We start from the raw sequence: 144,179 nt of genomic DNA, 5'->3' as shown, positions 1-144,179 counted from the left end.
TTCAGTATAATCAGACAGATAACATTAGGTAACAAAATTAACGAATCAGCTCAATTATATTACATTAATTATGTTAATTAAATTTATATTGTGTTATTACTAGCCTCTGCCCAAACAGACACTTAAAATAAATATTATAAAAAAGGAAACATATGTAATGATTTTAATGAGTAAACATTTAATGTAATTTCTAGGATTGAACTTGTAATAAATGCTGATAACAAGCAAATCAAATTTGAAAGAAAAACTAAATATCTTATGCTTCGCCGAATGGAAAATCACTGTTGCGTCGAAGATGAAAATATTTTAATTTGGACACTTGCAACACATTTCTCTTAAACCGCTAAGTTTATTGATTAAAATTGAAGACAAATATTATACTACGTTTCGTGGAGTGGCTACACGTTGCTTATAAATAGCTGAAATTTCGGATTAAATTTTGAAACATAGATATCTTACGCTTTGCCGAATGGCAGCAGATTGCTTTTAAATTGGTAATTTTTTTAATCAACATTGCATTAATTTTGTATGTAATATAAAATAAATAAAGTCAAATTCGAAATTCAAAACTCGGCCTTCGAATACATGTGTTCAAAATTTGGTGTTCTAGATCCATTGTTTTTCCATAATGCGGAGACCTATGTATCTATATATAACTTATGTACAATTACATACAGCATATATGCAGTTACATTATTTAATAACAGAGAATTAATGATAATAATCATTATAGAGAACGTTGCGTGAAGATTAAAAATGCAGTGAACACTCTTTTAGGGATTACCTTTCTAAGACGACAACCTCTGAAGACGACCGGCATTTTTAAGCAATGTAACAAGCAACATATAAATAAACAAATCGATACTAAACATCAGCTTTCTAAAACTGCCACGCTCACAAAAGAGCAAAATCGCTTGTCTTTTGAGAGCATGGGTGCTCGCCTTAGAGGTGTTTCGCTGTTCTTTACATTGTATAAGTTTCTTTAATGCGGCAATTTTCAACGTTTTCAAAAGCGTTAAAAATTGCCGTTAAGGATCGCTAAATAAATTTTAAAAAATTATTTTGTTAACAACAAAAGTAAATAAATTGCACCTTAATAATCGGATGAATATATTTAATGTGTAATATTCGAAGGGTAAAATCAATTTGCTTTTGCATTGTAATCATTTCAGTAACTCTCACTGACCTAAATATTTATTCAATGATATAGCTTTCTGATGTTTAAGCACCACATCATTATTAATCCGAGACTTGTTTGTCCAACTTTGGTTGCTGTGTAAACCATTGTAAGAAACTGAATAAATATTTATTATTTATATATTAACAACTGCGTGAATTACATAAGCTTATTATGTCACTGATTTCCTTAGCGAAGTCACTTCCGAGTTCATAAGGTGAGGCAATTAGAGCACGATTTGGATATATTTTTATATCCATCTTGATTGTTCAACAGATAGAAATAAGACGCTCAAATGAATTTCCAGAATGCCATTTTTTTTCTTCTTGATATACATTTTAAAATAAACTATTTAGAGTGAAAAAATAAATGTAAAAATCTCTTGCGAAACAATTAATAAAAATATTTTCTTTAATGTAATATGTAGAAGGCTTTGCTAGTGAACCGTAAGCAGAGTGTAGAACAAAATTGAAGAAAAATCTCGAAACAATTGTTCTTTACATTTATTCGTTAAACCTCTATCAAGCAAGGAAGAAAACAATCGCTTTTGATGTACCTTTTTATTATTTTATTTATCTGAAACCATCCGAACTACAAAACATTCGTTTTCACAAAAATTTCTGAGAAAAGATTTACAAGATTAGATTTTTCTCATTGCAAAATATTCATTACAGAAAGTGGGAGGGCTAAATGAAATACAAATTACACTTTTACATTCTTACCTATAATATTAATCACTAAATAGAAGTTATGTCATGCTATTCTTTGCTGAAAGTTCCACAGCTGTTTCGCACAGTAATTTTTAAATGATGTAAAACAAAAAAGATTTTTAAATAATGTAAATCGCTAAGTTTGTTAATAAAAAATCATTAAATTTACACAAATGTGAAATAAATTTTTTAAAAAATCGAAATTAAAAATCGAGGTGAACGTGTTCGTTCAAAATTGTGTTCAAATTTCGGTGGTTCTATGTTGTCGAGTAGTAAGCCCTTGCTGAGCGCAGACCTGCAGAACGTGATTTCGCTTATACACAGTACCTTAAATTGTATCCATTTGATTTGTTCAACGCTAGAATTTCATTCTTACGCAGTTTAACATTCATTCATTAACACTGACAATTAGTTCTGGACAAAAGTATCAATAATTTTAAAGGATTTTCATAGAATGGAGTCAAAGAAGTCGTATAATTAGCAATTGGCAGCGAAGGTGTTTCAGATATGGAAGAAGTTAAAGAATTAATAGAGAAATGACGAATGAAGTAATGAATCATCTTATCATATCAGCCAAAAATGAAAGTAATGATAATGAAGAAGTTAAAGCTTTTTTAACTTTGATGAAATTAAACGAATTGTTAAAAACGGCACATGAACTGCCTGATTTTGCAAAAAGGATAGATACTTCATGAGAAGCAATGAAAAACTCTGCACTTCTTACCGCGAAACTTCTAAGGAATTGCGTCATTTATTATCCCAAGCAAAAATCACCAGCTTTAAAATCTACGTATACACACACATATATGTATGTATGTATGTATGCATCATGTACTACTTCAGTAAAGAAAATTATTTTCAATTAACATACGTTTTTCCCTTTTAATTTATTGATGCGTTTTCGGCAAGGTTTACTGTATAATTGTGTGTGTAATGCTGTGTAACCGAACTATTTGATCGAACGCAGAGCCGTTCCTAGGCCATTGGCTGCCCACGTACTTTCCTAAGATCGCCGCTTCCAAATTTAAATTTAAAAAAAAATTGCTCATGATTAATAAAAATCTTTATTTCATACTAAGTACTTACATATGACAAATTGTATAAAAAGTACTTACATATGACAAGTACTTACAATGAATTAAAAATATTTATAATGGTATCGCGACAGTCCTATTGCCTCTTTTGGGCGTCCACGTACCTGCGCCAAAGAATATGTAATTTACGAGTACATAGACGTTCTTTGCCTGCACTGCACCGCCGCTAGGAACCAACGAGATAATCGTTGCTAGGAACGGTCCTGATCGAGTGCCATCTAGTTGCGAAGAGAGCGACTTACAATCAGTCGACCTCCAGCTGCGTTGAGGATAAGTTCATCATTATACATATATCTGTAATTCCTAATTTTTAATTTTAAATGTTAATTCTAAATGTTAGGTGTTTCGTTTTAGTGTATGTTCTGTTCTGATGTGTATTTTCTTTGTAACTGTTCCTGTACTCTGTTAATAAACCCTTTTAGAGCTAGACGGCCGTTTGTGTTTATAGAACGATTAACATACAGATTCTTCATTGTTTAATATTAGAGACAGCTAGTTAGTCTTCATAACTCAAATTGACACAAAAAAAATTTTTTTTTTTAAATTCTGGAAAAATAGCAAACTTCGAATTTCTGTTTTTATATCTTGAATATTGTGTTAGTAAAGAGTTTTTTTAATAACTGTTTTTTAAAATCTTAAATGTGCGTTAGAAATGACAACAGTAACAATGACAATGACAGAGATTTTCACTAACACTCAAATAAACTCATAAAAAACTGCCGAAAATTATTAAATAAATTTGATTTTGTAAAGAAACTGTTTAAAAAATAATAATAAATAAGTTTTATTTATCATCGTTTACATAAATTACTCATAAGAAGTATTTCCTTTCTATCAGATTAATAATAATATAAAATAGTTATAATGCTTATTTCATTGATTAATTGAGTTTTGAATCGAAACGTTTCGAAGATATTACACAAGTTGAAGAATTTCCGCAAAAATGTAAATGCCGTTCTTATTTTTATGTACTTTTCTTTATCTTTTTTTAACTTTGCTCTAATTCATATCAAACTGGGTTCGCTAAAAGTACCCGAAGCGACTTTTTATTGCATATGACTGGAAAATTGTTACCGTAAAGTTCCCTAGCGATGCTGGAAAAACATACTACTTTATTATTTTAGATCGTTTATGGATCCAAATAGTGCGTAACGATATCGTCTGCAGAGTTCATGATGTGTAATCATCGCTTTGGGGAAGAATTCGTTCTGCACGTGTGACATGTCTTGTATAATCGATTCAATTTATGAATAAAATGGCGAGGAAAAATATTATTTTGTTTTGCAAAATACATCATTACAGCTCTCCATGTATACATCGCAAGAGCTATTCCGAGTTGTTAATTTGGCCTTTCGGACATAAAATTCGTATTTCTTGGCGTGAAACTTTATATCCGTAAAGAAGATATTACCCAGTCTTCGATACCTAAACATAGTTGGAAAATGTAATCATAATTTTGACTTTGCATCTGCAAAAATTGTCCAGAAAGCTTCTCCATTGGTTAACAAGATTTTCTTGAAGTTTTTCACATTCAAAAGGATTTATCTTGTTTAGGTAACGACTTTATTTCCAATCAAGTCTTTCTTAACATTTTTTTAATTCTAGTAACTTAATTTTTCAATTTTAGTTACTATTTCTGCCGACAAAGTTAGTTACTATTTATGCCGAAATTTTTCCGTCGTTTTACTCTTTTTAAATACAACCGTTGCTTTACCCCTCGTTACAGATTTCTTTGCTCTTGATGAAAAGGGGTACCTACCTACAATCGAATTTGATAGAGTCTTGTCTAATGCCAAACACAACGTTATTGCTTTGCTTAAATTTAGGAAGAACTATTCCGGTGTACCATCTGAGAGTGCAATCCTTACCGCAATCCTGCTGAAGTAAGAACTTTGTCAGGCACTTAATGTTATTAAATTTATTTGAAAAGCGTAAAAAAAGTAAAATATTGAAGTCTTTATGGAAAAATGTTGAAAAATATGTATTAAACAAAAATAAAATGAAATATTATTTATCATTAATAAATTTAAAAAACATATAAGGGAAGAAAAAACTCTTTTGCAGTGATACGTTTCTGCAGCCGATGATTAAGTTAACAAAGTTCGCAATTAATAATGTACTCAGATTTCAAAATAAGTGTATATTTTCACCCTTTGTAAAACACTGTAGAATTACCTTAAGGATTTGAAGAAAACATCAACATGGAAAGAACTAATTCTGATATTTTAGAGCTTCTCATGACGAATTCAATAATCTCATTAATTTGCAATATTTTAAGCCACGATATTTAAATGCACGAATATTTTATTCAAAAACGAAAATGAAATGTAATTAGTCTTAATATTGTTCTACTGGAAAATGTTCCCAAAATTACATATTAATTGCCCTTAGTATTATTCGATATGCAAAACTGTTTATAAAAATTATCTGATGTAGTTATAACTCTAATTATTGGAGTAAATCGCGTTTATTATTTCAAGCTGATTTTATTTTCCTAAATATTCGCTGAACATATCCTAAATATTCGTTGAACATTTTCCTAAATATTCGCTGAACTTTCCTAAATATTCGCTGAACATTCTCCGCGGCGGCATACGGCAGCAACAGCTTATAGAACTTCATAAAGTTAACCAATATTCATTAATCGAGATTTAAATGATGTTTTTGTCAGTGAATTTCGTTTTAGTTGATTATGGCAAAGCACACTAAGGTTATTTGCCTAAGGGAAGGCATGCCTTCATGGAGGATTTTTTAAGGAGAACTGACTCTCTGGCAGATGATATTGGCGAAGTAGTGCCACTATCAGTAAAAACCCTCCGACTTAACAAATATTATTCTAAATGACAATGAGTATGAAAGTGACTGAGATTCTGTTAAACAAATTTTGGAGAATATTGTTGATGATAGAACCCAAAAAATTGAGTCAGAGAAAAAGAAACAAGAATAGGAATTTGAGTTGAATAAAATTAAACTAGACAAATGAAGCGGAATTGCCGAGAATAGATGCTCAAGCTCAAAATCAAAGTATAATTTCTCAGCCAGTTTTACGAACTAGCAACTCAAAGAAAACGTTTGCCTAAATTTTAGTTCAAACAGTTTGGCAATATTTAGAAGAATGGCCTTTTAGAGCCAGTCTGAACATGTTGATACAGATGATGGTATCGTTCTTGAAAACAAATTCCAATACTTAGTGCTAGCAATTATCTTTGGTTTTAGAAAAGGAGAGGTAGTCTAAAGTTTTTTACCAACCGGAACGAATTATGCAATGGCTGTAGATAGTTTAAAGGTTTATTTCGAAGGAGAGAACATTTTGGTGCGAGTATACGTCAAGGAGCTGTTTAAATTAATCATTTTTTTACAATCAAACCAAAAATTATCACTTATATCCCCTTGCGACAAACTTAAAAGACATTTGCATGCTCTGGAAACGCTGGGAATTACAACGGACAAATGTGCATCTATTCTTTATCTACCGTTGGAATAATGATTTGATGAGGACTTTTTAGAAAGTCCTTGCTTGGAACAGAAGTTTTGTAAAGAATGCGCCTGAACTACTCGCTGTCATTTCTCAAGGAACGAAGTTGAGAAAAAAAAAAAAAAAAAAAAAAAACCTTTGGCAATGCCGGTTTTAGTTTAACCAAAAATAAAGATACAAAGATATCTAGTGGAAAAAAAAGGAAATTTAGTTTGGAACCCCCAAAAGGCAAAATTCCTATGGAATCCATATTGCTGAATCCACTAAAGAACATGAAATAAGGGAACCAAGATGCATATTTTGTGAAGGCTACTATGCTAGTGCTAATTCTTTTAATGCTACAAAACTGATGCTAAAGGAAAGGTAGAAGACAGTAAAGGATAAGAAATGCTGTTTTGCGGGCCTTGCTGCTGGCCATTGAGTTGGAAAATGTTGTACGTTTTTAAAATGTGTCATTTATAGTAAAAACATGTTCCCTTGACCTGTGATCCACCGTAAACCTGCAACAAACCTAATCAGAAAAAGGAAGAAGAAATTTCTCGTGGAAAATATGTTAACTTATCAAATATAAATCCAAAAGGACGCCTTCGCTCTCTTAAAGTCAACCTTATCTCTGGCTATAAAGAGAGAATAGTTCGCGTGGTATGTAACACTGGCTCACAAAGGTCGTATATTTTAATAGATATTGTAGAAGAGATGAAATATCCTATGAATCGTCAAAAAATGACTGCACACTCTTCATACCAAGGAAGATAAGCACAACTGTTACAAAATAAAGTTAAATTAACTAAATAGTAAAATCACTTTCAATTTTGGAATGAAAGTGTACTGCCAATAAGTAAAGGCCCTTGGTTGATGGAACTGAAAGACTTGGATGTTGTTTTAACTAATGCTCACGACTCTTATGCTCCTATTGAAGTCCTCATGGGAGAAGATATTATTGGTAGGCTTTTTATTAGGCGGAAGAAAAATATTATCCTCAGGTTTAGTTGCAGTCGAAACCCATCTCGGATGACATTAATGGGTAAAGTCTCCCAAGTGAAAATAACTATAAAAGAAAACTTGACAATGTAACATCACTGTTTGTAAAGGAAATTGACTCTGAAGATTAGAATTGGAATGGAGATTAGAATTCGTTAGAATCAAAGATCTCGTGGAAAATAAGTCAAAAATGGAGATAAGACCTAAAAACTATAGAACACGTCCTAGAAGCAATGAATTTCAATTGAGATAATCGTTACGAAGTTTTTTTTGCCATGGACTGATAATAGTTCTCCTTTGCCATACAACTTTTGCCTCGCCCAGAAATGACTTAACAGCTAGAAAACTTTTGTCCAGCTGTTTATATGATGAATATCAAAACGTTTTTTTGGAATGGCTTGATAAAGGAGTCATTGAGGAGGTCCTTCCAAATGAAGTGTTTTTTTATGGGAGCTGCTAAACTCATCAACCTGCCGCAAAAGAAACCAGCAGTTCAACCGCATTCGACCACTATCTGATGTGTCAGCAAAGTTGCAAAACCAACCTTCCTCAAACCTGTGTCTGCAATGTGGGCCATTTGTCTGGCCAGCGTGAGCCGATACATAATCCATCCATTTAATCCATTAATTCTATCATTAGAATCATTCGATAAGCTTTCATACACTGTTTTCTTCAATAAGAAAGGAATAAATTTTGTTTTGATTCTATCATTAGAATCATTCGATAAGCTTTCATGCATTGTTTTCTTCAATAAGAAAGGCATAAATTTTGTTTTGTACAACTTTCATTTTTATTTCGTATTTTGAATAAAAGTTTCTAAAAGCCCGCTTTCATTATTTTTCCAAAATCGCTCTGTATTTTTGAGTAATACACGTCTTTTAAATTCTTTCACTCTCTTCTGTCATTCTATAGAATGCCTAGGTATTATATATAATGCTTAGGAAAAATTTATAATAATTCTGATATTTCATATTTTGCCTAAATCGCCAGGCATTCTGTAACGATGCCTAGGTATTCTATAGAATGCCGGCGTTTCATACATTGCTAGTACCATGTACAACAGTAAAAAAATATTCCAATATGATGCGGATTAAAAATAATCGTAAAAAGTAAATAAACATAAGACCAGAGTCATTCCAAAACGACCACCAAATTTTATTGTGAAAACGACGTTGACGATCCCGAAGGGTGAGAGGCAGTGGCGTAGCTAGGGTGGGGCAAGAAGGGACATCTGTCCCCAGGCACAGCATCTAGGGGGCTCCAAATTGATGCTACGAAATTTTTTAATGGTATGTTTTCCATTCTTGGCACACAGAAAGGGGCGCAAATTCTTCAGGTGCCCCGGGCGCTGAAAACCCTAGCTACGCCACTGGTGAGAGGGAGGGATATTCTAACAAATTTTGCTAAAAACCTCATTGAAATGACTTACGCTTTCTGAATAATAAAATTAGAAACATTTTATTTACAACATTTCTCATTCGAACATAGAATCGGGCCGTAAACGATATATTTCCTTGCTTGATTATTTGCACATAGTTGATACTAAGTATTTTAACTTGTAATTTAAATTACAAAATTTTTTTACTTCTTTCGTGCAGCAAAAAAGTTTTTTCTAATGAAACTATACATCTCTTTTCTCTGTTTTTCTACACTCTAAGTACAATGAGAAGCATCCCTAAGATAAATAAGACTTAATAACTGAATAATTATTCCCTTTTCTTAGCAAATTTCTTAGCAAATTTTATTTACAACATTTCTCATTCGAACATAGAATCGGGCCGTAAACGATATATTTCCTTGCTTGATTATTTGCACATAGTTGATACTACAGTATTTTAACTTGTAATTTAAATTACAAAATTTTTTTACTTCTTTCGTGCAGCAAAAAAGTTTTTTCTAATGAAACTATACATCTCTTTTCTCTGTTTTTCTACACTCTAAGTACAATGAGAAGCATCCCTAAGATAAATAAGACTTAATAACTGAATAATTATTCCCTTTTCTTAGCAAATGTTATTAACTAATATTTTCGACACCAGATGGCGACAGGAAACATTCAATTAGAAGCGGATAAACACCAACGTTGAAAATTTAATTAGACTTTCCCCTTCCTTCGCAATACAGCAACAAAATTTACGGCTTTTGGGAAAGTTTTGTCTGAAAAAGTATTTCAAAATTTATAAGAGTATTAGAACAATTTTCGAAAGTGACCTGAAAAGAAACTGTTGCGTAAATATAGAACGACTCGCGTGTCTTGCGAATGTCGTCTGCCCACACTTTTTTTTATCATTGCAATATGAAAAAGAATCGATTTTTAAGAAGGAACGGAAATCTGCGAAGGAAAGTGCCAAACCCTTCAGGTCAACGATCGTAATTTGTTACAAAGCACTCGAGCAAGACATTTCCCTAATGAATTTTATTTATTTATTTATTCAATTTTAATGAAAAATCGCCTGCTGTGCCAGTTGATTTCCCGTACAATATTTATGTCATGGAAAACTCAGTTCATGTAGTTAAGTTCACAATGAATTAAAAATTATCATTTAAATTAAATATTAAGAAAGTTTTTAATTAATTAATTTAAGATTATTTTTGTTCGACACATGATTTACCAAATGCTTAAATATGTTAAACAATGCGCTTTTTTACAATTATATGGAATTTAAAATAATTGTGACAGTATTTTAAAGAAATGGCTTGAAATACCTCTCATGTATTCTTTTAGATTAGCTCACTATTTCATAATTGCTTCTTCTTATTTGGCTAAATAATTAGAGCATTTGATCAAGTATTTAATTATCAACAAAAATTTTTCTAAAGTGTCATTTTATTTCGGTGTTTGCATATTCAAATAATTAACGCTACAGATATATTTTTCATGATTAGAAAACATACATTTCATTCAAAATAGAAACTTTTCATTCAACCAAGAAAATATTTCACTCAAATAAGAAAACATTTCATTCAACCAAGAAAATATTTCACTCAAATAAGAAAACATTTCATTCAAACAAGCTGATGACGAAAGAATGTTTTCTCGCTAAAACAGTTGGCTAAATGTTTTTTTTTTTTTTTTTTTTTTTCTCTATACATCCCTTTTACCATTACTAGAATACTACCCCCTCCTTTTCAAAATACATACATACATTTATTTAGGTTTAGATTATTTTCTAACGTGTTTTGTTATATATTAAACGACAAAGAGTATAGAAAATGTTAGTAAATACTAAAACTTGAATAATAAAAGCAGTTTTTTATATTTAGAAACTAAAACTAAATATTTAACTACTAAATAAAAGACTGACGGCATCCCTCACCCCTGAAATTATGAAATTTCCCACAGAAGAGAATTCCCCACTGGTTGAGATCCCCAGCTCTAGAAATACCAGTTTGGCTTGTACATCTATGGAGAAAAAATTGTTTGGCGCGTTTCAATCATATAAGGGAAAAAATGCAAAAAATTTTAATGCATCTAGTGAATGCGTACATGCGCATTTATAGTATGTATACATATTATTCTCTAACTTTTCGAAGTTTGGATTCGATCATTGTTAACACTATGATAAAAACCTGAAAAAAATCTTTTTTTAATATACATATATATTTTTGAGATAATATTTTGAATTACTTTGAAAATTCATCATTCATCGATTTCAAAGAAAAAATTCACTTTTAGCTGAAACCATTAACTGATCTGATATCAAATTTAACGGAGACTTGAAATAATGATAGAAATATTATATGGAAAACTAAAAAACTAAAATTCAAAGCTTTCTGAATGTATCGTCTTTTTTTTTTTTTTTTTTTTTTCAATTAAAAGTTTGAAATGTTCGCCCACACAAATGAAATGGAACAAAAATGGTTACTTTAATTTCAGTGATCATCTAAGGTGTGCGAGTATTTTCCTAAAATATTAATATAGTAGTAAACTTTCAAAGCAAAATTAATTTACAATTCATTTCTCTTTATCGAAATTATCTATTCTTTTCTACATATTTAAATAAGCCTGTGAATACTCAACGTTTTCTTTTGACGTAGAAAAGGTGCATTACATAACCACAAACACGTAACAAAATTTCACGAAGTGGTGCAAATATTGCGCAATCTGTATTCATACGCAAACCGCTCGAAATAAATCAATAAATGGTGATAGTTTTTGTAATTCCTTATAGATGGCGCTGCTGCTCTCCACTTGCAGAAAACCACAAAGATTATACAAGGGATCTTTCGAAAGTTCAGCTGATGCAATTGGGGCTACTTATTACGTTTTTTTCTTCCGGTTTTTTTATTTACATTTTATCGTCCGCTTTTGTAAGAATAATTTTCTGAATTTTACCTAATACTTTATCCTAATCAATGGAAAGGTCTTTATAAGAATAGGAAATTACTTAGAATTTCCCATTGCTTAACATATGTTAAATTGTATCAAAATAACTCAAAAGTTATAAATTTAACATTCAATGAGTATTTGTATGTTGACTATTCTTAATCCATTTAATTTTGGTCTTCTGTAGAAGTGGTCGTCTTAGAGAGGCAATCACCATGAAGGGATTTTCTGGATTAATATATCGAACGCAAAATTTTTGCTCTTTCAGAATGATTCTTATTCTTTATGTAATGAATTTATAGTATTATTTAACCGAGAACATGAGTAATGAATTTCATTTGAATGTTACAGATTCTTTATGTAATGAATTTATAGTATTATTTAACCGAGAACATGAGTAATGAATTTCATTTGAATGTTACAGATTCTTCACAGCAATAAAATATAGTGGGACAAAAACATATTTCTCCCTGAAATATCTTTGGAATATTTCCCGTTATTGACCAAAGAACATTTCAGGAATTATCCTTTCTTCAAATGCGCAAAGTTCAAAGGCAAAGTAGACGTTTATGACAAATTACTATAATCATCACAGCATCCGTGGTTATGCCCATAATTAAAAACTGTCCTGAAATGATTGTAAAAGTCATAAGAATACTTCTAAAATTAAAAAATTCTGTGCATATGGTTTTAATACTCCAAATTAAAAGTTTCGAAATTAAGAAAAATTTGCAGCTTTCGGAAACCAATTAATTTTCGTTAATTTCTTGCCTAATTTGAACATTTCTTTAGTGTAAATTACATTTTTGATTCATCTTCTGTATCTCATTGAGGAATTATTGTTGTTCGTTGCTTTTATATCTAAAAGTGTGCAGAATAGTGAAAACTATCGTAGAGATAATATCGCGAGTTATTCTGTAAGCGAGAGACAAGGTTCCAAGTGATATTTTTATTATATCGAAAAATATGCTATTATTTTCAATAAGTGAATTACGTGTCCTGGAGAAACAGAAATTATTACTTGCGAGAAATATTGTTGCAATTGTCCCAAATGGCCCAATGAAAAAAAAAAAAAAAAAAAAAATCTGAAAACTTTCATATTTTATATTACGCCCAAAGGGGCTTTTTTTTTAAAGCGTCTTGTATATTACCTTTATTTATTAAATATCATGTTCTTCGCACTTAAAACATAAATTTCAATTCAACAGCAATATCACAAACTATTTAAAGAAGCATATCTTCAGAATTAATTTCCGATACGGAGTCTCGAACGCTAGAAATAATAACGTTTCCCCCCCCCCGTACATTGTTGCCATTGCTCGCTTTGAAATCGTTGAGTTTCTTAATCAAAAACCCATAAATGCTTTGCAAAATATGAAGTAGATAATTAAACAAATTTCAAATTTGGGCTTGCAGATGGCCATATTCGGGTTGAGACGTACGTTATTCAAAATTTGATGGCTCTAGGTACCATTGTTTTATCACAATGCGAGAAACATATACATTTATGTAGATTCTTCATTATCTAATTTCTTTAACTATAATACAGGGCTCTAATATTTGGTGGCAGCAATTTAAAAAGTGATTCGCCGTTTACAGTGAATTGATGCAAAATGCCAAAAACGAAATTCATAGCTCTTCTGAGAAAATTTTCCTTTGGCTAAAAAATCTCAGAGGATTCAGATTTTTAATGTTGCTCCTTTGTTAAGGTTTTTACGCTCTTGTAGAGCTTGCACGCACTTTATCTGCTCTTGAACTCTCTCCTACTGACACAACTTTCTTAAAATTATTATTATTATTATTTATCTTAAATTTTATTATCAAGCATCACTTTCTTCGCACTTCCATCACATAAAATTTAACACCAAAATCCCATCCCGAAACTGTTTTAACTGTTACCATACATTTTTTTAGCGCAGAAGGGCCTTTTGTTCTACAGTATCACTTTTGTCGACCATTTCAGCTTTCAAATACCAAGCCGCCTGAAATAGTTACTAGAAAAAAAAAATAAAATATAGTTCTTGTAATATATTCAGCCAGCGTCATTTCATGGGTCTAGCTGATAATAATAATAATAATAATTATAATTATAAAATTTAAAAAAAATCTGAAATTTTTCAAATTTTAAATTACGTCCAAAGGGGCGTTTTTCTTTTAGCGTTTTGTGTGTTACCTTTATTTATTAAATATCATGTTCTTTGCACTTAAAAAAAAAATAAAATTCAGTTCAATAGCAATGTCGCAAAATAATTTTAAAATGAGCCTATCTTTAGAATTCCGATACACAGTTCTTCGCGCTGGAGATAAAAAAGTTACCCCCCTCCCCGTAGAGTGTCGCCCTTGCTCATTTTGAAATCCTTGAGTTTGTTAATAAAAAATTCGTTAAAGTTTTACAAAATATAAAATCGATATAAAACAAATTCCAAATTTCAAAGTTTGGATTTCAGATGCCCATATTCGCAGTAGGATTCCGTCATTCAAAATTCGATGGCTCTGGATACCGTTGTTTTATCACAGTGCGAGAAATATATATGTTACCGTGAAAGACCGAAATTGGAAAATGCCGACTTTCACCGGAGAATGTTAACGTTCACCAAATACGTTGGCGAAAGACCGAATATTGCACTACATTCTTGTATATCCGGACCCTCACCAGTGTATATCGACAATCACAGATATGCTCTGGTGTAAGTCGAAAAGAGAGGTCATAAAGTGCCATAATAGTTTAAGTTGTTGCAATAAATAAGATTTGAATCACATAATCTAGTAAGTTTTTTACTACTGTTATTTTATTTTCTCATTTAGAACGTACTGTATAATTAAGTAAGTTTTTAACTTCTATTATTTTCCTTTCTCATTTTGAATGTATTGTGTGTTTTAGGTTCTCATGTTCTTAAGTTCTTATTTCAAGTCTCAAGTGCGTTTATTCGCGACTGAATTACGGAGAAGAAAATATAATATTGTTATATGTTCAACATTCATCATTAGTACATGGTGAATGCCGACAATGACCGGTGTAAGTCAGAAATAAGAGTATTTGGAAAATATTTCGGACATACACCAAGAGACTATGTGAATGTTGACATTCTCCAGATTTCGGTCTTTCACCGTAAATTGCATTTATTATTATTATTATTGCATTATGTAATTATTTATGCAGATTTTTCATTATTTAATTTCTTCAAATATAATGCAGGACTCTGACATTTGGTGGCAACAGTTTGAAAAGTGAAACAGACATTTATAAGGATTCAACACAAAATCGCAAAACAAAAGTAATAGTCTTTCGGGGACTCAAATCCCTTTGGAGTAAAAAGAAGATGAAGAACTGCGTTTATTGCTTTTAAATCCTTTAATTTGTTAATTAGTGACTGACTAAACTTGGAAAAAAAATTAAACACGTTACGATTCCTCAAATGATAGCAGAATAGCAGACTGGTGAATGGAAGTTAATAATATTTTATATCGGATACCTTTAGAATTCCCGATAAAGTGTTAGATGTTGCCATACACTTTTTTTTTTGTTTGTTTGTACTCGCTGTATTGTTTCTTTAAAAATAATACATGGCGATTTCAATGGGTTACATCATCTTTTTATTTATGTTGCCACACCTTTTATTAGTCCAAAAGGGTAATTTGCTCTGAAGGGCTATTAATTTCGTTTTGGGATTTTGCGTTGTAAACTTTAAAAGGCTGTATCACTTTTCAAATTGTTGCCAGCATATATTACCGCCGTGTTTTATATTTAAAGAAATTAAATAATGAAGAATCTGCATATATGTATGTATATTTCTCATATTGTGATAAAACAATGGTACCTAGAGCCATCAAAATTTGAATAACGTAATGTTCCATAGAATATGAGCATGTGGAAGCCCTAATTTGAATTTGAAATTTGTTTTATTATCGATTTCAGATTTTGTAACACTTTAACGAATTTTTGACTAAAAAACTAAGCGAGCAAAAGCGAGCAATGGCAACACTGTACCCCCCCCCCAAAAAAAAATTATCTCCAGCGCACGAGACTATGTATCGGAAATTCTAAACATATGCTCATTTTAAAATTAATTTGCGATATTGCTGTTGAACTGAATTTTATAGTTTGAGTACGTGGAATATGATATTTAATAAAAGTAACACAATAAACGTTAAAAAAATGCCCCTTTGGACGTAATTTAAAATCTGAAACTTTTTAGTATTTTTACTTTGTATTCGGTATATTATTTCTTTAAAAATAATACATAGAGAGAACATTTGGTGGCAATATACTTCCTTTTTACTGCCATTATGTTATACTACATGTATATTACATTCGCTATAATATTTCTTTTAAAATATTACATGGCGATAATATTTGGTGGCAATATTTGAGAAGCGATACGGACAAAAAGTGAGGTTTGAGACTAATAGTACCTCTAGTGCTAAAACATAGCTAAATTTGAATAACTAAATCTCCGCTTTTACTGAAAAATTTTTAAAAAATCTGACGTTGCATTAATTGATACAATATGATACGTCGGTAAGTCATTTTTTCCTTACCGTTTGACATTATTATTTCGAACGGCTCTTTGTAAATAAATATATAATTTATGTTCTGTATCTCAAATTTTATAGATCGAACATTAAACTAGTAGGGCGTATCATAACTATTTAACTTAAAACAAAGTTAGACGTGACACCGGAATCTGAATTCGAAAGATTAGATTGCAATTTATATGTATAATTTATACGTAAATTGCAATTTGGATAATAAGGAATTTGCAAGATACTTTCTAACTTAAATTTTTAATTGGAGCAGACCCGTTTGTCTCCTTTTATTTCATTTCTCAAATGCATCATTTCAAAAATTAATCCCTCCCATGTGATTTTTACATAACGCTGATGAGGAATGCACTTGCATAACGACAAAAGTGAAAGTAAAATCGTTTATTCAATCATAAGGAACCATTTCCAAATCAAAATCCTTAACCAGTCACAGTAGAAACAGAGCGGAACCCATGTATCAATATCGTAACCTTCGCATTTTTTTCACGCTTCTTTGGCGCTCCTAAGATATTGCCAGCGTCTCTCTTTTACCATTAACTACACAATTCAAAAAGTAAGCGAATGATTACGAAATGCGAGGCTCGCTTCTTGCGCAATTTATCTTATAATAATCATTTCGCAGCAAATAATTAAGAAGTGTTTAATTGGATCATGATTTCCTCCTTCGCTTAAAATCTAGCTTTCATCATCATCTAACGGCAGATTCCAAAATTTTCATTATATATATATATATATATATATATATGACGATACTCCGATGACTAATAATTCACGTGTTCTTTTTCTGTTAATGTGCTCCAAAGCACCAAACATTGACACAAAATCAAACTAAATGGCAACTGTAATTATATGTACAGCTTTGGTGAAAAGAATGGCTATTTTATTGTTAAATTCGGACCAAAAAAGTAAAGACAATTTAAAACAGTATATTCTCGATAATCCAGATGCGGATTATCTGGTTTGCGAATTTGTGTGCATGTCAGTGCCCACGCAGGATCTGGTCTTCTGTTAACTCTTGCTGAGGAAGCAGACGATTTAATGCATTTTTGGAAAAAGTTTAATGCATTGGGTGCTATATACGGAATAGCAAAGTATCGGCTGGAAGTAAAACCAATAACACTAGTTTGACGAGGAAAGCTATTTCGTAATATAGAAATCGGAGATTTATCTAATTGTGAAGAAGTCGAAGTAATAATAAGTTACAAGCCAGAAAATTGAGAATGAAAAATTCTTCAAAATGTCGATCGGGAAAACATGAAGGAATAGTTCATCGGCGATTCGTCAGAGCCTGACTTTAATGCTTGAGTGATGCGCATAGCGTTTCAAATGTCGCAAAAACAGAAAAAGCAGAGAGTGATAATGAAAGTACAAGCTAAGAAAATACTTACAATTACGCTAGTTCATTGACGGCGATGACTTCTATTGAAACTCTGTCGGACTTCGTCGACCAAAGAGGATTTGCATATAACAATAAAATAGCATTTCGAAAAATACTCATTCAAATCGTACGGATATTTAAATTTTCTCAAAAATAAAGTAAAATTATTGTTTTTTTAAAAAAATAAACACATACATTATGCCTGAAAATTGGTACTTTTGGTCATCTGTGTTTTTCATGTATATGTCATGTATATGTATGTTAGATATGTCTATAAATTTTAAAAAATTTCAAAAATAGTACGGAATAGATTAATTTTTGCTTTAAGGTTTTATTTATTTATTTAATAGGTTACTTTTAATAGAATTTTAGAATTTTCCTATGGTGGTTTAACTTACTTCTACTAAATTATTAATTTAAGATTTTGATACATATATATATGTAATAGACACGAACTTAGAAGTAATCAACAGCATGAATTTTGATGGATAGAAATGCTGATCCATAGTGAATAGGAAACTGGCAACCGGAGCAGATAAAATCTTTTTTTTTTTTTTTTTATTTCAGCAGGCATGCTACGGCCACAGACAACTTGGCACATGATTTGTGCTTATTTCCAGGAATTTGCATTTTTGATAACCTTGCAGTAAAAAGGAAGCAGCAGAAGCAGTCCAGCTAGGCCGAAGAGTAGCGAGCGAGCGTGTCATGTTCAGGCTGAAATCTTATCAGAGAGTTACTTTTGGTTCTCAATGCATCTTGATTGGATAATTAATACTGCTGTAAAATTATTATTGGCTTTTTGAGTTTTAGTTCCATTTACATCATCAGAATTATGTAAGAATCATATGACATAGATTAGTCTCGAAATGACGCAGTGCAAACAAACATTACTATTTTTAGAATGCAGAGGGGAAATTAATTTACGTTGCTAATTTAAATTATAATTTATCTTTTTATATTATTATAATTTATCTTTTATTTTTTATATTTTATTTCATTATAATTTATCTTTTATTTTTTATATTTTATTTCATTATAATTTAGCTTTCCTTATTAACATATTTTTAAAAAAAATTTTTTCTGTGCGAATTTATCGTTGAAAATGATATCTACAAGATTTTATTATTTAAAAAATTATTTATATCAAAACTCTATTTTTTTCACTATTGTATTTCTCTTGCTTCGCTAATGCTTTAATACTTTCGTCTACAAGGCTTTTCTGTCGCCAAGACTTGTTTTCTGTTTGAAGGGGGTATATGTAAATCAGCTTCTAATTCAATTTAGTAACACCAATTTAGTATTCGGAAAATCTATACCAAAGTTTAATTTCTCATTTTTAATTTGGATATTTCCTCTTTATTCTTAAAAACAATTCTGGACTGCGCGGACTGCGCCATTTCTAGATAATGGATTTCGAGATCGATGACATGGCTGATTCAAAACGTGAACTCAAAATTTTGAGAACTGAAACCTTTCTGTCCTAAACCAAAACCTTCCTCTTGGCGATCTTCCAGATTGGATAGATGCGCACTTTCAGCTTCAACTTCTGAGCTACTTGGGTGCTTCAGTGTACTCTCTTCCTATCGCAATAGTATTCAAAAATGTAAATGTACTTAATAGGCACGATTAGAGTGCCAAATGAATTGTGTCCACTAATGGGAATTTAAACAAAAACGGAATTAAATCCAGGTCGTCTTCTTCCTCTTGAATATGGATCGATGCTTCTAAGCATCAAGTATCTACGCCAGCAACATTGCTATAGTTCTACGTCTCAGAGTTCTTACTTCAGCATTTTTCTAAATTTTGCTCTGAGCAAAATTATATATATATATATATATATATATATAGAGAGAGAGAGAGAGAGAGAGAGCTCGGAAAATCTATACCAAAAGGCAGTTGGAGGAAAACGAAACAACCTAATTTTGTAATGGAATGTGTGTACCCAAATGATGCTTTGAGGCGTTACAGCGTGATGCTGAAAGGAAGACAAAAGTCTTCAGATGGCGTAAATTCTCATTCCCCGTGCGACCTTGAGTGATATGCATCGCTACAGGAATACAAAGCTCCCCGACATGAATTTTATCTCTGGCTGCAGCTAAAACGGAACAGCTATTGAAAAGAGGTATAATGAACGATTCCCATGCACCTCCTTTGAATAGCTGCTCCGTTTCCTTCTGCAGGCCTACGGATAAAATGCATCTCTGCGAGCTGCTGCGCTTTCCGCTAATGATGTGCACCTTTCGAAATCCGCACTGGTAACAGCAATTCACTATAGCAAAACGCTTTTATCTCTCGATACATAGCGCCCTGTACTATTTTGATAGCCATTCGACAGGCATTCCATTACAATCTGTTTATTTGGGTCCATTACATTTTTCCAGATATTTTCCAAGCATGCTGTATAGGTGTGTATGTAAATATAATATATAATATAATATATATATATATATATATATATATATTTAATACTTCAAAGAGTTAATTTTTCGCTTTGGTATTTGAATTTAATTTGAAGTTTTCAGATTTTTTAACTTGTCACTATTATTAGCGGCCTTGCACATCTCAATGTATGCGTTGTTATAATTATGATAATAATTCGGTTTTGTTTTCTTAATTATAGCCAAAAGCTTGATTTGTAGTTTTAATATAAATTTTAAATTTAGCTTGTACATTTGCAGTTTATATTTAGCTTTTTTAAAAAAATTATGTATTGAAATGTACTTGTTAGAAAGCAACAAATGGCAGAAGTTTTCAGAGATAACATATATGCAGCAAATTCTAATCACGACTTTTCATGTTGTATTCATTCGTATGTTAGGCGATTACTTAAGTACAAAAACTAATAGCAGCTAAATAACATATTTTTTTATATTTTATTTGTCCTTTGATTACGCAAACAGGGCTTTTAACTAAAATTTCTTTCAATTTAAGAATGTTGCTTTGGATTCACGAATTTTTCTTTATGCAGCAATGGAGCTAGGTGTAATGGGGGGAAAAAGCAGCAGAAAAAGAAAAGGCTCAGTTTTGCATGCATTATTTTCTGCAATAAAGTTATTGAATTCTTAAATATCTTCAGCTGGGAAAATATAAGCTTCTAAATTTTGATTTTAAACTTATATTTTCTATTTTAAAAGAAATACTATGCATCAGAAATTACAAAATAAATGAGTTAACAAATAATTTTTTTTATGGCAGGACTTAACAAATGGCCTTTCTTGATTTCCCCCCCCCCCCCCTTGTTAAATACTCTCTGCTGAAAAGTCTCTTTTCGTTGCAAAATTCAGTCAGGAGATAAAGCAGGATTTTTCTTATATTTTATTCAAACAGCTATTACTTCTGTTTTTATCTGTTTATTTACCTTCAAAATAATCTTTCAGTAAAGCTCAAATTTTCATTGGCACAATATATCAACGTAAATGGGTACTTAAGAATCATCTTTAAAGCACAGATTTTACATCTACTTCTTCAAACAATATGCTATAATTATTTGTTTATATGATTAAAACAATTATTTTTCTGTAATTTTATAATGGAAAAAAAAGGTTCAATTAAAACACTTGGCAGTAGGCTTAAAGAGCTACTGGTATTTAATACGTAGGATTACTAACGGAAGTGTGAAGATGTTATAGAACAAATAAAACAAACAAAAGATTTTACACACACATATATTTTACTTTACTTTATTTTTTATTTATTACATTTATTCATTCAAAATGACCCTGTGTAAAATTGGTCGATGATATGAGAAATAAGATGCATAATTTAAGATGTCTGCATTTATATTTTTAGTAAATGTTAAATTTACAAATGAATTGCCAAGTGTTCTTGTATAGTGACTTGGTACCATATCGAAATCAAAATGACGTCTCTAAAAGCAAATGCTTTTTCATTTCGTTTCATGTCTACATTGAAATCTTTCATCATTAATAGGATTGTCTGTATCTACAGTAAACTCTTCATCGATGAATAAAGTAGTCTCAGAATATTTCATCAAGGCCCTAAACACGAACATCTTCAGCCAACCTTACCACTCACACGCGGTCGTGCATGCGCACGGAGATTCGACTTCACCAAAATTTCTCTATTTTTTATGCGTTATTATGCATATACCCTTTGTCCAATTTTTTAATGGTTTTGTTTTTGTTAATGTGCTCTTTCATCTATCTAATGATGTATTTAGATTGGTTGTAACATTTATATTTTCGAAGATATAAGCATTCTCATACTGCTCAAACAGCGTCTTAATTTTTGCTTTCCCATCAGACTATTATGGGGCAACGTACTCCTACGTTAAAAATAAATTAACAAAAAAAAAAAAAAAAAACTGGTTTCCGCCGTAATATTGTATCTGTGATATCTCGGTCCACGAGGAGCCTCCTAAAACTATTTATTATCATTGGAAGTTAAAGTGCAGACTTCAGAATGCGGAAGTGATGTATCTTTATTATCATTTCATAATATCATCTTTCCGCAGGAAAACAATAAATTTTGATAACTCTCAACTGGAAGACGCTTAGGTTCTATTTTGGCGGTCTTGAAATGCTACTGAATCGTTTAACTTGAGAATGATAATGCCGCAAAGAACTTTTTTAACGCTAAAAACTCGAAAATGCACGAAACTTTAGCTTCCTCCTCAGCATCGCTTATATTGTTTTTGAATCATATCCTTTCCCCCAAAATTACGTGTTCATTAAGTCCAAAATAAAATAGACTTTTAGAATAAAACTAATTTCTGATGAGAATCTGGCAATTTTTCTGTCATGAGCATTTGGGTACGCTATTTATTTCATGAATATGCAAGGCAACTCCACAAATGCTGTCCGCTGCATGATATCCGATAGCCTTGACAGTAAAAGTTTGATAGGGAAAAAAAAAAAAAAAAAAAAAAAAAAAAAAAAAAGGCCTAAGCTTCTCCACCCCCAAGGCAAGTGGAACAGGATTCTCAAATACTAATCACTCATGCAAGAAATGCTTATAACAAAAAAGGTCAGCTGCTTAATATTAGCAGTCTTGCATGCAGGTATAGATGCAGGGAAAAGTGTGGGGGACACTACGATGTGCCATGGGTCAACTGGTACTGCTTTTCCAAACCAACTATAAAAAAAAAAAAAAAAAATTGAAGAAGGAAAAAATTGCAAGTTTTATAAGAATTTAGAAAGAAAGGCTGAGGAAATAAGCGACCGAAGCTTTCCAAAGGATCTCGTGTTTACCTAGCATGGTACATCTGTACGCCCCGCATTCAGTATTTATCAAAAATAATGATTTAGGACGTAAAAAGAGTACAATACAGTTTCAATAGAATTTGAAATTAACAAAGTAAATTGAGCTTCTGTTTTGGTGTAATAAAGTAACAAGTAAGCATAATTAGTACAAAGATAAATATAATAAGAACTGGGAACACAATGTTATAATAACCTGTAATAATAATACTGGTACGAAGTGCCCAGCTGCGGTAAGATAACTTCCCCGCAAAGTGGATTTAGGGTTGCCAGAAAGTAAAAAAAAAAAAAAAGAAATGTAGGGTTGCCAGATTTGGCGCGAAATCCCCCGTTTGGCGACATCTGCGACAAAATTGGCGATATGCTATAGACGGAACGAGAACATTCTAGAAAGAATTCTTACCGGTTTTCCCGAAAATGTTCTCAAAGGCAGGTCAAAAGCTATAAAAACCGTGCCTGTATACTCAGTAAGATTGCATCGAGAGTATCTTGAGTTAAGTGGTAGTGTCATGAGTTTAGAGGTTAGCTTGAGAGCGACCGAACCGAGACGGGAGCTGTACTTTAGTGCTTTGCCGTGAAGCTGTCTTCACCGTTGTAGCCTGAAGGCTGTGTGGCTGATTGTTTCAGCGTCTTTATCGTAGTTTTGTGACGGCGGTAAACGTATCTCTCGAACTGTCCTGTGTAATACTCGCGAATAAACTGTGTTTTGATTCTTCATCAAGTGTTGTCATCAATCACTCCAAATCCACGTACCCGTGAAACGCAACAATATTAAAGAGGAGTCCCCACAGCGTTATTACAATTATAAAAGGTTATTACAGTTTATAAACTTCATAAGTGGAATCCTTTTGAACATACTCACAGAATGTAAAAGTTCATTAAATTTATGCTGTATGAGAACTTGACAAAGATCTAAGTCGTAGGAAGAGAGTCGCTGCATAATTTTTGAAACTCCGGATACTGATATTTATCTTTAATTAGAAACCTTTGGAATGCCAGAATAAAAGCTTTTGACTTTTACATCCAAGACCTTTTTTTTTTTTTTTTTCTTTCGCATCTGTGACTGAGTGGTTAAGACCTATGAATACTGGTAGTTCGACTCGAATTCAAATCCGGGTGGCGTTGGATTTCATACATTTCCCCATGTGTAACGTGAATAAGAGCTAGTTCCCCTAAGTAAATCCTCTACGCAGACATCCTTAACTTTATACAAACAGCCCTCGTTGTTTTAAAATATTCAAATAACCTTACCTTGTCTAGTTAGTTATATTCAATAATCCAGATAACGTAACCCCTTTTTTCCCCCTTTCTGAAACTCTTCAAAAATATCTGGCTGTTTTTTGTATCAGATCATTTTATTTTTTCAGTGAGTAGATAATTATATATGCATATAGCTAATTATATAATTATATATAGCTCACTGATTTCTACTTTATTACGCATTTAAGAACATTTGGGTAAAAAAATATCTGTTTTTAAAAATTTTAGACAGAACAAAGTTATATATATATATTATGATATAATATAGCTTTTTTTTTTTTAAAGAGAAAAATATACAAACAAAATATTAAAGTGCTCTACAGTTTGGGGACGGAAGATAATCGAATCACACGATAATTTCTTATAACTATCGCAATAATAGTTTTAATGGTCGCAAACTTTAAGTGGACAAACTCGGTTTCTCCTTCCTTTCCAATTTTCTATTATCTAGGAGTTTTCCAAAGCTTTGCACAAGGATGACGCAAGCAGATATCGATCTATTTTTGTATACTACAGACGGGAAACTCAGTTATTTTTCTCAGACGATTTACTATCTCCTTTTATTGCTCAGTTCTAAGCACTTTTTACAACTGAAAAATAAAAGATTTCAGTAGAACATATTTCTCGAGCTTTTTTGCATACGAGTATCCATAGTAAGGGATTAATTTTGAAGATTGTTTTTACACCCAAATGCATGTTTATAATTCATTATTCTACATGTACTTGCTTTATAATACCAGTTAACCTGAAGAAAAAGAAAAAAGTGTAATGAATATCATCATTGTATTTAAATTTCGAAATGGGAATATAATTGTGAAAAGAAAACTTATAATAATTTAGTACACTGCAACACATTTTTATCGTAATGGATATATTAAAAATGATAATCTCATATAAATTATGATATTTGATATCAGTAAGAATGTTATATATAAATATTATTTTTATTTAACTGTTGATTAAGTGAATAAAATAATTCTGAATAGTTAATGAATAAATATCCATACTATTTATCAACTACCTTGAAATAGTTACAAAGTATATTTTAAACTTACTAAATAATACTTCAATAATTCAGCGCTGTGGCAAATGGAATTCTCGATTCACTAAACCAGCTGTCAGATCGAATTCCTGTTTTAAGTTTGCAGTTCTCGTTGCACCGCCATAAATTTGCACTAATGTAGAATTTCATGTTGTGACCATTTTCACAAGTTCGATTACGATGCAAAATATATCTTTCTTGAAAGAAAACTATAGAATCCTCTTCACTCCTCGGTAAATTGAAAATAGTAAACGTTTTTGGAACAGAAAATATTAATTAATATAATACAATAAACAATTCAAAATTCACGATTCCCGCCTCGCTCAGCAAAGCCACAGCAATTTAGAGTTCACGATTAATAACTCGTGATTTGACGAAACCTCAGCAATTCAGAATTCAAGATAGATAACTCGTGGCTTAACGAAACCGCAACAGTTCGGAATTAATGATTTGGCTATGGTTTTCAACTATCATTGGTGATTTATCGTGAGGGCCGGAAACTTCCAAGTTATTTAGTTTTATTTCCAGAATATAAAGAAATAAACACATCTCTTCTACTCTTTATTTTTTTAACAGAAATTTTTCATTTTAAACTCAAAATTGGTCGTTTTTTCAGATTTTTATTTTTTTATTATTCTCACCTATGTTACTTAACTTCCGATAGTCCGTCAATCACCTGGTGGTTAAAATTACTGAACACTAATGGTTCAACCCACGCTGAAATCCCATGGAACATCGGCCGAACGGTAAAGTCGCTGAACATGGTACTTCGGTCCGTGGTTCGAATCCCGCGAACGGACTGGCTGCATGGGCGTTTTCGTGGTTTTCCCCGTGTGTAACATATATACGAGCCAGTTTCCCTTAGAAAGTCCTCCACGAAGGCATCCCTCCCCTCAAGCAGATAGCCCGCGAGGCTTTGCCATAATCACACCCACCACCACCCATGGAAAGTCTAGGCTGCATGTAGGGCTTGCGCCACGGCTGGTGTACCCAGTGTGGCCTCACCGAGCGGCAGAATTTTTTATTTTAGGGAAGCATCTAGTAAAAAAATTTAGAGATGAACAAAATGTTTAGAATTTAGAAGGGGCACTGGCAGAAAAATTTGGGAAAAGCAAATTTTTATAATTTACGGAAACACTTGGCAGCGGAATTTAGGAGCCGCAGAAATTGCAAAAGGCGGCAAAAAGGCAGCTCCAGCCCTGGCTGCACAGACGCTTTCGTAGTTTTTCTTACGCATATTTGAATGTAACCTATTCTTCTTCCAAATATTTCTTTCACAAGCAAACAGAAGTCGGATATTTTGTGTTCTACCTAAATTACACGAGGAGGTTTTTCCGCCTAAAACCTTCATTTCATCTTTTACTACTGAAACCATGCATTTTAAAGAGTGAAATCCACGGGTTCCTTACGTCTCTTCTCCTATTAACAGCTCTAGACAGGATTTTCACATCAATAAAATTCATGTGCCTCATTTCCTCAAAAACGTTACATTAGCAAGCTTCCGAGCCTTGCCCGCGAACCAATCAAAAGCTTGTGCAATTAACCTCCAATATACCTTCTGGAATTTTCTGAAGCATTGAATATAAAAATAAACGAGACACATAAGTTTACGGTTTTTAGAAAGCCTACGATTCGTAAATTAAACAATTTTGCATGAAAGGAAAAGAAATAATAATAATAATAATAATAAATAAAGCCAAGAAATCGATCAAAAATACCCTAAATAGTGAAATGTAGGATTTGCACATTGTACAGTTGGAGGTTGTGAAGCTGCAGATGATGCGATGATGTGTCAACGAAATTACTTTTCAAGACCCTAAAAATTCCATGATTTTGTTTGAAAATAATACTTAGATCCTAGTTAAAAAATTACAGTGACACATAGGTTACATTACATGGGTTTTGATTTCATTTCTTCGATAAGTTAATAATTTTTGCTTTAACTTTCATAACCACTCATTTAAAAATGCCGATTTTTCTTCTTCATTCTAGGATACAGTCCCGAACGTAATTACGAATTCAGAACTGTCGAGGTCAATCTCTGATAATTGAGAATTATATATAGTTATAATAATTTTCATTTAAGTGTTTCTTGTCGGTTGAAAATTATTTTAAAGATTCCGGCAATAAAAAAGAGCTGAAAAAAATTGCCTTAATATATGTGGCAAGCAAAGTTTTACTTCTGGTATCAGAATCAGATCCAATTAATGTTTATATTTCATATTTGATCAAATACCTTATTGAATTGAAAATCTACTTTTAAGTTGCTAACATATTTTTAAATGAGCCATCGCGATGATTATGAACATCAGTCCAAAACTGTTACGGAAAATTTCTTTTCCTACTTTCAACCATGGTTTATTCCATGCAGGGGAAGAGCACAGATAGTTTTGATCGCATTATCGGACTTGTTTTGTCCGGACTTGTTTGGACTTGCTTTAAAATGCCGGTAACTGCATGGGGTGACTCAAACAGAGAGTTACTTCTCGATCCGGTTCAAAGCTCTTGCAATAAGATAACAATTTCGCCCGGGGACAATTGCTTTTAACAACTTCAAGGGTGGAGTTAATACCTACTTTGAATGACCTCTTTCCTTACAAGGTCGCTTTGGATTGGCATATTTATTCCCAGTTTATCCGTTTCCTCAGTGGACAGACAGAGTCTTGAACTGTTTATTATTATTACTAGTTATTGGGCGTGTTCGTGAATTATTATTACTGTGCTTTGTATGCAAATCAGCTGCAAATAAAGGTTATTGCTTTCACCTTCAAGCCACGAACTATGAAAAATCAATTAATCACTAAAATTAACTGTTTATTATTATTACTAGTTATTGGGCGTGTTCGTGAATTATTATTACTGTGCTTTGTATGCAAATCAGCTGCAAATAAAGGTTATTGCTTTCACCTTCAAGCCACGAACTATGAAAAATCAATTAATCACTAAAATTAACTGTTTATTATTATTACTAGTTATTGGGCGTGTTCGTGAATTATTATTACTGTGCTTTGTATGCAAATCAGCTGCAAATAAAGGTTATTGCTTTCACCTTCAAGCCACGAACTATGAAAAATCAATTAATCACTAAAATTAACTGTTTATTATTATTACTAGTTATTGGGCGTGTTCGTGAATTATTATTACTGTGCTTTGTATGCAAATCAGCTGCAAATAAAGGTTATTGCTTTCACCTTCAAGCCACGAACTATGAAAAATCAATTAATCACTAAAATTAACTGTTTATTATTATTACTAGTTATTGGGCGTGTTCGTGAATTATTATTACTGTGCTTTGTATGCAAATCAGCTGCAAATAAAGGTTATTGCTTTCACCTTCAAGCCACGAACTATGAAAAATCAATTAATCACTAAAATTAACTGTTTATTATTATTACTAGTTATTGGGCGTGTTCGTGAATTATTATTACTGTGCTTTGTATGCAAATCAGCTGCAAATAAAGGTTATTGCTTTCACCTTCAAGCCACGAACTATGAAAAATCAATTAATCACTAAAATTAACTGTTTATTATTATTACTAGTTATTGGGCGTGTTCGTGAATTATTATTACTGTGCTTTGTATGCAAATCAGCTGCAAATAAAGGTTATTGCTTTCACCTTCAAGCCACGAACTATGAAAAATCAATTAATCACTAAAATTAACTGTTTATTATTATTACTAGTTATTGGGCGTGTTCGTGAATTATTATTACTGTGCTTTGTATGTAAATCAGCTGCAAATAAAGGTTATTGCTTTCACCTTCAAGCCACGAACTATGAAAAATCAATTAATCACTAAAATTAACTGTTTATTATTATTACTAGTTATTGGGCGTGTTCGTGAATTATTATTACTGTGCTTTGTATGCAAATCAGCTGCAAATAAAGGTTATTGCTTTCACCTTCAAGCCACGAACTATGAAAAATCAATTAATCACTAAAATTAACTGTTTATTATTATTACTAGTTATTGGGCGTGTTCGTGAATTATTATTACTGTGCTTTGTATGCAAATCAGCTGCAAATAAAGGTTATTGCTTTCACCTTCAAGCCACGAACTATGAAAAATCAATTAATCACTAAAATTAACTGTTTATTATTATTACTAGTTATTGGGCGTGTTCGTGAATTATTATTACTGTGCTTTGTATGCAAATCAGCTGCAAATAAAGGTTATTGCTTTCACCTTCAAGCCACGAACTATGAAAAATCAATTAATCACTAAAATTAACTGTTTATTATTATTACTAGTTATTGGGCGTGTTCGTGAATTATTATTACTGTGCTTTGTATGCAAATCAGCTGCAAATAAAGGTTATTGCTTTCACCTTCAAGCCACGAACTATGAAAAATCAATTAATCACTAAAATTAACTGTTTATTATTATTACTAGTTATTGGGCGTGTTCGTGAATTATTATTACTGTGCTTTGTATGCAAATCAGCTGCAAATAAAGGTTATTGCTTTCACCTTCAAGCCACGAACTATGAAAAATCAATTAATCACTAAAATTAACTGTTTATTATTATTACTAGTTATTGGGCGTGTTCGTGAATTATTATTACTGTGCTTTGTATGCAAATCAGCTGCAAATAAAGGTTATTGCTTTCACCTTCAAGCCACGAACTATGAAAAATCAATTAATCACTAAAATTAACTGTTTATTATTATTACTAGTTATTGGGCGTGTTCGTGAATTATTATTACTGTGCTTTGTATGCAAATCAGCTGCAAATAAAGGTTATTGCTTTCACCTTCAAGCCACGAACTATGAAAAATCAATTAATCACTAAAATTAACTGTTTATTATTATTACTAGTTATTGGGCGTGTTCGTGAATTATTATTACTGTGCTTTGTATGCAAATCAGCTGCAAATAAAGGTTATTGCTTTCACCTTCAAGCCACGAACTATGAAAAATCAATTAATCACTAAAATTAACTGTTTATTATTATTACTAGTTATTGGGCGTGTTCGTGAATTATTATTACTGTGCTTTGTATGCAAATCAGCTGCAAATAAAGGTTATTGCTTTCACCTTCAAGCCACGAACTATGAAAAATCAATTAATCACTAAAATTAACTGTTTATTATTATTACTAGTTATTGGGCGTGTTCGTGAATTATTATTACTGTGCTTTGTATGCAAATCAGCTGCAAATAAAGGTTATTGCTTTCACCTTCAAGCCACGAACTATGAAAAATCAATTAATCACTAAAATTAACTTCTTTTGAACTTGTGCGAAGAACCAGCAGGTTTTAAATATGGCTTTGGTTTAGCGCTAACTTTTTGAGGAGCAAAACAGTTTCTAATTTCGTCAAAAGAAAAACAGTATATAGTGCAGTGAAATCAAAAGCAATATCATTTTAAGAAATTTATGTTTATATCTCAGGTCTCACTTTCATTGTAGAATTTCTACCCCTTCCAAAAATAAGTGCTTGTAGCGGAAATACGGATATACGTAACGTGCCATTACAGGTATCATTTATTAATTATACTCTTTATTGAGTGAGATAAACGTTGATAAAATATTATTAAGAAGTAATAACCGATCCGTTTGTTAAAATATAACCATCCAGTGTGTTATCATACATTGGTTTTGTGTATATGTATTTTAGGAGGAAAATTAAAATTCTTATGCACCTCATAGAATCGGGAATTTTACAGGTCGCTTAGCTATATGAATGCACGCCGATCTGGTAGTGCAACGTAAAGTTTCCTGTTGTAATGCGAAAGTTAAATGATAAGGACATTTCCAATACAAAAGAATTATAAACTGAAATTAGTTTCGTACAAATCATTCAAAATTAATATTATAGTGAACCCTGTCTAAGCTGTTCATCCCCAGTATTAAACCCTCTCTGAGCCATTCGTTCCTGACATTACATGATTTTGGTCTTTTGTGGAGGTGGTTACCTTAAAGAGCTCATGTTGATGTGAAAACACCACAGCAAAAAAATATAGCGGAAAAAAAAACTTCGAAAAAAATAACGCAAAGGGAACACATCATGGTACAAAAACATGGTGGAATGAAAAAAAAAAGGGGGGGAAGTAATGCAGTTCTAAAACAGCATGGCAAAAACTGAGCAGTTCTATAACATCGTCGTACAAAATATCGTGATACAAATAAAGAATCTGTGAATCATGACATAACAATAACATCACAGACATGCGTTTTCTTCCTGAAAAAAAATGTTAAATGAATTTTCGCGTAATGTTTCCTGGCAGAAGAAAAAAAATAAGTAAAATTTTTACCTCTATAATTTCATATTTCGTATTAATTAATAATATTGTAATGAAAAGCCAAGAAATTTAAGCTTTAAAAATCTGGAAATTATTAAAAACTAATAAAATGTATAACATTTAACAGGAGATAAAATTTATGTACGTTCCCTTTTCTAATAGTTTTTATAATATTGTTTTCATGAAAATCTACTTAAACGTCCTTATCAAAGAGGTTAATTAAATATTGATTTTTGATAGTGAGAAACATAAGTTTAAAACTTTGCCACGTCCGGGTCACCATTGTAGCAATCACATGGTGGTATGCTCTCTTAATATGTAGTTTCTCGCTCATGTGGCCACCCATAAGCACCAATGTGAAGTGTAGCAGCGCACGAGTTTCGCTTGCACTGGAGATGATAATGACCTTGGGATTCTATCCTCGGTCTGTTTCATGCAAGTCGTATTCTCTACCACTAGTTCAAAAAAGCTTCCGTGCATTAGGTTCAATAATTCAAACTCTTTCAAATTTGTGAAGGTTGAGTGGCCCTCGAGATCGCTACAATATTAACATCTATATGTAACATTAATGCACATTAATTTTCAGATTTCGAACACTTGAATTTGCTTTTTACTTTTTCAGAAAAACTTTATCAAATAACACAAAAATATGGGAAATAGTGGTAAAAATAATATCGTGTATCTTCTAGTGCTCATAAATCATCAGGAGAAAATTTACTTCACATTTTTCTTGTCAGAAAATGATGTTATCATCACGCGATGATTTATACGTGCTTTATTATTTTACTAGGATATTTTTTATTACGGCGTTTAAAGCTGCGAAGTTTTCGGCATCGCCATTACTTTCTACTGCGATGTCTTTTGTTTGCTTTTTTCTCCTGACGTTTCGCACGACAACGTTTTTCCTTTGCGTTGTTTTCTCCGCGACATTTTTGTAAGCAATGATTTTATCCGTGTGATGACTACATAGCCGTTCATCGTTTTTCTGTCTAAGTATAAAATTCAGAGGAAAGCGATCATTCCGTTCGTTATGAATACATATGCAAATTTTGTTTACATTACAGTGTTTTGCAACCTTAATTATTAGGCATGCGACTTTGGGATTAGGCTTAACAGCCCCGTCGTTCTAGCTTGCTGATGTTATATAATTGAACCACTCGAGAGACAGGACTGTCGGAGCGCCACCCAAGTGCGGACCTTATCAATTCATAAAATACTATTCCTCCCTAAATATAGCAAGCTTCCAAAGAATGCGCGTCTCTTCGGTATCTTAATAAAATAAACATAAATTTCTCCCCACCCTCCACAAAAAAAAAAAAAAAAAAAAAAGAAAGAAAGAAACCATGACGCACGTTAACACTCAAACAAGTACGGGAAAAAAGCAGTAAATCTATAAAATAGTGTGCAATACTTTTTATTAACGTCTATAGGCTATATATTCTTTGAATATTGTAAGCCAAGTTGCATGCCGTATACATTCATCTAAATTCGTTTAACAGCATCTTAAATGAAATAATTAAAATCAAGAACTCGTGGTCCGAATGACTGTAGTTTCGAATATCTGGAGATAAGGGATACGATAAGGAGTTCTTAATGCGTAAGGGAACCGTTTCTAAGATGACCATTTATGATTCCAGATGATTTTGGTATTTTCTGGAAGCGGCCATCTTACAAAGAATATATTCAATACCAAGCCATTTTAGAAAGCTGGTCAGTTCCAAAGTGTTCACTGTACTTTTACAAGCACATGAAATGATATACGTAAATAAAAACTACGTATATAAAAATAACTACGTAGAATAAAAAAGTATATAACTGCATATAATACAAATTAATTATAAAGAGAGAGCCTTCAATCAGTTGTTACCGAAACGACGAATCTCATTCGAAAAGAGGTTACCTTTCGAACTACAAGTAAAAAACAGAAAACGTTCTGAGAACGACATAATGTTGTGGTCGCAGATGGATGAGGCTTATCAGATTCAGATGTGTTTTGCCACGTTGTGACGTAATTTATTCTATTTTCAATCGAAAATATCAGATAACACCTTTTCTTCAATGAAAACTTTCGATATGAAATAAATATGTTCCAGAACCATTTATACTCAGATGTCTGTTCGAGTGCTTTGTTTACCGTAGGGGAAAAAAGAAAAAAGAAAAAACAAGAGATAATTTTGTTCAAAACTCAAAACTTTCTGTTTCATTTCATGCTTTCCAACTTGATGTTTACGAAATAATTACCAACTTTGTGACTACACATTTCTCGATCTTAAATAGGCGAAAAATATAATAACATTAAAATTTTCGAATTTTCAATTTTGGGGTAAAAAAATAAAGTAGACTAAAGACGATTCCAAAAATATATAATTTATGCATGTTTCGAAATTTTAAAAGACCGAAAACTTTCATAAAAAAATATAAACAAGCACTATCACCCCCACCAGTTTAAGGACATGTCTGGTGTGGTTAATATAAAGCCATATCAGCTACTAAAAAGTATGTCTGTAAATATTCTTTGCCAGAACCTATTTTATTAGCTTTTAAAAGTGCGTTTAGAAATCTCTTCAATAACTTATAAAAAACACAGGACAAGCATACCAAAAAACTGGTTTTGTGAGTGTTATCGTATTAACATTAGATTTGTTAGATACGGTAATATGTTTTAATGATGGTTTACAAAGCCGCAATAAATTAGTGAAAATTAATTTTTGTGCATTTTAAAATTTAGAAGCACCCTAAGAAAAACATACAATTGCTTGTGTAGACAAAAACTATTTATTTAACCATTCATGAAAAATAAGATATTAAATTGCTTCTACTGCTGTCAATAGCTTTCACGCTATTCTTAATTTGAAAACTTCTAGCATACATGAAATTCTGCATCACCATTATACTTTATAGATTTCTTTATTCTACACATGAGTTTGAAATGACTCTTTTAATTTTCTTCCTTAGCATGGGCTCAAAACAGAGGCAGTGTGAGATACGTTCCACCTGAGGAATACGATGGGGAAAGCAGACGAGCTCAGCATCCTCCACCCACCAGAGGAAGTTCCACAAGGCGTCAGAGGCCAACCAAGGCTCCAGAATCATCCATTCTGGATGAAGAACATCAAGTTTATCAGGTGACTAAGATAAAAAATTCTCATCTGTAATCTGAAAAAAGAGCACACTAATTACAAGCCGAAGAATGTTTTTGAATCATCTCAGCAATATAAAATCTAATAAATAATCAGATGACCGATAGCGATAAGTAATGATAGATTTACAGTTTCATTTTGCATGCATTTCTATGATCTATTATACTATAATTTGTTAAGTTAGAGAGAATTAAGAAATATTTGTAGAATAAAAAGCAAAATAATCTATGTTTTTTATTACTTATAGCCCCCTCCAAACCGTGAAAGAACTTCTTTCAGAAGAAATCCAACACGTGATGCTCTTCCTCAATCTATACCCGTTAGAAACGAGGAAAAAACTCGATTTTCCCCAACAACAGTCAAAGAATTACCTCATATAACTACAGCAGCTCCAGAAGGACGGCCTCAAGGAAGAAGGCGTAGACCAAAGAAGAGGAGGAGACCTCAGGCGGCTGTTGCGAAGGCAACAGAAGGGCAAAATTTGGAAGATCCGTCAAGTGACAAAGTATCTGAATTATTAGATTCTGACCAGAAAAGGTCTCAGCCATTCCATGGAAGCACTGAATCCCGAAGTGCTCCAACAAATTTGGATTCCGATCCCAGTTATCAATTAGATCCAACTCTTTGGGCTAATAATAAATTTGATGAAAGTATTTCTAATCCGACAGGAACAAACGCTGGTAGTTCTCAATATTACCCGCCAGAGCCAGCTACCAACAGACTGCCAGTGGAAGATTCCGGTAGACCTGAAAATAGTCAACGGTATCCTCAGTCCTCCCCAGACCCCACAAATACTAGATACGTTCCACCACAGCCTGAAACTTCCATACCAAACAGAGCATCATATGTGCCAGTTCTTCCTCCTGTTAGGAACACAGCAGCGGAAATCTCACATTTACCTCACGAAGATTATTCAGAGGACAGAGGCAAAGATGCCATGCGGCATACGATATCTCTAGATCGCAGCAATTCTCAAAGACCTCCTGCAGACAGATCACCATCCGATCCAAGAGATTTAATATGGAATTCCGGAATTAAACCAGCTCAGAATGATATCCATCCTAACAGTGAATCTGCGGTGCCGACGCGAGGTCATTCTGATGTAAGATTGCCACAGAATGAGCAACCACTTCTTGCTCCAGATTTAAATAAAAATTTTGATTCGTCAGAAGAAGTGCTGCGCAACTTGCAGCACAATGAAAGGCCTGAAGCAGATGTGGACAGTCAAGAAATCTCAAATCCTACAAATCGGCTCCCTAATCCTTCTGTAACGCATTACGATTCAGTTTATCCTTCATATACAGATGAAAACTTGTCTAACAGGGAAGAATCCAATTTTGCACCTCACCGTAGACAAGAAACTGTACCTACGGCTACTAGAAACTCAGTGTCTTCCCGTAGTCAACCTCAGATCGATGAGTCGACAAGGCCAAAAGATGACATTAATGATGCAAATATTGGCGGTCGTCAGATTTCTAGATATCAGCCACCTCTTCAAAGAGCTGGATCAAGATATAGACCTGAAGATTCAGAAAGAACATCAAGCTCCAGAGATCAAACGAATCCAACAGACCAACCAGCATATATAGCTACGAGAGGCCGTGGATCGGTTAGACAGCAGTCAGGAAATGCACTTTCAAAATCGCGCGGTTCTTCTAGACATCAAGCCGAGCGTTCAACAGAGACGCCAGTTAGAACAAGAAACACGCAGCCTCACGACTATGATCGGGCACCTACCCGAACGCGAGGTACACAACGGTACCAACCTGATCCCACTGAGACTGGTTCAAGAGTCAGCTCTAGAAGACAACCCGTAAATCTAAATTCCGGAAGTGATACTGTCCATGCACCTGTTGCTCCTGCTCATCGTCAAAGATTACCTGTTCATAGCGATACTGTAGCTGAAGATCATCAGCCTGCAAGACCTAGCGTAAATACGAGATACGAGCCTTCGGCACTTACATTACACGACGCAGGTGACCTGAAAGACACCCTGCGTTCAGAGCCTGAATATGAAATCAGAGACTACAATGCACAGCCACATCTTGAAGATGCCGGAAATTTGCGAAGCCTTCTGCGTACAAGCCCTCAAGCTGAAGTCAGGAATCACGAGCAGCCATATGTAGAAGAACCAGCAGAAGAACATAACGACCGAAACAAATACGTGCCTGAATATCACACGCCGAGGGTACGCACTAGGAATGAAAATTTCGATCAGCAACGAAATTCGCCAAGAGAACAACCCGAGCGTTCTCGCACGAATCGTAATCAGCATACACCAAGTCAATTACCTCAGTACCAAGAACCCCAGAATCCTCGTGTTGATCGTAGACAACAAACAGCCAGAACCCAATCCCGTCAACAATCCAGATCAAGGCATGAAGAACCCATTCCACAAACAGTTCGATCATCGGGTGGTGCTAAGTTTTCGTGTCCCGATCCATTTGGTTTCTTTGCCGATCCCATACAATGCGATAAATATTATGAATGTCGAAATGGTACTGCTGTAGAAAGCCTTTGCAATGATGGACTTGCTTTCAATGAAATCAGCGCTCCAAAATATTTGCGATGTGATTCTCTAAGAGATGTGGATTGCAGCTCTAGACCTCAACTTCGTAAGTATTCTTTGTTTATTTTTACTGTTTATGTTTACGTGAATAATTTCTGCTTTTCATGTAAGTACAACTGAAAAATTAAATTTCTTCTCAGCAAAATACTGTGACATATACAAATTTGCAAAGATTAAAGTTGCAAATGATCTATTTCATGCAACATGCAATAATTCATTGGAATTAGTTATCTAAATTAAAATTAGTTTGAAATAAAGTGACTATTTTGCCGATTCAGAAGGTAAATATCAATGAATATGAGAGTGGGCGAAAACGAAAAGAAGAAAATAACTTTTCTGCTCTAGACACTAACAATTAGGTAGCTTAAAATAAACTCATAAAACATGCAAATTAATTTTTGTTATTACATAAGTAAATCTTATTAGAAACGCGGAAGAAATTACCTTCAAGACACGAAAAGAACTGAAAATTTCGTAATGTCAAATGTGAACTGTAAACAAACATTTCAAAGCCACCAACATATTTAACTGCTTTCTACTTCACAATTTCTTAGTGCTGGTAATGAAATGAGTTGCCCTTACACTCTAGAAAGCTTACAATAATATGAAGTAGTTTAACACAGAGATATGTTGGTCAGACGCTCCTTTCGCAATGAAATAAGTTCATAAGGAAATGCATATTATCAAGAGTTACAGTTGTAAGCTCATTTAGTTTCAAAAGCTGGCTTTGCAGCTTAAAGTTATTACTTTTTCGCTAATAATTTTTATTATATTAAACTAAAAATTGTTTGTATAATTTTTCTTTCATTTTTTTTTATGATTTTCAAAATTTACATTAAACGATTCTCTTCAGCAAACACAAATAAATTCCTTTTCTGCTTATTTCTTAAACTTTAAGAGTTTCTCAGTGCGTTGGGGCCACCAGCGGCCGAGCGGCATAAAACAGCTGAACGCTGGTAATTCGACCAGGGTTCGATTCCAGGAGAATGGGCTAGGTGCATGGGCGTTTACGTGGCTTTTCCAGTAGGATTCCATTTAGTTCACTAACCAGTTATTTTAAGTTTGGTATCTTTCCTGAATTCTCTTTTTCATCTTTGCGTTTTCTCTCCAGAATGCAAATTAAGTAGGTGAAAGAGAGTATTTAAACGGGTGAAAGGAGAAGGTTAAGACAGAGCGTGATTACGTTAGTGTCGCGTACATTTGCTATTTTGTCCTCCAACTAATAGCGGTTGCGCATTCTGGCCGTTTTAATTAGTCTATCGCCGGCGAAGTTTCCTGAGTCAGCCTGTTATGATAAATTAAATTGCACTATTCTTAGATAATTTAATTTATCATGATTTATGATTTAATTTATCATGATTTATGATAAATTAAATTACACTATTCAAAAGGTAAGAGCACTACGTCTTACCTTTTGAATTTATTGTTAGATTTACCTGTTCTACCCGAAAGGAGTTCGTATTTTTGTGAGCAGGAAGTCCGCGCCTTTCTGTTAATGATAAATAATAAATGATAAAAATTAATGATAAATAAAAAAGGCTTTTTACCCCCTTTTCTTTCTAGTGTTACTCTTTATGCCTGTGTGAAAAGTCGCCAGGCAAAACTCTGGGATCTAGACACTTTGTAAGGTAGCCAAAAGAGACTGACCTTATAATCACTTGTGTAACGCGGATATGATCCAATTTCTGTCCTCCACGAAGTCCTCCACGAAGGAATTCCTTCCCTTACGCATAGCCCTAGCGTGCTTTGCCATTAATCATATAAACTAAACAAATCTTTTCGTTCTTTGCGTGGTCTAAAAGTAGGACCAAGTCAATTTTACCTCCTTCCACACATTTTCACTAGTGAAAAGATTTCGCAGATTAATTGAATTAACTGTCAGGATGTGTATATCTTTTGATTTGCTTTGGAAATATGATGTGTCCTGAATAAGAACAGGGAGCTTACTCAGGCTATGTTCAAATATGTGTGGAATAGACAACACCAGCAGGAAGGGTTGATTTTACCCTTTATTCTCTATAATATCACAGGTGCTCCCGCACTTCGAGATGCAGAGACCGACCACTTGTGGTCTGAAAGTAAAAGTATAAAATTATTAACTAAAATTCTAAATAAGAGCTAACTTTGAATTAGTTTACAAATGCCTGACACTAAAACTGGCCTTTTAAAAGATTACGTATGTAGTAGGCAAACTGCCGAAACTACAATACGTTTTAATTATCAAGAGGACTAAACCTCTGGCCTTAAAGGCAAGCAGCAACTGATTGAAAGCTCGCGTGCAATGCAATGGCAAGGCGGCTCACTTCCTCCTATCCCCCTCTTTCTTAGCGAAAAGCCACAACATAAATACTTGGGCGTTAGCAAGTACAATTTGCATAAACAAGTTAACACATTTAATTCTGGCCGGAAGTGGAAAATAAGAAGTAATAGTAAAGTTTTAAAATAAAATAAACGTTAGTAAAACTTAAGATCCTTACATAACCCAGTTTTTAATTAATTGCTAACTAAATGATATAATAAATAAACAAGGCATGTAGGAAAATTCTGCTGAAATTGTACGATTAATTTTCTTCTTCTTTTTTAGGTAGTATTTGTCAAGTATCAGGCCTATCTGCTAAATAGCATTTTGTGCCAAGCTCCAACCCAATGCTTCCTAGCTCCATTTGTTTTGGTCGCCCACTTTGTTTATAAAGGCTGACAGCCTTTAACAGAGCTCAGATGTAACCCTTCAGTATTGAGTAATAGTACCTAAAGTAGTCAAGCAAATGAGGGCAAGGCCATCACACTCATATATAAATGGCGTGCTGTTTCCTCGTTCTTACAGTATTTCCAGCATATACTAGTGTCTTGCTGAAAACGTCCCATAGTATGCAGGTATTTTCTGGAATAGTAGTGCCCCGTAATGAAGCCTACAATTGATTGTATCTTCAGACTTGAGTACCAAAGAATTTCAGAGGCAATTTCAGCAGAATGTCTGATAATCACACTTTTAGCATGTTTTTATGCAGAAGAATCAAACCAAACTTTATTCAGTTCCTGGTTTTTCCATTCAAGGAAGACACTCTTTGCAGTCTTCATATTGATTTCACAAAAGACTTCTACATCTATTGGATTAAAAGACGATCCCTGTTTTGCAAGTTCATCTGCCTTTTCATTGCCTTCAGTTGCAATATGTCCTGTCACTCAGATTAGGATTACCTTGTTTCTGGTTTCCAGTTCTCTTAGAAAGTTTGTGCATTCCAATACAATCTTTGATTTAATGCGAAATGAGTATAAATCCTTTAGAGCTGCTTGACTGCCACTTAAAAATGAGAATCCGCTTACCGTAATAGCCTTTTTTATATTTATTTGTAGATAGTTAGTAATAGCGAGAACCTCTGACTGTAAGACAGTGGCATTAGTCTCCAAGACCTCTAAAGAGATTAATTCTGGGTGGGACACCATGTCCTCCCAGGCCTGAAAGATTCTCTTTCTTTAATCCATCTGGGAACCAGATTAGATCATTGGTATTTAAATTGAATACGTTGTCATTCCATTCATCCCTAGCAAGAAAAACTACCTCGAATGGTCTGCGAAACACCAACAAAGTCAACAAAACAAAAACAAAGTCATTTCGATGATGTCTGAAGGCATCAGGAGAATAGGATCATGAATTTTCTTAGTAATACTGATATGACCTTTAGCAGTAGGCTTGCCATACCATTGATTTTGCAGCATCATTCCATATGCAGTCATTCTAGCAACGCTGCAAATGAAGATGTCCAAGGGAGATAGATCTAGTATTATTTCTAACAGTGCTTAAATTTCGCCAGAGCCCACCGGAGTCGAGCTCCGGTACTTCTCAATTTTTAAGATAAATTACAATTCTAGCCGAAGCGCACAGGAGCCCTAAATAAGATGAGCTCCGGTACTTCTTTTTATAAAACTGAACCACAATTTAAAGGGGAAAAATTTAGAATTCCTAACCTTTTAGTTTAACAATAAGAAGACCTTGCAATACTCTATTTCCCTAGAAATACGAACTCATGAGAACATGAGACGTACAAGTAAAGTCCGTTCACTCACATGCGGAAAACTTTCCCTTTAAGAAGGGCAATAAATTTGGGAGAGTTTGTTTAGGAACGCGTAAATTTCTCGCCATACCATCATATCTAGTGTATTGTTACCGATGCTTACAGTTAGTTATCCTCGCAGGAAGGAAAATTTGTGTTCTTAACTGTGCGTTAAGGAGAGCGAGTACAATAAACTGAATATTGAGAATAGTGAAATACTGAGATAAACTGCTCAAGCACGTCCTATACATCGTCTTTCCACAGTATCCATTAATGGGGGGAAGCGTAACCAGCAAATTTACATTCATCCTTAGGAGTCAGATTCAGGTCTCATTTTACCCCTGACACACATCTGCTTGATGGCTATAGTTATATCAGCAGAGAGCCGCGGTATCTCTCAGCAAGATTCCTCTCATTTTTTGTGTCCACCCACTCATACGCTCATTCTGTTTTGCCCTGGAATTTTCATCAGCTGTACTTTAAGTATATATAATTTTTGCGATGATAAAAGGACTCCCCCCCCCTATGATCAGAGCTTAAATTGGTCCGGAGCCCACCGGATCTAGGCCACGGTGCTTCTTAGTTTTTGTAATAAATCATAATTTTAGCCGAAATGCGCCGGAGCCCTGAATAAGAAGGCTGCGGCACTTCTTTTATGTAATTGAATAACAATTTCAGTAGAAATTTTATTTCGAAAATTTTATTTTAACAATAAAATTATATTAAAAATCGCTTATTAAATTTCAATTTATCTCTTTACATTTTATTTAACTTTAATTATTTAATTACTTCAATCTTTAATGATTTCACAAAATAATAATTAATTATTTAATAATTATCAATTAATTTATAATTAATTAATTATATAATAATTATTGATTAAGTAACAATTTATAAACATTAATTAAATAGCTATTAATTAATTCGATAATAATTAACTATTTAATTTTAAAATTATTAATGAGTTTAATAGTCATTTTATATATTTATTTACTCTTGTTCCTCTTTGCTGACGGTCTTCCATAGGGCTCCGGCAGTTCTAATCTTAGAAATTAAGCCCTGATTTCTAATGCTCTGGTAGATGCTGAGAGCATCTGTAATACACAGCAGGCCAATCTCTGCAGACTTCCTAGCTTGTCCCTCACAGTTCTTTGCTCCACCTTGCACCACCAGAGGCATACGTAATAATAGGTCTGATTACGATGAATTTTAATAGCATTTAAATAAAAAAATAACATTTAATAGTCTTCCATTGCAAAAAATTAAGACACTGACATTAAAATTTCATTGAAAACGTTCCAAATTCTTTTAATAAATTTTTTTAAGTAATCGATTTTATAATAACCAAAAATGCGAATTAAAGAATTCCTTCAATGAAAGGAATTCGAAAAAAGTGTTACTTTTATAAAACATAATTGGTATATAGGAGAAAGAAAATTTATTTTTTACTGGAGCATATTTTTTTTTTTTTCCTTCAATAGAGGAAGCTCGGCCAACCAAAAACTGCCCAAGGCGCAACGGACTTTTTCCACACGAGACAGACTGTACGAAGTTCTGGAACTGTGTAGATGGAACAGCAACTGAAGTCCAGTGTCCTCCTGGTCTAACATACAGCGACGAAAGGGCCACTTGCGATTGGGCAGATCTTGTGAAGTCTTCTTGCAAATCAGAAGGTAAAAACTATCAAAACACATTCATACTTCTTTAGCTGCTTCTTAATTCTTTTCAGTGAAAAGACTCACAAAATAGGAAAAGAATTATTATAATTTAAACTAATGTATTCACACACTGTTTGAGGTCTTTGTGCTATAACAATTCATAAAGAATAAATGTCAAGAACCTGTTTTACCTGGAATTCATTTCTTCCTGGACCAAGGAATTATACTTACATTAAGTCTGCATAACTGTTAACTGGATTACCTAGTCTTTAATTTCCATTTTTCAGATTTATTGGGTTTTACTTGTCCAGAGCCAACAGCTCATGATCTCCAAGATGGCGTTTACAGCCGCTATCCTCATCCCAGCAACTGCCGGTTGCACTTCACTTGCATCAAGGGAAAAGATGGCTTACGAAGGCCTAGAATGCTTTCATGTACCGAAGGGCTTGTTTTCGATCCTGTAAAGGGGTCGTGTAGCAGGCCGGATGAAGTACCAGGATGGTAAGAATAATTTGCATCTTCCAACCTTAACTAAATATATTTTAACAACTTTGTTCCTATAGTTTTTAAGTAATTTATTACTGTTGCTCTCTTTTCTTGCATTGTGAGATAATTAGCAAAGGCATTTAACTGAGCTTAGTGAGATTAACCACCACAACAAGACTATTTGATAATAATTATGCAGGGGAATAAACCTACATTAAGACTACAATAGCTCTATTAGCTTTACTCTATGATATGCTTGAAAGAATACTTAATAAGCTGATAAATAACTTTTTTTGAAAGTTAGATAATATTTGTGATATCTAATGATTAAGACTATTTTTTATTAAAAAGGAGAAAATATCTTCAATTGTTATTTGGCTTCGTCAGCCTTTCTAGAGTTCTATCTACAAAATAATAAAACTCTTACATTTTAAAATAGTGAAATAATAAAAAACATGACGTCAAGCAGTTGTTTTACTTTTTCGCTGACGAAATAAGAATTTTAAATATTTTATTTTTCGATGTTCTGGATTCATTGAATGATTATATACTTTTAAAATATCTTAAACGGTTAATAGATTAACCCCATAGTGATCTTCAAACTTTTAAAATATGATTGCACAAAGCATCATACCTAATACAGGATAAATAAGGAAATATTCTCTTAAAATTAAAGGAATTTTTGTTTTCTCTTCAAGCTTTGTTATTTCCGTTTCTCTGTGTGTTATTTTCAAAAGGAAAAGAAAATTTGTGCTTACTCACAATAGGGTAAAGCAACATATACAGAACTCCAATTATTCGAATCAAATGGAACCGGACCATTCGGATAATCAAGAATTCGGATAATCGGAATTTTTTTTTTTTCGAAGGAAAGGTCTACGTACACTTTAATTAATTACTGTATGTACTGTATGTTGAAAATGGACGAAAAAATTATTTTTAAAGAAAAAGATGCTTTAATTAATTAAAATGGAAAGGCAAAACTTTTACGTACATGTTATATAGCGTATTGTATAGTACTTACAAGTGCTGAAAGTCATTGCATGTTGAACATCTCGATCAAAGTAAGCCGTTTGACTGTCTTATCCGTTTTCGGGCAGCCAAGTCACGCATTCGCTTGATAATAAGAAGTTGCATATGGTTACACTTGGGTTCACGCTTCACCCACGTCAACGCAGTTTCAAGGCCGGCAAACGCTTCACTAGCCGATGGTCCCGTGTCTGTTTCAACTTCGACATTAAGGTCATCTTCTTCCTCTACACTTCTTCTCTCACAGATTCAATAAGGTTATAATCATTTATAACTTGAAACCCAGGGTCTGACAAAACACACACCATCCAATCTGCTGTACACTGAGCATTAACTTCTGAACATCCAGGAATTTTCAAACAAATGTTTCTTCATTCCTCAAGAACAAAACAAAACCTCCTCAAACATTCCATTCCTCAAACAAAATTCCTCAAGTGACACGCCATCCTCATCTTCTCTTGTATATTTCATTTTCTTCTGTAGGGCGTCTTTTTCCTTCTCCTCCTTTTCCTTCTCTTTTTCAGTTGATTCTGAAAAATTCTGAAAGCAATTCGGATAATCAGCAATTTGGATAGTCGCAGTTCGGATTATTGGAGTTGTACTGTACTGTTTACCCATTTATTTTCGCTGAATATACATATATAATACGCACATTCGCATTCAGTTTCACTGAATCGTTTCTTATTTTCCGGAACGTGCAGTCATTATTATTACATTACATTTTTTCTTGCAAATTCTAAAGTCGCATGTTAAAATCGTGGATTCAAGATGACACTCTAGAGAGAGACTGACAAAGAGTGGGAAAAAAACAGTTAATTAAGTTCTGATCAGTCAGTCTTTAAAACAATAATTCTAAATAAAATTTCGGAATTAATAATTGTAATTTTCTTTTAAATTTCAGAAAATATATAACTAATACTAAAAAATATTGATGCGTTCTATGAGTTCGTAGTTTTGGAGTAATTGATGATAACACTTGATGAAGAATCAAAACACAGTTTAATCCACGGTACGCACTATTACAGTGGACAGTTCCAAAGACACGTTTACACTCGTCGAAAAATGTGACAAACACGCTGGAACAATTAGCAGTGCAGCCTTCAGGCTAGAACGATGAAGACAGCTTCATGGCAAAGCACTAAAATACAGCTCTTGTCGATCGCTCTCAAGCTAATCTCTGAATTCAAGACACTAGTCTCTCCCAGGACAGGCAGGATATATATAGCTTTAACCTATCTTCGAGACTATTTTAGAGGAAACCGCTAAAAGTGTGTTCTTGAATGTTTTCTCTCCATCTGTGACATATCACCAGTTTTTACGCCAAATATTGCCAAATGGTGATATGCTGTTACTCAAATGTGGGATGGAACTTAGTTATATAAACCTCCCAGGCTTTCTCTTAATTAAATAATCCGTTTCACTCCTTGTTTGGCTTCAAATTTGATTGGTTATACTATATGTAACACTTAAATTCTTTAGTTCAAAAAGTTAACTTCGAAAATAAACAATAGCGTTACTTCTAAGAATAACTCTAACTAGCCGTAGCATTATAGTAATACATATTTAGAGTCATTATGTTTGTCAAAGCAGGAAACAGAAAATGAGCAATAACCTCGCAGCGATTTGAACTCTTGTTTTCCCGAAGCTAGCCGGACGTGCTTCCAACTACACGACGAAGGCGCGAGGGACGAAATAACTTACAATTTGAATCAGTGCAATTAAAGTTATAAGAAATTAATATAATTTGTGTCAGGTACTCTGTAGAGACATTAGGTAATTTCGAAGCAGGAGAGAGGAAAAATGAGACTTGAAATTTGCCGGGACTTGAACCACGGACAACTTGAATACACACAGAGTGTGCTGACCACTACACCGCGAAGGCATGCTAAGAAGGCGAGAGAAATATCTTACTCCCCCCTTTTAAAGGGCTGCAGCAGATTAGAGGACCCAGTCGCCGAATCCTAGGGGTGGAGAATCATCATCTACCTCCTTTTTTAGTTCGGGCGCCACTGTAGAGACATTAGGCATTTTTTGGAAGCAGGAGAAATGAAAAATGAGCAATGCCCTCGCTGGGACTCGAACCACGGACCTCACGAATACGCACCGAGTGTGCAGACCGCTACACCACGAAGGCATGCTAAGAAGGCGGAGAAATACCTTATAACTCTTGTGGCGTAAAAGAACATTCAGCTAGCATTTGGAAGATCTGCGGTTCGATTCTTGGTGATACCGTAGCTGATTTTCGTGTTTCCTGGTACCAAAAGTTAATAGTCTCTAGAAATTCATTTTTGTGTTCTAAAAGAAAAAAAAAAATTGCTCCATAATTTGAAAACACATTAAAACATTTTATCAAAATTGTTCTTTTTATTTGTAAGAAGCATTACAGTTAATCACTGGTTATAATCACCATTTCATTATCAGCTTTTTGATAATTTTGACAAAAGCATTGATATTTTTACCATTTTTTTCAATTTTCGTGTGGTTAGTAATGTCAAAAAACACTACATCAGTTGGTGAAGTATATTAATTTGAAGTCCTATACGATTACAAAATCCTCTCAACAATATTAGTGATTTTTAGTCTAATCCACTTTACCTAATGCCTTCAAAAGCTTTAACTTCCCATTTTAATTGTTTGATGAATCTAAAATTGTCTCTACTCTTATCGTCTATTAAAAAACACAATAATAACCATATTTCCTACAAATATTTTTAATTCTTGAAAAAAATAAAAAAAAAAAAAAAAAGGATTTCCGTGTCTTTCACTTTTGAGACTCATAGCACTTTTCTATAAAGCCAGTGTTAAGATAATCTTTGCTTAGTTTTAAATTTCAAAATGTTTCACTTCTCTTCCATATATTAAAGAGCGAAATGTTTTAAATTTATGATTAACCTGAGATCTTAAACAATATAAGGCCCATTTGAGGCCGAGCGGTGAAGTGGTTAAATGTCAGTAGTTCGACCTGAATTCGATTCCAGGCGAACGGTGTGGCTGCTTGGACGTCTTCATTGTTTATCCCATGTATAACGTGGATACAAGCGAGTTTTCTCTAGAAAGTGCCTCCACGAAGGTGTCCTTCAACTTAGGCAGATAGCCCTCCAGTACTTGCTTTAACAAATATTTTAATTTTAATATATTAAATATTTAAAAAATATGCTCTGTGTATTTAATATATAACACAGAGTTTCTGAAACAAATATGCACTGTGTATTTAATATTTAACACAGAGTTTCTGAAACAAATATGCTCTGTGTATTTAATATATAACACAGAGTTTCTGAAATTATGGGCCGCGACTTCGAATGGGGTAACAAATCGAAATTTCGAGGGTCGCGAGAATTCAAGTCGGTAGCTGAATTTAAAGAAACTTCATTCATAAGGCTTTTAAAAAAATTACAATAATTGACATTAATGAGATTAGACTTTTAAAGACATTATACTAATTTATATTAATCAGATTAATTACCTGTTATATGAAGTGCAAAAGGAATTTGTAAAGCTATCTAAAGATTCAAACTTAAACATATTTTTTCACAAAAATCCTTGATGAATTCTGGATTGGAGTTAGAACTAAATTTCTCACTATTTCTGGAATGGCATTAAATGTTCTTCTCTCATTCAGCACCACATATTTTATAAATCTCCTTTTTCATTTTTAACACTAATTAAAACCAAATGTCATTCAACGTTAAAATATGCCGAAGATGCTTTATTTCCAAGCAGTGTCAAATATCGCACCAATATTTAATTTGCTATGCAGCAGAAAACACATCTCTCTCATTAGAATTTTCTTTAATTTTTGTTTGCTTAAAATAAATCCTAAAACTACTTCTTTTTATATCTATGTTGTATACCAAAGAAGTAAACTATTTATGGGAGGATATTTATTTTTATATCTTTATTTTACATTTAATATCTGGGGTCTCGAAAAAAGTCTCAATGGGAAAAAGGAATCGCGATTGAAAAAAGTTTAAGAAGGCTTGCTTTAGCATAATCAAATACAATTACCTTGAGTTGTAGAAACACGTTTCGAAGTTACCAATTGCTGGAATCCTAAAAAGGACTTTTTGTACGAGTCTTAGCACCACATTCTTTGAAATATTAAATTATTACGAAGTAATTGAAAATTTTACAATCAAACGTTCTCTAGCTATTGCGAAGTAATTTCTCTAATTCTTTGCAATGCAGATTATTATTATTAAGATATTGTTTACATTTATTTACTCCTACAGAAAAGAAGCCTGGTTTCGCTATACTTTTACAACTTTTTTTATAAGTTCTTGAAAACAAATACGAGCTTATTTGGAACGTTGGTGAATTTATTTCTCTTTCTCTAAACAGCGAAGACTTTTACGGAAGCCGTAGTCCACCACCGAAAAGGAAGCCTTCCAGGCAACCAGTTCCGGTTGAACCGGAAGAAGAACTGGAAGAAGTCGTCACTCCGAGACCAAGGCGAAGGGGCCAGAATCGAAGAACAAGAAATTGAAAATGTCCAGTTCCTGCTAACTAAACGACGCAGAAAAGTTCCATTTAGGGAATTCAATTAAAGTTTATACACAGAAACAATCATCAAAAATGCATAATGAAGATTTTATTCAACCAAAACAATGTTCTGCAATCTTAAATATGAGAAGAATCCAAAGAATTGGTATTATTGTATATCCTTCATCATTATTTGAATAATTGTATAAATATGCATTAAATTTTGAATATACATAAATTATGAGTTATAAATTGAGTGATAGTAGCCTCTTAAGTCAGTGACACAAAAAAATTAAGAAAATTCAAAGAATTTCGCTTTCTGCCTAAGAAAATAGAAGACATTTTAACAGATAATAAAGAATTAAGGTGTGTTACAGTTTTTATAAACATCAGTTTACACACTAAGCAATATTGATTCAAATATTATTTTTCTTAGGAAACTTATTAACTCTGTAATAAGATTTAAATGTGCTAATTTCTAAAACAATCTATAACAAAAGAAATGATTTTGTATTTATATATTATTGTTGAATTTTAAAAGTATTTTTATTTTAATTTTTTATTTTGTAAGTTTTAATAAAAATCAGAATGCCTTTTTGCTGAATTTATCTTTATAATGTTGTGCTGTGTTGCCATTTTGTGAATCAGAAATATAAAAAATGTTTAAATATATTTCATTAATTTATCTGCTTTGTTCATTTCGAAGCAGTCATTTATGAAGAAGTCCTGTATGTTTAGCATAGTAATTTCTTATAAAAATGTCACCTTTTTTATACAGAATATATTTTGAAGAAATTTGAATGTTTTTTTATTCGCGAATCTCGTTACAGTGAACATTCAGGTTGTTTTTAACCTTATAAGAGGCTTAAAAGCAATCGTTAGTGTTTTAATATATGTTCTCTGTAATAAAGCATACAGTTTCTGACGTTGTAAAGTATATTTGAGATGTGTGATACCCATATTTTGTAACAGCTACGTGAATAAAAAAATTCATTTTTCTTATTTATTTGTGAGCTTTTCTCATTTGAAAGATATTAATTTATGGTATGAACTAATATAACATGATTAATTACGGAATTTTTGAATGCTAATTACGGAAATTTTCACTAAAACAGTTGCATGTTTCTACATATATAATTTCACCATGTCATCTGAGTGAAAGTACAAATTCAAAATTCGCAACAGGTGAAATAGGGATGTTTATGTTTTATATCATTATAAGCAAAACTCTCAAAGAATGCCTTTCAGAACCATTAACTTTTCCACATACAGTGTGCTTCAAAACAAATTGTAGCAAAATTTGTCATAACAAAGAGCTTTATTAGATGTGATAGCATAAGCGTGCAAACACATAAACAATACCTGGAAGTCACTCCCATCTTTTCCTTTTCGACGATTCTCATTGCGTTAGAGGCAGTACACTAGAAAAATATTACTTGCAAAAAGAGGATCTTTCAATCTTTTTAGCAACACCGCAATCTTTTCCCATAATTTTAAGAATCTTGGGCGTTATTCTGTAATTGGCTAAGCATATTCGAAACGCAAACTTTCAGATTGTAAAATCTGATAAATAAGAAGCTTTGTCGACATCGTATGAGACAAACAAGTTTTTCATTGTTTGTCTAATATTTCCCATCGTGCTGGACCTATTGTGAACGAAATCTCATGTTCTTGAGCGAAAAATATTTCATCTCTCAGAAATGGACATTAACGCTTTTCTTATAGTGATTCTGGTTAACAGTAACAGGATTATAAGAATATAATATGTCTGTCTATCTCAGAAATGCCACACATCGTATTATTGGTTGCTGATTATGGAAGAACATTTCCATAATTGCCGTTCGAAACCAAGAAAATGAGATGTTTATGTCTTCATAAATCCATTCAGTTGAATATGGTTTTCGTCAGAAATTCGAACGTTCCGGCAAGAACATTGGATCATAGAACATTGCTAACATTATAGTATACTACACTATTCTAGTTTCTTTGTTTGTATTCTTCAGACATACTCCAATATATGCATATATATTTCACGGAAAAACAGCAGTATCCTTGAAGGTATGGCTTATGGATTTCTTGCTAATTCCCTTTCAAAGATGTTTCTAGATTTGTCTTATTGGAAACTGAAAACAACCTACTTAAGCAACTACCCTTAAATTATATTTATTGTTGCACTTATTGAATGATCGCTACCTGCTTTTCACCGTGTGAATTTAACTCCTGTTTTGACAAATATTTTAAAGGAGTGGTAACGTAACTGAGTTACTGGTTGGTGACGCTCGGAATTACTGTATTAAAACGTAACATAATATTCAGAATTAAAGGCATCGGTCCTGCCCTATCCATATCGATCATGCATTGTTGCAGACATTTCAGCTAAACCTATACTTGAATAAACATATTGCTAAGACTCCAGGTAGTGGGCATGTTCTCTTAACTTTTGGCACTCATTGTTTTGGAGCATATTATACTTCCATATAAGCACTACTGATGACACTTCAGATGTTGAGATGTAAACCACATTTCATGTTGTTTGAAGGATATTTAGTTCTAGAGTAGCCAGAAATTCATTATGCAAATTGAGGCTCGAAAGATTATACAATAAGCATTTTTCAGACGAAACCTCAGAAGGAAATATCCAACGCAAATTTGGAAATAATTCACTTTTCAGCTAGAATAAACTTTCTTTGCCCTTAGTTTTCCGTTTCTGAATCTGCAGCTTTCTTCGATAGACATCATTTTCCATAGTGGATTCTATAGTAGGAATATATGGTAATTCGGCTAATTGTCCTGTGTGGTCAACATTGTTTTTATGAACATCTTATACCTCGTATTAGGTTTCTGGAATAAGAAACAGAAGAAGCTAACTATTCCTCACTCAAAATGGATTCGCAAATTTTCCAGTTACTAGCTGGATATTCTAACTATTACAAATTGCGGACACATGGGAAGAATGTCATATTTTTTTGTATTTCCCTCTCCACTCAGAGATTGACTAGACAGAAAAAACGAGGTCCATTTGCTCAGATGCAAGAGGAAACAAATTACAGACCACGCACCACATTTTAATTCGGACGCCGTTATTAGATTGTTTGAAGGAAATTTAGGAAACGGTTTATCCTTGCTGGAGCTCGGACCACGGATTTCCCATTTGATAGACACATGTGGTAACTGTTACACCATAATAATACCTAGAGAGACTGTCAAAATTGCTCATAAACTGTGGTTACTAGAAGCGTGAGCAGAAGATAACATCTCGCACTAAGAATATTGAAGGATTTCCTCTTGCGGATAGTACAAATTAGAAATTTCTACAGCTATCCTATTGGCAAAGTAATATTAAGGGAGCCATTTACCATAATTTTGGGTCCATGTTCGAAATACGAGAAGACATGATTGTTTGTAAGTAAACAAACAATGTATCTTTGTGGCATGGGGGAATTTAAAATACTGTCGAGCTGAAAGTTCTGTCAAGTAGTTAATGGAATTCGAAAGGGAGTGGGAAACCATCGGATCTGTCATCGCTTGGAGGATTCTTCTTCAGAATCGGAGAGGAGCTGGGAAAAAGGCCTAAATCAACGACAGACGCAATCTTTGCCTCTTAATCGTGATAAAACTCGTGAACTTGATCTGATGTTACCATCAAGAAGTGAGATGAATCACAACGATAACAGAAATTTTCTACTTGTAAATATCTTTCAACATATAATTTTCTTATTCTGGAAACGCTCATCGATGAATCTAGCATTTGAAATTTTTTTTAGAAGAAGGCGAAAGCTTTCTGGAAAGATTCAGAAATGATTTTTTTATGTTCATATAATATTTATTCGAAGATAATAATTAAAGTTATAATTACTTTTATTTTATGCAAAGGGAATCAAGGTGCGAAACAATTTCGGGAACTGTAAGATTCTGCATTTATGTTTCAGTGATTGCTTTCTGCAAGATATTTCCGTATCTACAGACACAGTTATGAAAGATTCTGACCCAAGTTGTAAAAATAATAATCTACGTTTAAAACATTTCTTTATTTCAAGACAATTAATAATGTTTAATTTTTTTAAATAGTGTAACAAAAATTTTAAAATTACATTGTCACAAATGGATAATAGCTGATTTTATACAAGAAAACAAAATACTTGAAAGCTAGTCTGACCCTTATCAAACTTATATTCTTGATTACTTATTCAATTAATTTTTAAATAAAAATTAACTAGTTTTAGAAAGGCATTAGTAATTACTTTTATCCCAAACCGAACGTACTGCGTATTTAAAAAATAAAAGGATTTCGATGTTCTTTAATTATGTTTTAATGTTTTATTATTACTTAAACAATAACTACGTTGTTTTAATTTTATTTAGAAGTAAATACTTTTATTTGATAGAAAAACAATATGATAATACCCAAAATTTTGGCTACAGTTTTCATGTCGATTATAGTCGATTAGAAATTAATATAACTATTTGTAAAACTTTTACTTACAGCGAGTTAAAAAATTGTTTGCGACTAAGGATATCAGCATTGCTTTCCTAATGAAAACGCAGACCAGCTGTTGAGAAGAAAGTTTGTTAAATACTTGTAGTTCGACGCGGCCTCAGATCCCAGCGAACTGGCATGTCGCATGCGTGGTTTTCACATGTGTAGCGTCACAAACCAGTTTCCCTGTAACCTGTTATTTGGTGGGAAAAAAACTGACCAGTTATTTATAATTTCAACCTTTACTGTAACTTCTCTTTTCAATCTCTTCCCCAAAATGCAAATAATTTAACTAAGATTTAAATCGAAGTTTTTGGATTGTAAGATAGAGCGTGTTTCTGCCTCTCACGGGCACATTACGTTAGTTCCTTCTTGCTCTGCTAAGTTTGTAATTATTCGGCTTTGAGTTATTGCTGCCAGCATTTGAATCTGATACGCTGGTTAGAAGTTCTGAGCCAACTTAGATTTAGATTTAGATTTAATTGTGTAGTCTTTGACTACTTTTCTACGTTTTAAATTGGAATTTGACTGTTATTTTAGTTGCATTGTAAGGTATTTCTCCTGCCTTCTTAACGTGCTTTCGTGGTGTAGTGGTCTGCACACTCGGCGCGTATTCGAGAGGTCCGTAGTTCGATTCCCGGCGAGGGCATTGCTCATTTTGCAAGTCTTCTGCATCCAAAAAATACCTAATGTCTCTACAGCATAGCCACGAGTTGTGGTTGACTTTGTTGGTACAAGAACGTGCCTTTATGTTCAAACATCATGTTTAAATAAAAAGGTTTGCTTAATAGATAGCACTATATGTATGCTGTGTTTAGAAGATTGAAATAAAGAGAATATGATGAATATTTGTTCCCGGTTAAAATAGACAATCGCCAGTTGTCTTTCAGAATCCTTTTTTAAAATTTAGGTAAGATGAAACTCAAATAAAGTATTAATAGAAAAATATAATCCATTAGATAATATTGATATAACCAACGCATAGCCATTCTTTTCAAAAGAAAGAAGAGCGCAAGTTCGAATGAAATCTATGGTTATTCAGGAATATTTGAATAAGTATTAAATGCTGAGTTATCGGATCATAGTTAGAAACCTATCGAAAAGTACAGAAATTGTTAAATGACAAAATTCCAAATCGACTGAAGCCATTCACCTTGCCTCGGTCTTTCATATTGAAATGCTTTTCGAATTTACTCAGGTGTAAAAAATAAATCTAACACGCGTCGTGTCTTGAAAATGTGTTTCATAGATTCTGCATTTGATTACATTCATCGTCCTAGATGGTTTTCACTGTCGTGTTTAGCAACAATGGTATGTGACATATTCATTGCAAAGCATACCTATCACGACTTAAGTGCCATAAATCTCCTGGAAATGCTATCTAAAGCTTTTAAACAAATACTTTTTATTCTACACCGTAAAATTAAAATTTTTTTTTTTTTTTTTTTTTTTTTTTTTACTCATGCTTATTTCAAAATAGGATCCGAGTGGATTTAACCGAAACAAAGAAAGATTTCTTTAACACGTTTGTTGCTCACGTGTGAAAGGACACCATCTTCCAAAGATCGATAATACATAATTATTAGTCGGAAGAGGCTTTGTCCTTGAAAGACTATTGTTTTCGTTTTGCGATTTTGCGTTGAATCACTATAAATGTTTCACTTTTCAAACTGCTGCCACCAAATGTTAGAGTTCTGCATTATGTTTGAAGAAATTAAATAATGAAAAATATGCATAAATGTAGGTATATGTCTCGCATTGTGATAAAACAACGCTAACATAAAGCCATCGAATTTTGAATGACGTAATCTTCCTACGGATATGGGCATGTAGAAGACCAAATTTGGAATTTGTTCTATTATCGATTTCATATTTTGTAAAACTTTAATGAATTTTTGATTAACAAACTCAAGGATTTCAAAGCGAGTAATGGCAACACTCTACGAAGGGGAAAAAATTCTTTTTATAAAAACATTATTTATGATAAAACATCGATAATACATATTTGTTATTTGAACACTTACTAAATAAAATATGAAAAATTCAGGCTTCTTTTAATAAAAAATATTAATATGTGCCAAACTGATTACAATTCATATTTGGGACGCAGACAATAACTATTACATTTTCTTGAATGGATCGATTGGCTCAGATATGGGACATTTTTTTGGTCAAACCAAACATGATTCCCTTGTATGAGTTCCAATATTGAAGTGAATTTATTCAGGACAAAACACATTTGATGTGGGGAAAAAAAAAAAAAAAAAAAAAAAATTCTTGTTACAAAGATAAACATGAACAGAAAAAGAAATGTTGAACAATTTAACTAATAATTATATTTAAAAACTTATGCAATAATACTGTGATATACAGCAAAATATGGGTCTGCCCAAATCACAACAATAACCATATATACATTGCAGGTGTAAAAGTTAACATAGCTTATAACTAAGAAGTCATAACTTGAGACCATGCTCATAAATATGAGTTATAGCTTTTTATAGGCGACTATTTAACATGGATACATTTGCTATGGATTTCACCAAGAAATTATAAACGAACTACGTCTGTACCACCATCCCATACATGAGAAGTTGATTTGTTTGAGGAAATCGTTTGGCTCATATATGAATCGATAGGAACAATATAGCGTATCTTAGAGTGGCCATAAACGGTTGACTCATATACCTGCATCATTTCAACTAAAATTATACAGCATTTTCCTCTAATTTACTACTAATGCAGCCAAATTTTGATTAAAGTGTGAAAATGAAAGGAAAGAAAAGAATGAAAATTTGTTTTACTTACACAGAAGAAATGCATAAAATGCTTGTAGATTCGTTATGCTTTACGCGGCCGTTCGTTATACAAGACTCCACTAATTTAAAAGTAGAAAGGAAAATTAGAATCAGCATCATTAATTATGTGTAATTATATAAATTCTGAATACATACGGATCATTATATCGGAATGTTTTAGGGAATTTTCCTTCACACGCAAAAGAGCTATTTTTAACAAAAATATAATAATAAACGTATGAATTTAGTTTTACTCACAGTAAAATTTTTAGTTTAAGCAACTTCCCTTTTAGGATCGTTTTCACCCACGCTTTCTTGTCCCTTTCAGGATCGTTATGCTTTACGCGGCCGTTCGTTATACAAGACTCCACTAATTTAGAAATTAGGAAAGAAAAGAATGAAAATTTGCTAATCAGATAGCGCACGTGTGTTCAAATTAACGTAGAAAGAAGTACTATTTAAGCAAAGCTATTGGAAGATGATTTTAAAACGTGTTATGCCTGCTTGAAGGCCACGGTGTTACTTTGAATTACTAGTGATTTGATTCTGTGGCGTTGAGTGCTTCTAGCCGTGAAGTTTGTTTCCGCCGGTTTCTAGGAGTCACAGCCTTCCTGCGAGCCGTTAGTCTAGTTTAATTCAATATTACCTGTTTCAGTTAAGCTGGAAGTGTTGGCTTTATGTAAGCCCAAATGGGGCCATGTGTTCAACTATATGTGATTTAATAAAGGGTCATTTATACCCTTCTTCTGACTTTTCTGTTAAGACCTGAGAATAATTCCTCATACAGTCTTTTTACAGCTCACTAGTTTATGCTACCTAAAAATACGAGACTCTATGAGACAAGCAGATAAACGATCTCAATTTTTTCTTCTTAGATTAAGTTTGATATTCTTTAACTGAAAATTATTAGGCTGTCTTGCTTTGACCATTGCATAATAATCCATTGGGAAATGATGATATTAATTCGATAAAGGACATTAACAAAATCCTCAATTAATAGCAACGTTGGCCAATACGGTAAGGAAATCAAGTTGTGACGAATCATGAATTTTGTTAAGAGAACTTGAAAATGTCACGTAATAGGGAAGGTGCACAACTTCGTAAAACGGCAGAAGGAATGAGATATAAGTGCCTATAATTATGCTTGAACAAAGAACAAAAAATGGGGTAAGCGTAACAATTTTAGTACTTGACCTCTATTGATATATATAATTCTTACGGCTAATGTACGCTTTGGAAATAATCGACTCAATGTGAAAATGCTTTAAAATTTGAATACTAGTGTACATATGCCGACATGTGTTACATATCACCCTTATTTTTCTGCTGATTTAAAATCAATAGATTCAATGCGCAGTTTAGTGCAAGAACAAAACTACAAACGGCTCCTTTCAACGGTGTAACTTCACGCCCTCGTGTTCATAGTTCTAGTGCATTCAAAACGGATGCTATTTTCATTATTTCCAACGTATTATAAATGGCCACCTTTATTCACTTTGTCAAAAAGAAAAAAAAAATCCTGTTTTAAAATGAATATTACTCTCTTTCTGAATTCCACTGACAGATTTCATCAACACTTCCCCTTCCTCTTTTCTCCTTACAAAAAAAGACTCATATATGAAACAATGACCCTATTTATTTTTAAATTCATCCTTGTAGTCGTATCCTTCGAAAATAGCTGAAGTTACGTTTTTATTTTATTTTTGAATGAACGTGCAAAGCTTGAAAACGAATTGCTCGGACTTCCTGGTCAGTTCGGAGAAAAGCGGTTCCATCTGGTTTGTGGCAGAGAAAGGCACTTCTCTCTTCACTTTGACCAAACTGTCTCTAACGCTTCCAGAACTTTTTTCCCCCCCCTAAGAAAACTTGTCGATTGCAATAAACAAACTATTGTGTACTTCGCAAACTGACAAGATTTATTAAACAGTAAGAATTAAATACATATATATCGGTGGATAATTCACTAAAAATGCTTAATCCTCTTGGCTGCGTATAACATCCCTGCCATCAACGGAACTGAGATTTCTCTTCCTTTTTTTCTCATTTTTATAAGAAAGAACTTAAGCAAAATAAATACAAGTACAGAATTTTGCTGTCGCAATCATCTCCGTACGGCAACCACTTATGAATCTGGATTAATTAGATCATGGTAAAGCACCTTTGGGCTGTATCCCTACTTGAAGTGCATTTTGCGGAGGACATTTCGAAGAAAAATTGGCTGATATTCATGTTAGACATCGAGAAAGCATGAAATTTCTTACGCGGGCATCCCATTTGCCGAGATTTGGATCCGGATCGAATTATCAGTGTTCAGCGGTCTTATCTGCTTGGTCGCTGGTGGGCCAATCACCTCTGAAAATAACTGCTGTTTTTAAGAATACAAATAAACATCAGCAATTAACACCACCCTTCTAAGAAGACCCTCCTCTAAAGAAGTCCAAAATTATGTGAAAATGCAAAATTATGTTAAATTATGGGTGGTCAGCTGGTAAAAAAATTGTTGCATTCTCCCATGGGTGCTTTTAATGGTGTAAGCCAGGGTTTCTTAAACTTTTTTCAGTCGCGACCCCTTTTTATCGCTGAAATTTTTTGCGATCCCCAGGAACCCAAAATATATACAAAAATTTTGTGGGATCCTATAAGTATTGCGCAAATCTGACACACGCCTGAGTGAAACTGTCAATTTTTTCACTTGTACTGTAATATACTAGTTTTTGCAGATTTAGGTCATTAACTTTAATTTCTAATTTTAAAGCATAGAACAATGTGAAAATTTTAAATAAGTAACAGACGAAATGACAGCGTCACGTGCAAAGCAAGAAAAATGAACGTTTATATTATAAAAAGAACGCGTCGAAACGTTTTCTTTTTTTTTTTTTTTTTCTTTGTCTGCATTGTCATATCTTTATCTATATTCAAATACATTGCGTCAAAATATTTGGTAATTGTAAAATTGTTATAATAAGTTAAAGAAATATCAAAACTGCTAAAATTTTTGGCGACCCACTTGGGGGTCGCGATCCACAGTTTAAGAAACCCTGGTGTAAGCAATTAACACAGCCAGCTAGTGAATTGGAAGATCCGCGGTTCGAATTCAGGCAAAAACACAGGTGGTTTTTGACATTCTCCGCTTCAAAAGATGCAAGTAATCTTTACTAGCTTAGGGGTAATTGGAAATACAAAGCTGATACTATTTACAAATAGCAACGCCACTTCTGCATGAAATATTCAGGTTCGTTTTATACAACATACTGTTCAACGTCGACGATAACTGATATTTTTAAAAATATTCGCCATTTCTACAAGTGGTCATCTTATGAGGGTGTTTTCCATGGCAAGTTAACTATATTTTACTAACAACCAGTTGCCATTAAGAAATATACAAATTGCTCTCAAGAAGCAAACTGATCATTTTGCAGTTTGTTGTTGTTTACCAAAGATTCGTAAACGATAACAACTATTTTTATGTTATTATTTTAAATTGGAACATTATATTAACGATCCTGGGATGATAACAATGATTTTTCGAATTTTGATGACAATATTTTCTCTCTCTCTCTTTTTTTTTTTTTTTTTGGTAAAGGGAAAAGACCTTCGTAGTTTACTCTAAAATCATGAAAGGTTTGAAGCCGAGTATTTTATTGCAGAGACAGCGTATACGGAAGATCAATTTCTTTCGTTTTTAGCCCAAAGGGCGTTAACCCAGAATTCCGTTTCGGCATTTTGCGTTGGCTCACTGCAAAAGTCTGAATCACTTTTCAGATTGTTGTCACCAGATATTAGAGCCCTACTTATATTTGAGGAAATTAAAGAATGAAGAATTTGCTTAAATGTATGTATGTTTCTCGCATTGTGAAAAAACAACAGTGCCTACAGACATCAATTTTTGAATAACGTAGTCCTCCCCGCGAATATGGGCATCTTAGAAGCCCAAGTTTGGAATTTGTTTTATTATCTATTTTATATTTTGTAAAACGTTAACGAATTTTTGATTAACGAACTAAACGATTTCAAAGCGTTGTAATAAATTTACCAGCGACTCAAGCTCACAAAGAATGCCTATGTACAGCAGATATTCGCTTTCTATTGATGTTTATAGGCTATATATTTGCAGGATGTCGTAGGCATGTCAAATACATTTATCTAAATTAATATTACAACGCTTTAATATTATGCACCACATTATATTACCTTGCTATATTATTTAAATCATCAAAACATTTTAAAATAGGAATAAATAAATAAATAACAAAATGACAAACTAAATTTCAGTTGGCCTAGGAAAGAAAGAAAACAAAGCCGTTTGCACATCCAGAATCAAGATAGCTAGAGTATGATACCTTCTTTTTAAACATATCAAAACAAATGATTGTGTGCCCAATATGCGATATATGGCGTTAGAAATATATTTTACTAACTACAGTAATGCTGCAAATAATTTAATTTTCATAAATTAGATATACAGTGTCTCAAAAAGTGATGGGACACTTGTGCTTTACAAAAGGAAACTGCAATAAAATAAATTTAAAAAAACATGTAAAATTTTTTGTGGGTGTGTTTCATACTTAAATTTAGTAACAATTATTACATAACATACATTTTCTCAAAATATTAAAATATCAATTTAATAAAAAGACAATTGTTTAGAACGGAGCAGAAAATGGCTCACTTAAGTGATGGGACACTTACTTTTCCATCAAATATTTATCCAAAATTTTACTTTTTAAAAGTTTTTAATATTTTGTTGGATTTCCTTTTACTTTTAAAACATGATTTAATCTTCTTGGGATGGATTCGACTAATTTTTTTGTGATTTCTGGAGTGATTTTACCCCATTCTTCTTGAAGCACCGATTTTAATTGTTGTTTTGAAGAAATGGTGTGTTTGCGAATTCTTGATTCCCATTCTTGCCAAATATTCTCTATGGTATTTAATTGTGGAGATTGTGGGGGTGTTTTTATTATTCAGGACAGTTATACAGCAGCCAGAGTCTAACGTTCAAAGCACTGTGCTTGGGTCATTGTCCTGGTAGAATTTAAAATCGTTATGAAAATTTAATTTTCGTGCTGAAGATATCAAATTTTGATTTAAAATGTCAATACACTTGTACTGATCCATTATACTGTCAATAAAAACAAGATTACCAACTCCAGCGGACGACATACACCCCCATACCATAACTCCTCCTCCACCATGTTTTACTGTTGGCACCAAGTTCTGTTTGCGAAATTCTTCCCTGGGTTTTCTCCACACCAAGATTCTACCGTCAGAACCAAATATATTAAATTTACTCTCATCAGCAAATATAACTTCATTCCAGTAATCAGAATTCTTATTTATGTTGGATTTTGCAAAAGCCAGTCTGAGTTTTCTATTCTTTTCACTTACGAAGAATTTTTTCCTGGCTGCTCTACCGTGATATCCAGCAGATCGAATTACTTTTCTAATAGTCTCAGGATTAACAATTACTTCATATAATGTTTGTAAATCAGCAGCAATTTTAGGAGCACTCATTCTTGGATTTTTTTTTAATATTTCGAACGATAATTCGCTTTATTTCATTGGATAGCTTTGATGGTCGGCCAGGTCTTCTTTTATCCTGAATCATATGATTCTTTTTATATCGTTTAATGATATTGAAAACTGTTGAATGACTGAAGTTAACTGTTTCAGTAGTTTCTCTAATAGATTTTCCACGTTCAATATGCAAATTAATAACTAATTTTCGAATTCCAGGCAAAGTTTCTTTTCGTTTAGCATTCATGGCTGCACAGAGCTAAAAAACACAAAAATTCCAAAACAAACTGGAGAGAAATACTGCAGACGATTTTATAAATTATTGGCAATTGCTTTTGAGTAAAAATAAATACCCCAAAAGATATTCTTATTGCTTACTTCAGACGATTTTTGTTGCATAGTACGTCGTGTCCCATCACTTAAGTGAGCCATTTTCTGCTCCGTTCTAAACAATTGTCTTTTTATTAAATTAATATTTTAATATTTTGAGAAAATGTATGTTATGTAATAATTGTTACTAAATTTAAGTATGAAACACACCCACAAAAAATTTTACATGTTTTTTAAATTTATTTTATTGCAGTTTCCTTTTGTAAAGCACAAGTGTCCCATCACTTTTTTGAGACACTGTATTATTAAAAAAAATAAATAGCTATTGCGTTTATTGCTTTTAAATTATTCATTTTATTAAGCGGTATTTACACACCATTAAATTCAAAAGCTAAATTTAATTTTTTATATTTTGCCAAATGGCAGCATTCTGAGGTTCCCCATATACGTTAAAAACCTAAAATGTATGCATGATATGGACCTTAAAATGTCAAGAAAAAAAGCTAAGAAAAGTACACTAAAGACCTCAAAGAAAGTTTAATTTAAAGACTTTTATTTACGCGTTACACGTTTGTTTCCGCTTGATGGCAGATAAGCAATTCAATGACTCGTAACGTCCAGTTTTCCAAAATGCGAGTGATACATTTAACGGTAGATAACAAATACGCTTTTGCTCAAGTGACTGAAATTATCAAAGCAATCATCCTAAGTATTTCTATTTTTTTCGCTTTTAAGGAGGCGAAAGTGAGTTGCATGATATCTGATGGCATTAATTTTATTTAAAACTAGTTAGAACCGGATTAAACCGATGTTATTTGGATAACAAGTTCTTGACGATGACCTCTAATAACGGGACCTTGTTAAACGAGTATATGTAAAGTAATAAATAGAGAAAACGAGCTGCATTTCATTTTCGAAACGAAAAAGAAGCTATTCGTAGTAACTTGACGAATTTTGTTAAAGTTTTTAACTTTCGGGTTTACTAGACAACTGACGACTAGCATTCTTAATAACTATAACTAAATAACCACTGCATTGGCATGAAATATTAGCTTAAGAGCATCCAATTACTGTTCAATGAATGCTGTATTGAACTAGAACAGATAAGATTGGATTTATTAAATTATGGCACAACTCACTAGGAGCTAGAAGCGTAATTCATATTGAGATCATTTATACCGATCTAAAATACCAAATTCTATTGAAAATGGCCTTTTGAATATATGTCAAAAGAAGCAGATCAAATGTAGAAATATTATGCGAAGCCCTTATTCACGCAGAAATACGCAAATCTCTGACCTCGATGCGTAGACTTTAAAAAATGCTACTGAAAGAAAAAAAAAAAAAAAATGTTGAACCAGTAATCAAATGAGAACAAGCTAGAATTCTAAAGTTGCTACGAATTCCCGGCAAACGGGTTGACTTACACTGGCGATATAATCAAGCAGTAAAACTTAAAAAAAAAATTTTGCTTACCAACATCCGAGTAAACATTCAACATTGAAAATTTCATTCTGGGTTTGATTTGATTCTGCTTATGAATTGGTTTCCTTTAGAAGCTGTTGAAAAAACGTCTCTTTCAAGGTGGATATATTTATATTTTTAGCACATTCTAAGGGTTGCCCAGTAAATAACATTAAATTATTTATTAAATATATGGATAAAAAAAGGAGGAGATTCTAAGAGAAATTTTCTGAGATTAGTGTTTATTAGTTCTTTGGTTCCTTCACTAGCGTGAATTCTTACATGAACTATCCGAACCTATTGCAGCAGAGGGGGGTTAAAAGTGAGAATTGCCTGAATCCACCAGCGCTTGTAGAAACTATTTGCATTATCATTCGTTAGATTTATGTTCGAGTAAAAACTCCAGAGGAAAGTCATCATTCCAGTTTTTATTAATACGCATACAAATTTTATTTACATGTAATATAGTGGTTTACAAGCATAATTGTTAGACACTCGTCTACGGCATTATTAGGCTTAATACTTTATCTTCCACGCTAATGTCAAGCTACCGAATGACTCCCAAAAGCAGAACGCTCAGAGCACCACGTAACGGCAAGTGCTATGAATTCATAACAGTGCCTAACTCAGATAGCATTAAGTCCAGATAATCGGGCGGACAATACAACATTTATCACATATTAACACCGCGCAATCTCAAGGATCATTAAGAGCAATTTTTCAGCCTCCTGGCCCCAAAAATGCCTAACAGTTTTATATTCTATTTCATATTTTGCAAAACTTTAACAAATTTTTGATTAAAAAACTCAACAGTTTCAAAGTAAGTAGCAACACTGTATGGAATAAAATATTTTTATCTCCAGAGCGCCATACTGTCTATTGGAAATTCTAAAGATATGTTGTTCGTCAAATATTTTTAGCCCAAAGGAGCGTAAACCCAAATGCTCTCGAAACGTGTATGTGTGTGTAAATAAATAAATTAAAAAAAAAAAAAAAAACTTTGGGCGTAATATAAAATCTGAAAGCTTTCAGACTTTTTTTAAAGAAAGAGACATGAGCGGATGTGCAGTGTCCTGACCGGATTCGAATAGCAGACTTCCCGACTGCTGGCCGGACGTGCTATTCAATTACACCACGAAGGCACGCTGTAAGGAGGGAGAAAACACCCTATTACTTAGATCAGGTTCTTTTCCCGCTTCAGTAATTTCATAGCAGTTTGCACTCTTCAAAAAACTATAAGAGCTCAAATATGCACTTGTTTTTCACATGTGTTAAAATTCAAACCCATCTCTTTGTTTCATAACTTTAGAAAGCAAGTTTAATAATCTTACGTCACAAGAAACAAAAGCAATTTACTGTAATTAAAATACATTGATGTCCTGCACAATTTAAGTAGTTGATGAATAATAAATCAGATTATCTAACTACAGCAAAAACGCTAACTGTGAAATAATTGGATTTTCATCTTTAAATAAAAATTAACGGATTTCTGGCTTTAATAGTTCAGTGATAAAAAAATAACTTGGAAAGGTTCTGGATTCAAAGTCGAAATTTACTTCAGAACTCAATTAAAATAGCGTAATTGTTTTTCCATACTGCAGTGTAAATATTATACATGCAGATTTATTATTATATTTGAGTGCAACAGGTGTAGGAAACAAATAAAATTCGGTTTTTTCAATTTATTGATGTCATTTTCTTGCTGGAGAATGATGGTGAACTTTTAAACATTGTAGGAAACGGAAAACAAATGCTCATTCAAAGGTTAAAAGTTAACTTTTTCTCACTCTTTTTGAAAAAAATGTGTGGCAACGTTACATTACTATGCAAATAAAACATTTACACGATTTATCACTTTAATTTAGATTAAATGATACAGTTTCTTTTTTCCTCTAATAACACGTTCCACCCAAAACAATTTGTCGAAACACCGAAAAAAGAAGAAAATTAAACAGGCATAAACTTAAATTACACAAGTACCACCTTTGCAGAAAGGAATACACAATGGATTAAAAACCAGTTCGTGTTAACCCACTTATGTTCAAACTTGCCTCGAAAGAACTGATGATCACAGAATCTTGTGATGTATAGTATGTCTTAAATAAGGGAGAGGTTTTTGCAATCTTTTAAGAATTTAAACGTTAAAGAATTCTCTTGTTCCATTTCCAAAACGAGTTTTCTGGAATTTTTAATGTTGTCTCCTATAAGCAATTCCATGAAATTTTCCTTCGAATGTGGACCTCTGAACATTTGAACTCGGATGAAACCTGTCTGGCATGTTTTTACAAAATCATCAAAAAGACCTACATGCCATCCACGCACGCGCCGAAGTGAGATTCATAATGTCCTTTTGTAATCTTCTAAAATTCTCTTCGGACGTTCTTTTTTGTGTCTACTAATCAAAATATATTTATCCTGAAAGATGATTGGTTCGATTTTCGGTTTAGTTTTCACCGCTCTCCTCTGGCAAAAAGGTAAAAACAAATTAAATATATATATTTGTTCATTGCTAATAATGTCTTTTACCTATAATGTGAAATTTAGCAGGCATTACCTTGAAATGAGGTCAGGATTAATACAAAGAGATGTAATGAATAGGCGCTTGCGAACTAGCTTCGTGATTAAATGACGTCATTAAGTTACGCCTATTCCTTTCAGACGATCGGAAAAAAAAAACTATTCTGAAGAATGCTTTTACTTTTCAATGATGAGTTCTTAAAGTAATTACTAAGCGTAAATATAATTGGAAAATATTATAATAATGAATATAATAACTCTAAAATAAAATCGATTATTAAAATTAGATATCTTTCATATATTCTATTTAATTTTCATGGAGATGTTTTCTTTTTAAGTTTTTAAAAAATAATAAATTTGGCCATACGAATTACGGTGCATGATATAATATAAAAACTTTTGAACAGCAATTACTAATTGTTATAAACTTGTTTAAAACTTAAAAGAATATTTTAATAAATTAAATTTCTTAAAAATTATTATCATCCCTGTTTTAAATTTTTCAGTTGTAAAATCATTCGAATTTTATATTTACAGCTATATATATATTTTATATATCGAATTTATATATAATTTTATATTTTTATATTAGGCCTTTGCCTAATTTTTAAATGAAAATAAAGGCAAGTTTCAAGACTTCCATTTTTATTATAAATTTAAAAATTGGAATATGTTGAGTTTTACAATGAGAGTTTCGTCAGTGTGACTATAATTTTACAGTATGTTCATAAGATTCTCTTTAATATGATAAATTAATTTTTGTCGTAATTTATTGTTCAAGAATTTGCTGAAAATTTGGCATCTCTGTGTAAGTGATCTTAATCATTTAAGTTATTTAATACACTGACATTATAATCCAAAATTAAATTACTTTGGAAACTTGCAAGGTAACAAACTGATTTGTTGCAGCTTAGAATAACACTTATTCCATTACTTTGGAGGGAGATAAAAAATAATAATTTGGATTAAACATTAGGTTACAATTTGTTGAATTATAAAATTCTGCAGATTATTACTGTTTCCTATTTAGCATTCAAATATCACAAATGAACGGTGAATTAATTACATTACGAGATTTAGTACTTTTCCAAAGTATTTTTAGTCACATTTAGACGAGTTCAAGCATAAAACTTTTGCAAAATGAAACGAAATAGTTGTTAAATTATAAAATTTTGCTTTGGAACTAAAAATGTATTGAACCCCTTGAACAGTTTAATGTTTTTATCACCTGATGTAGGTCTAAATATGTGAAAATATTTCGTTTGCTTTAATACAAACCTAGTTTTCCAGAAATAAAAATTGCAGCATTTTTCAGTAGAATAAAACAACTACAACTGGGACAAATCTAACCAAAGGGAAACATAAGAAAACTAAAGGGACCGGTTTACTATTACGTTCAGGGTTTTTTTTTTTTTTTTTCCCACTTTAAATATTGTTATAGGCTTACCAGCCTGTTTATCAGGAAGTAATTCTGGATGACGAGGCTGGCTGTATGGGCGTTTAGGTTTTCTGTCTTGGGTAAGTTTACCATAATTTAAGAAAACTAATCTAGGACAAGATGCATTAGAAATATGTATCTATACAATAACAAGCAAATTTGTAATTTATCTTTTATGGCTGGCAAGCCTAGAAAGGAAAGGGCAAAAATAAAAGCACAAACTAATTAATTAATCGAAGATGCAAAAAAACAGAAGAATCATGCAAAACTCAATTCTTCGTCAAGAGGCAGATCAACAATTCCTCCTGATAAACCACTTTTCTGAATTCACTTCTGGATGATTTTTTTTTTTTTAATTGAATGATTTAAAAAAGTTTTAAGGCCAAAATTTAAAAACTTAAATTAATTCCAAAAATAAATCTGCTCTAAAGTAGATAGAACAAACACTGCCAACATTTAATTCCACAATTTAGAGTAGTGGTAAATCTGAAGCAGAAGTAGAGCAGTGTTCCGCGGAAAAAATCAAAATTCGGGAAGAAAATTATAAAGTACTCAGTCTAGTTGACGAGTGTTAGTCAAATAAAATACATGAAGATATATTTATTTAGAGGTTAAGTTTTAAAACTTAACCTGTGGTCATCCTATGTCAAAGGGAATGATGTGCAAAGCTTTGCTAAAATAAACAGTTTTGTAACGGAAAATGAATTAAATTCAGACAACAGTGTTAAAACTTACACAACAGAGCACCTTTTCTAATCGAAGAAAACTATAAAAGTATATTTCCCAGAAAGAAAAACTAGCATCTGGATACAAAATCATCAGACGGTTTTCTTGCGAAGGAAAGGGAACAAGTTACCGACAAACCAACAGATTCGACGTTAAAAATCTAAATTTAAGCAACAGCAGTTCTTAAATTTGGGATGTAGTTTTATGCAGAATGCCTTGAAATTCTTCCGACAGTTATAAACATTTTAATGTCATTCGATACGACTTATTTAATTGTAAAATCTGTCTCAAATTATGTGGCAGTAAAAATAAAATGTAGAAACAAATAAATGCAGAATATGAAATGCGACTACAGATGACATCAAAGGAGCTAGACTTCGACAGTATGTGTAAAAAAAATGGAAGCATTCCATTGTTATTAAATATTAAGGCAAAGGCAGACACTTGGAACACGAGTTAATACCATTAATTAATTTTATATTAAAATGTTTTAAGAAAAATACAGTGTATTTCTGAAGTCTATACATAATGTGCAAATAACACATTGATTTACTTTAACACATTGATTTACTTTTAATTTCCGCGATATATTTTTCTAAGGTTGGAAGGGATTCACCCAAAAAACATTATAAGTTCGAAAAGTTTCGTGAATCGACAAAGCGTGAAGATCACTGATCTAAAGTAAAAAAGCACAATCGGCTTAGTAAAGCATGAAAAATACCAGCAATAGCCAAATATTGGCAAAAACCTTTTGTCTGTATCAAACGCACACATACAATATATATATGTGTATATTGTTGCGAAATGCCAAACTACGGTGAGATAGCTTCCTCGCAAAGCGGTGTTAGAGTTGCCAGAAAGTAGCAGAGAAAAACATGGTTGCCAGATTTGGCGCGAAATCGTCCATTTGGCGATATCCCATAGACGAAGCGAGAACATTCTGGAACGCATTCTTAGCGGTTTTCTCGAGAATATTCTGAAAGGTAGGTGAAAGCTATATACTCAGCCTGTGCGCAGAGAGAGTAGCAGTATATTGAGTTCAGAGATTATCTTGAGAGCGATCCACCGAGTCGGGAGGTTTACTTTAGTGCTTTGCCGAGAAACTGTCTTCACCTTTAAACCTGAAGGCTGTGTTACTGATTTTTTTCAGAGTGTTTATCATTGTTTTTCGACGAATGTAAACGTGTCTTTGGAGCTGTCCTGCGTAATACTGGCGAATAAATTGTGCTTGTTGATTCTCCATCAAGTGTTACCATCAATTACTCCAAATCCAGGAACCCGTAGTACTACGGTTGTATAAATATAATTATAATTAAAGGGGAATACTCCTATTAAAATTCTTAGATTTCAAATTAAATTAAGAAAGCTAATAAAGTAAAAGAATTATAACTTGAAGTCTAAATAAATTCCAATTTACAAATTCTCAGTTTTTTAATTAATATTAATTTTTTTTTTAATTTAAAAAAGTTTCAGAAACTTTTTTACAAGTATTAAAACTTAAATCGACATGGAAAAATTGCTATACTAGCAATGACGAATAGTAGTGGAATATAAAATAATCGAAATAAATCAATATAATTATATAATTCAAGTGTACAATTTTTAACATTACTTAAAAAAATTAGTAAATTGGAATTACAAATTAGTAAATTGGAATTTATTTACCTTTCAAGTTATAATTCTTTTACTATATTAGATTTCTTAATTTAATTTGAAATATAATAATTTTAATAGGAGTATTTCCCTTTAATTATAATTATGTTTAATTAAATTATTGTAGCCTAGGAGCAGGATTCTTAATAATCCTTCCTTATATTTGATTTATTAATATATATATAAAGAAATTTAGAACCAGTTTTTCTCAAAGCCCAAAAACTGAAATTCATAAGCAATAAATTTCGAAAAATCCTATAAACGTGCAAAAGAATTTAACCATTGTTAAAACTAAAATTCTTCAAACAAGTAAAACAAAATTAAAAAAATTAATGAAAAAAAAAATGAAAGGAGAGGAATTCAATCAATTTCAATGCCAAGTCATCAGGAGCAGGAAACAATGAAACCAATTAAAATCTCTCTTCCTTAAAAAAATCTTTGCTTTTCTGTATCCAGAATTAGCTGATGAACCATTACAATTTTAATTATAATAGTTCTCCCGAAAATTCTGGCCCCTCTCAAAAGCGATGGAAAATGGCAAAAATAAAAATTATTATTTCTCTATATATACAAAGGAAAGAAACTTTAAGTTCAGTCTTTCTTAATTGTTCGAATTTTAATGTTTTTAATTACCATCCCTTGACGAGTCGATTTGAAACATTAAAATATGAAAAATTCTAAACAATTTCATTAATTTTTAACATTTCAATTTGCATTTAACTTCGTTCTAAAATGCTATGTTTTCTTTTTAATTTCTTTAAAAGAATTTTCCAAGGTAGTATAATCCTTTTCTTCTAATTTAAAATTTAAAATTTTGTTTAATTAAATCCTGAGTAACTTTATCTCCTGATATTAAACTTGTTTTTGGTCTCTTTTAGAACTTTTTCCTTTTTTCTTTACGGTTAAATTATGTGTATATGTGCATGTGTGTATTAAATAATAATAATAATAATAATAATAAAATAATAATAATAAAAAAACATGTGCATATATGCATGCATAGAGTTCTACCATATTTTGAGAAATTAACTCAGAAATAACTACCTTCACAGTTATGAAAGGTGTTACAATTTTCAATTAATTCAAGAAATGAAAGGTTGATAAAATAAAATAAAAGCAAATGTAAAAGTAAATAACTCGATCAACAAAAGCTCTCAGAATAATGACATAATCAGTAAAATGGCTCTCTTCAATAGGTCTCCTGCGATCATGCAAAAGAATAAACTTTTATAAGCATTTATTAGAAAGGTACAAGGAATAAACTTATTACACATCATTCTATTAAATAAAAAAAGGCAAGGCATTTGTTAAAAATAGTATTCAGATCAGTAATGTTTGAAAACAGTAAAAAAAAAAAAAAAAAAAATTTGCGTAAGAATTCAGAAATTGATTTAAAAAGTCACAAACTATCTGAACGTGAGCAAAACCTGTAAAAATATAGGTTTATTCGATAACTTCGTGAAAGACTTTAAAAACCCATAACAAATCAGTTACATAGCCGATACCATATCATTTTGAAATTCAGGCAAATCCATCAGATTTTTCTTATATATTTCATAAACTTCAGTACACCAAAATTTTCTGGTACCACACACATCTATGAGATAATCTGTTCCGTTACACATGAGTGAAATTATACTACGATCACCACAGCATCGGATTACAATCACGACATCGGTGATAAGGTTGAGGATACTATGGACGCTAGTGGGCAGTGGAGGTAGAAAGACAGCAACTTTTAAAATTTCCATAAGAAAAACTGGTATGGTATTAAATCCGAAGACCTGGATGGCCACCGCAAATAACGCCATCTCCTCAACTTTTACCTCCTATCTACCATTGTGGCAAATTTATATTGAAACATTCTCGCAAATGGTCTCCGCCTTTGTGGTAAATTTTGATTGAGATACTTTTATAAATGATATTGATATTGATCTTAGTGGTCAATGAGGCGGACAACTGTTCTATTAAAATTAATCATCACTGTTTGCATTCGATAAATTCATCAGCCAGCTTTTCGCTATGCCCCAGGTAAATCTTTCCACGCAGACAACTACAGATATCTACAGCATAAACAAAAGTGAGCATATTCAGCGTTTGTGAAATTATATAAACAAATTTTAATAAGTTTATTTCTGAGTAACAAAACTGATATTGATTACGCAGCTTCAAGCAATTACGAATAACTGATATTATAAAAAATTCTGTATAAACAGATTCCTTATTTTTTACAGATTCCTTATTCTTATCTGTATATACAGAACATATGTTTGTTCCTTCTACTGTGGAAAAACGGCGGCACTTACAGCCACCAAATTTTGAATACACATAATCCTCCACCCAAATATGTGAATCTCAAAGTCGGAATTTTAAATTTGTTTCTTATTTATTCCGTATTTTGTGCGAATTTAAGGAGCTCTTGATTAAAATTTCAGCGTATAAAGCTGTATAATTATGGAATGGTATCTATAATGATATGTGAACTTGTTTTAATTTCGAAATAAAACTGTGTGTAAATCAAAGCCATCTCCGCTAAAATTTTTCTTCTCCATTATTATGTCACCCTCACTGCAGAATAATTGGCGTCTTCCCTAGTCAAGCGTTCATCTAATATCAAATTATCTGCAACGAACTAAATTATCATCATATATATATTATTATTTTAGACAAATGGCCGCGCAAGCGGTTAATACAATGTATAATTGAAAGCAAAAAGAATGGGTATTACATTTATCTTTGTTCGTTAAACTGAGTATAATATACTCATTTTAAATGAATTACTATTTTTGTTCACCAGAACGTGGTAAAAATGCGTCCGGTATTCCTATTCAAATTTTGAATGAACTCATGGTTGATTATGTTCTTTCAAAGTTATCAGGATTAAAGAAAGAAAGAAGAAGAAAAAAGATACATACCACGTAAACAACACTTTGACTACGGCACTGTGCTTATGTAATCAGGTGTTACTCACTCGTTCGTCCCGTGATACAAACGGTTGAAAGGGCTAAAAGTGTCACTTTATTAGAAGAGAGCCTTTGAAATGTTTCCAAACGGAAGTCTCGAGATCAGAGCCCCCAGAATGTTTCAGTGTGTAAGTTTTGGGAGAGTAAAGACTATATATATGTAGACGAATAATTATATTAATAAGTTTTTATTTAATTTGAGGAGGATTTACAGGTAGATTACAGAATACAGTATTATATCAATACAAAAGTACAACATACTGTTACGAATTTGGTATTTAAAAAGCTAATGTTAGTTCAATTACAAATTAAATGATTTTATTTCTCGCGCAGTGCAGCGCGTGACGAATATTAAAAGAAAGCTAAGCCGTAAAATTGAAATTACAAGAGCGCGTGCATTAAATAAATAAATATCTCTTTTTGATTTCGAGAAAGTACTGGAAAATTCTAGCGCGTGATTTTAAAATCTTATAAAAGGAGGAAAACATCTCAGTTTGTAGTAGTTGCTTAGTTTGTTGTTGTTTAGAAAACTGCTCTTGTTGATTGTAGCGAATTCGCGGATTAGCGTTCTTTAGCTGTTTTTAATTGCGTTCTATTGGACATTTGAGTAGTTAAAAGATAACTACTGTGAGATATTGTAATACTGCATGATAATTTGAGAAAATTTAAGCATTTTTGTTGTGATAATAATAAATTTTTTTTGTTCATTTTTCATCGGACTTGTGCATTCATTTCATAACGAACCCGTACGCACGCAACAATTTTTGGTGTCAGAAGTGGGGTTTGAATGCCAATAACAAGAGCGATGGAAGAGCAATTAAGGCAGTTAATATCAGCCTTTGCCTCATTTAAAGAAGAAATTAATGAGGAAATGAAATTGGGCCAGGAATCCGTTAAGGAAGAAATGAAATTGGGCCAGGAATCCGTTAAGGAAGAAATGAAATTGGGCCAGGAATCCGTTAAGGACGAAATGAAAGCCGTTCAAGCTGGTCAAGAAGAAATGAAAAGAGAAATTACTTGCATAATAGAAAATAAATTTGAAGCTATGGAAGGCAGAATTGACGCAGTTGAAAATAAAGTTGGACATATTGAAGAAAAAGTTTCTTCCGTAAAAGATCATATTGAAGAAAGAGTTTCTTCGGTGAAAGAAGAAATAGAAGAAAGAGTTTCTTCTGTAAAAGAACATATAGAAGGGATAGTTTCTGCTGTGGAGGAACGAATTGAAGGAAGAGTTTGTGCCGTCCAACACCAAATCGAACAACAAATTGATGAGAGAGTTTCTGCAGTTGCCAAAGAAATGGATACTTTAAAGAAATTCGTAACGTCGGCAGGGAGCAGGAGTGATGATTTTAAATTCTTACCAATGCCTGCTCGTCCACCTCTGAAGCTATCCACGTATGATGGGAAGACCTCCTGGCAGGTGTATAAGACACAATTTCCTATCGTGGCGGATGCGAATGGATGGGATTCCCAAGCTAAGGCCTGTCATCTCGCCGCTTCTCTAAGAGCCGACGCAGCGGATATCCTTCAGACTCTTCCCGAAAACAAAAGGTTAGATTTCGAAGCTCTGTCCGGCGCCTTGGAGTTGCGCTTTGGGGAGAAGTGTTTAAAAGACTACAGCAGGCTCCAATTAAAATCTCGTCAACAGAAGCCTACCGAAACACTTCAGGAGCTCGCCGCGGATGTTGAAAGGCTGCCCCATCTCGCCTTTTCGGAATGCCCGACAGAAACAAGGGAAATCCTGTCCTTGCAATACTTTATCGACGGCATCCGAGATACTGAAATACAGAAAGCTCTACGAATGGCGGATGTAAAAGATTTAAAAAGTGCTCTAGTGTACGCCATGAAATTTGAGGCAGCCCAGCAAGCAACTAGTAGAGATCGCTACCCAGTTAGAGCTGTGCGAGTCCATGAGCCAGTGGATCAACTGATGGCTCGTTTAGATGATTTAGCCAGACAAGTCGAAGATTTGATACGGAGTAGGAGCGAGAAGAAAGTGGCTCTAAGGTGTTGGAGATGTGGTAGTGAAGGTCACCTAAGACGGAATTGCAGAACGCCCCAGGGTACGGAATATAAAGCAGATGATTTTACCAGACAAGTCAGTGGCTTGAGACGGAACAGAAGTGAAAAGAAACTAGTTCTAAAGTGCTGGAACTGCGGAGTTGAAGGCCACATACGAAGAAACTGCAAAACACCCCGAAGTACGGAAAATAAGACCATTTCCCAGCAACGACGCAGTAAACAAATTAGTGACCATATCGAGGAACGGAGGTTGCCAGATAATGAAAAACCTTGTTTTAAAGCGCTTAAAATTTATACAGTGAGTGGCAACAGTAACGGACTGTCCATTAATGGGAATATCGATGGAGTTCATTGCAATATGATCATTGACACAGGAGCTAATGTTACCATCATTAGGAAAGATTTAGCTGAACAGTTTAAAGATAAACTTATTTGGACGCCATCCTGTGTTACCCTTCAGACTGCGTCTGGTGATAAGATCGATATAACTGGGAAGTTAAACGTAAGCATCACGTTTGGAAGTGCCGCCTACCATCACACGGCCTATGTGGCGGATATCACAGATCCATGCATACTCGGATTGGACTTTTTAAGGAAATACAATTTTTCCTTAGACTTGAAAAACAACAAACTGCTTTCAGGATCTGAAGACATGACTATCCATCCTAAGAAGGGATCCTCACCTGGAAATGCCGACGCTTTGTCCGAAAGAACCAGCTCGAGAAACAGTCGAAATCATGCTAGGGTCGAAAAGAAACACCAGACTACCAGCTATTCTCCATCTCAGATGCTCTTCGGTCGAGACCTTCGTCTGCCTTGTGACCGCCTGTTTCATCGCCGTACGGATGCGCCTTCATCGCCGTACGGATGCGCCTTCATCGCCGTACGGATGCGCCTTCATCGCCTGAGGAACACATCCAAGATGTCAAGGCCCGTTTTGAAGTGATGCACCGTTCTGCACGAAAGCGAGTCAACTTGGCGACGGAGAAAATGAAGACCAGATGTGACACAAGAGCTACTAGACAGAGATCCAACAAAGGAGACAAGGTGTGGTTGTGGAACCCAATTCAACGAAAAGGACGGAGTCCTAAATTACAGTCACCTTCGGATGGTCCATATACAGTGCTGAACACGAATGACGTCGTGGTTCGGATCCGTGAGTCTTCGAACCCTTACGACAGGTTAGCTTATTACTATGGCCATAGTACATAATGTAAATAATTGTAAATAGTATAAGACCATGGTCCATTTTGTTTTTAAATGTGTATTTGATTTGTTTTATGTATTGCATTTATTGTTCATGTTGTTTATTATTGTAATGTAATGCTTATTAGTGCATTTATGCCACAGTTGTAAGTTTAGCTTCCTGTCCAGGGATTGTACTGCCCGGGACGTGCAGTCCTTGGGAAGGGGGCAGTGTTACGAATTTGGTATTTAAAAAGCTAATGTTAGTTCAATTACAAATTAAATGATTTTATTTCTCGCGCAGTGCAGCGCGTGACGAATATTAAAAGAAAGCTAAGCCGTAAAATTGAAATTACAAGAGCGCGTGCATTAAATAAATAAATATCTCTTTTTGATTTCGAGAAAGTACTGGAAAATTCTAGCGCGTGATTTTAAAATCTTATAAAAGGAGGAAAACATCTCAGTTTGTAGTAGTTGCTTAGTTTGTTGTTGTTTAGAAAACTGCTCTTGTTGATTGTAGCGAATTCGCGGATTAGCGTTCTTTAGCTGTTTTTAATTGCGTTCTATTGGACATTTGAGTAGTTAAAAGATAACTACTGTGAGATATTGTAATACTGCATGATAATTTGAGAAAATTTAAGCATTTTTGTTGTGATAATAATAAATTTTTTTTGTTCATTTTTCATCGGACTTGTGCATTCATTTCATAACGAACCCGTACGCACGCAACAATACTATCGGAGCACCAATATAAAACCATATTTTTAACTTGGTTTCGCGAGGGGGGGGGAGGAGGAGAGCAGCACTTGCGGACGCCCAAGAATTTGAGGTTTAATGTTGCTTTGTTGAAAGCGAATGAACTAATTGCACTCTCGCTTGGTGACCAGGCATTTGTTAAAATATCAGGAATAACTTAAATCAGAAGTATCCAATCGGTTTTGCTTAAAAATTTTTGCTGTGCCTCTCGGGCACCCGTTGTTTTATGTTTGGAAAATAACAATTTCATGAAAATATGTGATTTTATTGGATGATTTTGTGTTTTCAAATAATAAGGAAAATTAATACAAATCTACAAAAATGATGAAAATACACAAATAAAAAGCATACGTAGTGTGATTCAAATTAATTTTATTTCAAATTAGAAAATAAAGAATAGCACATATTAATAAACTAATGTAAGAAAATGTAATTGCTAAATTGTTAAATAGCCTTTTAAGTCGTTAGCTTGCTATTAACAATTATTATTAATATTCTATTATATTAACTATTATTAATATTCTCTGGCAATTTATTAAAATTTGGCGTATATTCTGATACACAGTATGCCAGCACCATGTTGTTTATCACATGATTTGGAGTCAATATATTTCTGTGTTTGCTCTTTATTATTTTAACTTATTAAGAAGCCTGCTCACAGAGGTATGTTGACTCAAAAAATGCTTTTATGGTTAGTGCATACCTATGTATGTATTAGTATTTAGTAGGGCCCATTAATTTAAAAACTCAGTCGGTTTTATTTTCTGTGCTTTTGAGTGTTATATCAATATGAAGAGTAACAATTTCTGCTTAAGCCTCCGATTTGTTAACGAAATAAAAAATGTTCCATTAACGAAGTCACATCTGTTATGTCTAATTCCAAGAAAGATTTTTTGGGGAATAATAAAATGTGAAGATCTGTACTTTGATTGTGTGATATTCGTAGTTGAAAGTAATGATATTTAATATTTTTTAATTTTTAACCAATAATCGGATCAAAACAACTGATTAGTCTGACGCCGAAACCACACCTTCAGACAATCTCGATCAAACTGGGACGTCTGGTAAGCCCATTTAACATCATAAAAATCTAATTATTAATTAAAAAAAAATGTGAAAGCTTTCAGATTTATATTACGCCCAAAGGTGCGTTTCTTTTACATTTACACCTACATACACGTTTCGAGAGCATTTGGGCTAAGAATATTTAAAGACAGTTTATCTTTAGAATTTCCGCTAGACAGTCTCGCTCGCTGAAGATGAAAATATTTTATTACATAAAGTGTGTTGCCACTACTCGCTTTGATATCGTTGAGGTTTTAATCAAAAGTTCATTAAAGTTGTTAGAAATATGAAATAGAATGAAAGAATATGAAATAGATGATAAAAACAAATTCAAAATTCAAGATTCGGGCTTCAATATTTGCCCATATTAGGGTGGAAGACTACATTATTAAAAATTTGATGTCTCAGGTACCCTTGTTTTTTCACAGTGAGAGAAACATACATACATTCATGCAAATTCTTCATTATTTAATTTCTTTAAATATAATACAGGGCTGTAATATTTGGTGGCAACAATTTGAAAAGTGATACATCCGTTTAAAGCGATTCGACGCAAAATGCCGTTTCGAGACTAATCGGCCTTCTGGGCTGACGCCACTTTGGGCTAATCATTTTTTAAACAGATATGCTTATTAAATCCCTCTAAGTAATTAAAAACTATAGAATAGTGTTTCATAACGCTTTACTGAAACCATAAATAATTTTTTACAGTGGTTGCCCAGCAGCGGGCACATATAAAACCGTTGGTGGGAGCAACGGTGCCTGTGGGCATAGGGTTTGGGGCTCCTTCTCTACCAAATCAGATTTTCGGTTTTAATCACTGAATTTTCATTGCTTTTTTTTATGCAGAGCAGACATTCTTTATGTAAATATTTTTAATCTTTTCCCTTCAAAAATAATAAAAGCTGAATTAACGTATTTTTCTTCTAATAAAATTTTATTTAAATGTATGTAAGAAAATACCCTATTTTTCCATAAAATGATTTCATTACGCGTGACCTATGACATCAAGAACTGCAATTGTATCATCTTTCGCATTAATAATCTGATGACAAGTTGCTCAAGTTTTTATCTGCTGCTGTTATCAGTGTTGATAATTGCGTTGTTACTTTGTTGTGTACATTATCCCTACGGTTTCTTGCTTCATGGTTTTCATGTTTCACATCTATTTATTTATGTGTGTGAGTGTCAATGGCCTTTTATATGCTTCTGTGTCATGGCAAAAATTCTTTTTTAAATCAGGTTTTATAATATCACTCATCTTACCAAATTAAAAAGACATCTGTTGGTTTGAAAACAAAATTGCTGCTGGGCTTCCTTTAATCTGATACATGTAACAAGAGATATTTTACAAGTAGCAAAGATTATTATTACATTTAAAACATAAGAACGAAGATTTGGTAATAAAAACAGTGAGCCTTTCTAAGATGACCACCTACAGTTCCATATGATTTGGGTCTTTTGAAAGACGGTTTTCTTACAGAGTTACAGCTCAGAACTGATTTTCTGAGAAAATGTTTTGAGAAATATTGACCAGGTTCAGAGACGGTTGTCCTATGGAATTTGTTGCCAGATGATTCATTGTATATATAAATTTTGCCTCAAGGTTGTAAAACATAGAATAGGGCTTTGTAGCACAGAATTATATAATGAAGACAAAAACTGATAAAAAGAATAATCGTAGGAAAAGTTAAAAAGAAAGAAAAAGAAGAATCTTGGGGGGGGGAAATAAATTATCTGGATCCTTTATGTTGGTTGTTCAATATACAGACGAGCGTGTGTCATTCGTCATACAAAGAGAATTCACACTTTGACATCACCCCTTCTATTTGCTTTTTTTTCCTACTACTATGTACTACTATATGAATTTACAAACAGTGAATTTATTGCAATGAACACTCTCTAGTCCTATACCCCATAGTTCAACATGATTTTGGCTTTCAGTAGTCTTATCAGAAATATCGAAGCGAAATGCAACAAGAAAGTTTTCCGAGAAACGCGTTTCTCCCAGTACCAGTCTAAGCGAGAGTTTTCTAACCGCATCTTTTGGGAAACGATTGCGTTTAGCGATGTGTTTCGTTTATGTAGACGCAATATTTTACGACGATAAGGGACGAATTGCTTAGGAGAGGAACTATTCAGAGAAAGTACCTGCATTTGCATTGTATACTTCTAGGGCATCTACATTTATACTTCTGGAAGCAACAAGTTTCTCGAGTTTCCCGAGGGTAAGTTTAAGAGGCAGTACGCTTTGTGTTCATCAGTAAATGCCATGCTTATATTATACCGCCAATTAGCTTATTGATACCCACTTGCAAGCTGAATCGACAATTACGTGATAAGGTCTATTACGAAGGCAAACTTGGATAGATTCCTTATGTACTGTTATGTCACTGCTGACAACGTCATATCACTGAGGAATTACAAATGTAACGTCAAATAATGTTAAGTGTGATACCATTCTTTGCCCATTAACTGATAGATGATATGCCCATGTCGTATCGCATAATGTATATTACCGAATTATAGATCGTACCAAATAATAATTTACAATGTCATAAATAAGTAAAATGTAATGTATAGCATAAATCATATGTGTACTGCAGAAATTTAGTTATAGCTGCCTTCTGAACACTTGTAGTGTATAAATGTTTACGCCCCAGCAGGTTAACCCTCACAAGCACATTCGCATAATTTCCGGAGCAATTATAATGTTCCAATACGCAGCTTTATGTAAAGTCACTCCCAACAATGTAAACATAGATAGAATTTATGTACAGATTTATTTGTTAATGTATTAACCAGTAACTTCAAGTACAAAGTATAGTATACATGTAAATGTATAGCTCTCGTAAGGCTCCTCTCTAGCCAACTTTTTTTAGATAAGGGTAGACGTGGTGCTGTAGTGATTAATCTTTACGGCAAAGGGACAGTGCCCACGTCCACCGTCACTTATCACTTATCACTTATGTACTGTTATGTAAATTTGTTTCCTCCATTTTTTATAGTTATTGCGATATGAACTTTCAAAAACCGCGAGGAGGATGGTAATTTTGAATCACTCGGAATAAAAACTAAAATTGCTTGAACAGTTGTTATCAGAAGTAGCAAGGTGTAGAGTCATTCGGTTACTTTGAAGCAGGAGATATGAAAAATGTGCAAGGCCGTCACTGGGACTCGAACCTGGATCTCCCGAATACGCGCCGAATATGCTACTGTTACACCATGAAGGAATGCTGGAAGGAGGGAGAAAATACCTCATAAATTTAACGCAATAAAGTTGTATATAACAAAGCAAAACATATATAGTTGTATATAACAAAGCCATGAAAAAGAAGAAAAAAAAAATTTGAAATGATCCAGATTTTGGTGTAGCACCAGAGGAAACATCTGTTTCTATCTCGCTGAGGTCGCAGTTTCTCAGTCTGCTTTTGGACTCACTCCTGATGTCAACAGAACTGTATCACTTTTCAAATTGTTGCCACCAAATATTATCGCCTTGTATTATATTTAAAGAAATTAAATAATGAACAGTCTGTATAAATGTATGTATGTTTCTCGCACTGTGAAAAAACAGTGGTAACTACAGCCATCAAATTTTGAATAACGTAATCCTCCACCCAAATATGAGCACCTGGAAGCCTATTTTATTGTGTATTTCATATTTTGTAAAACTTTAAGGAATTTTTTTAATTAACAAACTCAACGATTTCAGAGTGAGCAACCGAAACAGTGCACAGAAAAAAAAAAAAAAAAAAGAGAGAAACATTCTTATCTCCACCGCGCGAGACTGTCTATTTTAAATTCTAAAGATATGCTGTTTTTAAAATGAATGCATATGTTTAATTTTAATATTTGTAGCCCAAATTGCTCTCGATACGTGTATGTGTGTGTAAATAAAAAAAAATTTAAAAACACCCGTTTGGGTGCAGTATCAAATCTGACAGCTTTCAGATTTTTTTTTAAATATTTTTTATCTATTTAACTTAGATGTTATTTATTAAAAATCACTTTCTTCGTACTTAACGACACATAACATTCAACTGCAAAAAACACAAAACATTTAAAAACAGCCTATCTTAAGAATTCCTGCGATTATCTATCGCCTATCTTAAGACATTGCCGTTTGCCCCTAATTAGAGTGTCAAGTGTTGCCATACTTTTTCCCCCATTCGCTATATTATTTTTTTAAATAATACATAGCGATAACATTTGATGGCAACATCTTTTTATTTGTGTTGTCGTGCATTATTTCTTTACAAATAATATGTAGGACAATAACTTTTGGCGGCTTTATGACTATTATTTGAATTTTTTTGTATTTGAATGACTATTACCATATTATTGTTCGAAAAATGATACGGAAAAAAATTGAGAATCATGATTAATAGCACCTCTCATGCTTTAAAAATAAATAAATAAATCAGGATTTGCTTCTTATTTATTTAATATACTGTCCGCTTGCGCAGCCAGTCGCCTAAAGAAGTTATTATTAAAAAAGAATATATATAATGATTTTAGTGAATGTAGCTAATTTCACGAGTCCAGCTAGTAATTAATAATACTTGAAATGAATTTGCGTTAATTGCTTTAAAGCACTTAATTTCACTAACAATTCACTAATTTTAATAATTTAAAGCACTTAGGAGAAAAAATAAATTTTAAAAAGAAATTAAATATCTTACGCATTGCTGAATGGCAACACATTGCCACGTGGAACGAAAAAATATTTTAATTCGAACAGTAGCTACACATTTCTTTTGAATTGTGAAATTGGGTGATTAAATTTAGAAGACAAATATGTTTCGTTTTGCCGAATAACAGGACACTTTCTTTATTATACTGAGTTTCAGAATAAATATCTTACTCTTTGCAGAATGGCAAAGCAGAGCTTTCACGTTGCAGAGTTTTTAACGAAACGTTCCTTAAATTCGCACAAAATATGAAATGAATAAAAAAACAAATTCGAATAAAAAAACTTTCGAAATTCAAAATTTGGTCCATGAGGTGCACATATTCGGGAAGAGGAATAGCTGCGTTTAAAATTTGGTGGCTCTAGGTGCCACCGTTTTTTCATAACGCGATCTAATTCGAAAAGCAAATATATTGCATTTTGCAGAATGGCAATATATCTGTCTTCAAAATTTGGTGTATCTTGGTGCAACCATTTTTTCACAATGCGACGAACATACATACATATACACAGATTCTACATTATTTAATGAGAGAGATATGAGATTATCCACTTACAATTAATTGAATAAGACTTGCTTTTTTGAAGCATATTATCAGATAAAGATAACAACATCTGCTTTTTTTCTCACGATAGTGGTGAAGACGAACATAAGCACCCATAAACGATCTGACGGTTGTATGCATAATCATATTGGATAGCAGTGTATGATTGTTATGTTTTGAAGTTCATTTATTTCCTCATATGTTTCACATAGCTTCCCCTGATGTCAACAGAACTTTTCTTATCTTTTTAACTTAATTACTAAGTATCGCTTTCTTCGCATTTGTGCCACATAAAATTTAACAGCAAAATCATAAAACGTTTTAAAGCAACATATGTTCAGAATTCACGATACAGTGTTAAGCATTACCATTAAGTTATAAGCATTTAAGCAGATAACGAGGAATGAAATGAAATAAAAGGAGTTTTAAAGTATTAGTAAAGTTATAGAACCTTACAATTTTAAGAAATCATCTGGTAAAAGCGCTAAATGTAAAAGAAATACACCAGAGTAAAATTTAAAATTATCCCAAGAAAAGCAGACTGGCGTAAATTATAAATAAACATCTATCGATTTCAAGGGTGATGTTTCATTGATAGATCGAGTTTTATTCAAAATCTTATCCAATCTAAGCGTTTAATCTATTCAAAATCCTAAGTTTTAAACAGTAAAGGAGCATTTTTCTGTCTAACCCTTTCTATTACCAGTATTCAGCCATCTTTATCTATGCAGCCATTTCTTAAGAGAAGAAATATATGATGAATTGACCAAGAAATCATAACGAGATTTCAACAACTTGTCAGCCTTTCTTATTCCATTGAAACTTTTCAATGGGAAATTTGAATATCAATGATAATGAGACAAATACGGAATAATTCTACATTTGCGTCATTGCGAAAGTTTTATTTCAGGACAGACAAACCACAAAGAAGGACGGACAGTCGCTTTTGAACTTTTTACACATACTAAAATACCGTTTCCAGACTTCAGCTCCAAATATTGTAATACTCTTTCAAATTTTCCTCACAACTGCTGGAAGTGTTACTTATTGTGAGAAGACATTTATTAAATACAGATCGATTAAAGGAATACACTGCGTTTAAGAAATCTTAGTGTACTAAACAACTAAAGAAAGAATGCGACCAGGAAAACAAACAAAACAGTACTTTAGAATAATGAAATTAAAATTGTATTTCAAAAATAAACATAAGAGCTCTGCTTTTCTTTCCCTATATGCTATTTTTGGCATTTTATAGATATTTTGGAGTACACTGAGAAAGGTGGTAAAAGCTCTGGCTGTGCCATCGCATTAATATTAATTCCTTTCTTATATTTCAGGCTGTTCTGAGTTCACTTGCCCTAACAGTAACGGTTACTATGCTGATCCTGTCCAATGCGATCTCTACTACGAATGTCGGAATGGCGAACCGAAGGCGAAATTGTGCAAAGATGGTCTCGTCTTTAACGATTTGAATCCACTTTACGAAAGATGCGATTTCCCTTTCGCTGTTGACTGCAAGGATAGAACATACCTACGTGAGTTTGTTATATGCCTCGTATATTTTCTTGTTCCTACCTAAATAGCAATAAAGTCATTTTAAAGGTGGTCTATAATTAACAATGTAAATCCACTTAATTTTTGGATTTGTGCAAAGTCGTCGATGCTTGCAAAGATAGAATTTATCTATGTGCATCAAGTATTTTAACGTCCATTCCTAAATAACATTAAAAATCATAGATTCTTTATTAAAAAGGGAAAATGTTTTCAAATGTTTAAGCCTCAAAGTGTGAATGTTTAAAAGGAAACGCATAAAATTTTCTCGAGCAAATTACTGTTATAGTAGTTCTAAATCTTCCGATACGTGTCAGCGCCGTAAAAACTCCCTGAAAGCTTCTAAATGAGGTATGTCATAAATATATTATCACCTTTTTTCCCCCCATTCTAAAAAGTAATCGATTCTAAAGAGTATCCCTCAGTCACAGTACCACAAAGTAAAAGACTTGGATGCCAGACAAGTAAAATAAATGCGTTGAAAATTCCTTATAATGTATAGCAAATAATATTTAATAACAATCATGGGTGTATTAACAGCAACTGTGTATTTATTTAAATCAATAATTTGCAAAATTTAATTACGTCAAAAATTAGTAATTTGTAAACAACAACAAAAAAAAAAAAAAAAAGATTTGGGAAATTGATTGGAAAAAAAAAATTGCCATCAATTTTAACGAGGTAGAAAAATGAATAGAGTACTTTAATAAGAAAATATAAATGCGCAATAAACAGATCGAAAACTTGCGCAGTCTTAAGAGCGAGATGTCGTTCTGATGACAGCAGCGAAAAAAAGAAATAATGTGCATTTGCTAAAAAAGTTATTTTTGTTTTTAGTTTTGCCTTTGCCAACCTGACGGATAGGTTGTTAGTGATCTTGTCTGTGGTATCAAACAGCCTAGGCTCGAATTCCGGAGAGAGCATCGATGTTTTGTGTAGTGTCTGTGCGGTAAGAAAGCACTCTAAATATATGGCGAGCCGAAAGTCTTCTCGTGTTGTTCGGTGGTAGGGAAGAGAGGTGGGAGACTTTCGGAACCCCCCTGGGCTGCTCCACCTCAAAACTGGGGTGGAAATAGAAGTCCAACCTCTTTAAGGCTCGGTATTGTCGCATGTGCGGTCAAGAAGAGAAGAATGACGTTAATGGCGAAGAGAAAAGTTACCGGGTAAGGACAGAATATGTAAAAGTTGTTTTTAGATATCGTTCAGTATCAATATATCAGAAATAAAAACTAGAATGAAGCTATTGACGGAGGTCTCATCTGTGCTTTACTGTAAGTCAGTAGTTACCAAAATGTGTACATGGATGTACATGGTACCAAAATAAAGACAAATTATATACGGCGCGAAATATTTTGAAATGATGTTTTTCTTTTATGTATTATTAAGCAGTTTTAATAATATTAGTATGCACTTTTTTAGATTATTAATAACATTATGTGTTTATAATTGTGAATTAAATTATAATCATCAGATGATCTTATTGATTTTATCTATTTGTTTATTAACATTTCATTATTACATTTTGTATTATGAAATTTCCTTTTTATTTTTCCTGAACAATATATATATATATATATATATATATATAATATATATATATATATATATATATATATATATGGAAGCCCCGAGGCTGAAAAACTTGGAAAACACTGCTATAAACAAATAATCCAATCCAATTTCAGTTGAAAAGCACTAATTAATTGTTTATCAAATGTATCCTAGTTTTTAAAAAGCTTCGTACCATTTAACAGGAAATTAATTACTTAATCATCTTAAGAATAAGGATATTTTAGGTGTTTATTTAATTAAAGAAGGCTGGTTGACAAAGCACGTTTTCGTGGAGAATTCTCTAGGAGAAATAGGCTCATATTTACATAACACTTAAATGCTTACACACAGTATTAAGCTGTAGGAAATTTCGCGCAATCCATTCGTTAAATTTATATCTAATCTGCCAGTCCTAAGCCTAGATAAAATGTGAAGGAAAGCTTTCGAAATTCTTTGAAAATCAGAAATAAGTAATTTCTCAGCGTCATAAATCTTATTCGAATGTGAAAAATCATTTTGACTTTCAGAGATGTTTAATAATTATTGTGTCGTTTCATATTATACTGCGTTAAGGTACCATGGCATTAACTATTCATCTCTATCTCAAATCGCGAGTTTTGAGAGTTGCTGTTTTTCTCTGAGCATAAGCTTTTTAATTTATCTTTCATATAATAGTAAGCATTGCTTTTCAATTTAACGAGTATTTAAAAAATTCATATTATAACAAAGCATTGCTTTTCAATTCAACAAGTGAGTATTTAAAAACAATCACACATACTTTTCATGCATATAGTCTAATGAAAGTTTCCCAAATATAAGAAAATAATTTATCCTATTTATTTTGTTCTTTCATATTATAATAGTTTAGTGCTTATCAGTACAAAATCTGAAGTAATTAAAAAAGAAACGTTTTAATAATGCAGTACATAAACATCAGTAATAAAATATTTATAACTATTTTTACTTAAAATTTCTTCAAAGATTCACATAATTAATGTAATTAATGGAAATCATTTGACACCTAAATAGGATTTGCATTAATGAATTATCGTTAACAATAATAACCCCTATTGTTCTGAATAATATTGAGATAATTTAAAGATTATCAGATTTAATTGCTTAAGATGGTTTTGCAGTCGGAAGAATGAAAATATAATTATTTTAGATTTATCTTTTTTTCCATTGCAAGTGCAGAATATCTTTTTGCCATACACTTCATCAAATAGTGAATACGTATTTCATCGGTAATAATATTAAGCATTGATTAACATTTCCCATAACTACTTTTTAATTAAGGCTTCCTATTAGTAACTCCATTAATATTGAGTCTCAGCTTCTATTTTCAGGCCATGATATAAGCATAATGTTAATCTTTAAACAATGGGATACTTTTGGATCACTGTGACGTCACAATACTTAATAATAAAAAGCTATTGGAAGTCCTTTCATTATACGAAGCTTTTAGCTAAGTGGAATGAGGAATATATATTTCATCTTGTAATGATGAAGTCACCAAAAAGTTCTTTCCTTCTATTTACCATAGACTGCATTCCGAGTCTTTCCTCTCTATAAATTTTAAAGTTTCTCAGTTTTTATCTGGTCACGGTAAATTTGTAAGTTACTTGTTTCGTTTTAATCTAAGATCAAACAATTTATGTGAATGTTTAAAAAGAGTACCCCAGGATGTGGAACATTTGATTTTCTCATGCCCTACATTTGATGGCCCTAGATTATGCTTGCAGAACGATTTGAAAATGTTCGGAATGACTTGGCCAGTGAACTTATCTGTTTTCGTGAAGTCTAGACAGCTGTTCTCTTCTTAATATCGTGTCAAAAAAATAATCGAAAATATCGTGTCAAAAAAATAAAGCAACTACACATCATCTGATGGTTATAACATCGCAAACATGTGTTCTTCAGGCTTTAAAAAAATTTAATGCATATTCGTATAATGATTTGGGAGGGCAAGAACTAATGAGGAATATTTTTACTTTTGTATTTCATATTTTTGAATTAATTAATAAATTTAACTGTACCCTGTATACGAAAAAGTTAATGATACTTTAAGAAGACGAATGAAATGTAACGAAACAAGGTTTAATTTTTCCCTCTTTAAAGAATATCAGATTAACTAAGGTGAAAAAAATTATTTTACAATTTGACGATTAATTAAACAATTTCAGTATAGGTAATTTTATGCAGTTACTATTCTTTTTCTAACCATTTTAGACCACATTTTTTATAATAAAAAATTTACAATAAAACTTTATAAAAAAAGAAATTAATTTATTAATGACTTTTATTAGTTAACTATGTAAACTAATGTAAAGTTAACTATTTTATTAGTTAACTTTTATTAATAACTATTAGTTAACTATGTTATTAACTCTATTAACTACTATAAGCAGCATTAATTTTCGATTTATTTTCCGCTTTTGAATGCTTAAATTTCCTCCATAGATTTTCAGCAAAAAGTTAGTTAAGACAAAAATATGAAATATAAAAATAAAAATGTTCCTTATTCCTTCGTGCGCTCCCAAACCATTGCGCGAATATGCATTTACAACTTTTTTGAAAAACGAATTTCTGCGATGTTAGCGTCATGCGATGATTTATAGGTTCTTTATTTTTTACCACTATATTTTCGACGACGATGGTTTTGAACCGCTTTTTTCGACGATGATGTTTTGTACAATTATGTTTTAGAACTGCGATGTTTTCTTTTTTTGCTTTCTTTTCTCCCACTATGTTTTCATCCTGCATTGTTTTATGCGAGACCTTTTCGTTCACGATGATGCTTTCTGGCATACAGCCCTATGAAGCTTTCGAGCAACTAGAGCTCGTGAAACTTGGGTTCCAGTGGTAGCACACATCTCACATGGGAACTGTGAAGCTGTAGCAGTCCTGTGTCTTCGCATTGAAAGTGCCAAATAACGATCCTTAGTTGTCGTTGTGAATCTTGGTCGACCTTGTCCAGGTCTTCTCGATATGGATTCAGTGTCCTGAAACTTTCCCCACACTGCAGACGAGAGTGGCTAGCTCTGTAGCTACCCGCGTTTGTGATTGTCCTGCCCCCAATCTGTCGACAATTCTTCATCTCATTCCATTATCTATACGTTCGTGACTACTCATTTTACCTGATACCTAATAAAATTTGCCCAACTCTTGCGAGAAACACGACGAATGTCGTGAAAGAGTACGAGCACACAAATCGCGGAAAACCCTTGTGTGGCTTATATCCGCTCCATAACCATAGCTTCCCCAAAACGCTAACGCATGCTTCCGTAGTCGACTTTGAATATTTGTATACCGTGTTTACTTGCGTAATAGTCGCACGTTTTTTAATTTGCAAATTTTTCAATGTGAAACTCTAGGTGCGATTATTATGCGGAGACATCTATCAAACAATATTGCACACTTTTGACGATTTTTTCTGCTTCAAAACGGGGAAGCGACTATTACGAGAGTAAACACGATAATTCTTCGGCGATAAGTTAGCACCTTTGTTCAATGTTTTGGTTCAATAAGGTTTGTAAAAATAGACATAATTTGCAGTTTGCACACTAGTGCACTTACTAGCTTTGCGATTCACCTCTGCCTTTGGTTGCTCTTCCTTGCCGAAGTTCACCCTCTAACGTCATTAACAAAGAAGACGCTAATACAAGGAATTACGATAAGATTTTTAATGAATATCATGATATGGGTCATATCAGAATTTTAATCGAACATACTTATTGCTTGCCACATTTGGCGAGAAATCGCCCATTTGGCGATATGCTATGGACGCATGGAGAACCTTCTGGAACGAATTCTTACCGGTTTAGCCCAGAATGTTCTCGAAAACAAGCCGAAAGCTATATAAACCCTGCTGGTCCGCAGTCATTTAGTGAGTGCCTCGCGTAGAGTGTGTGAGAGTGTGTCTCATCTAGATAGTCCGTGCGGAGACGACTGAGTTGACAGCCGGCCAGCGAGTGTTGAGTGGGTCGTCAAGTGCACTGAAAGAGTCTCTTAGTGTATCGTCGAGAGAGCGTGTTGAGTTCCGGCAACGGCTGAACCGAAGAGTCGGGAGCTGTGCTCTGTGTGTCTCTTGAGTGCATCGGGAGTTGTAGCGTGGAGTTCCGAGAACGACCGAGCAGAATCGAGCTGTACTCTGGTGCTTTGCAGTGAAGCTGTCTCCACCGTTATTGCCTCATAACCTGAAGGCTGTAGCGCTGATTGTTCAAGCGAGTTTATAGTAGATCTTCGACGACTTTAAAACGTGACTTTGGAGCTGTACAGATTAGTATTGACTAAATAAAGTGTGTTTCGATACTTTATCAAGAAGTACTGTCGTTATTCACTCCAAATCCACACGAACCCCGTACGAACGTGAAGGAAGAAAATAATGTAACAACTGGTGTCAAAAAAGAAAAACACAACAATAATTACAAATATTTTGTGGGACCCCATAAGCATTGCGCAAATCCGACACACGCGTGAGTGAAACTGTCAATCCCCCCCCCTTGAACTGTAATGTACTATTCCAGTTTTAAGTCATTAACTTTAATTTCTAATTTTAAGACATAGAATAATGTGAAACTTTTAAATAAGTAACAGACGAAATGACAGCATCACGTGCAAAGCAAGTAAAATGAAACTTTATATTATAAAAAGGATGCGTCGAAACGTTTTCGTTTTTCTGTATTATCTTATCTTTATCTATTTTCAGATACATGGCGTAAAAATATTTCGTAATTGTAAAGTTAATAAATTAAAGAAATATCAAAACTGCTAAAATGTTTGTCGACCCCCGTGGAGTTCGCGACCCACAGTTTAAGAAACTGTGGTCTATAGGAATAATAAACTGCCATAATCGAGATGGAGTCAAGAATTCTCTGTATTTGTATATAAATAAATTCTCTGCAAAATCACACAGATATTAGCAACAGTAGTTTGATGTTGATAGCTGTGTTGGAAAGATTTTATTTTCAATCTGACCAATCTGAAGAGGAATATATGCACGATCGTGTGCTCATTCATTTGACTTACTTATTACTTGAAATCTATGTTTAACGAGGCAAAAATTTACCCACACAAGAAGTTATAAGAATAAACATGTGAACTACGTGCAATTTAAAATTTTAGAATACATAATACAAAACTTTCTTATAATGGCCTTAAAAATAAAAGCTAATTAAAAATAATACGTACATATTTTCAATTTTTTTTTTCTTGTTTGTTCTGTCCATTTGTTATTTAACTTGGAAAGAAAAGTTATTCTGTTTATTTACATATTATCATTATATAATTCAGAACCCGCTCAAGCCAGCACCAACTGCCCCAGACGAAATGGTATATTCGCTAAGGCAGGTAGCTGCAAAACTTTCTGGCAATGTAAAGACGGATTAGCTTCAAAAATGAATTGTCAGACTGGATTGTCTTTCAACTCGAAAAGTGGGACTTGTCAATGGCAATATCTTGTACCTGACTGCGGAAAAGAACAACCAGGTAATATGTATTATTTCACACACACACACACACACAAAAAAAAAAAAAAAAAAAAAAAAGAAAAAGAAATCTGGAAAGTTTCTAATTTTAAATCACGACCAAAGGGGTGTTTTTTTTAACATTTTGTGTGTAACCTTTATTTATCAAATATTATGTTCTACGTACTCAAACTATAAAATTCAGTTCAACAGCAGTATCGCAAATTAATTTTAAAACGAGTATATCTTTAGAATTTCCGATACAGAGTATCGCGCGCTGGAATTTTTTTTTTTTTTTTTTTTTTTTTTTTTTTTTTTGTACAGTGTGTTGTTGCCGTTGCTCGCTTTGAAATCGTTTAGTTTTTTAATCAAAAATTCGTTGAAGTGTTACAAGATCCGAAATCGATAATAAAACAAATTTCAAATTCAAATTAGGGCTTCTACGTGCCCATATTCTATGGAAGATTACCTCATCCAAATTTTGATGGCTATAGGTACCGTTGTTTTATCACAATGCGAGAAATATACATACATTTATGCAGATTCTTCATCATTTAATTTCTTTAAATGTAAGACAGAGAGATAATATATGGTGGCAACGATTTGAAAAGTGATACAGCCTTTTAAAGTTTTCAATGCAAAATGCCAAAACGAAATCAATAGTCCTTCAGGGCAAATTGCCCTTTGAACTAAAAAAAGAAAAAGATTTGAAAAGTTGCAAGATAAAGTAGGGTAATAACATGAAGAGGATTGTATCAAACTTACTTTCTTATATTTTTTATGTTAAAATGGAAGTCCATTTTTTCAGAAGTCTTCTGCGCAAAATGGAATAAATATATTCATTGAAAATATACCGTATATACCCGCGTATAAGTCGAGATATTTTGGACAAAAAATAGACTTCAAAGTGGGGGGTCGACTTATACGCGGGGCCATGAAAAATTAAAAGAATCGGAAGTTCAAAAATTTCTTTATATAATGCAGTTGTTTTCTTCCCGCACTCAAATTGGACGACTTATCAAATAAGTCAATTACTTGAAGTAATTTCATGACTTAAATTATGTGACGAACTAATCACAGTTTCATACTTTAACTAGAGTAAGTTTCGATTAAACCAAAGAATTTTCGGCCCCCGAACAACCGATCAATATGCAGCAATAAAAAAGTTTCGCCTACACGCCAAGAAAAGAGAAATGCAGATAGTTTTTACGTACGTATAAGGCTTTATAATAGTTATTGTTCATTCAAAATTTAAAAAAATAACCCACGCAATAACTGAACAGTTTTGAATATTTCTTTTAACTTTTAAAAAGGGAAAATGCAGATAGATTTTACGTATGCGAATCTTTTCCGAAACAAATTCTAGAAGGTTACTATATACGATCATTTTCAAAAGTAAATGTTAGAAAATATTGGCCAGAGTGGATTAGTTCCGGTCGATCAACATTTACAAAGGGAGACAACATTAAAAAGCCCGATATTACATTAATTGCTCAGTGGGATAAAGATGCTTGGAACGAAATACCCTCTGAAATGATTATAAAATCATTTAAAAAATGTTGTATTAGCAACGAACTGGACGGCACGGAAGATGATGCTGTTTTTGAAAGTGAAAATGACGACGAAGGCTCTATTGATTGTAACAATACAGAGTTCGAGACATTGCTTTACCCTGTATAACAGTCAGAAGGATATTTTTAAACCAAATCGCCAATCAAACAGATGTCTTAGGCCCATATCACACAGGCATTTGTTTCACACGAACAACTGTTTCGGGCAATTTTTCTGCCTAGTTTACTATTGAAAGAAAGACGCGCGATTTTTTCCTTCCCTTCGAAAAAAATTGCAAGTCGTCCGTTTTCAGCAAATGAGCTTGTTTGTAATGGAGAACCAGTTTTCCCAGTGTTACCCAAAGCGATCTGTGTGGCTGTAGTGAGAAAGCAAAAAAATTGTTCCAAACAGTTGTTCTTTCGAAACAAATGGAGGTGTGATAGCAGCTTTAAATTCTGGTTACAATTTCTTTCAAAATAGAATTGCACCTATTATGTAGAACAGTCATCAAATAAAAACGCCTTTGGTCATCCATATATTAAGTCTATTATAATCATTATTCTGAATATCAAGAACTCAGACTGTAATTTTGAAATTATTACTCACTCTAATAAAACTTTTGCAACATTCTGATAACGACATTTTTATTTTTATCTTTTCTAGAATCATCTTAAAGCAAAGGTGCAGATAAGAAAGACAAGAGTCCTTACAAACCAATTTGTTCATAGATACAAATTTAACAAAGGAATGATTAATAAAGTAAATTAACATACTTTTTCTCTTGAACTCTTTGTAAAATTATTTGCCATAAAACTGATATGCTCAATAAATATATTGCTAAAGCAATTATTAGAAATATTGAGGATATATCCATATAGTCGATCAGCTAATATATTTTATTATGGTCTTGATTATTGAAGACTAATATTTTTTTTCTTCTTATGAAAAGTATATAAGATATCTATTTTCCTTTTTTACATACTAAATGAAATTTTATTTAAAATTAATAGTCTGCTTTCTCTAAACATAAAATGCATACTTCGTTTAAAATCATCAAAATAGAATTTTCAATAACAGAAGGATGCAATAATAATAATAATAATGAACATTAATGCATCGCAAATCCATTTATTACTACTAATCATGGGACAAAATATCTTAATGATAATAATTTATTTTTTTATTGATGAAACACAATAAGCATGACACTTAATACACTGGATTTTCTTTAAGACGACTATCCACAGTATCAGTTTCTGTAGACATTCATCCTAGAGAAAATTATGTTCAATACCAACTTTTTTTGTGTTCTCTGAAATAACGGTCATTTTCAGCAGTGGTCATGATTGGTTGATGGCATTTTGAAGGAAAAAAGATTGTTTAAATATCTGGTGACTAGCAGCCGGCAATCTATAAACAGATTGTCAAGGTTCTCAAAGACGAGAAAATACTCTTCCACTGTTACGAACTGCCGGAGAGCCAGAATATCAAAGTGGTAATACGAAGCTTACCAACCTATTACAAACCAGAGGGGATTGAAGAAGAGCTAAAAATCAAAGGCTATGATGTTACTCGTGTCAATCAACTAAAGAGACGCAAAGATGGAGAAATCCACCTTCTTCCATTATTTTTAGTCACCCTTTCGCGCAAAGAGAACAAAGCAATTCGACAAGAACGTTTTCTTCTTGGCATGAAAATAACTGTTGAAAGCTATAAAGGTAGAGCGGGACCCTTGCAGTGTTATCGCTGTCAAGGGTTTCATCACGCCCAATCTAATTGCCATCATGGGCCTAAGTGTGTCAAATGCGGAGAAGACCACAACTCTTATATGTGCACCAAAGATAAAGGTACGCCACCGAAATGTGCCAACTGTCTACAAGTGGGACACACAGCAAATTATCGTGGATGTGAAAAATTCCCAAAACCTAAGACTACTCAGACTACTAAAACCTACGCGGACAGATTTGTTACAAATAAATCTTTCGCACAAGCCTTAAATTCAGGACTGGCTCCAAAATCTATCATAGAGGCAAAGCAAGTGCTTAATGAACTTAAAATGTTTGCAGAATAAATCAAAGACTCTGGACTTCCACAAATGTGCAAACAAATCGTTACTTCCAAATCCTCTAAAACTCAAGACAGTGCAATGGAAACAACTGTTAATGGATAATTTTCTCCGACCACTTACACCCATCTCATGCGCAGTGTGGAACGCTAATGGTCTGCACAACCGGATTCATGAACTTAATCATTTCCTACAAACACATGATATTGACATCGGAATTATCACAGAAACGCATGCACAAGCATGTCATCGTCTTCATATCTCGAACTATCATGTGTATAAATGTAACAGGACAACTCATCGCGGCGGCGGTGTTGCGATTTATGTCAAACGCTCATATCATTCCTGCCTCATCAGTGAATTTAAGGACAATAGCAGTGAAGCAGTTATTGTAGCTATCACCCTTCCCTCTTACGGCAAAATTCATTTTTGTGGATTCTACAACCCACCCAACAGTAGACTCAGTGACTCGATACTGGATACTCTCCTTCCAAGTGACACCCCTGTGATTTTAGCGGGAGACTTAAACGCTAAGCATTCTGCATGGAGCTGTCGATGAAGTAATTTAAATGGTAAAATACTTTATGACTATATTCTAAACCATCCGATAGCTATACATGCACCGAATGAATACACTTACCGTCCAGACAGGATTGAAAGATCGGACATTCTGGATATTCTTCTCACTACTATGACTATGTCGATGCAACTTAATGTTATGCACGAGATGACATCTGATCACCTGCCTTTTATTGCAAAGCTTGGTATCTCTAAGCAGAGCAGTGCTAAATATAGAACTTTAACTGATTGGTGCTTATTTGAAAATCTTTTGAAAAATAGAATTATTCATTTTGATCATTTGTGTACTAATAACGGAATCGACTCTGCAGTCTACTCGCTCACTTCACATATTCAAGCTGCTTGTGCTGAAGCTAGTGAAAAAATAGCTACTAGTGAAAATCTGTATCGTCTGCCAAAATTTAAAAGAGAAATGATGAGACAGAGAAATAGACTTAGGAAATCCTATCATGTGACATGGGACCCGGCTATTAAAAGAGACTATAATAAAATCAATAAAAAGATTAGTAAAGCTATCAAACAATACAAGGAAGAACTTTGGGCGGATAAAATGATTAATCTCAGCATAAAAGATGGTTCCTTCTGGTCTTTAATTAAAAACATGAAAACTAATTATTCAAGCAACCGTCCCCTGCATTATAACAACTCCGTTGCAATTACCAACCAAGAAAAAGCTGACTTATTTGCGACACATCTCCAAACTCAATTTCTCCCTAATGTTTCGCCCGCAAACCCAGACTTTGAAAAGGATACGCTACTTAAAATTAATGACTGGCTTAATGCTCCTACTGCTAGAAATATTAGAAATCCTACTAGTCCCACAGAAGTGTCCGAAATCATCAGAAAACTCCACCCTAAAAAAAGCTCCGGGAATTGACTGCATTACGAATAACACCCTCAAGCATCTACCCAGGAACATCATTGCTAAAATCGCCAGCATTTTTAATGCATGCATCTCTAACTCCTACTACCCTAGCTCATGGAAGTTAGCTAAAATTATCATGATTCCCAAACTGGGGAAAAATCAACTGCATCCTGATGGCTTCCGCCCAATTAGCCTTCTTCCAAGTCTGAGTAAAATTTTTGAAAGGATTCTGCTTGCTAAAATGAAAACCTATCTCACTTTACTACCGCCTGAACAATTTGGATTCAGAGCTCAGCTTTCTACTACTAAACAACTTGTTAGATTGACCGAATTCATCGGATCAGCTCTGCACTGTAAACAAAATGTTGCTATCCTCATGTTAGATGTGGCGAAAGCATTCGACCGCGTCTGGCATGAGGGTCTCATTTCCAAACTCATCGACTTCAATTTCGAAAGAGAACTGGTACTTATTATCCTATCCTTCATCACCTGCAGAAAATTCAAAGTGACCGTACACGGTTCCTACTCCTCCGAACGTCCAATACTCAGTGGAATTTCACAAGGAAGCGTTTTAGGACCTATCTTCTACCTGTTTTATGCTGCGGACTTTCCAACTGTTCTTCACAGCAATAATTCCATCTTAGCGTGCTATGCAGACGATACTGCATTAGCAGTAAAGTCTGCTAATGTGAATCACACCGTCCGTAAACTCCAAGATCACATCCCGCTCATCGAGGAATGGTGTAAGAACTGGAAAGTGCAAATTAATGCCTCAAAATCCCAGCTTCTTTATCATACACAGAAGGAAAAAGAAACTCAAAAATCAGCTTAATCTTTTCAACGAACCTATCTCTATTGTAACTCAAGCAAAATACCTTGGTGTGATTTTAAACAGTAAAATGACTTGGACAAATCATATCAATCACGTCAGACAAAAAACGATCTATGTCATGAAAAGCCTATATCCCATGTTAGGATGCTTCTCCAAACTTAGAGAAAAAGAGACTTATCTACCTGTCGATTTTACGACCAATAATGACCTATGCCTCACCAGCCTGGGCCACGGTGTCAGCGTTTGATTTAAAGAAGCTACAAGTAATTCAAAATCGCATCTTAAGACTCATTAACAACGCTCATTACTTTGTACGGAACGATGTTTTGCACACGGACCTTAAAATTGAGACCATGGACAATTTCCTTCGTAAAACTAACAAGAACTTCTTCAGGAAAGCTAAAGACTGTGAGCATCTAGATAAATTCAACTTGTTTCAGTATGAAATACTGGACGAAGATAGACATCTCGGCCTTTCGCTGCATTCATGCTAGATAGCAATCAGAACTTTCCAACTTAAATAGTTGTTTGTTTTTCTCAAAGTCTGACTGCACATATTCTAACTTTACAGATGCAGTAGCATTCACCAGAGCCAGGACTTGGGAGGGTGACCTCCCACGTGACCTGTGTCGTATGACGTATTTCTAATTTCTTGAACTATTAATACTTTCTTGCGACTTTGTACATATGTAAATAGTGATTATTTAATCAAGAACTTGTTTTATACTTATCATTTTGCATTTTTAAACTTATATTTTCACTTGTATTTTATCGCATATAATGTATACTGCACTGCACCATTCAGATGTCTTCTCGTGCTCACGTGACGTTGGTCACACCCCCTTCTACACCTTCGCAATCCTGCACCGCCCAGCTCATGTAATTCTTTACTTTCAGCGCTCCTCGAAGCAACTATCTTATGACTGCCGGAACACAGCACGTAATCTTTTACGTCGGGCATAAAGTGGAACATGGAACATGAATGGTAAGTGCTGATAGAAGGTGTTTAAAATTTTCGTACAATTTGTTTTCAAGACATACGTGTTTCTGTGACTTGCAAAAGACGAATGGAAAATTCTGAGGGCTGGCGTGCTGTCAAACATATAAACTACTACATTTTATGTAAATATTTTAAATTATCTGAATTAATTCTTTTAAAAAAAATTATCTAATTTCTGCTGCTTTTTTTTTTTTTTTTTATTTTCTGATGTTTGTGGGCTTGTTTTTCTTTGTTTCCAACTTCATAATTGCAGGAAGGTTGACTTTTATTTTCCTCACTTACAGTTGAAGAAATTTCCCCGAGAACTGCACATGCAGAGGTAGAAGCAGTTTGCTTTTCTGTTAATGTAGAAGGTTTTTCAGACTTTTATAGGTGACTCATCTGAAATACATGTTTTTAAGTCCTCTTGATATGTTTTCCAACTTCTGTTCATATTCAGTAAGAGATCTTTGTGAATTGGATTTTTTGAGCCATATTTTTCACGAGGTTTCTTTAGAAGCCATTAAATCATATTTAATAGTCTGCACTGGATCTAAGGAATCAATCTTAAGAGAGGTTCTATAGTCAGTGACAAGTGTATCCATCAAGTTGAATGCACTTTCCACTAATGGGCCATGGAAGCAGCTAAGGCAGGCTTTGACCAATTTAGCCAATGTAGGATACTTATAATCATTTGTGAAATCATCTTTTAAATTAAAAACTTTAGACCAATATTTATCAATTGTACACTTGACTTGATTTCCACTTTCATCAGATGTGTAGAGCAATTCTTTGGTGATATCAATATCACTCTGGTATAACCTTATTTCAGCTTCTACTTTTGACTTTTCATTTTCACTAAAAATATGGGACATAAAAGATAATAATTTTTCAAAAGCTAATATTGTACTAGTTTTACCTCTTAGCTTTGGATCTGATGCTGTAAAACTAATTAGATACGAATTTTTAAGGGGTAATTTCTGTTTCATATGCTGTGCTGTATTAGTATAAGCTTTCATCAGAGAAATTTGGAATTCTTTTGCTATTGGATGATTTTTTGATAATTTCTTCAAAAGAGTGGAAGCTTCTGCACCAGTAAATATTGCTTTGCTAGGTAGATGGAATTCTGGATTTGTGACATCAACCTTTAATAAATCATTATAAGATGTGCACTCTATATTTTCTGGCTTCATAAAAAAAAAAGAGAAAAATTTTGCCATCAATTTATAAATACTGGAATGTATTAAATGAAGCATTGGTCTTTTTGTTTCAAATAATTTAATATATGTGTTGAACTCTGGTAATACTGCTGAATATAATGCCATATGTAATAAAGTTTTGTTTTGCATAACAAATAACACATTTAGTATTCTTTTTTTCTGAGCTAAAGCATCCTTTGTGAGTTGTTGGGAATGCAAGCAAGAATACACCTCTTCAACAATTTTTTTTCTGAGCTGCAGAAATATTTCTTTTATTGTATACAGTTTCAACATAAGAAAAATAATCCCCTTTATCAGTTTTATCCAAGTAGTGAAAATAAAATGCAATAAGAGCATCCTACAGATCTTTGATCCTTTCTAAAACACATAAAATGTACACCCACCTATGGTCTGGTCTCTTCAAGAGCTTAAGTTTTTTAATGGCAAGGGATTCACAGATTTTGAAAAAATTTTCTCTTTTACTGCAGCTTTTCATATCAAAATAGATGTCATCAAACAAATCTTCTAAGTAGCTATCAAAACATGAAGCAATTTTTTTTGCACAGTTATTAGCTGTGCGACATGTGTCACCATCAATATCTAATAAGTGGGGTGCTTTGTTTGATCCTAGTCTTGTTTCAACACCCTTTTTTTTTCCCACGCATGGTGTTACATGAGTCCATTAATACACTAATTAAGTTTGCCCATGGAATATTATTATCTTCAATAGTATTAACAACTGCTTTAAAAACAGCTTCTGAATTGCAAGAGTCCATCTTTAGAGATGCAAAATGATGAACTACAACTTCATTTTGATTGTTGTCATAAAACTGCACCAATATTGCCAGGATACTTTCTTGAGCATTGCTAGTACTTTCATCCAAATTTAGAGAAAATGGAGTCTCCTTTAAAGTTTTAATGATATTTTCCTTAATTGTTTTTGCGAGCCCATATTTCATCTTATAACATGCAGTAGTCCTGGACATTTCCAACGAGTTTGGTGCCATCTGATCGCGGCTCAACTGTTTGCAGAGTTCAATTAAATTGGGAGCTACATTGAAAGAAAGAGAATTCTCGGCGATAAACGAAGTTATTAATACCTCTTGGCGTGCTTTTCTTGTCACTATATCCAATGGCCGAGCATCAGTTTCCAGTAAGTCATCAGTATTTTTTGAATTAGCATAATTACTTAAAGTCATTGAATGTCTAATGCACTTTGAATATTTTATGTGCGTCACGGTTTTAGAATGATTTGTGAAAGCCTTGAATCCTTCCCCACCATACTTCAGCAGTGAGTTACAAAAAACACAATATGCTTGTCCAGCAACATTTATTTTCTTGCACCATGTGCCGATGGTATCCCCATTACCATCTCTCCGTTCAATCCAATTCCACCTAAATGCATTCCGGACACCTTCTTCTAATTGTATAATATCACTATTTATATCGAGAAATTTCATAGTGAAATTCTCTTACGAACATAAATAAAAAAATATTTCAATAAACGAAACGAAAAATTCACACGCGCATCAATAAATGAAACGAAAATTTTACACAGCGGAGAAAAAAAAAAAGTTGAGAAGCGATCAATGACAAATAGCTAATACGGCGAAAAATCCCCCTTCTCTACTTATTGGCGCCACGCCAGGAGAGATAAGACCTTTGAACCCAGAGTCACGTGATCGCACATGTGGTCGAACGAAGTCTCTCCCTTTTGCTGCGCCTATCCCGAAGAGAATGTCCGAGAACCGGGGGAATGAGTCATAACTCGCAATAAGGAAAGAACAAAAGTTATTTCCCCCCTTTTCACTGCCTTTGGAGAAAGAAAGGTAAAGTTTTCTGCTTTCAAAGCAAACAAAATTACCCAGATCAAAATAAATAATTCATCATTATTCCTACTTCCTTTTGAACGATTCCGGGGTTTCCCCGGAGCACAAACACCCCTGCTTTCAGTTTTGTTGCAAAACGTCATGAAATCATGTACACAGCTTTAGGAGCTTGTGCAGTATCATACGAGATTATGAAGGTTTGGTACCCCCAAGTTCAAAAATAAGGACTAAGGCATTCAATAAGTAAAGTGCTTTGGCCTGCCTGGAAGATCAGTACGCAACCACTGGAGAGCTTGCTATGGAGTTAGGCGTTAGTACCATGTCCATTAGTAATGCTATGCATCTTATAAACTTGACGTACAAGTTGGACGTCAGGATGGAAAAGAGGTTAAAGAGTTTCGAAAAACTGGACTGCAATACAAGCCTGGAAATTTATCTTTTGCATTTTTAACTCAACATGAATCTTAATATTGATAATTTTAATGAAGATCAAGAAGAAACTTCTATGTAAATACAATTTAATTAAATCATATATTTTCTTTTATAACAATGAGCAGAGTTAAGATTGTTAATTTATGTGTTCATACTTTTCTTCGAATTTGAAAAATACAAAAGGAATTATTACAGTAAAGCATTTACTTTTTAAGAACCTATTAACCTTTTCAGCCATTTTCCATCCTCATACGTAAAGGTATATTTTATCGGTAGTACAGACTGTTTTACTATCCACCGAAGTCTCTTTTGCCAGCTCGTTCACAAGTCACCCACTCGCCTTGTGGATATTTGCTTTTGAAAGTTTGCGGAATGATTTGATTGTAGGAATAACTCAACTAGAAACTTCTTAATGTGTTGCAAGGGAAACACCTATAAATAATATTTTCTAGAATTTTTTTTGTGATTCTAAAAAAGCTCAGGGTTAAATTTTATTGAATTAGTATGATAATAAAGATGGGCCTCTAATTTTTTGTAAATATGCAAGGGAAAAAAATGCAAAAGACAATTTATTCTATGCCATGATAAGCAAATCTATAATAGATTAGAAAATTAACTTAAAAATACCATGTCACAAATATTCATAAAATTATACAATTTCTATCAGATAAATGATTAAAAATAATTATTTTAATTATAAGAAATAGACATCTATTGTTTTCAAATCACTCAGTCTGTTAATGTAACGTCCCTTTTGAATAAATTTGGAGGTACGGAAATTCGTCCTGCACAACTAGTTAAAACTATATTTTCACTACAATGAAACTGTATTTGGCTTACTAAAAATATAATCAAATTAGTCTTTTGTAGTATCCAGATGAGTTATGGTCTCTTAGTTCCAATATTTGGAGTTTCATTGTATTAAAGAACTAACAAGGACATAACAAAAAATCTCTGTTGCTGCCATGATGGCAATTTCATTCTAGTGTTTTGAAGATAAGATTTTTAATGTTATGAATGAATACATGAAATAACTAAATCGGCATCTTTACTAAGAGTTTAATTTATGCTCTACATGTTCACTGTTAATTTAATAGTTTCTTGAATTTGGCACTGCCAAAACATGAATATATTTGTCATTTAAAACACTTCTGCAATTGGAAATATAAGACTTTGACCCAACAACAAATATATAGTATTGTAGAACGTATTAACATTTCTCAGGCAATTATGTACCTATATTTAGATTAAAGCATCACCACTTATCTTTAAGATTTTTAAAATCTGGATTATATTTAAAATTTTATGTTATTGCTACGTTTCATACAGAAGATGCATTCCAAAAATATGATTTTCATATTGACAAAAATATTCATTTAGTACACTTAATTGATTAAATGTATGTTTTAAAGAAGTTTCATTAATTCATTCCAAAGGGAAAAAAAAAAAAAAAAAAAAAAAAAAAAAAAATTAATTCTAACTGCTTCATTACCTATTCTTAATAAATATTACTCCAAGCAGCATGAAAACAAAGCCACAATAAAACCTTTCCTACATTTTTAATAAACTAAATATTACAAAAATGAGACATACAAATAAAATACAAGTGGTTGAGTATACAATGCAAATGAGCCCATTTACTACCCAACTACAGATGACGATATTAACATGCAACTACAGTTATGACTTTTTTTATAATATGCCCTTTTTTTGCAACATTTCTCGCATTAAAGATTTTAAATACTTTATTTCTGATTTTAATTCATCATGCTTCTCTTTTAATTTTTTCTGCTCAGATTCTAAATCTGTTACTTCATCTAACAGCTCCTTTTCTTCCATTCTCTTTTTGATGCGATAACGTGCAGCAGCTTCCTTGTTCTGCACTTTCTTTCTCTCTTGGCGTGATTCTTTTTTCTGAGATGCTGCTGCGTATGGATGGAATGAATTCTTCAGAAAAACATGTACTTTTGGTATTGTTTTGCCATCAGCTTCATATTTTTTACTCCTTACAGATTTTGATATTTCTTCAATGCTCAGTACCTCATCTGATTTTGCAACAAAGTTACTACAATCTGAATCGTACACTGTAACAGAAATTACAGAAGGTGCATTGCTATGACTGCTCTCAAAATGAGGCGATGCAGCATTGACAGGATAAATAGGTTCTATTGGAACCTCTATAGAATCAAAAGAAAATGATTCAGCTGGGACTTCTACAGAATCAGCAGCAGATTCTACTGGAGATTCTGGAATTTCAGAATACGGGCTTACAGGTGAAAACGCTTGAGGTACTGAGCTGTAAGGAGATCCAAGATATGAATCAGAGCTACCAGGTGAAGAAACTGCAGGTTGAAAATCTATATTAAAATCTGTTAATACATCATTATTGCTTGTTTCTTCATTCTTAATTGTATCAGAAGGCAAACATGAAGTGTCGAAGTTACTATCTGTTGATCCTAATAGCAGATTCGCTGCCTCCTCCACCATCGACGTTTCCGTGTCATTTGGATGAAACAGCAAACAATTAGGGTCCTCAAAGACAGACAGGTCAACTTTCTCATCTAGCCATTTCAGGTCTAAAAAATACAGAGAAATTACATTTTCACATATCATTATCATTTATATTTTATGTATAAAGTATATATAAAAGAAAGTATAAATATTTTTGGAAAATCATTTAAAGAATTTCTCAACCACTTCTGTTTTAATTATATAATTATGAAAGAGAGGATGGGTAGGTTAGAGTGCTGTACTATTCAGTTCAGTTTATTACACTTTAGACATGACACTTTTCATTCGTATTTTGTTAATTCTATGTTAATGCGACATCTACCAAAAATGAAAATAATAAATTCATAAATTGGAGAATAAATTTTATGAAAATTAATCATTATGATAAATTCAATGATAAATAATTGGGTGAAGTGCAGAATCGCTAATTTATTTGGTACTTTTTAGGAGATTGATAAGCATGCCAATTGTAGTATCCAAGCTGATTTTGCAAATCTGGAAGAGAACGAATATCAGAGCCTTTTCACACATGCACAGTATGTATTTTAAGTTGAAAACTTCAAAACATTTTCGTGTGTGCTCAGTATGTACTTTAAACTGAGAATTTCAGATTGGAGTAGACAATAATAGATGGTATAGGTGCAATTATTTTAAACGAGATTTCGAGAACATTTTGAGAATTCATTACTTTTCGTTCTTCGGCTGAGTGGAGTGGATTACCTCTTTTCAGGTAAATTACTTTTTCTTTGCATACATTTTTACAGATACTTACAATGGCCTCCAGTGGTATTAGTATTGCTGAAAATGTGAATGAATACATGTTGAATTATGTTGAATATTCTGAATTTGCCATGTTGCCTGCTTTAGGGAAGAAAGCTGTTTTAGAATGGTGTATGAAAGAGGGGTTGATTGGATCACTGTATGCATGCCCGAAATGCGAGAAAAGCACGAAATTGAGAGAAAAGAATTTCCGATTCTGGAGATACCAAAGGATCTACAAAGCGAAAGCATGTTTCGATGTCCATCAAACAAAAAGTGGAATTGCTGCAAAAAATGGATAAAGGCATATCCTTTGATTCTCTAACCATTCCAAAATCTGTTTATCAATTTCATGCTGCTCTGTCGAGCCCGGGGGGGGGGGGATGTTGCGGCTCGCAATGAACTGGAAGTACATCTTCAGAGCAGATGTTTTTATTTTATTCTGCTTATAATTCCTTACTAAATGTAATATTTCATCTTGATGTACTCTGTCTTTGATATGATTTAAATCAAATTCCTCCTCATTATAAATATCATGAATACACAACAAATAGTTTTCTAGTTGCAATTTTCTAATTTTGACTATGTGTAATGTATGCTTTATGCATGCGCACATTGAAAGAAATGTTTAATAAAGTAAACAAATAAGTATTAAACTTTTTTTTAAAAATTTTGATAGCCTTTAGATCATAATTGCTTTTTATTTCATAAATTACGGTTTCATATTTTTAATTTTATAATTTCTGCATGCCATCTTACCAGATTTAAACTGATGATGTATAATCCGGAAAAACCGATAATTCGGAATCACCGAAGTCCAGATGATTCCGGATTACAGACTTTTGACTGTATAATAATATTAATGTGCTTTTCAATGTGGCATCTTTATCAAATAAGCTATCTGTTCAGAAATAATATACATTCTATATTTTTCCCTCTCCTGGTTTTCAAGCAGTAAAATTAACAGGAAAAAGGAGTAAGTAATTATGGAAGTAAATACAGTACTACTTTTGAAATTATGCTACTAATATATTTTCATTGACAAAAATATAAATGTAAACATTATCATGAAACCTTTTACAATGACTACCTCTGAAAATGAGAAGTACAGCTTGAGAATTATTCCCAATTATCATGTTCTCCACGGCTAATGTTTCCACAGAAGCCCAAAACATTCTAGAACCATGGTTATCATCACAAGATTTCACTGTACTTCTGCTGCAAATGTTGCACCATCTTTGATTTTACATACCACACTATTTTCATGTTTATTGGAAGTAATGTATACAAAATGTAAATACACATTAGCAAAAGCCTACATCTTTTAATTTATTTCTTCAAAAACTTCAAGATCCCCAGATCTTTGAAACAACTCTCATCTCAGTTGCTAACCTAAACTGATTAAATTTATATTTGCATTTTAAAATTTATATTTGCCAGACATTTATTAGAATATAAATTTAGTTAATTATATGCTCAGGATAAATAACAGCTTTTAAAAAGTAAAACAAAATTTTTATTTATGACTAAATGTTTTACTCTGACAGAACACAACAGTAATATATTTATAAATAAATTTTCTTTAAGTAAAGCAAGCTACACAAATAGTAAATATATCAAAGTTTCTTCCTTTTCTATACATACCACAGAGACCAGAAATGGTTTCACCCACTTCATTATTTGCCTTGCCATTAAGTATCAAGTCATCGAAGTTGAGTGGGTAGTTAATCGGCTCAATAGGAAACAGGGTGGCATCTTCCAGCCACTGCAAGTTTATTTGGTAGTCCACCATTGTTTTCGATAGATTGTATGACCCAAACCACCGAAGATAAAAGGGTTGTTGTTGAAACAACATTGTGAAAAAACCTATATGATACAAAAAACATTAATTAAATAAGACTTTAATATACACTTCTTTAAATAAAGGTAATATAAAATGCTTAACATACGTCTTTAATTCCAATATTTTAGAAATCTATTTTGCTTGTTTTTCTGTTTGTGAAACTGTCAAGTACATAGTACATGTCTTCTTCATTGCTCCAGACTGCTTTGCTGACAGTATCAAAAAATTCTTTACGTGGAAAACATTAATTTGTAGGTCTTAGCTTTTTTTTTTTTTTTAATAGAAAACTCTTCTCGAAACTCATGAGAAAAATTCACAATAGTAATACTAGACAATGACCTTTCCTCTGGAGTTTGCATTTTAGAATCAACTGGAAAAGTTCACAAGAACAGCCCTCCCATGCCTGTTGTCTTCCCAGGCAATGATGGAAATAAAAACTGATGAAGGAATTTTTTTCTCTTTATTAATGTTATCATGACCATAATTTAGTTCATGTTTTCCTTTCAAAAGTATCCACAAAGTAGGTTTAATTAACAAGAGCATGCAGTAGTTGCATAAATCTACCTCAGTTATGTCGTAATTACTTCCACTATCCAAAAAACATTTTTTTAACACCTTTAAGAACACATGTTCATCATAACACAAAAGTACACACCATACCATACGGTCATTTTAACAGTGTATATATTTTTAATGTTTTTTTACCTATTTTACAATTTAAAAACAAGGAAATAAAAAATTAAAACATTTAAATTAACAAAGATTATTAAACATGACTGATAATAAATTTATTACAATTTTGAAACTTTTACAAAAGCAGAAAATTTGCCATTACAAAACATTTTGACTTATCTGGTGTAAACTTATGTTCACAAACTCTGGTCTTTCGCACAACCAGTGTTGCTGAAATACGTAATCAGTCAAATTGACCAATGTGTATTTTACAGGTGTCAATTTAATTCTATATGCCAACTCAGAATCTCCTTTTTCAACAGGCTCTAATATCTATGAAAAGTTATATTTGGCATAAAAAATGCCACTCCCAAAATACACAACCCAGGGCAGTGACCACCTCTAGCTATGCCACTGGGCAAAATCAGTCCTCAGGCAAGCAGTTGGCTTAGAAACAACTACATTGGCTTTGGCAAACAGCAAGACATCACCGTTTTTTTAAAACATGCTTTCCCTTAAGTATGTTCAAAATTCCTTTAAAATGTCTATCCATGTAAAAGATAACTGGACTGATAAACATGCAAGCCTCAGTACAAAAATGTTACCTTTTTCTAATGGATGCAGATGAAAATAAAATATCTACTTCCTAAACAGCTATAATCTTACAGCTACTATATTACACGGAACATTTAGTAGAATGATGAGAACTTTCAGTCATATTTGTTTGTCACAATGAAATTTTTAATTTCTTTCATATAAGAGCTAAATTTAAATCAGCTTTAGACTTTAAGCAATGGTTTTTAAAATCATATGAAATTCCATGTACCTTTCTGTGTGTGTGCGCAGGGGGGTACTACATTCGATCGTTAACTACCTCCCAGTGCTAGAGATGATAAAAATCTGTGCATCTAATTGCTACACAAATTCAAATAACAAGGATATATTATAAAACTTCAACAAGTTGATATGCCACTGATCAAAAAAAAATTAATGGACTCTTGCAGTAAGTAATCAAGATAAAGGGAGATTAACGTCCACTACTATAAATTTCGACAGAATATGAAAAAAATGTGCTTATTTTTTTACTTTTACATAAACAAGGACTGTCAACAACAGCAGGGAATTTAAAGACCCTTTCAATTTTAGATAACTGACAATAACCCTAAAAATCAGTTTATTTTGTGATAGGCCATTTATGGGAAAAAAAAAAAAAAAAAAAAATGTTGATTCTCCATAATAGTTCAGTTTAACATGGGATTACAGAAGATTCAATTTTTTCTCCTCCTCCCCAAAAAGAAATTCAGAACAGAAATTTCTCCCTTTTTTAAATTCTTGAGCAGTACCTAAATCATTTTAAGAATTTGCTATTGAACTTTTGGCCACTTAGAGGGTTGAAACAGTACTTGTGTTTCATAACACTTTTCATGACGTACATAAAGATAGATCAACATAATTTTCACTTTAATAGTCTACCAGAATTGATTTATTTTTATCCAATTTAACCCTTAAACACAGAGCTGGGGCCTGTATGACTGCGCCAATATTTTAGAACTGCGAAACTGTTTATAAGTTTTATAGTTATTTTTTTCCTTTTCAGTACTTTCAAGTTGACATGCAATATATAACTATTAACTAAATTTTTATTAAACTCTATCCATTATTTCTTTTTAAAATAATTTTAAAAATTGGGCCGTGGTCATATAGACCTCACCTCTGCATTCATGTTACTTTTCTCTCGCATGAGGGAAGATGGCTTTATCACTACTTGAGTGTCGCACTTGTAAAGGAAACTCTAGAGGTTTGAGATATGCCAGTATTATAAAAAAAAAATAAATACAAAGTCAATTTTTTCCAAATAAAACGAAAACTGAAGACCTTCCCTTTATGCATTCACAGATAGAATGACTCATTTTATATGTGCCTCAAAAATTAAAAAGTGTTATTCTGATTTCTTCAATGCATCATTTGAAATCAGAAGACCTTGAAACTGGGAAACAAGAAATAACAACATTTTACAATTTGATTAAGTAGGTGTAGATGCATTGGATGAAAAATGTTCTAAACATTCTATAACAGCAAGGCGATAGCCAAAGGCCATATTCTTTAGGTTATTTGATGTAAGTGGAATTAACCTTTTGAGATCGGGGCTTTGGTAGCAGTAAAAGCTACCAAAGGACGGGGAATCTTGAGCCGAATGCTTTGCCCCTTTAAGAAATTGCCTCCTATTTGCAACAAAGATTCTTGTGTGTAGTTTAATAGATTATCAGAGCAATGCGTCTATGTCGCAAAAAGAAGACCTTTGAAAGAGGTAAGTGGTTAACATCCTAGGAATGTCAAATCTGACATTTCACCCCACTTTTCAGCCTGGAAAATGAGGGTAAAAAGACATGGCCACTGAAGTGGACAACCCCGTCTTTTCAAAGAGAGGACTCTATGGCCACTATAATGGCCATCCCGTCTTCAAGAGGTTAATGCACGTGTAATACATCAATGGAAAAAATTATTTTTTGATGGAGTTATCATCAGAATTAATGAAATCACATATGGAACGGAGGCTTCAAAAACCCAACTGTGAACCGAGAAATAAAAATGTGCATTCTAAGAGTTTCCAGCAGATTCTATTCTATTATTCTATCTCAGATGTAACTGATATCCTTAAAAAGTGTAAAATCTTTTCTTTATCTCTCTAGACTAAGAAGAAAAAATACTTATCTGATTCAGCCGCAAGAATCCAATATGTAATGAATATGCAAAGAGAATTTGCTAAAAATTCTGTTGAAAATGCTTAATGTGCTGCAGTTTTTTAATATTCTTTATATATTATACTTTTTTTTTGCATTATTTTATATAACCCAGGTTCTGTAGATGAAAAATTTATTAAACAGTTTAGTTTATACACATTTGCAAGTAAGTAGTGTTTATTCGATTAAATGTTACATACTTTTCCATATATGATTTAAAAATTAATTTTTAATGCATTAATTTTAGAGTTTTAAAGTGAATTAATTACTTCAGTAGTACAACAAGCAAAGTGTATTAATGCTTATATCATAACAATAATACATTATTTAAAAAATACATAAAATAGAGCGCGGTCTGAGAGACCCCTCCTGTGTGTTTACGTAAGAGAAAATGAATCTCTGTACTCAAGGGTTAAAATGCTGTGTACATTCATAACAATCCCAAGTTTTTTACAAAAGTGCCAAAACACTCAGACAGGAACCTATCACAATATATGTCAAGAACACCTTCATGTATATACTACAAAATATCTAATTCTTCTTGAGCCTAACTGATTTGAAAATTAATTATATAACTCATTGTCCATGTAATAATTCTGCATCATTTGGATTATAATTGCATTCAAAAATAAAAAAAAAATTTTCATAGAAATAAATGGTTTCTAGTCACCTGAAGAAAATGAAAGTACTTTTGATTTATGCGCTAGTGAAAGCTAAAACCTTACAATTGAAAATACAGTGACTTCCAAAAGTGTTCGTACACTTTGATGATTTTTATTGAAATAGGGCTCTATCCATTAATTAAAAGTAAACGTTCTGAATGAGATTTTAATAATAAGATCTATAATCTATTCGTAACAAAATTACATGAAATATTTGTAGAATATAGCGAAACTTTATTTTTAAGAAATTAATAATAAAAAAATGGCAAACATTGTATCTCACAAAAGTCTTCGTACACCGAAATATTTTTGGATAAAATCAAAATTAGAATTATCGTTTGTCACTTTTTTAATTTTTGCATTGCGGTGGCATTTAATAAAATCGTTTGCTCTAATTTTTTATTGTTTACTTCATAATATTCTAGTTATTATTGAAAGATTGACAGTTGTAAAGAAATTACAAACAGCATTCGAAAATTGATAATTTTTCACCATAGTAAATTAATTTGAAATAACGCTAAATTAGTTAATTTATCTCATCCTTCAGTGCAGTATGTGATAAAATGCTTTAAAGAAGAAACTCAGATTGAAAACAAGAAAAGGTTGATCGAGAAAGTTAACTAAACGTGATGAGAGATTTGTTATTAGAAAATTTGTGAAAAAACCACATTTGAGTGCTGCAAAAGTTTCTGCAGAATTTAATGCAGATTACTTCAATTTCATCTGAAACTGTTCGACGAGTTCTCAGAGAAGCTGGAATACATGGGCATTCTGCCCGTAAAAATTTTTTTGTTAGCGAGAAAAATAGAAAGCTTAGGCTTTCATTCGCAAAATCAATGACAAATACATCCAAAATGTACTGGAATAATGTCCTATTTGCCGCCGAAAGCAAATTTAACATTTTTGGTTCCGATGGTCGAATAACTGTATGGAGAAGAAAAAATGAGGAACTTCATTCTAAGAACTTAGTTGGAACAGTTAAGCATTGGGGTGACAGTGTTCTTGTGTGGGGGTGCATGAAACCATCAGGACTAGGTAATTTGGTATTTATTGATGGCATAATGAATCATTCTTCTTATTTAAATATTTTAAGAGACGATTTTAAATTATGAGCCCAAAATTTGGGTATTGGAAACAACTTTAATTTTAATCATGTTAACGATCCGAAGCATACGGCTCTCAACGTTCGTCTGTGGTGTCTCTATAATTGTCCACAGGTTGTGAAAACACCATAGAACACATTTGGAAAGAACTGGAGGTTAAAGTACGAAAACACGACATCAAAACGAAAAGCTAATTCAAAACCGTCATGATGGAAGAATGGATAAACACCGATTCAGAAATTAACAGAACAAAAAAACTAGTAAAATCTATTCCCAGACGTTTAAAAGCTGTTGTGGACGCTAAAGGATATCCTACTAAATATTAATTTAACCAAAAATGAAAATATTTACTAATATGTCAAGATTTTTTTTTAAGTGTACGAAGACTTTTGTGAGAAAAGTTTTGTCATTACTTTTAATTAGATAGAGCTCTATTTCAATGAAAATCATAAGTGTACGAACACTTTTGGGAGTCACTGTATAAAAATTATAAGACTTCCTAAAGTAATCGAAAAGACTATTTGCATTCTACTCAAATATATGATCGGAAGATCATAAAAATCGCTCTCTGTGACACATCAATATGTGTATGACAAGAGAAATAATGTCCAACGTAAGATAACGGTAGTGTTTTTACCGATATTTTAAATCCAAAATCAAATTACTTTTGCATTCACACATACATATATATATAGAGAGAGAGAGAGGCGCATATTTTTTACATACATATGAACGAAATTCAAAATGGCGCCCGACACGGAACTACATACAATTTTATATTTCAGATGATTAATTCTAATAACCTCATTCTAAATTAACAGAACTTACTCCATGATTATTCGTTTGTGCTGCAGCACCTTACGGTGCGCGTACTCTGTGTAACACACTATTCCATGGCCCTCAATGGGTACGCACTTAGAAAAACGTATCACTTCTTTGGAGTCACATAAGAATATGTTTCTAAAAGTACAAACATAAACTCATCCCCGTTGGCTAAGAAATGACGTCACTAGATTGACTATCATGAGGCTTACTCTGCAATTAGTAAGAATGTAAACCGAAGAATTTTCATGGTACTCAGAAGGAAAATTTAGGATTGCATTAGATATACATTTTATCAATAAAAAATTAATAAATGAAGCTATTTAATACTTGCACTCTTTAACACATAGCTGTGAAATGTCAAACAATCACGATTATAGTAATCGATTGAAATACTTGTTTGATGAAAAATTATTAATTGATTTATAATTTATAAAAATTTATTATAATTTTGCAATTATATTTTTATGATATAAAAAACAAATTGATTAATGTTTTTATACGCCTGATGAAGATCTAGTATATATATATATATATATTAGATCTTTATATATATATATATATGTATATATATATGCATAATTTAAAATTATCAGTAATACTATATCTAATAACTGTAGTGTATTTAATCATATTTTAAATTCTTGTAAAAGTATTTTCTTTTGTACAGTAAAAAAAAAAAATTACTATGCAGAATATTTCTTCGAGACTCATTTCATTATTTGAGTCGAAATGTATTTCTTGGCATCAGAGAGAAATATTCCGCCATCATTGAATTAAAGCGTGTTTATCGGCGGAAAACGTGCTGGAGAGAGCAAGATGGTTTGCATTTTTCATATTATAGCGATTAATTATTATGATTGTGATTTTAATTCTTTTATTTACGTAATTTTTAGTATCCGGTGCTGACCTGTTTTTTTTTCTTTTTTTAGTTAAATTATTTGCTGTATATTTTTTCTGTTATTAAAAGTTTTATTTTTCTCATGTTTTATCTGTAATTGTATGTTCTCTTAAGCTTTCGTTTTCCCCCATAAGAATTGTAATTTACATATATATATATATATATATATTAAATTTTAAGATATTAAGAAATCCGTTTAAATTTGAATTGCCGGTAAATGTTTTCTTTTAGTGTTAATTATCAGTAAACATTTAATTTTATTCATCAGTGCTTTTTATATTTATTAAACTTAACTAATCATGCACTGTTTAATGATTATAGTAATATAATTAATATCGTAGCAGTCTGTCTGTGCTTATAAAGATGTTTAATTACTTTTTAGTATTTGATTTTTTATATGTATTAGCTGCGATGATTCTGATTAAGTAACTAACGATTTGTAGTTTTCTGTGCGGTTGTAGGAAGTAATTCTTTTATTTTTGTTGTTCAGTTAATAATGCTGTGTAATTTTATGTTAATTTTATCACAGTGTGTTTTGTTTAAGTGTGGGAAATATCAAAAGTGTTTTTGGTTGGAAATTGCTAAAGAGTTTTCTGATTTAGTGATAGTTTGCTTGGCACTTATCATTGATAACTTAATTATTCTTTTGGTATTTAATTTTTATATATATTAATTGGGATGATTCTGATTAGGTAACTAACAATTTGTAGCTTTCTGTGTGGTTGTAGGAAGTAAAGCATTCTTTATTTGATTTTTATTGTTCGGTCTGTGTTTTAAAGTGTAGAAATGCCAAAAATATCTTGGGTTGGAAATTACTGGAGAGTTTTCGGATTTAGTGAGTGTTTTTTTGTGTTTCGTGCCTTTTTAAGAAAGACCCAGAAACACAAAATTTAAATTTTCCTGATCAACTAACCTAAATCATTGCGTTGTGTAAATTTGACCGAACAACTCCTAATTCAAATATAAAGGTGTACTGGTGAGTGACATGAACAAATCAAATAAACCATACTATTAATTAATCCAAAGAAAACGTTTATTGAGCCTAATATTATACACTGACTACCAATAAGTATTTGGACACCTGTGATAGAAAAGAAAAACAAACTTTATTCAAAATCAATAGTTGGTAGAGCCTCCACGAGAGGTATTTACAGCGTGGACCCTCCGGGGCATACTTTCCACAAGTCTTTGTATGACAGCTAGTGGTATTTTCTTCCACTCGGCTTGGAGAAGACATAGAAGTTCCTTCACCGATTTTGCAAGGGTAGTGCACCCCTGAATTCGGCGATGCAACTCATCCCAGAGGTTCTCGATAGGGTTCAAGTCTGGACTCTGGGCAGGCCAGTCCATTCGATGAACTCCATTGGCACCATACCAAGCCTTGGTTAACGTCGAAACATGACAACTGGCATTGTTGTCCTGAAAGTAACAGGGATCCAACCCATAAAACTGCCACAACGTAGGAAACACATTGTCATCCAAAATAGTGCAGTAGGCATCGGAGTTGAGCTTACCATGAATGGGGACCAAGGGTCCCAGCCCATACCAGGAGAAACACACCCAGACCGTAATTCCATCTCCGCCGAACTTGACTGTTGGCACAATGCATTCTGGCAGGAGACGTTCTCCAGGTAGACGCCAGACCCAGACCCTGCCATCGGAACAGTAAAGGGTGAACATTGATTCGTCACTCCAAAGAACCCGTTTCCACTGATCTACGGTCCAATTTTGATGTGCTTTGCACTACATTAACCGAGCAGCACGGTTGGACTTTGTGATCAAAGGCTTATGGGCAGTAGCACGACCACGAAAACCAAGCAGATGTGCTTCCTTACGGATGGTATTCATTGAAACAATACTCCCGGATGCTTGTTGAAACTCCTAGCGGATGAGGGCTATCGGTTGGGTGCGGTTCTTCCGAATTTCTCTGAACAGCACTCGTCGGTCTCTGTCCCCCAGTTTCGTTGGTCGGCAGACTTGGGGCACATTCCGACAATCAACCCTCACCTTCCACTTCTTAATCACATAGGCCACTGTCGATATTGGGTACTACAGATCGCTAGATATGTCCCTTAAGGATCGGCCACATTTGTGATACCCGATAATTATACCTTTCTCGAAATCAGAGAGCTCCCAACTGCGAGGCATCTTGCATGCGACTAAAGCCGATGCTGTTTCCTACATGATATATACCGGCGGAGTCCATGGCGTACCTTGGGACCGCAGTTATCGTCATTTGCATAGGTGTCAAAATACTTATTGGTAGTCAGTGTAGCATCAAATATTAATGGTAGATATCAAAACCAGACAGAACTATTTTTAACAGGAAAATCTTTTACCTTCTCCGGAGAGAGAAAAAAATATTTAACAGTTACATACTTGGTAAACATAATACTTAATTCAGTTGATCGTTCGCAGATTAACAAACAAGCTAGATAAAATACCTGGTGCAATTTCTAGAATTTCAAACTTTACAAGCACCAAATTAATTTTCCTTATTATGATTTTAGGGTCCATTAAATTACAACCCGAAAGATGCAGAAGTTTTAATCAATATTGCACATAATTGAAAATTATCACTTTCTTTATTAATACAGTACAAAGTCTTTAATTCAGTCGTCCATAATCCGGAATGATCTATAATTCGGACCTCAAAGCTACAAACTTTCTGCGCATGCCTCAATGCATAATGCGTTCATACATGCGCATATGTGTTTACGCATGCATATAATACCTTTAAGCTTCGTTCAGACGGGGGCGTAAGGGGCATAAGTGGTTAAAGCCGAGCTCCGTAGCCAAGGCAACCAGTCTGTGCTATGTCACAAAATCTGGTTTAGTGCTCGTGGCATAGGATTCAAAGTTTTCGACTTTACGCCAAGTTTGGGATAAGCGTCGACCAATTAAAACGAAGTGGCATTCTACAGACGATTTCGCTGTCACAAAACAAGCAGAGCGAACGTGGGAAGTCAATCGAGCAGGAAAACAGTGCGGGAAAGTTGTAGATACATTCACGCATGCGCAAATTTAGCTCCTCCTATTGGCCACGGCTTATGTTCCGTTCTCGCAAGTGTGTGAACGGAATACCTGTACTTTATGCCCTTTACTCTGCCGTCTGAACGCAGCCTTACGCATGCACGTTTAATGTATAACGGACGGTATAAGCTAGGCTAAATTTATCTAATTATCTATTGCAGATTGTGTTGTTCCTTAATCTTCTAATTGGATCCGGCTTATTACTTTTGCAGACTGTTCAGACTGTTTTGCAGATCAATTTTATAAAAAGTAAGCTTGAACTTTCGATTATGTCAAAAAGAGTTTTCGATTCTGGAGCTGCCAAAGGATCTACAAAGCGAAAGCATGTTTCGATGTACTGCTTCCGATAGTGAAGAAAGTGACAGAGAGGTTATTGAAAACGAAAAAATTTCGATTGACAAATTAGTCGGTATTTTCGACACAGCAATTACAGGACTTGAACAGTGGAACTGAATAAGAAATTATGTCTGTTTATAGAATTAAAGAGAAAATATTAGCACAAAAAACGAAGCAACTTAAACAACTTACATCGAAAGAAATGTTTAATAAAGTAAACAAATAAATATTAAGCTTTTTTTTTGTAAATTTTAATACTTTTTAGATCATAATTGCTCTTTTTTTCATAAATTACGGTTTCATATTTTTAATTTTATAATTTCTGCATGCCATCTTACCAGATTTAAATTGATGATCTATAATCCGGAATCGCCAAAGTCCCAACGAGTCCGGATTAAAGACTTTTTACTGTATTCCATAACCGGGAAAGATGGAAAAGTTATATTGCACAAATAAAATCATGAACAGTAATTATAATAAAACACAACTTTAATAAGATTTCTAAGACGAGGCAGTAATGGAAATTTTCAGTTACAATCATTTTTGCCAACTGAGTTAAGGAATTGCTTTGTCAATATCTGATACACCAAAAATCAATTAACTTTATCAAAAATGAATTAACCTTAGCAAATTTAATTAACCTTTAAAATTTTATTAACTTAATTATTTATTTAAAAAAACATTTCCTTTTATTTCTAACAAGTAAATTCTAGTAAGCTTAGTATGGTTAACTATTATAACAAAAATTATTTAACAAAATGAATTATTTAACAGGGTTGAACTAAACTAAGACAGAAATGAATTACATATGACTTATCTTTATGCATAAGGAACGTCAATGCGATCACACGGGATTAACACCATTTGGTTAACAAGATCTCTCCTTCAAGTAGAACCAACGGCTCATGCAGGTTGCAAAATGGAACTTGCCATCAGAGAAGGATCCAGATATAAGAGGATGTAGAAATGTCCGCTAATTAAGGCACTCAAAGATGGAGTATGAGATGCTAACACCCAGAACTCACGCTGAGAGACGACGAACGGAGCCAAAGGTTCTCAGGATCTATCGGGAAGGCAGGTTATGCAACCAGCAGAAGAAAAACTAAATTTTTCCGTAAATCATTAAGCAGCTGGCAAAGTCGATGAGGTGACTGAATTTTTTTAGGCTATAAACTTTGCTGGATACGAAACTGAACCCGCTGATACATTTTAACAAATCAAGCAGATGCTGGCTATGAAGGAAAACATTGAATTTTCTCTTAGAAAGTCATTTTGAAGAAATTACTGCAGTTTGGCAATGAAGCAAGATCTTGGGCCGAAGCCACGAGAATCTGCATCTTTTTCAATCATCTTGTGTCTCTCAGGGACCAGAGGACAAGCACTAAAGCTCTTCCAAAAGGTGCAAGTCACACCAAGAAACCAGGGGCAAAAAGGGACCGATTCCTGCGAAAACAACCCCTTTTAGATATGACGGGACAGCCATCTTGGCTAAACCTCTGCCCAAAAAGGTGAAAAAAAACCAGTTGCCAAACTCTCCCGCCTTAAGCAATGCAAAAATTTCTACTTTTGCCCCAGAGTTGAACTAAACCAGAACTTAATATCATGGCAAGTTCGCGCCAAACCAAAGCCAGCCTGTGCAGGTGCAGAGATTCCGAATGGCAACCATAAAATTTCCCCGGCTGGAAATAGCTTTCCAAGTTCAAAGAATGCACATATTTTTCGTTGAAAGTGAACTTTTGTAATGCTTCTTTCCCCCTTTTTTGTTAGAGAAAAACTCAATAAGTTTTTGTTAATTATAAGGCTATAACTAAAATTGATTAAAGCTAGGATTATGAAAGTAGTCTCAAATTAAAGTGCTAAGTTTTCTGCATCTATTGATATTAAATTTCAAGGTTTAACTTAATTTAAGTCATGAAAATCCTAGTTTATTACATGAAAATTTACCAAGATACGTTGGGTGAGAAATCGCGAAAGCAAGCAAGAATGAATGACGCTAGCTAAAGAAATTTATGTGCAAGTTCAGATAAATGATTGACCTAACAATACCAATAATTAATTGAACAAATACATGTTGTGTAGCATAAAATTTAGAATAATTAATACATTAAATTTTGCTAGCTGTAATTAGATAAATTACGTTAATTTGCTACACAACACTTAGCACTTATGATTCATCACTGCAAATTACGAAATGTTTTTGATTTAGATTATAATCAATAACTGCTAATATTAACAAACAGACTTTAAAATATCTGGTTGTAACGAAAGTGTTCTGCCAGAAAACATTCTTAACCCCTTGAGGACCAGTGCATGGAGAACGAAGCACAGCCTCAGGACCAAACCCCCTGAAATGGAACCCCGGCCCACACATTTTTAACAGTTAAGCGTACTTTTATAGAAAGTACTTTTTCATATAAAATCAGCATTTTAATATGATCTCAATGTTTGAAGTTAATACGTAATACTAATTGAATATGTATTAATATAAAAAATATCACATTAATAGAAATAAATGAAACATGCAAAATACTAAAATTATAACTATAAGCATGAAAACAAATACTATACATATGAAAACAAAATTACAAATACGAAATGCAAAAGAAAATCAAGTAATAATTATCTCTAGGTAATTAAATTCTAATTTAATAATTCTACTGTGTGGGGAATAATTGAAAACAAGAATTGACATACAGGCTTTTTTTGCTGATCATATGCTGAGCAAGTAAGATGCATCGCACATCGAGAAAGCGGATATCTTTCCCCTTCTGTAAGTTACTTTTTAATTAACCAAGAAAGTCTATTCTGAGTTTTAAAATAAATATAAAAAAGGACAACTGGTTTGAGATTTTCCATCGCGGAAGTTTGGCGACATTAAACCCGTTATAGCCAACTAGATGTATTTTCTGACATTCTCCTAACCAGGCCTATGGAGTCGGTAGAGAAAATGACCGATTCCAGACTCGTACTTCGACTCCGACTCCCTCATATATATATGTAAACATATACACATGGGTTAAAGTTTTTTTTTTTTAATATAAAAGAAGTAATATATATTACAGAAAAAAAGTGATGGCATAACAAATTATTTATATTAATTAGCATTTATTATGAAATGGAAAAACTGACATGAGTTGTTTCTAAAAAAGAGTGTAGCTTCGGCAAGATCGTCTTTGTTGGAGGGCCATAGATCCGATTTGATAAACTTCAGAGCTGAGAAGAGTCTTTCTCTACTAACTTGAGTAGGAGGAAGAGCTGTTAAGGGCTACTTCTTTTAACTTTTCAGGATAGATTTTTATAAGTTTTAAAAGAGGTTTCTTGCAAGCGTAATCTTCAAAGGCCGTGTAGAAATCTTGTTTGTATTTTTTCATTTTTATATGTAGAGCGGTTACTTTTTATATGTAAAAGCGGTACTTGGTTTTTTATTTTTTCATTCGCTTTGCCTTACCTTTTCAATAATGGAATTGTTGCATTGTGTATACGTGATACTGGTCCTGAACGGGGTAATAAAGTTAGAAAAAAAACAAAAAAAACAAGGAAGCAGTATCATTAAGCATGTATACATGATTTGGTGACATTCTGTAGCTGACTTTTTGAAACAGAACTGAAAGTAAATGATGGTTCTAATCTGGTAATATAGTTCCATATCAGACACCTTGTACTTAATGATATGTTTTTACAAATTTCACAACACAGTGTTTGTTCTAAAGCAAGTCTTTCTTTCAAATGCCAAAAATTGTTCGGCAAAATAAGGCATTGTGTGGTGCCTTTGTCAATTCACATTGACCTATTTTAACAAAAAAAAAAAAAAAAAAAAAAAAAAAAAAAACAATTGCACAGATTAGATATTGTGTACTGCCTTAACTTTGTCCATGTACACATTGATCTATTTTCACTTAAATAAAATCAGGAAGCTAAAACAAAGTTAAAACTATCAAGTTAGCCAGAAAAAAATTCGCCGCTGTCTTACAGATGAATAAATAACCAAAAATACACAGAGAGTAATAAATAACCAAAAATACATATTTCCTAACATAAAAACCTTAAACAACAAATCTTTTAACAAAAATTAACACACAGAGACAAATAAATGAAACTTAAATTTTTTAACATACTTTTTTTTTCATGTGCATATGTTCACACTTTCCACTACCATCTCCTCCGTCCGCCACATAAGCAATTGAATTAAATTTTTGGATGCTTCTGCTCATCCGCTGTTAATCAACATTTATCCTGTTACCCACCTCACATACTCAAATGATGGTACAACAGCAAAATAATAACAAGTTCTAAATCCAAAACCATACCATGGACATCCAAGCAAACAGCAACTGAAAACCAAACCCGGTTCTATATGAAAGGGTTACTATTACAAAAAATAGCCAAAATCTAAATTTATCAAAACAAGTTTGGTGATATTTGCAGAAATAATATCTTTTTAATGATATAAACTAAAAAACTCTATTTTTGTCAATATTATCAACATTAGGATCACCAAGAAACTTATTTCATGCAGCGGGCTACCAGATTTCGCAAACAACCAATACCACTTTGCAATTTTTTCAGATAGAAACCAAGGGGTACCATACAGGAAAGATCAACCCAATGGTTTAAAGCTTTGGTAATTCATTTTAATTTGTAAGGGAATAATGTTATACCTGTACTAATAAACCATCACCAAAAAAGAACAGAATACAGTCAAAAATTGTTAATCCGGACTCGTCGGGACTTCGGCGATTCTGGATTATCGATTTTTTCGGATTATAGATCATCAGTTTAAATCTGGTAAAATGGCATGCAGAAATTATAAAATTAAAAATATGAAACCGTAATTTACGAAATAAAGAACAATTATGATCTAAAGGGTATCAAAATTTACAAAAAAAAAACTTAATATTTATTTGTTTACTTTATTAAACATTTCTTTCAATGTAAGTTGTTTCAGTTGCTTCGTTTTTTATGTGATAATACATTCTCTTTAATTCTATAAACAGACATAATTTCTTGTTTAGTTACAAAGTTCCGCTGTTCAACTTCTATAATTGCTGTGTCGAGAATACCGACTAATTTGTCAATCGAAATTTTTTCATTTTCAATAACCTATGTCACTTTCTTCGCTATCGGAAGCGAATTATAATGACGAGGCATTTGATTTAAATCATATCAAAGATGGAGTACATCGAGATGAAATACTACATTGAGTAAGCAATTATAAGCCAAATAAAATAAAAACATCTGCTCTTAAGATAAGGATAGTGCTGACAAATCAACTTCCAATTCATTGCACACCCCCGCCGTGTTAAAGATAAACAAAGTTTAGATAAACAAAAAATATGCCTTTATCCATTTTTTGCAGCAATTCCACTTTTTGTTTAATGGACTCCGATAGATACTTTCGCTTTGTATATCCTTTACATATTATTAAATATATATCGGAAATTCTATTTGACATAATCGAAAGTTCAAGCTTACTTTTATAAAATTGCTCTAACAGTCTGCAAAAAATAATAATCTGGATCCAATTCGAAGATTAAGGAACAACGCAATCTGCAACATTAACTGAAATAGATAATTAGATAATTTTAGCTTAGCTTATCCCGTCCGTTATACATTAAACGCGCATTCATAAACATATTTTGCGCACGCGCACACGCAAATTCGCAGCAGTAAAAGTCTTACGCCCTTAAGGGCGTCAACGCGACGCATGCGCAGAAAGTTTGTAGCTTTGAGGTCCGGATTATAGATCATTCCGGACTATGGGTGTCCGAATTAACGACTTTTGACTGTATAACTTTTCTCTGATGTACAAATTCACTGAAAACCAAAGTTATCTGGAACAGTGGTTGGTGGTGTTAGAATGTTATTTTCTGTTTAAAGATTATTTTGCTTTGCATAATGTTAGTTGCTGAATTTAGTATTAGTTACTGAGCTGTTTTGCTGTCAGGAATTAAATGAAGTGGATTTATAACTATCAGTAATTTTTGATGCATTGGTTATGAATCTTCCTGTTAGGAATTAAATGAAGCAGATTTATAACTATCAGTAACTTTTGATGCATTGATTGTCAACCTTCCAATAAGTGATTTCATTCATTTGCTGATAGTCCATCCTGAGTATTCATTAAATATTATTTTTGATAAAAGTGCGTGGAAAGTTTCTATCTCGATATCATAGCAGACTTGATTGAGTACACTATCCAGTCTCATCTAATTAGGTATAAGCTCAGTTTAAAAAGTTCCTAGATTTTTATACTAATAAAGTAGTTAAATTTCACACTAAGGTACAAGCAGCTAACATAGTTTAGTAATCAAGAAACCTGTTTACCAAGTCTCTCTGCAGTGATTAGTTAGTGTGCATATCCTGTGATTTTGAATATGGATGAATTTCAGCAAGCAATAAATTAAGCTTATAACAAGTGCTTAGGCCTAATGTAGTTTTTAAATAATATAATGATTAAAAAGTGATTGATAATTCAACTAGTGATGATTCTCTTTATGGAAAGCCTCCTTTCCCCAATGCCAACATAAAAGTCTGATGTGGCTCAGATATTTTAAATTATGCATTTAAATCATTGATTGCCTGTTTATGATATTGCTACAGTTGTAATTTTGTATTCAGTTGAATTGCGTTATTACAGTACAAAGTCCGTAATCCGGACTCGTCGGGACTTCGGCGATTCCGGATTAGGGGTTTTTCCGGATTATAGATCATCAATTTAAATCTAGTAAGATGGCATGCAGAAATTGTACAATTAAAAATATGAAAACATAATTTATGAAATAAAAAGCAATTATGATCTAAAGGGTATCGCAATTTACAAAAAAAAAAAAAAAAAAAAGCTTAATATTTATTTGTTTACTTTATTAAACATTTCTTTCAATTGTTGTAAGTTTGTAAGTTGTTTAAGGTTCTTCGTTTTTTGTGCTAATACTTTCTCTTTAATTTTATAAACAGACATAATTTCTTGTTTAGTTACAAAGTTCCACTATTCAAGTCCTGCAATTGCTGTGTCGAGAATACTGACTAAGCGGTCAATCGAAATTTTTTCATTTTCAATAACCTTTCTGTCACTTTCTTCACTATCCGAAGCAGTATTTTCTGGATCTAGAAACATACTACAGATTTCACCGTCCGTTAATTGATTGACGATTCGGGCATTGTAATCGCAATGAAAAACTTCTGTTATATCATCTTTATTTATTACCCCTTCTCCACATTTCTTTCAAAATCCAATAACTGGAAAATTTCTCCTTTAGTTTGTGATGTGCGAAAACCTTCAGATTCTCAGCTATCATCTTCATCATCCTCACCATGAAATATGGTAGCTAGCCATAAATTATGCCAAGCATTTTTTAACGTATCTGGAGACACATCCTCCCACGATCTTGCGATGCTCCACACAGCAGATTTTATGCTAAGAAATTTCAAAAAGTCTTGAATAGTGTTGGTGTTGTTCAAGAAATTTCACATAGATTTTTAAAATGGTACTTTATATTTGCATTTCAGTGCATGCAATGTTTCCATATCTATAGGCTGAATGATAGACATACAGTTTGGAGGGAAGGATAATACGGATACAATATCTTTCAATAAAACTTTAAGTGAAGTATGCGCCGAACAGTTGTCAACAATCAGGACTATTTTTGGAGTCATCAGGTAAACCAGCTGAATTCATATGTCGCTGAGCCTTGGGTATAAAATGATTTTCAAATCAATCATTCATCAATGCTTGTGTCATACATGCTCTTTTATTTGCGCGATATGTAATGCGGAAAATCGTTACTCCTTTAAATGCTTGAGGTCATGCATATTTTCCGATTACGAAAAGTTTGCACTTGTGCGTTCCTGCAGCATTTGCGCACGCTAAAATTGTTAGCCTCGCTTTAGAATCTTTGACACCAGTTGGAGCCTTTTCTGTAGAGGTTGCCAAGGTATTTTGCGGTACATATTGCATGAAAAGACCAGTTTTATCAGCGTTGTAAATTTGTTCTAGAGATAATTGTTCACTAGTAATGAGGTCAATGAATTCATCTGCAAATTGTTCAGCAGCTTCAGTATCAGCTTAGTTTTGTCACCTGAAATTTTTAATTGTCTAATACCATAGCGATTTTTAAATTTAGGTAACCAACCTGTCGAGTATGTGCGTTCAGTGTTTAAGTTCATTTCTTCATGAAATATTTTGGCTTGAGCCATTAGCATTGAACCCGTTAATGGCATGCCCTCGCTGCAATGCTGTCTGACCCATTCAATCATCACTTTGTCATGATTGTCACTTTTAGCATAATGAACCCTTTTTCTGTTATTCATTGCAAGTGGGGTGTAGGACTTCACAAAAAATTCTAAAATTTCCTTTTTCTTTTTGCTTATATCATATACAGTTGACTTTCCAAAGTCATACTCCTCGCATAATTTTGAGACGGGTATGCCTTTATCCATTTTTTGCAGCAAATCCACTTTTTGTTTGATGGACATCGAAACATGCTTTCACTTTGTAGATCCTTTGGTAGCTCCAGAATTGGAAACTCTTTTTGACATAGTCGAAAATTCAAGCTTAATTTTTATAAAATTGCTCTAACAGTCTGCAAAAAATAAGCCGGATCCAATTAGAAGATTAAGGAACAGTGCAATTTGCAACATTAACTGATATGCCTTAGAATCAGTAATTTTAGCCTAGCTTATACCGTCTGTTATGCATTAAACGCACATGCGCTCTATTGTTTCAGGACTGGAAAGGCTGCTGCATTAAAAATCAGCTGTCTCTATCAAGAAATTTGGATCATGCAGACACAACTGAGAGTTTGTAAAGAGAATTTTTGCTGGTATTGGGTTGTGGTAGTCAAGCTATAATGCTGAGATAAAAATGCAGTCTTAGTAGATTAAGAAAAATTTCACAAGGTTGGAAAAATAAATGGGGGTAAGCCAGGTTAAATCTGAAATTTATATATTACCTTTTTAAAAACTAAAGATGCTATTCATCAGGCAGTACTTATTTTATTAGTCAGATGGTAAATTAATGGTTTTATTAAGTATTGGGCTATTTAAAAAAAAAAAAAGTATGCATAAACTAATTGGAAAAAAAACATGGAGTAATATCACTCCTTTACATGTGTATTTGTTAATTTATGATTTTTATGTGAGTATTGACTCAGCTTATTTCTTCATCTATGCTAACTTTTATTAGCATATACTTTAACAAGTTTTCCTTTTTTCTAAAGTAATGCAACTTTGAAAGAACAAAGGTTTGACCTTGGTTAATGATAACAAGAAAAATTCATAAATTTAAAATGGATCTTTTGTATGATCCTGAAAGCAATACCTCTTGCTACTGTGTCAAGAAACAGAAATGACATTGTAATATAGCTAAAAGGAAAATTCTTTGGATCCCATTTAAAGATGAACAAGCTGTACTTTTCTTACTAAAAAGGACTGGGAATTTTATTTCAATTTTGTGTATATTTTTGTACATACGTGTAATAAATAGACCACAAGTAAAGAATGATGTGGGAAAATTTGAATTATCAAAACTTTGATTTACTTATTTATAAATTAGGTATTATTATTGTTTGTATGTTTATTGTGTTATAAAGTTGAATTTATATTATTTATTTAATAATAATTATTTTTATTACTTTTTTATATATAAAAGACTGAAGAAGTAAACCCCAAAGCTTATCCATTGGCTGATGCCACCTTAACAACAAAAATTCTGAACTTGGTACAGCAAACTGCAAATTATAAGCAACTCAAAAAAGGAGCAAATGAAGGTAATCTCTTGTACTATTGTGATATTTTTATTTACAGTATATAGCTGTTATAATTTTTATATTTACTGCAAGGAAAGAAAACATAAAAATGGCAAATTTATATAATTTTTGCCTTATTTTACAGACTAATGTAAAAAGAATTAGTAGCATATGTCATATAAATGTAGTTGTTACTTCATGGCTATTTTTTTTTCAGTTGTTTGAATGATTTTACACAAATATCCTGTAATTAGATATATTTCAATAGAACTTTATGCAAAGTGTACGTACATATTTAAAACTAAGTTAATGTCAATTTTTTTATTCTTTTTATCTTTAATTTTTCCGAAAATTTATTAACAAATGTTTCTAAGACATCAGTTGAATATCTGTTTGAAATACATTTAGAAATAATCGAAGTGGATCAACCCGTTCATAATGGATGTGTCATATATGCATCAACAGTTAATCCTCTTATGTGACCACTTGCTGCGTAGCGCAACTCACCTTGGAAACAGTGTGTTGTTGCAATAGTACGATCTTGAAAGATGGGATATTTCACATTGTTAAGCCTAACTTAAAAAAAAAAAAAAAAAAAAAAAAAACCCACTTTTTTTAAAAAATTGTTTTGATTTTTTTTGTAACAGTAATATCATAAATACAGAATATCAAGAGATTCTGAACATTTTTTAACTTGAATCTAAATGCAAAATAAAGTATTCGATTCATCTTGATGAAATGAATTGGAGGAGGGGGGGGGAATTGATGCACATCAGATGGGTTTTGTTTACTTTATATTATCTTCTCATACATCTAAACGAATCACTAGAATCTGAAAGAAGTACAGACACAAGGTCAACGATGGATATGTTCAAATAAGCTAACTGTAGTGGACATGAAGTGCCATCTAGTGATTTAAAAATATTCTAAAAGAACATGCATGTTTGATAGTGCATATATGCCACACCTGTCTGGAAGATACTGCAAGCGGCAATGCACCAGTGCATCACCTGGCTGCTACCGATATTTGGGACTGATGCATATATGACACACGCGTCTGTAGAGGGTTTTTAGTTCAGCAAAATGCAATTGTGAAGGGGTTAATAAATCAAATTATAGTTAACCTTATGGTATGTTATAGATGTTTAATATCAGTTAGTGATTGGAAGACAGAATGTTTCTCCTGGTTGAGTGTTTTAAACACCATGTCAGTTATTTCATCTTTAATATTTATTCAAGCTTTTTTGAATGCATGTAGTATTTAAGTCAAAATTAGTTATTTCCCATTTATGGTGGTTTTAGCCGGAAAAAGGAATTGATGCATTTTTGCTTTGCAAGAAGTGAGCGAACAGATCGATGCATGTGTGCATGGTTTATGTTTCTTGGATAGTGAACATTTTCTTTTAATAGAAGCTTAGAATGGCTGCTGTTTTAAGTTTATCCTCAGTGGGGAAAGGTAATGTTGTTAAAAAACATACATGGACAGGTTGCCAAACATGGACGTTGTCGAAATGGCAGAACAAAACACACAGGTTATGCCTTACTGTTACCTAGAATCATATATAGCAGAATTCATAGTCAGCCATCACTTCGGCAATTATAATGCATCCAATGCAGTATTAGAATCAGTTGCAGAAGTGCCGCTTAGACATGTTTGTTAAAGAGTAGTTTTCCGGTATGTTTATATGTTTCTTTTAAATAAATTTCTTACAAAATTTAATTTAATATAATAATAAATACAAATTTTTATTATACTGCTTATGGTGTATAAAATAAATTGTATTGCGTAGGTATGGAATAAATTGCTGAATTTCATTAGCTACTGTTTAGACAATTTCATTTTCAATGCTGTTCATAACATTTGACAATGTCAGTGCTGTTTTTTCAAACCAAGGTTACTATGAAAAGGAAGTATGTAAATTTGTAATGTCTACATTTCATAGATAACCAGTGTTGAGTCATTAGGCTTTTTTGAAACAGGAGATAAGAAAAATGAGCAATGCCCTCACTGGGACTTGAACCTCGGACCTCTTGTATATGCACCGAGTTTACTGGCCATTACACTATGAAGGCATGCTAAGAAGGGAGGAGAAATACTTTATACCATTTCTGAAAATATTTCTTAAGAACATGAATAAACATTCTCTCTCTAGTATGGTGTTCTACAGTATTTTAAATTTAATAACGGTAAATCATTTGGCTATCATCAGTAATACAATTGCCTATACAGAAGACAATTCATCTGGTATTGTGGGTGATAATATTTAAAGAGGGCTCACTGTGGCTGTATGGGATAAATCTAAAAATATTTTTCATTTGTATTTTTTCAATTGAAAATCAGATTATTCGTAATTTTTTCAATTCAAACAAAAGCTAAGTCCTAGTAGATTCCTGATAATTCAGTTTTTTTGGTCTCTGTGAATTTAAATTAACAAGAGAATATGAATAACTGTGTTTGAAAAAAAATTATATTTCGCTTCTTTATTTGTTAAGAATACATATTCTTCAAGGTAATATCAAAATTTTACTGATTACATTGTTACAAAATATTTTATTGTCAAAATCAAAACATAATGCTAGTTCATCTAATATAGGTCCATCTAATATTCTCTTTTCTTCATTGAAGAAATAATTCCTTCTGCAATAAACCTTCCATTTCAGAAAGAACAAACATAACATTCTTCCATTCTCGCCTCCTGTGAATTCTTCAGATTGTAGCTTTTTTTGTGCAGAAAAAAGAGTTTCCAATTCTGCAGGATCATTCCACAGTCTTTCTATTAGTGAAACATTAGGGTTATCTACATCTTCTAGAAAAGTTCTTAAATTCTAACCTCTTTATCATCAAATATGTACTTCCCCATCACGTTGCTCGATCAATAATTACTTCTTTTCCTGCTGGCTTCCCAAGAATGGCTTCAATTTTCAGAGTTCTTGCTGCTTACCTAAATTTACCAGTGAAATTTGTAACTAAGTCAATCAGTTTAATCACTAATGGCAAATATCACATCCATCCTCCTCCCTTATATTTATTTATTAATCTGTCAATAAAATAGAAAAAACTATTTATTAATGTATACAGTCCATAAATAAAAATAATAACTCAGCTTGTCATTAATGTTTTTAAAATTCATTTTAATTTAATTTAAATTCAAACTGTCCAACAAAAACTGGATTCAAAGTGGACCTGTTTTTAGCGAATTCAGCTCTGACTCCTTTTACCCAAAAATCTGCCCAACTCCACAGCCCTGGTTATATGTGATCCAAAATGGAAAAAAGTTTTTATTTATGGCCCTAAGATCCAAGAAAAATTTCAAATTTAAATTTATGTGCTGAATAAATTTATTTGCACTTTAAAATGTCACCAGTATATATCAGTATCACACCTTAATCAGTTTGTTGAGCAGATTTTTCATCTTTATAGTTAATAAAATGTGTAAAAAGTAATAAAATCGTACTTGTTAATTTTAATATTTATGTAAGTATAAAAATTAGTGAAATTATAGTATAATAAGTTGTTTAATTACCTATTATAACATTATGGATTTAACATTTAAATTCTGTAATGCAATACATATCCTGTATGTCAGCATTTATATTAATTAATATTTCTAAGGATCAGATGTCATACTTTAGAACCTGTCTCTTAAAGTTTCGTGATTGTGTAGTGCCATTTAACAGGGCTCCTAATGAAAGTTTTTATTTATGTTAAGTTAGATAGAATGATTGACAAATTTTTTATTTAGAGAAGAGAAATAGGGAAAATTTTGTACAGTGAAAGAAAATCACTAAATGAAATATATATTAATAACAAAAATGTTAAAGAGAAAAGTAAATTGTGAGAAAATTATAGTTACAATTATTTTTTACATTAACTGCATAAAGTAATAATGAAAGATGAAAAAAATACAAGCAGCCCTTGATCTCCTATAATTGGATTCTGAAAATGTGTGTGAACGTTATGTACTTTTCGATTATGCTCCTGCCATGCATTTTGTACAGACTTTTGTATTACTATGTGTGGGTTTGCTTATTCTTGTTTACACACGGATACATGCTTGAAGATGCACTGAAAAAATGTACAAGCAGCCCCGACTTTTGCACATAATTGGATCCTGAAAAATGCATGTGAAGGTTGCGTACTTTGCAGTTATGCACCTGCCATGCATTGTGCATGAACTTTTGTAATATTATGTGTGGGTTTTATTATTCTTGTTTACACACACAGACACATGCATGAAGACTGTTAGTGTTTTTGATTGTCAAAGCCGATTTTATCAGCTTTTTTCTCACTTTCATGGTGTATTTTATTTAACTCTTGTTGCTCAATTAAGAATTCATTTGACTGAAGTACTGAGTGAGGTTCAGTCAACTCATTCACATCTTTGTAATTGCCATCCAAGTTTAGTTTATTCATTAGCCTATTTAATGTGATAGTTTCCAGAGTTTCTTTAAATTTATAAAATCGCTCATCATTGGGCATAATTGTTTCCAGTAATAATTCATTTTTGAGACATTTTATTATTGACTCCTTTTATTTCATTTTTGACTCCATGATTTTTCCAGTATTACTTATTGCATTCCATATGTAATAGTTCTTCCAGAATCTCTTAAGGCTCCTAGAAAGACTCCTGATTTATGACTTCAATCCTGCTAACCCAATTTAAAATGCACCAAATCTATTTGAGACTGTATATTTAGTAGCCCCCCTTTTTTGATTGATTGGCTCATATTTGGTGTACAAATGTCCACAAATTCAATCCAATAAAATGGTTTACTAAAATCAGTATCATTAAAAATGATATCTAACTTAAGTTCATAACTACTAAACTTATCTAGGGATAAGTAAATTTCCTGTTAAAAAAGGCACAGCCACTGGGGGAATAAAAGCGATAGTGAAAAAAATATCTAGCTGGTCATACAGTCAAATGTGATTAAATGTAGTAAGTTGACTCTCTCTTTGATAATTCCTTTCTAACATACTAGTGGCTTCATTTTCATTGCAGACAGCAACAGCAGGGTGTGAAAGAGTATTAGTCTCTCCAGTCAGAATTTTCTGGAGTATTTACTGTTGTGATGTCATTTGCATTTCATGGTAAAAACATCAAACACATTTAGAATATCTGTCTTGTCATAGAATTCAGCAGTCTTTTAAGTTGGTATGAAGTTTTCAGTTTAGTCTCCTGAATAGTGGTAACTTGGACATCGTATTTATTGGCAAGATACAGATCTAGTTTAATTCAAGTGACACTTGTGCGCATGTATAAGGTTTACCAAGAAAATTCTGTCCCTTTGGGAAGAGAAATAAAATAATACATTTTTCAGCCCTTCAAAAATATTTGTACAGCATAATTTCCTTCATTACTTACTTTTACCAGCATAATAATAATTTGTAAATATACTCATGTCCATAAATTAAGGATAATTCGGAGTCACGCGGAAATCGAACTCTAAAATAAATATATCACCTGTAAAATCACTACACACATCTTCAAGAATCATATGCAAATTTCAGGAAATAACCAGATGACACTGATGGTACGTCACAATGACGAGAGTGTAAGAGAGTGATATATAAGGAATACAGGCAAAGAAGTGAAATTGTTCGCAGGCGCTTTATAAGCATTTCAGTGCAATAACTGAATAGTTATGACACAAGGACGCATTTGGATGATTTTTTACGTGGTAGAATTATCAGCCCTCTGGAATGTGGGCGTTCCGAACTGGAAGTATCAGACGAACTTGGAATTGCTCAGAGTGTCATCTCCAGGCTTTGGCAACGATTCCAAGATGATAGTAATGTGTGTAGACGTTACAACACAGGTCGCCCCAGAGTTACAACGCCGAATGAGGACCGGTATTTAGCAGTTTCTGCCAAAAGAAACAGGCGGAGCACAGCCTCAGACCTGTCTCGTCAGATCTCTTCAGCCACTGGTACGACAATTTCAAGGCGGACCGTGTACAGATGCTTAGGGCAGATTGGTCTATATGCTCGTAGACCTGTCAGATGCATTCCATTTACTGCAACTCGCTGTCGCCTGCGGTTAGCCTGGAGTAGAGAGCATGCATTGTGGACAATGCAACAGTAGGCTTGTGTGAGGTTTTCCGACGAGTCTAGGTTTAGTTTGCAGTCTGATTCTCGCCGGACTTTCATATGGAGAGCTCCAGGTACCCGTTAGGACCAAGAAAACATCATTGAACGACACCATTACGATGGTGCAGGAGTGCTCGTTTGGGTGAAATTATTCTGGGTTCCAGAACTGACCTGCATGTTCAAATTGGAACCATGACAAGCCAAATCTATCGGGACGTCATTCTGGAACAACATGTACGTTTGTTTCGGGGCGCCATGGGCGCACAATTTGTGTTTATGAATGACAACGCCTGTCCTCACCGTGCAAACATCGTAAGTGAATGCCTTCAATCGGAGGATATCACCCATATGGACTGGCCAGCATTTTCACCGGACTTGAATCCAGTAGAGCACGTGTGGGATATGCTTGGCCGATGATTTGCAGCCCGTCAACCTCCTCCTATATGTCTACCGGAACTTTGGAGAGCATTCCATTTTGTGTGGTGTAATATCCCCCAAGATCAGATCGATAATTTGATAGTCAGCATGCCAAGCGTTGTACGGACTGTATTGCATCGTCTGGGAGACATACAATGTATTATCAATCATACCAACCATGTAATATTGGTTTTTGTAAATAGGGGGTTTTTGTATTTTGCTCCAGGGAGAAAAAATCGCTAATTTTTTTAATAATATCAAACCTATAGCATCTTTTTTTTTGCTCTTTACCTTTTGTTTAATAAATAAGCTTTACAAATAAGTCAAATTTGTTTTGCTTCTAACTCTTCCTTTGCTTGATTTTGCATTATCCTTAATTTATGGACATGAGTGTATTTTTGAAAAATGTCTTCTTCTTAGAAGCGAACAATGCAAATAGTGCTTAATTGACATTTGCTTCAAATTTTAATTTTAACCCTTTAAAAGATTTTTCTGTGTTACATTGCAGCTGGTTTCTTCCTAAATACCAGAAATTTACCTCTGTGTTTTCTGGTCATACAGTCAAATGTGATTAAATGTAGTAAGTTTGTCAAAATCCATTCAAAGATTCGATGCACTTTTACACTTCTAATTGTACTGTGAAAAATTAGTGTGGGAAAACTTCACTTGATGTAAAATTGTTATTTGTGGTATCAGCATGGGTGAGTTAAATGATATTAAGTTTTGTGTTAACTGAACAATTAAGCATTTAATATAATATTTTTACATTATGCAAGTTTAGGCTAATAACTATGATTAATATATTATCAAATTAATTTATTTTTAACCATCTAGCTGATATCAAAGAAATCATCACAAAGAACTTGAAAATAAATTGGATAGTGAAAATGGCAAAAACTTGTTTGATTTCCATTTATTGCCATTAAGTGGTAATGATACTTCAGGCTAGAATAGTATATATCTGAAGATTACACATCTATGAATAAGACCAAAATGTTTTGACTAAAGAAGTTAAACTGCAACCCCACTGAACATTAAGAAAATTCTATCTGATACTTATCCTGATGTAGAATAAAGCTTCAAAATCTTTATAAAGTAAAGATGTCTTTTTAAAGTTTTTTCCCTTAATTTTTGCACTTAAAAGAGCTAAACCAAATGTTTGTTATTAAATGAAAATTCAAGCAGTTTTTATTATGATCTTGTCTTCTAATATAACTATTTTTTGTTTGAAATTACGTTACTAATGAAATAATTTTAATTATTCATATTTTTTATTGCAGTATCTTAACATACATCAATTCATCAGTTAATAAGTCGTATGAAGTTTAGTTTTCCTCTATGATTTTCAGTTTGGTTTAGTTATTTGTTATTATTTACTAAAGTTTACCTTTTTCCTTTCTTTAGCAACCAAAACATTAAATAGGGGTCTAGCTGAAGTAATTGTTATGGCTGCTGATGCAAAACCATTAGAAATTCTTTTGCATTTGCCTCTGCTTTGTGAAGATAAGGTAATGTGTGTATATATATATCTGAAAATTTTTTCTAATTTTATTCTAATCAGAATTTTATGGTAGTATTTATATTTTTTGGTGGATTGTCATATCTGTTTGAACTTTTTAAATGTTTCACAGTGAAGTTGCCCGTACATCCAGACATCAGCTGCTTGCCTAAACACCTCTGTCCATATTCTACCTGGTGCTTTTCCCCCATCATGTTAATGCATGACTCATTAGTTTCAGGAGTTGTTAAATCTCATGTCAGTTATTCTTTTGAAGCAACTAAAGTAGGTCTCTTATGAATGCACCTTTTCTTACCTTTGTTTAGCATATATGCTTCTGGAGGGCTGCCTCACATCTAAGATAGCTCATTTTATCCTTCCTAAGATAGTGAAAACATATTGCTGCTATTCTATCGCTTCATTTCAAAATGTTCAAAAGATGTAAGGTATTAAACCAAGAAGAAGTAAATGCTGTGTTATATTTTTTACCCTAAATTAAAGCTATTGCATCTTAAAACTGATTGATTTAAGAAATAGGAAATGCTCAAATAATAAAAAATACTGAGAAGTACAGGAATGTATTGATGCTCACAGTTGCAATCCTGCCCCAATAGTAAACTGTACAGCTATCTCCAAGAGAGAAGTAATCACTTCAGTTAATTATGTTATGGTTAATGCTGTAGCATTCTACTTAGCAAGGGGGGGGAGGAAATCCATTCCAATAGAAATTTGTATATGTGGACTTTTCAGGTGTTTGAGAGGAACAAATTTTGGCCTCTGTTGATGGAAAAAAAATTATAAAGTATTTTAATATAATAGAAGTCCCTCCCCATATCATTAATAAGTATTAAGAATGTAATAGAAGGTATTAATGTTGAATTAACATATTCATTTTTGTTATGCTCTCTGAAATTAGAGAAAGAACTGAAAATAAACATGTTTTGTGTACATTTCTCCTAAACCATCATATGATCTTAACATAATAGATTTCTTATTTGATACACAAATGTATGATACATGAACAGTTTATCCAATTTGGAGGCTTTGGAAATTAGTTATGAGCAGAGGTTCCAAATTATTGTACACATCTTGATAACTTGATAGAAATAAAAAATATATTAAATGAGAGGCAAAACTGATAGTAACTACATATAGAACTTTCGAAAATGTTTAATGTAATTTTTGATAAAGTTTTTTTTATAATAATAAGCTGAATTTATCTAGACTACGCATACCACAAAGGCCAACTGCATTTCGAAAAGGACAGTTATTGTTTATTTAATAACATTCTGTGTCCCTTATTACCTAATATATAATTTCTTATGGTCCTTAAAAACCTTTAGGCTTTTTTAATTTTATAAATAATTTTTGTCCTTAAAAGTCTCTTTATCAAACATTTTTTTAGATATATTTAACATTACTGTAATGTTGATCAAGTATATCTTTAGCATCTGACTATATTTTACTGTATATTTTTTTTTGGGGGGGGGCAGCTTTGCCAATAAACTGTCATATGGTTCAGAGTCATTTTCTAATTTTAAAATATAAAAATTTTGTTACTTAGTTTTTTTTAAAGAACTATGGTGAGCACTTCACAGTTTAACAAAAGCTTCCATTATGTAAAATTTAAATAAATCTTAACGAATATTCATGATGTACAGTGATATATTTACATATACAATGATAAATTTAAAACATTAATGTTTTGATTTCAAAATAGCATTATTCAGTGGAGTATCATTCAATATTATTCAGTTCAAGTTAATATTTAATAAAATAAATACTGAAGTATCTTAAAGGTGATCAGCTTTATCCATAAGTTCAGAGGAATTCAAAAATATCAGAAATAATTCATATTCTGTTTCATATCCAAGTAATGTCAGTTCGAGCATCCTATAATCTCACACTAAATATTCTAAATTAAATCAAAATGACTTGGCTTAAGTAAATTTGAATTTCTTGATGTCAGCCTGAAATCATATATATCAATTAGATATGCAAGAACTTTTATTGCATTAAATGAACAACTCATACTCTATGAATTTCTTTATTAGAGAATCTCATAAATGTATGCACATTTTCCCAATTAGTTAACAGTTTTCAAAGTTCATAATTTATCTTAAAAATTATTGAAATAGACTCATGAGTTCAAGTTATGTTCTGTATTCTTTTCTTGATTACTCAGAATGTTGTGCAATTCTACTACACAATTCACTAATTAATGTATGCACACTTTTCAAATTAGTCAAGTTTTCAAAATTTATCATTTATGTATAAAACTATTCAAATGGGCACACGAGTTCAAGCCATGTTCTTTGTTCTTTTCTTTTTCATTCAATGTCGTGCAATTCTACTATGCAGTGCACAGTTTCTTTTTCGGGAAATTAAAGTTTTTTCTATGTCTTGGCAAACTGCTGACAATCGGGCAAGAGTCTGTGTCAAAATAAAAATATATGTAAATGCTTTTAGCACAGAATAAGCATATTTTATATCATTATGATGAATTTCCTTTGTTTTTCTTTTGAGACATTTTTCTTTTCATCTGTTTTGATAATCACAAGAAATTGACTGCAATTGATCCTCTTTCTCCTAATGCTGGTATTGGCAACACCACATAAACTCCGTAAAGTAGAAATACAGATTGTCATCCGAAGATTGCAAAATCTCGCACAAAATGCCCTCAGTGGTGTTGTATGAGCGCCTTTCTCGCAAAAAACTCACTCATAGCCAGTCAATTATTCCTTAAGCTTGACCAGATGCATAGCTTTCTTACAAACGTGAACTTGACGAAAACTAATTAAATCTTCATTCATACACCAATCAGTTTCTTACCCTTTCGCTCTAAATCACGGAAAAAAAATGACTACCTTACTAAACGTACTTCTTGGGGAACATGACGGGACAGTGATTAATAAGAACCAGCAAGCTAACGAATACTGCAGATCAATTAAAGGCAGTTAAAATTCTAATAATTTAAAAATACAGGCAAAATTCAAAATAAGTGGTACTACAAATCACGCAGCCCTCAGTTACTAAACTAAGAAGTTCGGTCAGATTAAACTTAAGAAAAAAGTTGTCACGTAACAAAAAATGCCTGCCATAATACTGGGAAAACAAGATCTATTTTTGGTTACCAGAAAACCGGTAACGGCTTCGATATTTGGTGCCAGACCAAAGGGCACTCTTTTTTTTTACATTAAAACTGATTTTTTTAAATAAAGATTTTGTGAATAACTACCAGAAATGTTACACTGTAAGTGAGTTTGTACATGACATGTTTTACATAAATGTTTTTAGACGTAAAGTGATGAAACGTAGCTTTCCAAAGAAGATGCTTTTTTATTTAATGCATTCCTAACAATTTTGCGAGATATGGAGTAAAAATTTTTGCATTAGTTGATGCAAGAACCTTTTATACATGGAATTTGGAAATTTATGCAGGTTTGCAACCGCAAGGTCTGAATTGTATTGAAAACATGCCTGATGAAATCTTAAAGGACTGTGCCCAAATCTTTATATATCTGATTGAATCATCACAATAGGTATTGGTATACGTAGCGCATTCGGAAACTAAGTACCGTTTCATTCTAGCGCCGTCGCAGTGCTGTGGTAGGCGTCCCGCGTATGCGCGCTAGTCTTTCTTGTTCACTGACTTTCAATTGTCGCCATTTTGGTTGCTCTATGTTGTGTTTTCAGTTTGCTGTGCACATTCAAAATGTTTAAGACAATTAGTTCTCCCGCTGACTGTGAGATTCGTGCCGTGATTAAATTTTTGAACGCGAGGAATGTTAAACCGGCCGAAATTTATCGTCAAGTGACAGAAGTTTACGGTGAATACGCGATAAGTGATGGAATGGTGAGAAAGTCGGTAAGAATGTTTAATGCAGGTTGAACAAATGTCCACGCCGAGGCTCGGAGTGGTCGGCCTTCTGTTGTCACCGTTGATTTGGTAAGGAAAGTTGATGAAGCAATTCATGAGAACAGACGCTTCACAATCACAACTCTTTCAGAGACATTTCCAGAAATTTCACGTGCTGTTTTGTTCGAAATTGTATCTGACCGCTTGAATTATCGCAAACTGTGTTCCCGATGGGTTCCAAAAACGCTCACTGATGTTCAGAAAACAAAGCGACTTGGTAGTGCCCTGACATTTCTCACTCGGTACAGTGATTAGGGAGAAAACATTTTAAACCAAATTGTGACAAGTGATGAAACTTGGGTGTGTCATTTCACACCAGAATCGAAACAACAATCGATGGAGTGGAGACACACTCATTCTCCGAAAAAACAAAAGTTCAAAGTGACAATACCATCACAAAAACTCATGTTCACTGTCTTCTGGGATAGGAAAGGCGTTTTGCTTACTGAATTTCTTCCCAGAGGTGAAACCATTAATGCGGCACGATATTGTGAGACTTCCCTTTCTTTCTTTCTTAAAACTAAGGCGTGCCATTCAAAGCAAACGAAGAAGAATGCTCAGTAAAGGAATTGTGTTGCTCCATGACAATGCTCGGCCCCATACTGCTGGTGTCACTCAATTGTTAATTCGACAGTTTCATTGGGAGCAGTTCGATCATCCGCCATACAGCCCGGACTTGGCGCCGTTCGACTATCACTTGTTCCTGCACATGAAGCGCTTTGGATCTGACGATGACACGAAAAATGCTGTGGAGTTGTGGTTATCGAAACTGGCGGGAAGTTTCTTTGACGATGGTATACAAAAACTGGTCACCCGCTATGACAAGTGTTTGATCATTGATGGAAACTGTTGAAAAATAGTTTAAGACATGTATTTTCATGTAAAAATAAAATTGGATTCGAAAAAATTGTTTTACTTTTTTTTTTTTTTTTTTTTTCAAAAACGGTACTTAGTTCCCGAATACACCTCGTACAAGCTACAATGTTGCAAAAGATTCTGCTAAAAAAAAAGGTAACTGTCATCACAATAATTAGAAAGAACAAAAGAGAATTACCAGCAAAGTTTGTTTCCATTTAAAATCAAGAAGTGTTTTCAATCAATTTTCGCTTTCAAAATGATACAGCTTTGGTTTCTTTTGTCTCCCAAAAAATAAATGTATCAGTCTGTTATTTCATTGCAATGACACTATCGATGTTGAAAGAAGCAGATACAAGAAGCTAAAAGAGGCTGTAGATGGAATTAACAGGTTGTCAGCATTCTATTCTTCATTCAGAATCTCTAAAATATGGCCTTATGGCAGTGTTCCACCACCCTCCTCTTTTAAACACCAATGCATTAAATGCAAGGATACTCCTTTTGTCCTCCAAAGCCCTACACAAGTAAATGTTTGTTTCTTAAACATCTTGCATTGAGCTTCATCAAGGAACAAACAAAGTTTAATCCCTATTTCAGAAGTAGTGATGGACAACTACCACTCCCCCCAAAATAGTCAGATTTAAAAGGGGGGAGGAATAAGTTGCAATGTTTGCTTAGCAAAAAAGGACAGAAAAACAAAAACACTATGCAAAAGGTGAAAAATATTCCTTTTTGGGACACGCAACAGCTCTTTGTTCAGTGTTGTGCTAATATTTGTTGTTGCATCTTTTCTCTGTGTTTTTGGTGCTAATAAAGAAAATAAAGAATCTGCAGAGTAGAGGTTTACTATTTTTTTTTTCTATGTGAATATGTAATATGCTTTTGTATTCCTTTTGGAAATTTTATTTCATAAAGTATTTGGAGGAGTTGAAAATTTTAATTTGTGTACTTAAGTTGGATCATAAATTTCATTGTTGGAACATTTATACTCAGAGATTTATAATTTTTTCTTCAAAAAACACAAGCCGGATCTTTTGGACCCAGTACTTGTGCTCGTGTAACTTAAAAGAATGCACACACTCCTGGGTGAAGAGGAATGTAATTCATTATTAGAATTATCTCTTCCAGGAATATTTTTCATGAATTTTAATTATTTTTTTTAAATATCAAATTTCACCTGCAGCATTTTTAAAGATTATCAAATTTAAGATGACATTTCATGAATGTATAAATCATGTTAGGAATATTGCTGTCAACTTGATACTTATTTAGTATAAGTGTTCTTTGTTGCTGTAATAAAACTAGTTTCAAATTGGTTAGTAAAATTTTAATTAAAAGTATAACATTTCAAGAATAATATTCTTTTAAAGTTCTGTTTTGTATGAGGGTGGATTGAAAGGATGTAGTTTATTTAAAACAAGTGGTAACTGTTTCTTATTTTCTTTACAGAATGTGCCTTATGTGTTTGTGAAATCAAAACATGGTAAGTTATATTTTTGCATGTTTGTTTTATCTTAATTTCTAAATCTGTTTTAAAAAATACCTGCCTAAGTATATTTTTTATATGTGTATTATTTTTAAAATTCTGTGTGTAAGAGTAAATATTTATGATAAATATGTAAACTGTGATTTAATTGATTTATGTCAATCATTTTCATTCTAGCTCTTGGTAGAGCTTGTGGAGTATCTAGACCTGTGATAGCTTGTTCCATTACAGCCAATGAAGGTTCACAATTAAAACCTCAGATTCAAGCGCTACAACAGGAAATTGAAAAACTTCTGGTGTGATTCTGGTGCATTGTATCATATTCATTCTCAGCATCATATTGTATATTTGTCTGCATTAAATTTTTATTAAGTACATTTTGTTTTATGTTCATTGTGTTGTAGACACTTGTATGTATATAGTTAGTGGTTTTTTCATCTTAAGTAAGTGTATCTAAATGTTTAAGACTGAGATTTAAATTTACATTCAAATATGTAAATGTTAATACGAAGATATGAGACTTGAATTTTCTTGCAGATGTGTAAATGTGTGAAAATATATAATAAACTTCATGTTATTAGTTTTTTCTCAATCATCATTTAGTAGCTCATGTATACTAAAAGTTTTGAAAATTTTGGAATGATATGCACTTGTAATGCTTATAATCATTAATTCATTATTTATTGATTTTAGTTAAAAGATTGGGCATATTTTTGGTATGCTCCCCCCAAATTGTGCGTGCATTAGTTTGTACCGTTAAGTGCATCGTCAAAAATATCACCTTTGATTCCTGTGAAAATCCAACAAATGTAGAAGCTGTTTCTAGAAACTTGGAAAAGTCTGGGAATTTCATTCGCATGTTTGATTAGCAACTCTGTTATTTGAACTATTTTAGAATGGAGAGAGTTGAAGAACAAATGAATGATAGCAGCTGAAGTGTTTTTAGTTAATGCTTGAAATTGAAGGGAATAAAAATCTCTAAAATTTCTAAATGACTGTAGAAGGATAACAATTAAGAACAATAATTACCATTTAGAATATTAACCTCTCTGAAAGTTGACAGGCAAATGAGCTAATGTATAAATGAAAAAACATGTTTTCTTTACATTGATAGGCACAAAGTGGCAAGATGATTGCAAAAGGTTTTATGAAAAACCACTTCAAGTGGAATTCCAATTTTGGACAAAGGGTAGAAAATGCTTGAGATCAGCTTCAGATGTGAACTTTATGTTTTCATCTAAAATAGTCTGAACAGAAACTCTGCAAGGTGAATGAAAAGCTTGTAATGCAGTTGCTATAACTAAAAAAGGAATGTTGAATGAATAAGTTTCATTTTTAATAGAAAATTCCCATAAACAAGGTATTTCTATGGCAACCTGATATTTACATTTATAATCTTGAGTGTAGAATTTTGTGAATGTTAGATTTGCAATTTTAGATATGCTATATCAATGGCACTTTGATGTTTAGTGTAAGCAATGTATCTTATTTTAGAAATAACCTGAAATTCCTCCTCCTCATACTGGACATTCTCAAAAGTTTAACTGAACCACGCTGTTCCTTTGTTCTGCACTTTGCTTTTAAAATCTGATTATGAATTTTGCATAAATATTTCTCATAAACTGTTTGCTGTCACAGACTTTGTCTTATCATTCGTGTGGACAAAAAAACATTTACACATTAGTTAATCATTTAATTCAATTACATTCTACTCTGCCATTGACTATTCTAAAAGACAATGTTTCTCCTTCTACTGTTGTTTACTTTGCATAAGAAATTTTTTAAGATGTTCGTTCCCTTCATAACAACAGATTAAGTATGCTAGTTCGTATGTTTAGTTTTGTTTCACCTCCAACCTCAACCCTTTCGTTTCTATTCATTGCAAGTAATAGAGATTTCGGTATTCTTTAAGTCTGTTAACAAAATGAAGTACTAAACTGTGAAAGAATACCAAACCTTCATTCATAGAGCATTTACAAAATTTCATGAGAAGCCCACGTACAATGAACTGTGTCATTGCAGCCCCGTTTGAAAGAGACTATTATTTCTGAGAATGCAAACGTGTATATTTAACATAACTTCTATAAGACAACCACCAAAATCCTCTGAAAGCATTTTATCTTAAGAAGATTAACTTTATTTTTAAAATTTAGGACGAGTAAACTAAACATCGCATTCATTACTAGAATAAAACCACAACATTTTCAAAGTTTGACATTATTGCTTGCACAAATTTATTCCTCAGTTTTATTTCTTAGAAAATTTCAAAATTTTCTTGCACAACAATCGTGCAATTTCCATAACTTCAAACTATTTTCCTGCCGTCAGGTGCATAAAAAACATGTTTTGAGCCTTTCCGATCAACTAAATAAATATTCCATGTGTATCACTGCACAATTTGTAGTATATGCAGTTTGGTTAGACTGGAATTGCAACAAAAGTATAGCTAGTTACAAAATTTATGCTTATTTATATTAATTTTGCATTTCCTTTTCTACTGTGGCAATATAATAATTGTTATACAATATACAGAGGTTGTTTAAACATTTTTAGAACAATTTTGGAGACATTTAATTAATGTTTAAAATGTTCAGAGTATTTTTTTTTAAATGTTTGATTTGAAAGCCTTTTTTCTGAACTATAACTCTACATCCTGGTTTCAAAGATAGAAGGGTTTTCTCATAAAATTGCTCTTCTGCTTTCCGGAGTCCATCATTCATAGTAGGTCTGTGCTTAAAGAGATCCTTTCAAGAGACCGAAGGCACAATAGTATATATGTGAAACAAATTCATATTTTTTGGTGAAGCGTCGGGGGAACTTTACAGAAATACGTTGAAAAGGTACATATGGGATACTTGTATCGGTCTTCAATT

At 32.8% G+C, this 144,179-nt stretch overlaps 4 protein-coding genes across 4 annotated transcripts in view; 3 read left to right on the top strand and 1 right to left on the bottom strand.

The window, feature by feature from the left end:
- The window catches only part of LOC118183612 (uncharacterized), a 65,037-nt gene extending 15,168 nt beyond the window's left edge, over positions 1–49,869 (top strand). Inside the window, exons 2-6 of the mRNA XM_035353205.2 lie at positions 34,407–34,576; positions 34,839–37,206; positions 42,694–42,885; positions 43,158–43,371; positions 48,727–49,869. Coding sequence (XP_035209096.2) covers positions 34,407–34,576; positions 34,839–37,206; positions 42,694–42,885; positions 43,158–43,371; positions 48,727–48,871 — 3,089 coding nt within the window. The 3' untranslated portion in view covers positions 48,872–49,869. The remainder of the gene's footprint in view (positions 1–34,406; positions 34,577–34,838; positions 37,207–42,693; positions 42,886–43,157; positions 43,372–48,726) is intronic.
- Positions 49,870–65,684: 15,815 nt separating this feature from the next.
- LOC118183613 (protein obstructor-E-like) lies at positions 65,685–93,920 on the top strand. The gene is made up of 4 exons (XM_035353206.2): positions 65,685–65,927; positions 84,354–84,551; positions 91,411–91,605; positions 93,798–93,920. Exons 1-4 carry the CDS (start codon positions 65,876–65,878, stop codon positions 93,806–93,808), a joined length of 456 nt encoding a protein of 151 aa, XP_035209097.1. The 5' UTR covers positions 65,685–65,875; the 3' UTR covers positions 93,809–93,920.
- Positions 93,921–103,456: 9,536 nt separating this feature from the next.
- On the bottom strand, positions 103,457–113,187 carry LOC118183614 (uncharacterized). Its single transcript, XM_035353207.2, has 3 exons — positions 113,034–113,187; positions 106,829–107,050; positions 103,457–104,490 (listed from the first exon to the last, which is right to left on the bottom strand). Exons 2-3 carry the CDS (start codon positions 107,037–107,039, stop codon positions 103,607–103,609), a joined length of 1,095 nt encoding a protein of 364 aa, XP_035209098.1. The 5' UTR covers positions 107,040–107,050; positions 113,034–113,187; the 3' UTR covers positions 103,457–103,606.
- Positions 113,188–113,742: 555 nt separating this feature from the next.
- hoip (NHP2-like protein 1 hoip) lies at positions 113,743–141,683 on the top strand. The gene is made up of 5 exons (XM_035353208.2): positions 113,743–113,849; positions 126,944–127,061; positions 134,953–135,056; positions 141,270–141,303; positions 141,484–141,683. Exons 1-5 carry the CDS (start codon positions 113,847–113,849, stop codon positions 141,606–141,608), a joined length of 384 nt encoding a protein of 127 aa, XP_035209099.1. The 5' UTR covers positions 113,743–113,846; the 3' UTR covers positions 141,609–141,683.
- Positions 141,684–144,179: the final 2,496 nt, after the last annotated feature.

The sequence above is a fragment of the Stegodyphus dumicola genome, chromosome 4, assembly GCF_044657685.1.
Source record: "Stegodyphus dumicola isolate Sdum_Otavi_A_Nest chromosome 4, ASM4465768v1".
NCBI classification, from domain to species: Eukaryota; Metazoa; Arthropoda; class Arachnida; order Araneae; family Eresidae; genus Stegodyphus; species Stegodyphus dumicola.
The sequence above is the reverse complement of the archived record's forward strand: the minus strand, read 5'-3'. Positions and strand labels throughout refer to the sequence as shown.

What these genes read in the sequence shown, in the direction of transcription:
- LOC118183613 (XM_035353206.2), top strand. Translation starts at nt 65,876, where the DNA reads ATGATTGGTTCGATTTTCGGTTTAGTTTTCACCGCTCTCCTCTGGCAA. An exon ending in CGCTCTCCTCTGGCAAAAAG is followed by an intron (nt 65,928 to 84,353) that starts GTAAAAACAAAT and finishes CTTATATTTCAG; the next exon opens with GCTGTTCTGAGTTCACTTGC. An exon ending in CAAGGATAGAACATACCTAC is followed by an intron (nt 84,552 to 91,410) that starts GTGAGTTTGTTA and finishes TATATAATTCAG; the next exon opens with AACCCGCTCAAGCCAGCACC.
- LOC118183614 (XM_035353207.2), bottom strand. Translation starts at nt 107,039, where the DNA reads ATGTTGTTTCAACAACAACCCTTTTATCTTCGGTGGTTTGGGTCATAC. An exon ending in AACCATTTCTGGTCTCTGTG is followed by an intron (nt 104,491 to 106,828) that starts GTATGTATAGAA and finishes TGTATTTTTTAG; the next exon opens with ACCTGAAATGGCTAGATGAG.
- hoip (XM_035353208.2), top strand. An exon ending in CAAAAAAGGAGCAAATGAAG is followed by an intron (nt 127,062 to 134,952) that starts GTAATCTCTTGT and finishes TCCTTTCTTTAG; the next exon opens with CAACCAAAACATTAAATAGG. An exon ending in CTCTGCTTTGTGAAGATAAG is followed by an intron (nt 135,057 to 141,269) that starts GTAATGTGTGTA and finishes TTTTCTTTACAG; the next exon opens with AATGTGCCTTATGTGTTTGT.